The 121,896-nt window shown below is 37.6% G+C and overlaps 1 protein-coding gene across 3 annotated transcripts; it reads left to right on the forward strand.

The window, feature by feature from the left end:
• The first annotated feature begins 18,791 nt into the window (after positions 1–18,791).
• On the forward strand, positions 18,792–121,584 carry AMMECR1 (AMMECR nuclear protein 1). Of its 3 annotated transcripts, XR_012067424.1 has the most exons (7): positions 18,792–19,432; positions 66,882–66,992; positions 99,781–99,895; positions 113,417–113,507; positions 114,811–114,907; positions 117,218–117,497; positions 119,368–121,584. XR_012067424.1 is itself a non-coding variant. In XM_006215189.4 (6 exons), the coding sequence occupies exons 1-6, from the start codon at positions 18,960–18,962 to the stop codon at positions 117,330–117,332; spliced, it is 1,002 nt and encodes a 333-aa protein (XP_006215251.1). In that variant the 5' UTR covers positions 18,792–18,959; the 3' UTR covers positions 117,333–121,584. The 3 variants fall into 3 exon arrangements, 2 of the variants coding, with proteins under 2 accessions (XP_006215251.1, XP_072811831.1); XM_006215189.4 differs by having other exon boundaries at positions 117,218–121,584; XM_072955730.1 differs by lacking the exon at positions 66,882–66,992 and having other exon boundaries at positions 18,853–19,432; positions 117,218–121,584.
• Positions 121,585–121,896: the final 312 nt, after the last annotated feature.

The following is a 121,896-nucleotide window of genomic DNA, read 5'->3' on the forward strand; positions in this document are numbered from 1 at the left end:
GTCAAGCACTATTCTATGCTAGGACATAGCAACAAGCAGGACACTCCCTCACACCATACACAAAAATAAACTCAAAATGGATCAAAGACTTAAACATAAGACAAGATACAATAAACCTAGAAGAAAATATAGGCAAAACATTATCTGACATACATCTTAGTTCTCCTAGGACAGTCTACCCAGGCAATAGAAATAAAATCAAAAATAAACAAATGGGACCTAATTAAATCTATAAGTTTTCACACAGCGAAGGAAGCTATAAATAAAACAAAAAGACAACCAACAGAATGGGAAAAAATACTTGCAAATGATGCGACAGACAAGAGCTTCATTTCCAGAACATATAAACAGCTCGTATAACTCAATAACAAAAACAAACAACCCAATCCAAAAATGGGCAGAAGACCTAAACAAGCAATTCTCCAATGAAGACATACAAATGGCCAATAGGCACATGAAAAAATGCTCAATATCGTTAATTATCAGAGAAATGCAAATTAAAACTACAAGTAGGTATCACCTCACACCAGTCAGAATGGCCATTATTAAAAAAATCCACAAATGATAAATGCTGAGAGGATGTGGAGAAAAGGGAACCCTCTAACACTGTCGGTGGGAATGTAGTTTGGTGCAGCCATTATGGAAAATAGTATGGAGGTTCCTTAAATAACTAAAAATAGGGTTATTATATGATCCAGCAATCCCACTCCTGGGCATAAATCTGGAGGAATCTCTGATTTGAAAAGACACATATACCCCAATGTTCATTGCAGCACTATTTACAATAGCCAAGACATGGAAGAAACCTAAAATGTCCATCAAAAGGTGAGTGGATAAAGAAGCTATGGTATATTTATACAATGGAATACTACTCATCCATAAAGAATAATAAAATCATGCCATTTGCAGCAACATAGATGCACCTGGAAACTGTCAAACTAAGTGAAGTAAGCCAGAAAAAGAAATAGAAATATCACATGATATCACTTATATACAGAATCTAAGGGAAAAAAGACAGAAATTAATTTATTTACAGAACAGAAACTGGCTCACAGACTTAGAAAGCAAACTCATGGTTACCAGCGGGGAAAGGGGGGGTGGAGGGATAAATTGGGAGTTGGGGATTAGCAGATTCTAACTACTATATATAAAACAGATAAACTGCAAGGTCGTACTGTATAGCACAGGGAACTATACTGAATATCTTGTAATAGCCTATAATGAAACAGAATATGAAAAGAAATATGTACATGTATAACTGAATCAATATGCTGTACATGAGGAATTAACACAACTTTGTAAACCAACTATGCTTCAAAAAAATAAAGTCAAAGGAAAAAAAAAGCAGGACAAAGTTCCAGCCATCAAGTGAGGGTCAAATCAGGATCAGGCACACATCTTTATATAGTTCTTTTTCCTAGATGGTATGTCCTATTGATCCTTTACTTTTCTAGCAAAACCAGATGTTTGCTTTCAAGGTGGTTCATTGGCCCTGACCATCTTATAAGAGCTATCATCTAATTACTGTGGATTTCAAAATTGTAGAATAGATAAACAAGATTATACTGTATAATTACTGTGTATGCATTATGCGTCAGGCACCGTGCTGAGGCTTTTACATATATTATATGATAGAATCTTTCCAGTAACCCCATGAAGAAGGTACTGTTATTACTCCCATTTTACAGAGGGAGAAACCAAGGTTCACTGAGATTAAATGACTTGCCCAAAGTCATGTAGTTGTTATGTGGTGGAGTGGATTCAGAGCTAGGTAGGGTGCCCCCAGAGTCACTGTCCTTAACCATGAGTATGTAATGGAGCCTCTTATATTACATATGGCCTCCCTTCACTTGGGACATCTAACTTTAAAGATTCTGGCAATCCAGACACTTTGGATATGGGGTTTGCCTGGGAAGTTGGCAATAAGGCAGGTAGAAATGTTTCAAGATCTGCCTGTGTGGTCCAGAACATGAGACATCTATATACTGTGGATATATCTCATGGAGCAGCTGCTATGGTTCCTTACACCCTAGGAATAGCACTGACTCTCTGTCAAGATCAAATTATTGAAGATATAGTTCAAGAGGAAAAGAGGATATATCTGGACTTCTTTCATTTGAAAATGATTAGACACAAAGCAGTTAAAGAAAAGCTGAGGAAAACAGCCAGTGCATTTGCAGAGAAAATATTAAAACCATATCTCAATATAGGCAACTCAGATTAAGATAATAAATATAGTTATGCTATCAGTTTTATCATAATATATGCTTTAGGTTCAATATCAAACTAAAAGCTATAAAATGTTTGTTTTTACACTGATTCTGCATTTCACTGAAATATATACAGTTGTTTAGTGTCTTTTCAAAGCAATGTTTCTTACCTTATTTCATTTTGGCTTCATAAAAACCTGGTAAGGTATAGGAGGGGAGGTACTATCTTTCTTTTATAAAAGTATCAATTTAAGGTACAAAGTGAACAAGTAACTTACCAAGAGAACTGAATTAGAAATGAAGAAGTGAAATTTAGTCCACACCACCAGGATTCAAAAATGGCACATTTCTTTATATCCTGACAACAAATGAAATCTGCTCTGAGCCTTCCACTTTTTCAGCAGGCTAAACACTCAATCTCACTCATGGTTTTTAGACACCCTCCGTCTGCTAAGGTTGTTGAAAGCCCTAGCAAATCATACACAGACCAGAGCTTTCAGGCCAGGCCCTCTGCCTTTTGTCCATACTTATATGTTTATCATGCAAATGAACAAGACCCCTTGTAGGTAGATGTGTCAGCTGCTTCTGCGCCACCCTTGGACACTGGTGGCGGGTTTTTTTTTTTTTTTTGAGGTTGGCAGACTCATGGCCTAGTATCCAACCTCCCTTGATTGTGCAATGCAGTCATTCTCCTTTGAGATCTTGCCCCTTCTTTGGGGCACTAGACAGGAGCAAGGGTAATCCTTGCTGTTCAAGGAAACTGACATTACTTCCATATTCTCTCTAGTCTTGGACTTCTAGAACTTCTAGGTCAAGCAGCTTCTGCCACCTGTACTCAAAAGTTCTCACCTCTTAACCTTCTGGGACAAGCCAGCATAATTTCCTTCAATAAATTTAGGCCTCTGAAATAAAAAACTCTGGATTCAGTTGACCTCCTAGGTGCCTGGCAACTTCTGTCCTTGACCTTGTAAAATGAAAACTTTGAAGACAAGACAACAGAAAGACTTAGCTATGTTTTGATTTGGGGGAAAGAAAAATACCTGCAGGGGCAAAAACAAATTCTAAAAAATTAGTATCTCAATAAATAATCCTACCACAAACTCTACTACAATCCTTATTGGTTGCTTTTTATTTTAGGAGTGTTACTTGTAAGTCAGTAGTAACCATGGATCTACATTTTTGCAGTTGATTTCAAGTCTGTGCATATCTATTGAATGAACACGATGTTCCTACTACTGTACTATGTATTATATGGCACATGTAGGATGAAAAATGTATAGTCTTTTTCTTTGTCTTTGAGATGTAGGGAAATGAATCCACATGTGCTCTTTGATAATCTGTTGCTGGTAAATTTCAGATTCTACTATGCCAGGGGCTAGGATTTTCTTTCTTAAAAAATTATGCCCTTTATGGAGAGTATTTTGTTTTCTTTGTTTTCTCCTTCTTGCAATTCACTCAGGAAACATTATATGCTAGTCATGGGGCCAGGAATATAGAAAGATGGCATTGTCTTTGCCCTCAAGAAGTAGAAACAAGGTGGAGGAAGAGAACAGAGCTACAATATCAGAGTGGCCAGAGGAGGCAATGTTTAATTTAGGATACAAAGGATGAGATGGAGTTTACTGGAGAAGTAGGGAGGAAAATTCCAGAAAGAACTAATAGCATGGGCAAAAGAGGGAATAGAATTCCTTAAAATAAAAATAGGGAAGTGAAATAACAGAGTGCCCAAGGAACTATAATCTGGCTGATGTAAAAAGTCTGTGGGGAATGATGGCGAAAGACAAGGCCAGGGAGCTAGTCTGGGGTGTGACTGAAAATGTTCCGATATGCGATGTTAAGGAGTTTGGGATTCTTCTTAAAGGCAATGAGACGCTAACCAAAGGTTCAAGTAGGGATGTGACAAAAGCATAACAGCATTCTTTGAATGCTCCTTCTGACAGAGGTGCCAAGGATACACTGGAGGAGGGTAAGACTGGATACAGACAGAGTAATCAGGTGGCTCTTGGTAAGAGTTGATAACATAAGGTTACAGCAATAGAAATGGATTTGAGATAATACTGATGAACTAAGGGTAAAAGATGAAAGAGAAGTGGGAGTTAAAGATGACTCCCAGGCCTGGGTAATCAGGTAGATAAAAATGACATTAAGCAAAATAGGGAATACCCAAGAGGGTAAAAGTTGTGTATAATGAGTTCTGTTTTAGGTATGTTGAATTTCAGGCATCTTTGGGACACCAAGGGAAACTATCTGATAAGCCAATTGTAATATCAGTCTGCAGCTTGGTTAGATAAATCAGGGTTGTAGTTAGAGATTTGTGAGTCATCAGAATACAGATGTTGAATAGACTGATGACAATAAATGTAGAGCAAAAGACAGATCTGGGGATAGGAATCTGAGGGATGGGTATGTAGCTGGAGTAAGAGAAGATCCCAAAAGAAAGTGAGAGAAACAGTATTCAAATGAGGACTAGAATAGAAAGGTGTCATGGAAGATACAAGAGAAGAGAGGTCCTGGAAGGAAGGGATGATCATCAGTCACCAATGCAGAGTAGAGGTCAGATAAGACAAGAACTGGAAGGGCCACTATGAACCGGACAACTTGGACGTCACTAGTGGCTTTTGTTGGACCCATAGTGGGAGGATAAGCCAGATTTCTGTGGTTTGAGAGCTTAAGAGGAGACAAGGAAGAAGGAAACAGTATATGAGGCTTATTCTGTCAAGAAGGCTGGCAGTAAACAGAAAGTGAAAAATGAGATGGCAGCACAGTAGGCAAAGTTGAAAGAAAGATTGTTTAATGTGGAAGAATGCCAGTGAGAATGATAGTGGGGCTCGGAGAGAGGAGAGGGCTAATTCATGGAGTTGAGTCTCAGACAAGTCAGGGGAGGAAGGGTTTTAGCCCAGTAGTTTTCAAACTGTGGTGAAGGATCAGCTTTTTAAATTTCCAATCTGTTGCAGACTAGCACTTTGGTAAAATATAATAAAAATGAATTACTAGAAAAAAGTGTAATAAGAAACAAAGACATTCAAAATATAAGCCCCAATTGTTCATGATTAGATCCAATAAACATACAATTACTTTATCAGAGAGCTAAAAAAGTTTCTAAATTCTTGCTCTCGATTTCAGTGCTTATGTTGTTGTGGATCAATATCAAACAGTTTCAGGATTGTAAGAGGTCCACCACCTTCTTTGGGTCCACTACCTACTGTGAATAGCACTATTCTAGACCATAACACCTGTAAAGAGGGGAGGAAAGAACACCCCTTCTTCCAAGAGAGAGGAAGGAAGGAGGAAAGGATGGGAGAATAGAGAGAACACTTAGGAGTGGAATGAAGGAGAGTTGAGAGAATTTCCACCTGAAAATCTTTTTATTTTTTTTTGTAGTGAAGTAGGTAGTCTTGACCTTATGGAATGAGTAAAAGATAAAGGGAATGGAGTGGGAGGATTGGAGGACTGTAGTAATAGGTTGAAACAGCTGCTGTGGGAAATGAGCAATGGAACTGAATACAGATGAATAAAAGAGTTGTAGAACAAGAGAGAGAAGGCTCAGCTGAGGCTGGAAATCATAAATTTGTTATGGAGCCAGTCAGGCCAATTTTGTGATTTTTCCTAGCAGTTCTGTGCCTCAGAGCAGGGGTAGAAGAACATATGGTGGGGTTCCAGTAATATGGTGGGCTACATATGCAAACTGACTCTCCCACAGAAAACAACAAAAAATGCTGGATAAAATGCAACAAACACCTTCCTAAAGGTGTCACAGAGCTGGAAAGGTAGTAAGGAATTATAAGCCCAGATCAAAATGAAGGCAGACTGATGAAGTTTCTTCTTTGAGAGCATTTGCTGAACTTAATTTAAGCTTCAGGGAACAAGCCATAAGTGATGTGAAAACACACAGCCAAAAGCCTACCCAAGGGGAGGAATCTAATAAGGTTTCTCTCCAGATAAAACTGGTATGACAAGGAGCTAAACCATCAGTGTACCAGTGAACCAGAAATAACTCTCTATGCACGCACATACACACACACGCATACATAAGGGGACTTTGAGGAAAGCAGTCTTGGCACTAAGTGGATAGGGAGGCACCTGCCCTGAGAGGCTGTAAACACAATCTCATCTAATAAAGATTTACAGCCTGAATTCACATTACCCAGGTGCTCTGAAATACCTCAAGCTTTGAATTTAGTTTCAAATAGACCCAGACTGGTAGTGCCACCAGGCACCTGGCAGAATGCAGATCCTCTCTGCAGGAACCCACCCTCATCCTAAGCCTCAAAATCTTCCCAGAAATAACTTTCCAAAGAAATGAGGAAATCTTAATTAAAAATCACTAAGCACACAACAAAACGGGGTACCATACCTAGGACAAATAGTAAGTCCAAATGAGATAGATTTGAATCCAAATGTATAAGTAATTTTATTTAAATACAAACAGACTAAACTCTTATGTTTAAAGATAGACTAAATTAAAAAAAACAACCATATGCCATTTACAATGGTTACATTAAAGCATAAAGACACAGAAAGATTGACAGTAAAAGGATGGAAAAAGACATTTCACACAAATACTAACTAAAAGAAAGCTGGTACTGCTATATCAGTATCAGACAAAAAGGATTTTAAGGCAAGAAAGCATTACGAAAGATATAGAGGGTCATTTCTTTTTTAATAAAAATACAATCTAATAGGAAAGGTATAAAAATATTAAATTAAAATAAATAAAGCAAAAATCAATAAAACTATAAAGAGAAATAAAGTCCATAATCATAACCAGAGCTTTTAACACACCTTTCTCACTAAACAGACTGAAAAAATAAGTACGTAGATGCTTTGAATAGCACAATTAACAAAACTGATCTAATAGTGCATAGAACACTGAACCCAACAATTGCAGAGTACATTTTCTTTTCAAGCCCACATAGAAGGCTCACCAAAATTGATCATATACTGAGTCATAAAGCAGAGGATTAAAATAATACAAATGGCATTGTATGATCACAATGCAATTAAGCCAGATATCAACAGCAAAATGATAACTACAAAAACCATATATGTTTGGAAATTTTAAAACATGCCTTTAAATACACCATGGGTCAAAGAAGAAGTCATATTGGGAAGTGTAAAATATTTTGAACTGAACTAAAATGAAAATACTACCTATCCAACCTTGTGGATATTTGAAGAGGGAAAAAAAAAAGGCTGAAAATGAATAAACTGGGCATCAATTTTAAGGAGCTAGAAAAAAACCAACAGAACAAACCCAAAGAAAATAGAAGGAAGGAAAACATATGATGAAGTTGATCCAGGATTAGCGGTTTGCAGAGCAGATGTGGTCAAAAGTAATAAGTATGAAGGAATGGAGGAAGCTAGTGAAAATGTGAGCAGAGAAGCAGGTGAAGTGGAGGTGGGTAAAGGAGGGAATGTTGCGAAGATTGGAGAATAGGGATGGGTCTAGCAATATGAGCTCACAAAGACATCACAAAGCAATTGAATGGTAGTGAGAGGTGAATACATAGGAGTTTTTGATTAGCATGGAATTTTAGAGTTAAAGGTTTTATATTTAAATAGTTCTAAATGAAGAAAATATTTGGCATGTGGCCATGTAAGTGGGTTGCTGAAATGAGGTGGAATACTCTTAAGTATCTGTTTATAAGTCTTTCTCTGACTCTCATTGGTTTGTAAGACTTTATAGGATTGGAAACACCTTATTAATCTCTACATCCCTGCTGTGGGGTCTGTCACATAACAGATGCTCAAAAAATGTTCGTCTCTCCTAACTAATATAGACACTATGCCAAGCACTTTATACAAATTCTCTTGTTTAATCGTTACAAAAATTCTACGAGGTACTTACTAATATGCAATTTAAGAGATAAGGAAAGTAAGGTTAAGTAACTTGCTTAAAGTTGTGCAATGAATGAAAGGGTGCTGTGCTAAAAGCCTAGGAGTAGATGTTTACTACAGTGCCAGACAAGCTATGCCCAAAGCAATCACTAGGCCCTGTTATGATTCTGCAGAGCAAAATTTTGCTGAAGCAGTAAAAACATCACAACATCAAAAATTTTCACTGGAACCCCCAAGCTGGTTTATAACAATGCACATCCTTCCTCTTTGCCTCTCAACTGTCTACTTCTCTCACCCCATCACTCCTCAACTACCACCCAACTCCAAGCATTGTATTGCCTGTCTTCTTCCTATGATCATCATTTCCATCTAGTTCAGTCCTCCCTCTTTTCTGGTTGATCCTTTCTTATCCATCTCCCTATTTATGAACTAGAAAAGAATAATAATTGATGTTTTGAGATTTCAGTATTTGTGCTGTTCAGGAAAGAAGTGTTTTGGGGTTAATTTATCTGTCCAAGAATTACTTCTAGGTATACTTCACTGAACACTTTGTAATAATGACCATCAAAGAAATAATGCTTATAATGATAATAATAACAACTACTACTTATAATAGCTCTAGAAACTATCCATAATTAAATCAAAGCCATTCTTTGACTCAACATTTCTCTCTAGCTATCCCCTCATTTCTCTGATCTTCTTCAGAGCCAAATGTTTCAACAGAGTTGTCTGTATACACACTACTGGCATTTCCTCACCTCCCTATTCACTTTTCAACCCACTCTAGTCTGGCTTCTGGCCCCTCTGCTCCAACAAAACAACTCCTGTTATCACAACAAGCAACCTCCATATTGCCAAATCCAATAGACACTTCTCTATCCTTATCTAACTTGAACCCCCTGTAGCATTTGACATAGTTAACCTTTCCCTCCAACTTAAAACATTTTCTTCTTTGGATATTGTGACATGACACTGCTCATTTCCCCCTTACCTCACTGGCTGCTCTTGTTTAGTCTTCTTTGCAGATTCCTCCTAACATTGTGGTACTTCAGGACTCACTCCTTGGTTTTCCTCTCTTTTTTCTTTATGCTGTCGACCCTTGGTATCCACGGGGCATTGGTTCCAAAAGGCCTTTCACATACCAAAATCTGCAAATGCTCAAGTCTCTTACGTAAAATGGTATGATACCACAAATACAGCCAGCCCTCCATATCCACTGGTTTTGCATCTGCAGATTCAAGAAGTTGAGGCTCTAAATCCATGGGTTGGTTGAATCTGCGGATGTGAAATCCATGGATACAGAGAGTGACTGCATACCTTCTCTAGGTCATCTCATCCAGATCATGGCTTCTAATACCATCTATATACTGATAACTCTCAAGTTTCTCTAGTCAAGATTCTAATCTGAGCTCATAACATGCATATTTGACTATCTACTTGACATCTCCACTTGGATATCTAGCACATACTTTAAACTTATTATGTCAAGAACTCTTGCTATTTCTCCCAACCAGCTCCTATCCCTATCTTCTCCATCTCAGTATGTCACCACCACTTATTTAGTTACTTAAAGGAGAAATCTAGGCATCATATTTAATTCCTTCTTTTTCTTCACCTCAGTAACATATCTATCAGTAAGTCTTGTTGACTCTATCTATCTCCAAAATTTATGAAGAATATTTCTCTTCATTTCATCATAACTGCTACCACCTAAGTCCAGGCCTACCCTGGATTACAGAAGTTTCCTGATTGGTCTCATTACCTCCTCTCTGTTTTCTTCTAGTACATTCTCCATAGAGCAGCAAAATTGATCTTATTGAATCTTTCAGTGGCTTCCCATTTGGCTCTTTGAATAAAAGCCAAAAATATTTATTATGGTTATGTATGAGCCTGTCTTGCCCCTCGATAAGTAAAGAGAAGACTTAGACAACACTATATACCAACTAAACCTAACATACATCTATAAAGCATTCCACCCAGTAACAATAGAATACATCATCTTCTCAAGTGTATGTGGAATAGTTTCCACTGTAGTTATATGCTAGGCCATAAAACAAGGTTCAAAACATTTTAAATGATTGAAGTCATAGAAAGTATATTCTGTACCAGGAAGGAATGAAATTAGAAATAAATAACAGAAAGAGATTTGGGAAACTCACAAATATATGTGGAAATTAAAACACTCAAATAACTAAAGTATCCAAAAAAATCACAAGAGAAATTAGGAAATATTTTAAGATGAACAAAAGCAAAACTACAACATACAAAACTTTATGGAATGAAGCTAAAGTAACGCTTAGAGGGAAATTTATAGCTGTAAGAACTTTTTTTAAAAAATCTGAAATATCTCAAACTAAAACCCTAAGTGTTCACCTTAAAAAACTAGAGCAAAGAGTAAAGTAAACCCAAAAGCAAACATAGGGAATAAAATAATAAAGATTAGTACAGAGATAAATGAAATGGAGAATAGAAATTCAGTAGAGAAAATTAATGAAACAAAAGTTAGTTTTAGAACAGCAAAATTAACAAGCATTTAGTTAGACTGATCAAGAGGGAAAAAAAAGAGAGAAGATTGAAACTACTCAAGTCAGAAATGAAAGAAAGGACATTACTATAGACCTTACAGAAATAAAAAGGATTAGAAGAGAATACTATAAACAATCATATGCTAACACATTAGATAACCTAGATGAAATGAACAAATTTCTAGAAACACACAAACTGCCAAAAGTGATTTAAAAAAAAGAAAATCTTAATAGACCTATAACAAACAGCAAGATTGAGTCAGTGATTTTTTTAAAAAAATTCTCCAACAAAGAAAAGCCAGGACCAGATGGCTTCTCTGGTGAATTTGACACTTTTAAAGAAGAATTAATACCAATTCTTTTCAAACTCATCCAAAATACATAAGAGAAAAAAACTTCCCAACTTGTCCAATGAGGTCAGTATTATCCTTATACCAAAACTAGACAAAGACACCATGAGAAAACTCAGACCAATATTTCTTATATAGATAGAATATAGATTAAAAATCCTCTACAAAATGCAAGCAAATTGATCCAGCAACATATAAAAAGAATCATACACTGTGACCAAATGGGATTCATCCCAGGATTGGAAGGATGGTTTAACATCCCCAAATCAATTAATGTAATACACCATATCAACAGCATAAAGGACAAAAAGCACATGATCCTTTCATTACACAGAAAAGGCATTTGACAAAATCCAACCTTTCATGGTTAAAAAAAAAAGTTCAGCATTGATTTCATTTTTAATTCACTAGGGAATACATTTTTCCTGGATTGTTCTGTTTGCTTATTTTTGCGTGTCTAGTAACTTTTTATTGTATATTGAACAACTGTGATAATAAAATGTAAGAGTGTAGAGAAAAAAAAAAGTTCAGCAAACTAGAAATAGGAGGGAACTTCCTCAACCTAATAAAGGGCATCAGTAAAAAACCCACAGCTAACATTGTACTTAATGGTAAAAGACTAAAAGCTTTCACTTTAAGATCAGGAACAAGACAAGGATGTCCTCTCTTGCCAGTTTTATTCAATATTGTACTGGTGGTTTTAGCTAAAGCAATTAGACAAGAAAAAGAAATAAAAGATATCTAGATTGGAAAGGAAGAAGTAAAAACATCTATTTGCAGATGACATGATCTTGTATATGGAAGATATATATCTTGTATACTAAGAAATTCAATAAAAATTATTAGAACTAATAAACAGTTCAGGTGGGTTGTAGGATCAATATATAAATATCAGTTATGTTTCTATACAGTGTACAATCCAAAACTGAAATTAATAAGAACAATTCCATCTACAATAACTTCAAAAAGAATAAAATACTTAGAAATAAGTTTAACAAAATAAATGCAAAATTATACTCTGAAAACTATAAAACATTTTTGAAGGAAATTTAAATAGACCTTAATAACTGAAGAGAAATCCCATGTTCACAGATTGAAAGACTTAACATTGTTAAGATGTCAGTACTCCTCAAATTGATCTACATTCAATGCAACACCTATCAAAATCCCAATTGGCTGCTTTACATAAATTGACAAGATGATCATGAAATTAATATGGAAATGCACTGGATCCCAGAAAAGCCAAAACAATCTTGAAAAAGAAGAACAAATTTAGAGTACTCACACTTCCTAGTTTCAAAACTTACTACAAAGCTACAGTAATCAAGACAGTGTAGTGCTGGCCCAAGCACAAACATATAGATCAATGGAATAGAATTGAGGGCCCAGAAATAAACCCTTATATTATATTTGATTGGTTTTTGACAAGAGTGCCAAGACATTTCAATGGGGAATGAAATCTATTCAACAGATGTTGGCTGGGACAACTGGATATTCATATGCAGAAGAATGAATTTGGATCCTTTCCTCACACTATGTACAACAATTAACTAATAATGGATCAAAGACTGAACTGTAAGAGCTAAAACTATGGAACTCTTAAAATTAAACCTCGATGTAAATCTTCATGACCTTGTATTTGGCAGTGGTTTCTTAGACATAGTATCAAAAATACAAGCAAAAAATAAATTGGACATCATTAAGAAAGTGAAAAGACAACCCATAGAATGGAAGAAAATATCTGAAAATGCTATATCCTGGTATCACATATATATAAAGATTCTTACAACCAAAAAACACTAAGACAACTCAATTTTAAAATAGGCAAATGATTTGAATAAACATTTCTCCAAAAATGATATACAAATGGCTGATAAGCACATGTTAGTCATTAGAGAAATGCAAATCAAAACTACAATGAGATACTACTTCACACCACTAGGATGGCTACAATAATAAATTTTCTAAAGTATAAAAAAAAGTTTTAGCAAGAATGTGGAAAAACTGGGACCCTCATACACTACAGGTGGTGTTTTAAAATGGTGTAGCTGATTTGGGAAACAATCTGCCAGTTCCTCAAAAGGTTAAATATGGAGTTACCATATAACCCATTATATATATATAAGATTCCACCACTAGGTATATATTTAAGAGAAATGAAAACATAGATCTACATAAAAACTTGTACATGAATGTTCATTGTAGCATTATTCATTATAACCAAAAAATGGAAACAACCCAAATGTCAATCAATTGATGAATGGTTAAACAAACTAGTATAGCCATATAATGGAATGTTATACTGCCACAAAAAAGAATGAAGTACTGATAGATACTACAACATGGAGGAACCTTGAAAACATGATGCTAAGTGAAATAAGGCAGACACAAAAGGACAAATATTATATGATTTCTTTTACATGAAATGTCCGGTAGGCAAATCTATAGAAACAGAAAGTAGATTTTTGGTTGCCAGGGGCTGTGAGGTGGGGGTCATTGGGAGGGAATGGAGAGTGACTGTTAACAGGTATGGAGCTTCTTTTTGGGGTGATGAAAGTGTTCCAAAATTATGTTGGTGATTGTGCAACTCCATGAATATATTAAAAACCATTGAATTTAAATGGGTGGATTGCCTGCTTTGTGAATTATATCTCAATGAAAAGATGAAAGAAACAATCAGAGATGTTTGGGGGAATCACAGAGCAGGATGTAGCATAGGAAATTTCAAGCCCCTTTGAAAAGCCATATGCCACTATGACACATCTGCAGTAGAAATGGCAGTATGAAGGGTTAGTGAGAGACAGGCCTGTCAAGTGGAACGGAAGTAATCCAGAATTCCTTGTGGGGACCTGTAGAGGATGCAGAAGGCAGCTGAGAATTAAAAGGCAGTGTATTGCCTCTGCCAGGCAGTTGCTGTGGCATGAGTGAACAGCCCCAAAGTCAGGGGCTGGATGGAGGATACGGCTGAAGTTTAGAGGGCTAGAAGACCAGTCGGAGCTGAGGTAGGAATCCTGGACAGCAGTAAGTAAGGAGAGATGGCTGAGCTTCCTGACACAATCATTGTGCATTGCCCATACAGAGAGAAAAAGCCATAAATTATGGACATTTAAGCAGTGAATGGGGTGAGGCAAAATGAGCTAGACTTCAACTAGGATCCAGCAGAGATTATGGGATTCACTGCCATGAGTGAGTTTGAACTTTAAATCTAATGTGTGCACAAAAGAGACTTTTAATTCAGAAGACATTTTTACATTTTAATTGACAACCTTAATCTGTCCAACCTGTGCCCAACGTGTGCCTACAGGCAACTGGAATAGGTGCTCCAGAACATGATGAGATGAGTTATAGGAGAACAACTGTATGTTTATAATTAAATTTGGAAGGGGTGGATATAGCTCAGTGGCAGAGCATATGCTCTGCATGCACAAGGTCCTGGGTTCAATTCCCAGTACCTTCATTTAAAAAAAAAGCCAAAATAAATTTGGAGGTGGAGCACACTTGTAGTATATATATTTTCTCACCCCATTAAATGCACAGAGGATAGTAGATGAAGTCTTTAGGGAAGAGAGAAAAGATGGAAATAGTCAAGTAAAGATTCTCCGAACTATAGTAGACACCTTCATGTTTTAGTTGCTCATAACTCCTCTAACTGCCTTCAAATAATACTCGTTTTGATCATCTTCTCCCTAAAAAGCTCTTCTTTCCAATCCACAACTAGCTAGCTTCTTGAATTCTTCCACATTCAGTATAGATATTAGCATATCTAAATCTCATTAAGGAGTTTATATAACTTTGTCCCAGTGAAATAGGTAGCAAAACAACATTCAGTTAGTTTGCACTGCAGTTAACAATAGAAGATATAAATGAAACAACTAGAAAACAGTCAAAAGTAGATCATGGTACTTTGGCTCATTATTGTGTTCATTAGATAAAGAAAGGATTCAGGAGGGAAGGATCTGATTTGTAATCAAGAAAACAAAAACTGATTTATCCATTTGAATTGAAAAGTAGGTAAAGAATTTCAGTATTTATTCACGTATTCATTCAAATATAAAAGGGAACTGATCACCACCTCTGCCGCTACAACCATGTGTCATATGTGTACAAGGTTAGATCAAAGTGGTAGCTAATAATATTACATTCTGCAGTTGTTCAAGGATGACAGTTGAGAAAGTTTGATGACAGAGGATAAAAATAACACTTGTTTGGGCATAAATGGAAGTTTTTTTTTTTCATTGAACTATGTGAACATTCCTCATCTCACCCACACTGCCAGAAACCTAAGAAAATAATTTTGCAACATTAAAGTGTTCACTACTCATCAAATTACAATTATTCTTTTCCCTCCTGAAATGAAAAATAACTGTATTGTAAACATGAGAAAAAACTGAGGTAATGATAAAATAATCAGTAACTATTGGGCTTAATTCAATTTTCAGCTTTACTGCATAGTAAAAAATGTGCCTAACCATTGTTCAAGTAGTTTTTCACAGTTGTATAACATTTGATAAGAGTTAGTTAATAGCAGTTTAGAGGCAGAGGCAGAAGCAGAAATGCTTACAGTTTAAATGTGCTTTGTTGACAAAGAGACTATGGCCTAATTACATTTTTTATTTAAAAGAAACATGGAATGGGGGGTAAGGGTATAGCTTAGTGGTAGAGTGTGTGCTTAGCATGCACAAGGTCCTGGGTTCAATCTCCAGTACCTCCATTAAACTAAATAAATAAACAAACAAACAAACGTTAAAAAATTGAAGGAAAAAAAAAACGTGGAATCTTTAGCTCCCAGCTTGACAGTCAGTTACAAAAAGCAGAAAGCACCTTAACATTTCCTCTGGAGGATATTATCACGGCACACCAGTATCAGCAGCGGGTAGAAACACATGTGCTCTATCATACTTTGACCTTTACGCTTCAAATCAAGAGAATCTTGAGCAAGGTTGGTTTCCCCATCCAGTATGCACTTTGTGTAGATGTAAAAAAAGTTTTTGTTGTTGTTTTTTTTCACAGAATATGATCTGTGGATTGTTTGAATGAAACATGTTTATTTCTATGGTGGTGACTTTGCAAGAAAACAAGACCAGGAGAGGTATTTCCTCAAAGGCTAAAAGGAGGCATTACCACCACCACCACTACTTGCCAGGGGATTTGCAAAGCATCTTGAGGCTCGAGGTTAGTACGGGAGATGAGCCAGGCTTGGGAGAAGTTAGTGTAGAGCAAAAGATTAGAGTGGTTTTCCCCCTTTTAGGCAGCCAACACAACAAAGTACTTCAGATAGTAATGCCTAGTGGTCAGATAATGACGTATTTTCTGCAATGATCATGTTTGGGTTTGTCTATTTCCTTTAGGCTTGTGAGGTTTGGAATTGGCATTTAAAATCCCTGGGGGAAAGCTATTTTTGTAATTCAGTTGGGATGTCCTTGTCTTAGGGTTTCCCATTGCATCAGTCCCCTAGCCGGGTATGATAGCCATGATAGTGCTTTGTCTTTTAGATGAAATACAGAACTAAAGACATGACTACTGGTGCTTATTAAAGATTCCTTGCTATTTTCACAAGAGTAGGGGCGTTAGACTCTTGTCTACTGGCCAAATTCTAAATTGGGAGATTACATTCTGCTTTCCTAAGTTCCCCTATCAGAAGCAGCCATCCATGGTATCCCACTTTGCTTCCTGTGCTAAACTGTTGTGTGATGTCATTAAATGGCACAGGTTTTCTACTCTAGAAGTGGTCACTTCTTAGTGGAGTGGTGACTAAATCGGTACCTATTATCTGATATTGTATTTGACCTAGTTTCAAACAAATTAAAAGGTAGGCTCTGATAGTTAAGGATAAAGTACAAAACAAAACAAGACACCCTAATAATGTACCAGTTGTTGTGGAACATTTTAAAAAACCCAATCTGCTGTCTCTTCTGCAACACAGACAAACAAATTAATGCATGTTTTTAAACACCACTAGTGGTTGACAATGAATTGTTACTTTGTCTCAAACAGGAGGATACTATATCTAACAGGGATGATGAGGTTTGAGAGGATGCAATCTCATATTTCAAACCAGTTAATGCACCTCTTTTGTCTTTAGGTTGCATCTAACCATCCTAGACAGTTGATCTATTTCATAAAATCTCTCCTTAAGGAGAGTCTTCATCTTTCCTTAGTAACATATTTCAATGTTTCTCAATCTTTCCATAAAAACAAAGTTCTTATTTTTGTTTAAACTCCATTCAACCCACTGTAGCTTAATGTCACCATCTTTTATCCGTTGCCAATCTTCTATCATACTTTGGTATTGAGAGGCACAATGGCATGGTTTTTGGTGTTGGACATGTCTGCGTTCAAATCCTGACTCTCACTTTCTAGCTGTGTGATGTTGGGCAAGTCACTAATGATGTTCAATTTCCTCATACGTAAATGAGCAATCTTAGAGGGTTACTGTGAAGACCAAATGAAGCAATATATTATTTGAAGAATTATGGAGTAAGACATGGTATGGTACTCGGCACCCAAAATGTGCTCAATAAATAGTGGCTATTCATCTGATTAGGTACACAGATCTGACCTAATTCATATACTCTTTGAGAGTGGGAAGCATACTTCCTGGATTTCAATGTAAGTACAGTGTTGTGCACATAGTATGGTGCAGAGGGTCAATATTTATTGAATGAATAAGCTTCCCCCCACAGTAGGCGTGGAATGAACAACCCTCAGCTATTGCAAGATTCCACACATTTAGCTCAAAGGTGACAAAATCGATCAATCCTCTGATGCCTCCAAATATGCAAATAGATACCTCCCGTTGTCTAGGTGTTTTGGCATGGGGCAGACTCCATGTGAAAATAAAAACTTATAACTTCTGTTTCTATGAGGTTCATTTCTATGAATTTTTACATTCAATTATTGTCTTGGGTGCCCAGAATGGGACTGACTCAATCATCCGCCTCCTCAGCCATTCAAGCATTCTTCAATTGAGAAATTTTTAAATGAATACTAACAACTATCTAATTATATACCTGAACAAAATCTTTCAATTTGTATCTAAATATACTACCTGGCCTAGTGACCTGTAAGATCTGTGCTGACTACAGATATATTTCTAATTGTTTTGTTTCCAAGCCAACCCCCACCCGCCCCAATAACCCACCGCCCCAAGTTCCAGAATACAATTAACATCTTTGAACCAGTGAGGTGAGTGTTAGAACTTTATGTTTTGCTTTTAAACGTTTTCACGAGGCTAGGAGGGAAAGTTGAGGGGCAAGTATAGGACCTGTAGATTGAATCGGGTTTGAAAATTTGTCAGTAAGGAAAGGAAAGAGTATTGCTCTTTTACCACAATCTTGGAAGAAGCCTTGTGCGTGTGCTTAGATTGAACCAGTGCAGTATGGCCATTTCCCCGACTGCTTTGTATAGACTTTATAGAGGCGATCTCAGGTGTGGAGCTCCAAGCACCTGCTTGCTTACTCTCCGGCAGTTCAGGACCCAGCGTATTTGAAGCTGGTGGCTCAGGTTCCACGGAACTAGGCTCAAGTGTCACTAACACTATGTGCAGAGCCAGTCATCGAGCTGTGCTTTGGGACTTGCATACTTACTTCGGACTTTCTTCTCTCTCCCCCCTCCCTTCCCACTAGTTTCCCTTTCCCTCCTTCCTCCCCGGGCATGCCCACCTCCTCCCTTTGCTCCCACTCTCCGCTTTTTCTCCTTCTTTCCTTCCTCTTCCTTCCTACTGGGCTTCGAGTCTTTCATCCTCCGCGGGCCGCGGGCCCAGAGGCTGCCGCTCGGCGGGGAGGAGGAGGAGGCGCGAGTCCGGCGGGACAGGCGCGAGGTGCCGAGCCGCGAAAGCGCGGGCCGCGCGCCGGGCTGGGGACGCGCGCGGGCTGGCCGCGTGGCCGGGCGGCCCGGCCTGGGAGCGGCGCGCGTGCGCGCGTGGCCCACGAGCCCCTGGCGCGCCCCCGGCGGCCGGGGCCGCAGCGTGCTCGCCCCCGCCGCCAGCTCGCCTCACTTATGGGTCGGAAGCGCTGCGTGGGGGAGACTGTTCCAAGATGGCGGCGGGTTGCTGCGGGGTGAAGAAGCAGAAACTGTCCAGTTCGCCCCCCTCCGGCTCGGGTGGCGGTGGTGGCGCCTCCTCCTCCTCCCACTGCAGCGGAGAGAGCCAGTGCCGAGCCGGGGAACTGGGACTAGGAGGCGCCGGTACGCGGCTCAACGGGCTGGGAGGTCTAGCCGGAGGAGGTAGCGGCAGCGGCTGTACCCTCTCTCCCCCCCAGGGCTGCGGCGGCGGCGGCGGGGGCATCTCCCTGTCGCCACCTCCGAGCTGCGGAGTGGGGACCCTACTTTCTACCCCGGCCGCCGCCACCTCTCCCTCGCCCTCCTTGTCGTCCGCCGCCTCGTCCTCATCGCCCGGCTCCCGGAAGATGGTGGTGTCAGCGGAGATGTGCTGCTTTTGCTTCGATGTGCTCTACTGTCACCTGTACGGATACCAGCAGCCCCGGACCCCCCGGTTCACCAATGAGCCCTAGTGAGTACCGTGCCCTCCGCCGCCCTCTCCCTTGCGCTCGGGATGGGGCTCAGAGTTGAAGCAAAGTACGATTCCGCCTCCCCGCCGGCCGCTGCCCCTGCCCCTGTCGCTGCCCCGGGTTCCTGGAACCACCCGCCCTGAGTAAGGGCACCCCGCGCTTTCTGCCCTCCGAAGCCAGCGCCCCGCACTTGGAGCAGGGTGCTACTGCTGCAAGAGATGGCTCTCGCTGGCTCCCAGAGGTGTTCGCTTTCTCTTTGAGATAACTTCGAGGAGTTTTGACCCTTCTCCTTCTCGCCTCCGCCACCCCGCGTCCCCATCGCCCGGGTTTAGGAGATCTGGATCCCTCCAGGTGTTGATCTGTCCTCACTTGGGTTTCTGTTCCCCTCTGTAAAAGCCCCGCCGGTATTCCCGCCCCCTGTACCTTGCACATGGAGTTACTATCCCATTGCAGCGTGAAAAATAGCAACTATCCAACTTCTGTTCTGCTAGTGATGGAACTTAGCTCAGGAGCCTATGAGGTTACCCATCTTTTTCCTTCGGGCTTCCTTGTGTCCTGGGGAGGGAGGAGTTTTTTTTTTTTTCAAAACACATTTTCCCTTAGTACCTATTTTTATCTGAACATACCCATTAAAATGTGTTTCTAGTGAAGCGCACCGCCGGCTCCCTCACATTTAAAGAGTGAGACTTTTTTTTTTTCATCCCACCGTCTGGGTAATAGCTCATTCAAAGAGAGCTGTCCCCATAGAGTCACTGTCAGTTTGTACATTAAGCGTGCATTGGCTTTTGTGTCGATTTCACTTTTTAAGAAATCCTTGTCAGGCTCGACGATTCTAGAAGTAGTTAAACAGTGTGTAGGAATTTTTATCGTTTCCTTCGGTTTTGTACTTTTAGTTATTTTACCCTTCAAGTGTGTAGTTGAAATTGTTTAAAATCACACTGTTACCGCTAACAGCCAGGTTAATTCTAATCCCTGTCCATTTGGATGTGTGGGAGATGGGGCATATGGTTTGTTGTTGCTGTTTTTTTTTTTAATATGTAAACTGAGTGTAAACTGACTTTTTGAGTTAAATGCTAGACAGAATGTAAAGCCCAAGGAAGGGCAGAATGACAGAGGGCAATTGTTTTTATTATGAGTACTTAGCATCAAGAAAAATAATAGAGAAAAATGTCAGTGAAACTTACAGTGAAAAGCATCAAACCTTTTTCTAGCTAAGACAAGTGCCCCTTATCCCCATATCATAAATACCTGAACTGATGTTCTTTTTAAACTGCTTCTTTTCATTTTGTGAGATTAGAGGATTAGACTGGATACATATAAACACTTCTACCTAGACTAAAAATATTCAATTAATATGTAAAATGGAAATTCCAATAAAGTGTCCTGGAAATTGTAACTTTGTTTTGTTTGTTTTCTTTGGCTTTGATACTTGAAATGTATTTAATTTTGTGTTTTTGCCACTCTTCTGTGGTCTATGCATTTTCTTTCAGACTTGGTTCCTCTTTGAGCATTGGTTCATAAGAAATGCATGAAAGAGCATACAGACTGAGACTTTGTCAAATAAATTAAATATCTTGATAAGTTTCCTAGTTTTGATTCTAGAAGCTTAAATCCTAAACCCACACCTGTACTTAGCCAATTTAGTTTTTTTTTTTTGGTTAAGAAGTAGAATTCATTTCGAAAAAGACTGCCATGTTAAAAAAAATCTATGAAATATTAATTAGGTTGAGTCACTTATTTGTGACTTTTCTGCCTTCTCTTGAAAGTCTATGATGTATTAAAGCCAGTACGGGAATGATACATAGGTTGGCTCAGCAAAGTCATGGGACTGCAAAAATTCACTCCTGTTTAGTTAGATGAGTTTGGCAAAGGCTGTTTTACTATTCACGCTCCATTGCTCCAAAGCATATGCGAACACACTTTCAGGAGGTGCTATTTTCACACATCTTAAAGTGAGTTTGGGTTAACTGAATGACTGTAACAAGAATTTTAAAAGGAAAGTGAGCTTGACCAGTTCATACAGAAAATGCTTTTGAAAATGTCATTCAACAGTGGCTACTTTGCACATGTATTTGGGTATTGTTTCTTTTCTAACAACCCTAGCCACTGGATTTCTTTTTCATGGAATTAAATAGATAAAATAAGACACCCTTTGACCATTGTGGATATGTTGAAGTGATGGTGGGAGAATAGTAACTATTATCATTTCACAGGCCTCGACTTGTGTCATGTATTCTACCAAATAGCGAATTTAGAAGAGACACTGAACATGACCAAGGGGAGAATGAAAGTTCACTTAAGTGGAAAGAGGAGTGCATCTTATTTTCATTTATTTTAAAGTTATTTTTTGAGGTGGACTGTGGAAAAATTCAGGAAAATTTCTTAAAAGCAGTGTTAGACTATGAGAGTGAAATAACTATCATCACTTGACAGTGCCTTAGTAACCAGCACCCATTTTCTTTCTGTTTTACATATTTAATAGCAGTGTGTACTTATTAGTGTGGCTCGGTGCTGGGGGCCATAACATATAAATAGACACATTGCTTTTTTTTTCTTTCTCAGAGTTGTTAGTATCATGTCTTGAGCAGCGCTGTTTCAGGTCCTGTCTCTTGTCCACTAGAAGACATGCCTTCGACAGTTTCACATTCTCTTGTGGAAAAGCATACCGTTTTCTCCCTTCCCAGGACCTTTCTGTCAAAATGTCTGTCACTGGTGAAATCCGCCTTTCATAGGTTTAGAAGTCCTCGATTCATTAGTGACCCATCCATTCTGGAAGATTATTAGAAATTTCCAGTGATCTGTCTGTTTCAGGTTGTGGGGTGGGGGGAGGATGTTGCTATATGAGCAGGCTGTGTGGATACAAATTCTTCACTGTTGCTGCTGTTTCTTGGAGTACCTACCTTATGGCAATAGCAGTAGCCGGCACTTGGGAGGACAGTGGAAACTTGTTTAATGGATGACAGGTGACATTTGTGTTAAAAGTGAGGAATGCATTACTGAATCCTTGGTCTCAGTGGTAGTTACATTTGCCCACAGAACTAAGGTTCAAGACATGATAACAAACAAACAAACAAACAAACAAACAAACATAACTGTAGGTGCATTTTACTGTTCGAAGTCAGAGCTCTTGGATTTACACACAGATAGCCATGTTATATAGGAAACCATTTGCTACCATAAAGGGATCCACTGAGCCAGATGTCGAGCCAGTTAGACTGCAGAAACGTCATTCTCCACCATGGCTGCACATTCGAATCACTGGGGGATTATTAAAAATATGGATGTCGGGGTCCCAACCCTAGAGATTCTGATTTGATTGGTCTTGGATGGGGCCTGGGCATCAGGATTATTAAAAACTCTCCGGGTCATTTTAATGTGCAGCTGAGGGGGAGAACCACTGATTGTATTCGATGAGGCCTTTCTCCTGCAATTCCTATTAATTTGGTCTGGGGTGGTGCCTGGGTACTCAGATTTTATGAGAAACCTGGGTGATTTCTGGTAAACTGCCGGTTTGGGAAACACTTGCAGTGTGGTCTGCAGAAGACATCACCTGGGAACCTGTTTGAAATGTAGGCTCTCAGGCCCCACCTCAGACCTGTTGTATTTGAATCTGCAGTTTAACAAGCTCCCCAGGTGATTCTTATGCACATTAAAGTTTGGGGAGGAGTGGTTCTCGAACTTTAGAGTACATCATAAGCTCCTGTAGTGCTTGTTAAAACACAAATTGCTGGGCCCCATTCCCAGAGTTTCTGATTCAGTCGAACTGGGGTGGGGCCATGAATTTGCATTTCTAACAAGCTCCCTGGTGATGCTGCTGCTACAGTTCCCAGGGCCACACGTTGAGACCCACTGGGTTAGAGTGGTAAGGACCTATGTTAAAGTACTTGAGCAACTATAAGGGAACCTCAGTTTTCACTGCCAGTTTCCAATATAAAACTTCCTGTGTCCATGTCACCATCCTTTATCATGTTCTTTCTAACTTAGCACCAGGGAGATTGAATGCTGCCAAGACCATAATGAGAGTCTGAGGTTCTTGGGATGGTTTCTGTCCGATGTGGGCTGGGGGAAGGAGGGGCGGAAAACCCCCACCTAGAAACCTGCGGTAGGATTTATAGGTCTTTTTTCAGAAATTGTTAACTGTGAGGGGCACATTTTAGGAAGTAAAAGCAGCACAAATACGATATTTTAAAGTGAGTTGTATTGATTTTAATAAGTAAAGCCCCCTTCTGTTCCCATAGAAAATGCTTTGATGATTAGCTCACTAAATAACATGTTGTGATAAGATTTTAAAAGCTTTTACTTACACTTACGCTTGCTGGATTGCATTTTAAGAATTTTCCTCATTAACAAAGAAATATAAAAGGGTCCTGCTAAGGCACTGGGATTGTTCGGTCTTATATCTTTAATGCTGTGTTGCATGTCACATCCCATGAACTTTTTATTTTAATCTTCTTACCACCTTTGAAGTTAATGCAGTACTACATTTTGTATAGACCATAGCACAGAAAAGATACTTTACTGTTAAACATCAATAAGTGTGGTTTTCCATTGCAGTGAACAGAATGTAGTTTTTAAAAAATCCACTTCTGGACGTGCAGATTTTGAGAGACTAATCAGGTGTTTGAACTGTTAACTCTTTCTTGTCTTGTCACAGTAGACAAATTACTGTTCTTTGGGCATGCTTGGGAGAGATTGGGTTGCTTTAGGGAGGTGAGAAGCACTTCGTTTCACCAGAACAGTAACAGTTCTATCCCATATTAGTGGGAAAAAAAAGATGATTTGATAATGCAGCTCAGGTGAAAGTGATGTTAAATCAGCATTTTAAACACAAACTATTATATTTCTGTTATGTCTTTTTTCTGATGAAGACTGACCTGAATAGCTGGAAGGTGTATCTGTTTCTCGCAGGTGATGCTACTGAGTCATTACAGATTTCCTTATCCATGCTAGCAGAATGGTTGTAATATATAGTTCTTTTAAAAATTTGTCTGAAAAATTGCTGAGCATTTTTGAAGGTATTATATGGGCTGTTTTTCAACAATGTTGATTTCCTTTGGAAGGCAATCTGGTGTCCTGTCTTACTGATCGAAAAGAAAGCAGGCATGCTCCCAGTTGTCATTTATGCTGTAAACACCATCAAGGCTGAAATGGTAGGATGTAGAAATATAAATTACAAAATTATTTTTATATCCGTGCATAAAGGTGTATGTAGGGCAAGGTATATTTAGTTAGAAAGGAAAACTTGATGCTTATTTTACCTTCTCCCCCATATGGCCAAAGGGAGAGATAATCTAGCTCATAATTTTTCTTGCTTTTGAGTTGTGTTTGTGCTGTGTTGAGGTCCCAGTTAGTGGGGTAGCAACCAAGAAGGAATCTCTGCTGGGATCTCTCAGTCCAATAGGAAGAAAGACCACTACTGAGAAAGAGAGAAATGCTGTTAGCCCATACATAAGTTAATTTTTTCTAAGTATGTGTTTCTCATTCACATTGTTTTCTTTAAAAGACTGTACACTTTTTGAAATTGTATTTAAACATTAAAACTCTGTAACCTATTACTGCGATTTATTATGATTTGGAAGTCAGTTGTGCTTCCCACTAACAGACCATCTTTTTGCGAGTGTATGTGTGTGAAACACTAAAACTTGTGCAATGAGATTAGTCAGAGTTCCCTATTTCAATAGGCATTATTCTGTTCTCTCGATGTCACACATGCTTGCCTGTTTTAAAGCAACACAATGACCAGGGCTTTTACATTTAAATTTTCTTAAATAGTCTCCCCCCCCCAACTTGTGTAATAATGTCTCTTTTTGATACTGTTCTGAATCAATTAAGCTAAGTGAGTGAGGACCAGCAGTAAAAGCCAGGGGCTGCCAAGAATGGACGTTCAATGTGTAAGCTGTCTTTCCACAATCAGTAATTGGGCAGTTGCTCACTGGACACTGGAGACTGTGTGGGAAGCCAGTGGTTGTGTAGGTGGGAAGAGTAGATTCCCAGCAGTAAGCTTATTTAGAGTTGAGCTTCTGTAGTTACAGTGTTCCTAAGAGCAAAAACGAGCCACAAGCTGATGTAGTAGAAAGAAAAGTGCCCAAAGGAAGAAGTATGGTGTAATAATATAATTGGTTGGGTGGGGCATATTTTAGGTTTGGTCCAACTAGAAGTGGCATCTTTTCTATCAAGTGTGGGTGTATTTTCTACTGCTCTTAACGTATCATACTTTCAAACTTGCTCAACCTTAAAAATGTTAGTGTTGAATGGCTGAGTGGAAATTATATGTCACTGGGGGAAAATTTTTTTTTCTTTTCTTTTCTCTCTCTCTCTCTCTCTCTCTCTATCTCTCTCTTTTCTTTTTTTTTAGCATATGCATTATGCTGAGTTCCGTGGTTGGAAACCAGAGAAATAGAAGAGATAGTTCTATTCTTACAGAGCTCACAGTCTTGTTCAAGATATGATACAGATATCAAAGTCACTTAAAATGCTTACAAAGTAATATATACATGATTATAGGTGAATGAGATACATGAAAAATATTGTGCATAAGCATAGTAATGACATGGAATAAAGGAGTGGTCAGGAGCAAGGCTTTGGGAGAGGACAATCTATGAGCCAAGTTTTTAAATGGCAGAAGGACAGAGATTACTGGTAAGAGTCTGTATGACCAGTAGATCTTGAAGTCTTACTTGGTTGTTCTCAAACCGGTTGCTGTCACTGCCACACCCCTTGCCACAGCACTTGGGGATTCCCAGCAGCTGTCTTCAGTCACCAACTTGCACACTCAGCAGTCTCCACACCACTCCCCTTGCTCTGGTCCCTAAGACCATAAAACCTCAAGGAAGTGAAAAATAGCCTTTTGTCTTGGGAACTCTCTGGGGATGCTGGAGAAGAACGTTGGATCTGATTATAGTTTCTTGTATTGGAAAGGGTACAGAATTGGCAGCAGAGTCCTCTAGAATGTAGGATGAACTGGAAGGAGAAGAGTCTGAAGGCAAGGGAGACCAGCTAGGCTTAAGGTTGACCACACACACACACACACACACACACACACACGAGGGGCAGAGCTTGTGAATATAGGAATGTTGAAAAATCAAGAAGTGGAAGACGTTATCAGCCTATGTAGGGACTTGCACTTTAGGACCAGCTTTTGTGTGGGAGTGGAAATATTGCAGCTCACCTGTTTTTTGGCTTCCATCACTGCTTCTTCTTTTCTTGGCTCTGTGCCTAGCTATTCTTGTGCTTGGGAAAAGTTTGTTCAACAGCTCTGTTGGAATGGCTATGAAATTTGATCACAAGCGTGAGAACCTCCCCCTCCCCCTCTTCACCTATTACCAACTGTATCTAATTTGAAAGAAAAGAGGAGAAGACATGTTGGCTTATCGAATTTGGATCAAGTATGAAGATAGCTGAGGTAGCTTTTGGATGAGGACCTGAAATTAGGCAATTGCATATGAATAAAGAGGCAATGCAGAAAAAGACAATTTACCAAATTCCCACTGCTAGGGTAAATGAAAGTAAGAGAGGCTTTCAACATAATTCAGAGTTTATAAGTCTGAAGAACCAGGAGGATGGTGATGCCACTATAAAATGTGGTTCAGGAGGGTGGGAAGAAAGAAATATTTGGTCAGGTGAAATCAGATTTCTTAATATGTATATTTCAAGTGTTGAAGTTATCAACTGTCACTTCTTTTTTAATTAACAGAACCACAGAGCAGCAGCAGAGCTATTGTGATGATTTGGTCAGTCTTTTGGGATCTCTCCAGCCTCCCTCTGTCCCCACCTGTGACTTTGAACTACTGAAGATAGTAGAGATCAGTGACAGTTCTCAGCTTTGCACTGCTAGTCAAAATACCTGACAGAATGTTGGGTTTCCCTAATGTAGGTTTTCTCAGTCTTCAAGCTTATCAACTTGTAAAGCAGTCAATGATTCTTCTATTTCTCTATGTGTGTTATCATAGCACAGCTTTCAACAAAATAGAGCCTCATGGAGGACCACCTCAGGAACTTGTAGTTTCAGACTTTGGATTAAAGGAAATTTCTGAAGGACTAAAAGTACTATCTGGTACTAGATTCTGAGTCCTATGTCCTCAAGCTTGGAAAGTAAAGAATCAAGCTGGATTTGTTTTGCCTCTTTACTTGGCAATGAAAGAAAGATGTTACCAGTGGACAGGATCAGTCATATTGCTGTATGATCTTTGGGATCTTCAGTGGATGGGCAAATGTGCAAAGTTCTGCTTGAGTCCAGGCCTACTAATAACTAGTTTTTAAAATAAGGTCTGTGATAGTCTTGATGATTCTAGCCTCTCCCCTATCTGTTTCATTTTACAGATAATCCACACTGCGACCCAAAGCCACATGCAGTGCTGGGAGAGCACAGTTGACTGTATTATGCAATATCCTGCCAGAAGATGCTGACCAGCTCTCTAGTAATGGAAAGTAGTGAGACTGACTTAACTGCCTATATAGCTCGCCTTGCCATTCTGTATACTTTCTGTAAGCATATGACACACAATTCTAGGAACATATCTTATATTGAGATCTCGGATTGCTGCAAGGTGGTGACAGCAGATTCTCTGCTTTGCTTCAGGCACTGGTGGATCTTTGAGTCATTCTCATAGAATGGGATCTATGAAAAATGGGCTTTGATGCTGTCAGCCTAAGGGCCACAGCACTGTGTCTACCTGAAGGAAATGCTCAGGTGCTCGTCACATTGATGTGCTTCTCTGTGTCATGATTATCGTTTATGTAGCCACATGGTTAAGTATAGGTGGTTTGGGGTGCAGATATGTTATATAGTTGGTAAACCTTGGACCCCAGTACATACCTCATTGTAGTAAGACAAATACCCTTTGTATGCTGATTTTGAACAACAGTGAGGTAAGTGTTTAGATGTTGGGTGCTTTTTAAACTTTTTTTGTTATATGGTAAATAGAAGATGGTGTTGGTGATTCACTCACTAGAGAAGAATCTCATGAAGTCTTCTGGCCTTTTTTCCGTGTTAGAGTATTGCTTTCAATGCATTTCAAGTAGTTCTCCATCATTAAAACAAACAGAAACTCCCACACTTGTTTTGCCTTACAAACAGAAAAAAAACTTGCCTTAGCTTGGCCAGGTACTTGATTTTGTGGAATAGCTCTTTGCCGGTAGGAGTAGGGGCCAGGCAGTCAGTGGTTAAAAAGTTTTGTTCAGTTCATGGATCCATCTACCCTACAGTCTTGTCAATTCAAAAAAAAAACACCCTCACAAGAACAAATGGGAATGATACTGCTTCTATTTCTCTGACACTAATGAGGTGATATGTGGTTTGTGGTATATTTTACTCCACAAACTCCTCTAACCATTGCCCTGTTTGGCAAGCTGTTTTGCAGAAACCTACCCTTCCCCTCTGGAAGCATGGCTCTGTGGAGCAAGGGAGTCACATAGGGCCACAGGCAGAAATAGGGGGGACGGGGGAATCAGGGGAGAAGAAAAATGAGATTGTAGTCAGGTGAGGTGAAGCCTGGGTTCAGGGCAGATTAAAGAGACTGCATGGTCTGGAGTAGGGATGCTGCAAGACGTGTTTTACAGGATGCAAACCTTGGTGTCCCTCCTTTCGAACCAATGGCCATGGCACTCTTGTTACAAAGAAATTATTCCTTTTGGAAAGAGATGCACAGCCTGAAGTTTAATAACATAAAAGAACTTGTATATGCGTCCCCTGAATGCTTCCTAGAGACCACGTTGAAAGCCATTCATATCGTGTCCTCAGAAGGAGGCCTCTAGAGTAAGTTTGGGAGCTATGGGACAAGTAGCTTAAGTATACCCCAAATGGATAGATGTAGCCACTCCCTGGTCATTATCCTTTTCTTTTCTTTGACTTGTCTTTGAACATGGTTATAAATCCTTAAGTATTCAGATGTATCTTATTTTTAGGCCTGTGCACTTAGGTATTAGCCTCTACTTAGCTGTACGAAGTTTCTTTTATATAGCTTGCTCACAGTTATTCTCCATAACAAAGATTATGGAACAGATGCTATTAAAGGATAGACCCAGCTATAATTTCTGATTGCACAACACAGTCCTAGGAAGGTATCCTACTGAGCGTACTTGTCTCTTCCATACCTTGTCTTCAGCATCTCCTAATAGGACCCACTATGGTCCATTTAATTTGCAAATTACATTCTCAGAGATAACTGGACCATCTGCTATTTTTGGTTAATGAGTTTCTCTTCAGTCGTATAGATGCATACTGATTTTAGCAAGTTTATTTATTTTTATTGCGGTAAAAAACACATAACATGAGATAGACCCTGTTAACACATTTTTAAGAGTACATTATTGTTAACTATAAGCTCATGTTTAGCTTATTTTTAAAGGGTACGTAATAGTGGCTCTACCTAAAGCAGCTACGTTTTCATAGGAATGTTGGCAATCTTTTAAAAATTAATCTTACCAGCCCACATTAGTGATGCACAAAGCCCATTTACAGGAGAGTCTAAATTAGGGTTTGAGATATTATTTATTTTTCCAAACTTATCGAAAATTATGAATAAACCAGATTAACAGCATGAGAGGCAGAAATAACCATTTTTAAAAAAATGTTTTTGAACTAGTAGCATTTCAGTTACTATTTGACCTGGCATTTATCATTTGCTTTATTAGTATCCTTAATACTGACTACCTGTATTTGAACAGAACTTGATTTTCTAGCTTTCCTTTTAGATTTTGATTCTCATCCTATGTTCTTCAGGGCTTTCTAATGAATTTGCTAATAATATTGCTAATAATGCTAATAATAATAATGAATTTGCTAATAAGGAAACGTCTTTGACAGGTAGGAACTTTGCCTTTGTTCACTCGCTTTTAAAGATGGAAGGAGGGACCAAGGCATTAAAGGAGAACATTAGTTTTGACACTTAAACCTGATACTTCTGAGAAAGTGTGCTTTCTAGGGAGATGGAAAATTGGAGGACACCTTGCCTTATGGGATATTATAAGTAAGGCCTTTCAGTACATATGTGTATATATAAACTAGTTAACCACTTCCTGGAATTGCTTCTTATCGTGTACATGCTTGTTTCTAATGGAAACTGACATCTAAATGTGGTAGTGGCATCTGTGAAGTAATAGACAGGGTCAAGTCATGGGTCTTGAAAGTGGTTTATTTGCCCTCAACCAGTATGAGGTTCTTTATCATTAACAGAGGTGCAGACATTTTAAAAATATTATCACTGAATTGTGATGTATTCATTTGGACTTTGAAGCAGTTTCTAACTTCTTCCATTTAGAGATGCCACAGTTCTAAAGGAGAAAATAGAATTTCCACCACAATTATCCCTTTGCTTATAGACATTATAAAATGAATATCCGTTCAAGCTTCAAGATATATTTGTCAGCATTATCTTAAGACAATGTGTTTTACATCAAAACCTAGCTCTTATTCTAAGCTAGTACTGCTCTTCATATTATGGTTAATTTTAATATTTCAGTTCAACAAGTAATATAACTTTTGTGGGTGGAACACTGTGGTATGCTCTTTTTTGGGTGTAGGTGAGAGGCCTACAATATGCACATAAGCCATACTTCCTACCTTTAAAAAGCTTGCAGTCATATTGAGGAGACAAGATTCAGGAAACAAATAATGAGGTCACATATGATTTAATGGCTGAGCGAGTGATGGAGCAATGAGGTCTGTAGGAGTTTAAACAAAGACTAATGTGGGCTGGAGTTATATGGGAGGGCTTCATGGACAATGTAGGATTCAGACTGGGTAGTCCTTTTTCATAGATAGATCAAGCATTCTAAATGGGGGAACAACTTGAAGATACAGAGGTCAGAATGTGCATTATACAGTAGTCAATGGATACCACAAAGGTAGATTGAAGTGGGGGAGATCATAGGAAGAAAGGGGACCCATCAGGAGACTATTGCTGTAATTCAGACATTAGGAAATGAAGGCCTGCCAGTTGACAGTTTTAAACTATTAATGGCTTGTGAATTGCCTCTTTCTTGGTAAAGTTTCCCTTTTGTCCAGTTAACTATGCCCCAGCAGCTTCTTTAATGTCATAAATGTCATGAAGCCTGGAGAAGAGCCTGGGAAATAACACAAGTAGGAGTCTACTGTGTAGACAAAGTGCTTTCATTCATCCGTAGACATTCAGTATAAGTCAGATTAACACTGGTTATGTCACCCTTTGCCTGAGTGCCTTCCATGGTTTGGTGTTCTTTTTTTCTTCTAAACTTCTGTATCTCAAACATTAAGTTGGGAAAATTGAATAGCTAGAAAGCTTATGTAATTGAAAAAATAAACTACACTAATTATTATAGAATTAAGTGGCTTTAAACCACTTTTTTCTCCCTAAATTAATGAAGAAATTTTAAATGGATATTGCAAATGTAACCCACATAAAGTAGGTACTTGGAATTATAATAATTATAGGAGAATTGTGTACTAATTATTGAATGATGTTATTTATTAAGTTAGCTTTAGATTAGTCTAATAAGTGTATTCCTTATGGTTCTTAACATGCCCTATTCTAGAGTGCTACAACTCTTAAGATGCAAACTATGTAAACAAAATCTTTAAAGGTTTTATAGTATTATTTAGAAACAAAATTCTAAAATAGCTTCCTGAGTCACAGTAGAATGGCATATTTTAATTTTATATTGAACAATTGTCCCTTGAAGAAAAAAAAGAGTAAAATTCTCAGTCTCAGTCTTTTGTTGATGATTTGTCTTTAATTATGTTAAGACATAAGTTTAGAACCCCAAAATTCTTCTTCAGTGACCACTGTGAAATTTTATTTTATTGTATTAACTCACTTATTTTATTCTCTGAAATATGTTGGTTTCAGAATATAAGGAAATTATTTCGCAACTATGAGACTGATCTCTGACAGGTTTTAGCCACATAAGCACGACAGTCATGCCAGCATACTCAGGAAGTAAAAAACAACGCTAGCACAGTGCTCATTAACAGTGTTCTCTATGTAGTCTGTTTATGTTTATAAGTAAATGAGCTCTTCCTGGTGGCATAGCCTTGAATTATGAATCATCTGTAATTTGAATTATATATTCCTACAGTAAGGTGAATAAATACTGAATGTTAAAAGAAAATAGGGATAGTGAAATATTTTCGAATCAACATTTTTGAAGAAGAGATGGATTTTGACCTATGTAGGTGATCATAGACCCTGCCGCATGATAGGGTAGGAGGCCAGATGGAATCCAGTAGTTCTTAGGACAGAACACACAAGGTCCCTGATCACTCTCAATATGCTTAAAATCTTTATTAACAAAGGTGAATGCCCTCGTCAGGCAAAGGAGAGAGAATTTTGTTTATACAGGGTTGAACCACTTAGATGCCAATTTCATTTTTCACAAATTTCAAACAATAGGCATGTTAAATAGGCAGTGGCCTCCATAGCGTAGAGCACAATCAAGGAAAAAAGTCACTGGTTTTCCGTTTTGGCTGTGGCAAGAGTACAAGCAAATCCCATTTTAAAGTGAAACGATGGGTGTGGGTCCAAAGGGTCCTGGTTCCTGCCTCCAATGGGCTGCTCTTAGAAAGAACCTCTGCTGTGTTTATTTCACTTCGATCTAGAGAAATTCAGGTCAGTTTTTGCAGAAGAGAAATGTTTTAGTCTTGAAGCTTTCTTTCACTTTCATGAAGAGTTATAATTAATTGTCATCCCATAATAACCATTCATTAACCCTTTGTTAACTTAAATAACTTGCACCAGCCCAGCAGGGTCACTGGTGCTTTCCTGTTCTCTGAATTGTTGTTATATGTATTTGAATACTTTTGACTCCCAATCTGTCCCACCCCAAAATTGAAGCACAAATCCAGGAAGGTCCTTCTTTTCCTCTTCCTCAGCATAATTTTTCTGTGGACCTTCATCATTTTTGAAAGCAGTAGACTCAACTGTCTGAAGGCTTGGTAGCAACTGCATCATAGACTTTTTACCACTTCACTTCTAGCAGTGTTTAACCACTTTGCATTATCTAGAAAGCTATTTACTGGTCCTGCTAGTTTTCTAACTTGGGGAGGTGGTGGAGCAATGGGGACAGAGAAGTTATGAATTTATGACTTAGAAGATTTTTCAAACAGTGGACTTTTAAATATCTAAAGGAGTATATACACACTTTTTAACTGACTGATGTTGAATTCAGAGCAGTGCTATATCTCAAAGATTTCTGGAAGGTTTTCTAGGAGTTTTAAAGCAGAGACTGCATGAGGTGATCATTCCATTGTGCTCCTTCCTGTGCCTTACCTGGAAGTGGGTATCTTTTTCTCTGTGTGTATAACTGACACCATCAGGCCTTTGTGGATTTCGCTGATGTTGTGTGTTATTTGGAGACTGACCTGGCTACATGTAGCGGTAGGCAGGAGGGTAAGAACGTGTGTTGATGGTTCTCAAGGAGGTGTGGCATGGGCTTTACTCACCCGTGTATCTTTTACTCTGTGATTCCGTTCTCAGAAGATTGGAGTGCTTGGAAGGTTATTTGGTACTATTTTTTTTCTACTATTTTGTTTTAAACTATAGGTTCCCAGACGTTTAGACAAATGCTTCTTTCTTTCCTAATATTTCTACAGTCAGGAGTTTTTAATCTATTGCCGAAGAATGGAATTTGGGGGGGTGGTCGGCAACCACACTGAGTATTCTACATTTGATGAACAAAACGGATACTTTATTTGTTTTTATGAAAACTCTCGATGTGTCTGTTCTCACATTAATATAATTTAGATGAAGAGAAGCAGATTTGAAGAAGCCTGACCTAAGGGATTATAAGTTATCCTGAAAGCACAAATAATATTTTAGCATGTACTTTCCCTCATAAAATGTCTTATGGCAGACTTGTTTATGTCATAGATCTGAGTCAAAGCTGAATTCAACACATTAGTCTTTAATTTATCCAAAATTAATATCTTCTGGCTAAGAACCAACACTGCTTTACGACTCAGAAACCATTTCCTTATATTAATCATCAGCAGTAGAAATTTGCTTTATTTGGGGGCTGTTTTTTTCAAAAACAATTTTTTATCACTGCCTTAGTTTTTATGTAGTTTACAATGCAAAGAAAACATCCAATGCATAGTTGGATGCTAGGATAGACTTACTAACTTGGCAACTCATTCACACATATTAGCCTTAAAGTAGACAAGATTCAAATTCTTCAAACTAATGTCTCAGTAAAATGAAAGATTATTTACTTAAAGACTAATTGTTGCTCATAAATTCCCAAAGTTGCAGATTTTAAGTCTGTGAATTCCAAAGGTACATAGTAGTGAAAACTTACTATGTTATATACCTTTATTGTATGTTCATGCTGGTTTTTTAAAACATGTATAGACTGGAACATTGAAACTCTGAATGAATGAGATAGCATAAATATCACTGAGACTACTATCATTGTTGATTTTTATGAGTGATTTCCTCTGTTAAGGATTTGGTCAATTTCAATAGTTTTTCTCAGAAAAGATCTTAATGACTTTGTAATCACTCTTATTGTGTTTTGAACATTAAGTCAGTGATACTCAGCGTTTTTCTTCAAGCGGCATGACTCTCTGCCCTGCAGCCTAACCCCCACACCCAGAGTCTCATGTATAATTCTAGATGCTACTTGAAGAGAGGCAGGGCAGTTAATATGGAAAGCATTATGTATTTGTTCTCATTCTCCGCCACCCCCCATCCCAATGTATGCACACAAGGGTATAAGCAGGTTTTTATATCATACCTGCAACTAAACTCATTCAGGACCCCCAGAACTGGCCAAATGAGGATCCACTTATGTTTGGCATCTCCTAATTTAGCATTAGGATAATGTTACCATTGTTGTCAAACTCTTTCATAACTTGTGGTTTGGCTTGGCAACATTATAATGAATAATCAGTTGTGTGAGATAAAATAGTACATATTCTATTAAAATGAGTTTTTAAAGTGTTCATGATTCTTTAGTCAAGACTTGAAGCTTATAATCACTATCTTCCTCATTTCATCTAAGAAATATATTGAGACCTTTTCTTAGTAACCTTTCATCTGTTCTGACTCTAGGCATTGAACTAGATGCTATGGCGTCAGTTCCAGCATGACTTGGATAAGTCATAGTCTCTCATACTCTTTTCTGTAAAATTAAAATAAGTGAATCTTTAAAAAAGGAGCAATATTTTAAAAATACTTGAAATGCAGCCAAACGTTGATAACAATAAATGTTTTTTTCATGTCTGTTATCAAAAAAACATTTATTTTCTTGTAGATGTCAAAGGTAAAATGGAATGTAAATCTAGGCTGATCATATTTTCTCTCTTCTAATTTTATAGATGTTTATGAATACTTTAACCTAGAAATTTATGTGTAAGTATCACCAGGGATCCCACATTTTTGCTGGGCAGTTTTAAGAGCTAAAGGTTACAGTCTTTTTGGAAGACACCAATTCCAGAATGATTTTCAAACTCAAAGGGATTTCTGGAATATTGGATTAAGGACCTCAGAAAATCTACTCCTCTATAAAAGCAACATGAACACTGGCAAAACTTTTCAAAACCAACTTTTTATAAATTCTGGAAATTAACCAAAGGTTTCCAACAACCTGAGGAGCATTTATTTATTCATTAAAAACAGCTGATTTTCAGTAAGAATAATGACCTTTGTTGTGTTTTACCTTTCCCTTATCGTATCTCCCTTTTCAAGGAAACCAGCAACCACTAGAGGGGTCAAGCTCCTCAAATACCTCTATCCCCATAGAATGGTCACTATTTGACCTATCTGGCAGTTCCCTGGAAGGGCCCCAGTTCACAAGGCTTGTCTTTATTTGACCCAACTCATTGTTGCTCAATGAAAAAGTCTTCTCCTTAGGGCATTTGTTGAAAACAATTGGGGCAATTGTTTAACATTGTATTTGCCTGAAGTAGTGATAGCAGGAGGAGCAAAGAGCAAGCTGGTCAAAAAACTCAAAAGAAGGATCTGGGGATGAGATAGGGAGCGTTAAAAAACTTCCTTAATATATATTTCTGAGTATCTAGTAGGCCATACACATATGCAAGGCTAGGTGCATACCTGAGGAGGCCCTATTGGCTCACCTCTGGCTGACCTTGAGAATCCACAGAAGCAGAAAATGAAGGCTAAGGCAGAATTTTAAACTGTTCGAGCATTGACAGCATGTCCCAACACACACTTAGGGTCCCTTGGCAAAGAGTAAAAGATCTATTGGTTCAAGACATTTTAGAAAAATCTCTGTCTAATCGTTAGCTGACTCTTAAGGTAACTGAACAGAGACTTCAAGTGGCTACATATGACAGAGGATCCAGACTTCACAGAATTAGTCCAGGAACATCACCAAACAAACAAATAGCAACAACAGACCTTGGAGAGGGATCTGATTTCCAAATGTGCTATGTTGTATTATTTAAAATGTCCAATTTTCAACAAAGAATTAAAAGAAACAGTAAAGTATGGCACATACATAGGGAAATAAGCACTTGCTAGAAACTGTCTCTGAGAATGTGCTTATAGACAAAACTTTAAATGAACTATTACAAATACATTCAAAGGATGTCATGTCTATACAATTAAAGGAAAGTTGTAAACGCCTTGCCAAATACTGAGTATCAATAAAGAGCTAGAAATGATTTTTAGAAGAACCAAATGGAAATTCTAGAGTTGAAAATTTTAATCACTGAAATAAAAAATTTACTGCAGTAGTTCAAGAGCAGATATGAGCCAGCAGAATTAAGAATCAGCAATTTGAAGATAGATTAATTGAGATTATACTATCTGAGGAACAAAAAGAAAAAAGAGTGAAGAAAATGAGCAGATCGTAAAAGACCTGTGGGACATCATCAAATATACCAACGTACACTTAATAGGAGTCCCAGAATGAGAAATGGAGGCATAGGAAGAGTATTTGAAGGAATAATGGCTGAAGACTTCCCAAATTTGATGAAAGTGTTACAACATTCAAGAAGCTTGACAAACTCAAAGATGAACTTAAAGTAGGATAAACTCAGAAAGATCCACACCTATAATATTTGTTGAAAGACAAAAACAAAGAGAATCTTAGAAGCAGCAATAGATAAGACACTCATCACAGACAAGGGAGCCCCAATAAGATGAATAGCTGATTTATCATCAGAAACCATGGTGGCCACAAGGGCAGTGGGATGAAATATTCAAAATGCTGAAAGAAATGGATTGTCAACCAAGAATCCTATATCTAGCAAAACTGATCCTCATAAATGAAGGAGAAATTAGGACCTTACCAGATAAACAAAAACAGAGAATTTATTGCTACAGATCTGCTCTACAAGAAATACTAACGGGAGTCCTTCAGGCTGAAATGAATGGACACTAGATAGTAACTTGTATGCACATGAAGAAATTAAGAGCACTGGTAAAGGTAACTACATTGATAAATGTGAAAGACAGTGTAAAGGTATCTTTGTAACTCTTTTCTTTTCCTATTTGATTTAAAAGAGAACTACATAAAACAATAATTATAAAAGTGTTGATGGGCTTATCACATATAAAGAGGTATTTTGAATGACAATAATAGCTTAAAGGAGGGGAGAGGGAACAGAGATTGTGTATACTATTAACATTGGTTGGTATTAACCTGAACTAGATTTTTTTTAAGTTAAGATGTTAATTATAATTCCCAGGGCAGCATTAAGAAACTGACTCAAACTAGAGAAAAGAATTGGCAGTTAGTTTTAGAAATCTCTGTGCTTTGGCATGCTGGTTAGATTCTAGGAGTGAGATTATAGATTATTTTCAAAGTTAAGTTTTATTTGACAATTTCTTTTATATGCTATAAACAAGTACAAATATATTGCCTGCACAGAGTATTTTGGGTTCTTTCTAGATAAACCTTAATAAAATATTAAACAGAAAACTTAATAATAATCAATTCTCAGAACATTCTTGTGAATGAGGAGTTTGTTCTTATTGCAGTGTCTAAGATGAGAAAACTATACCAAAGAGAGTTGCAAGCCTTGTCTGTTTCTTCTCAGTATGATTTCTAACATTGTGAGAGTTGCAATATTCAACCATTGGTTTTATAACATATCCCTCCTCTCTCCTAAAAGTGCTTAATGGCATATATTTATTTTTTGATACTAAAATTAATATGTTTAAGAATTTTATGACACCCCTCAAGGAACTGAAGACAATTAAAAATCTCTCTCTGAGCTTGCTTGCCTTTCTTCCAGAACTAATTCCAAGCGACCTTCAGTCTGACACGCAGTATCCATCACAAAATGTGTTTATCTGTTGCCCAGAAAGTTGTTTTTAGCTCAGGTGAAGTCTCTTAATAGACTGCAGAAAAATGATTTCTTTTCTGAAATGAGTATGGTACAATGAATTTTTTAAATTGAGTTATTTTAATAGAAATTTCTGAATTTTAGAAGTGAATTCTCTGTCAATGTGCAAATTAAATGCCTCCTTGAAAAAGTTAATTCAAAGAAATATTTCTTAAGAATGTACTATGTCCAAGGCACTGTGGAGATTCAAAGACAGGTTAAATGTGGTTCCTGCCCTCAAGGCCCTATTAAGGACAGGTATGAAGGGTTGTAGTATGATGGAAAAAAAATTGCCTTTTATTTTAATGCTTGCTTTAAAAGTAAAGGTAATAAGAATTATAATAAAGTTTTAGTATCACTTAACCTTTTGGAACTTACATAACCTAACTCACCTAAGTGAACTGTAGAATAGAGTAACAAAGTTCCAGATACTAAATTCTGTTATAATATTGGTGATTTGTTCCTACGGGGAGAAAATCAGCTCTAATTTTGACTTGCTTTCAGTTCTGTTTATTTGAGGAAGAAGTAATGTGGCAGACAAAATGATTAAAGGCTCTGAGCAGGTTTGAATGGATCTTGAACTGGCTGCAAGTAGCACGAAACAAGGACTGCACTGCTTCTGGGGGCTGGCTGTCAGGATCAGGGATGTCCAGCAGAGAAAGCAGGATTCCTTGTAAGTAGGAAGCTATTGAATGGGTGCTCTCCTAAGGGACTGCCATCTTCTGTTCTCTCCCTCTAGGGATCTTAGTCTCCTTATTTAGCAATTGTTTACCAAGTTTCAAGAGAGAGTAGCTTAGCAATTTTGTAGTAATGTTTCACCTTAGAGGCAAGCTCTACATGGTTTCAGGAAGAGGGAAAGGATACAATTTCAGTATGTGGATGAAGGTGCTGGTTTCACCTCCATAAAGTCAGAGCAAGCAACATCCTCAAGGGGTGAGGCTTGTTTAGTTATGATAGCATAATTTCTTTCTCTGGTATACTTGTGAAAGTCTTTTTATTTGCAAACCCACTGCACTATTTGAAGCAAATTAGTTCAGTTGTACATTAAATGGTATTTTAAAAGTTATTTAATTTTTAAATTATGAAATGTTAATTAAATGAACTGTCTTCAAAGATGATTGACCTAGGTATTAGTTACTGTGTGTACCATCTAATGAGATATATGAGGCTTCCCTGCCCTTAAGAAGTTTATACTCTAGTAAGAGAGCTAAGTTACGCACAAGATAACTGTCATACAAATAAGTATTGCCTTATAGACGGACAGATAAAACCTATAGAAGTTAGGGGGTGATGAGCTGGGATGAGAGATTTTAGCTGAGATGACTGAAGAGTTGTCTGGTTCATAGACATACAGATATTAAAATAAAAATGAAATTTATAAATCATCCATATTTCCATGAAAAATCTTGCCTTTGGTAAAATAAGCCTGCATCTTTTTGAGCACTGGTGCCTAGGGACAGGCACTTGTTGGCCTGGGAATGACTTATGCTAATGAGAAGTTAATTTTTCAGACATCATTCCTGGGGCAGAATGAGTGGTAAAGAATCCTTCTAGGTCTAGGGTTTTAAGAGTTGGTCAAAAGGAAAGGCCAGGATAAAAGGTCAGATTAATTCAAGAAAGCTGTCCCAAAATATGCCAGACTTTGTGCCAGGTACAGCTAGTGCTGTGGTCCCTTGCCCTTAAGGAGCTAGCTCACAGTCTAGCAGGAGGACCCAGAATACTGGGTCGATGGAAGCACATATCCCTAAATCCCATCCCATAATCTCTGGGCCTTCTAAACTAGGTGAAGGGGAATGCAGCAGATGGAAGGGATACTTTAAAACCTTCTGGCAGGAAGACTGTACCCCTATAATGTACTTTTGTTTTTGAAGAGTTAGTATGTGTACATGGTACGAAATTCAAACATCATAAGAGGACAGTGAGATGTAGGTCTCCCTTCCACCCCTGTCTCCCAGCTACCCAGTTCCCCTCCCCAGAGGCAACCTCCGCTGCCACCAGTTTCTTGTGTATTTTTACAGAGTTTGTCTATGCATATACTAGCATTATGTGCATATTCATACCCTTTTGTTTTGCACAAAGAGTAGCATACTATACATACTTTTCTACACCTTTTTTTGCAGTTAATCTTGGAGATACTTCTATATCAGCACACCTAGAAATGCCTAGTTCTTCTATTTTTTATTTTGAAATAATTATAGACTCACAAGATGTTAGAAAAATAGTAGAGAGTGATTCCAGGTACCCATCACCCTGCTTCCCCCATACATGATATCTTCCATAACTATAGTGTATTATCAGTACCAAGAAATCGATCGCCACAATAAAATTAACTAGACTCCAGTGCCTGTTTTTTTTTTAATGCCAGCAGGATATCCTGTTGTATGGATGTACCATAGTTTATTTAACTTGTCTTTTATCAATGAACATTTAGATTATAGGATTGCTGGCAGAGGGAAAGACAGGAGACAGTAAACATCCATGTATTCAGGGCTGCTGCTAGCACATACGTGGCCTTTGTGTGAATTAGAAAAAAGTGCCCTCTCTGGGTGGATGCAGCACCATAGACGCATGGTTTGGAAAGCAGAACACAACCTGGGTAACGGTATTTAGCCCCGTATATCTCTTGGCATGTAAGTGGGCATCCGTATGTAGGGTAATGGAGTGTAACTTAAACTCTACAGCATGGCGTCAGTGTTAGTATTTGAAACTTTGAAGCTGTCTCAGACATGGTATGTCCTCCCACCCTTGACCCCCACCTGTAACTTTCATCACCCCTTAATTCTCAGTCATTGAATATTTTCTATTATTTGTGTACATTTCACATTGGACAGTAAGCTCCTTTGATAGCAGAGACCTCATGTCTTCATTGTATCTTCCTTCCCTTCCCTTCCTTACTCTGCTATTACCTACCTACATAGAATATTGTTTTATATAAAAATGTTGAGTAAATTTTTGTTTAAATTTTTTCTTAAGGCAAAGAAGTTGAGCCTTGAATTTTTTAATCTGCCTCTCTTCAAAAGGTGTCACAAACTTTTAAAAATACCCACACATACCACATTTGTAGGAAAGAAAAAGAATGTGTCATAAACTCAGTCAACTAATAATGGAGTACTGCAGTTTCAAAAACATTAAGCATTATAGTATTGAAAGGAAGAAAACAGAGTAGCTGAACTCCTTGTGAAATTGTAAGCAGGTTATTGAGTTTTGGTTCCACCAAATACTGAAAAATGAGAATAAGAATAATCCTTCATAAGGGCATTTTAAGACCTCATAATGTCTACAAAAGAAATATATACTGTTACAGATAAAAGAAAGCATTTTAAAGCTCTATTCACAAAGAACCTAAAGTAGTTTATATGTATTATATGCTTATGTTCATAAGTACAATTCTGAGAAGTTACATAAATCTTGTGCCCTAAAAATACCCTTTTTCATCAGGTCTTAACTTTATAGGCCATCGATTTATGATGAAAATTGTCCATTTTTACCACTGGCTTTTTTATTACTGTTAAGCACTAGAAATATTTTATGAAATTTTAATTACATTAAATACTTCATTAAAACTTAAATCATTGGAACCAGTACTGCCATAAACACACAAGGAAGAACAGAAATGTATTGTTTTTTAATACATCTTCTATTGTGTAGACTTTATATTCACAGTGTAACTAAATGCTATTTAGCAGACTAACCATACAACCTAACTGGTATAAATCTAACAAGTTAAAATAGATAATAGCAGTTGCAAAACAGCTTGATTATGAAGATTAAACCCATGGCATAGGCAATGAATGGACTTGACATCCATACTAGATAGTTATGTTTGCTTGTGTATAATATTAAGGAGGTAAGGGTTGAGGAAGTTGCACTGAATAAAACTCGGGGAAAATGTTCACAGTGATTTACCAGCTTTGCCAGAAGCACATAAATATTTTTTCACTATAAGGCGTGACTGTTACTGGAAGAGAACTGAAGAAAACATTTGTTTTCCTTGATTATTTGCTGTAAATAATTTTTTTGTAACCAAATAGACAAACTACTGTGTGTTCATTTTGAGACAGAACATTGTTGTATCAAGGCTGTGCTATCCTGATGTTAACTATAATGGGTTTTTACCTGTATTCCAGGAAATAAAGCAAGCTGGATTGATTCCAGTTGGTTTTATTTTTCAGCTTTTGTGCTAAAATCAGATTGTGTGCAACTCTGAATCATAGTTCTATAAATTCTTGGCTATACTAAGTAAATTACAGTATATCTTCCAGTACAATTATAAGAATGCTGTAACATGCAGGATCCTTTTCTACAGTGTTTTTATGATTAAAGATTCATTTCCTCCTGAACTTGGCTGAATAGGTTTTCATTCATCTAGTATTGAAGATCACTGTCAGCTACTACTTGAATGCCCTCTGTGTATTTGACAGTTTACTGCAGACTAATAGGAGTTTAAAGAATGGTTTGGTTTGGCAGACTTTCTCACAGGGATGAATAGGATGGGCACATTTACCTTGTGAGTAATCTGTGTTTACGCATACACACATTTCATATTAATCTTGGTCTGTAAAATTCCAGTATATAATACATAGAATAATTTACCAGCTTGTTCTTCCACTGGGACATATGTAAGTAAACCATCTTTTTTACTTAACTAAGTAGCTGGCTGTTTCTATGGCTATGAGGTATGTTTCAATGTTTAGTATAACTTGATGTAATTCAATTTGACATATATGTGTATACATATGTATATGTAATCACCTCTCATTATCCCTGCTTCTATAAGGAACCCTAATGCAAATGGTGCAAAGTAGTAATTTCCTTGCCTCCTTTTATTGACTTTCCCCTCATTCTGTGAACTGTCTATATATGCCTTCCCTACCTTGCTCCAGCACCTTCACTGGAGTGTCCATACCCCAGGCCAGTAACTGAAAGAGGGGAAATAGCCACACGTGGATAATGCGGAGTTGGGTATTCATAATTATACATGAGAAGGGGGAGGCATATTAATCATGCTGAAGTTAATGGACTTATTTGTTGGGGGAGGATTCATGGAAGATTGTGAATTATGTTTCAAATCATAAGAATGCAGAATTTGATTTGGGAGGAGGGCATTAGACATTCCAAACAGTGAGGATCACAAACAGAGTTGATGGAGTAGTTTTGTTTAGGGGACTATCAGGAAATAAGGATATTTGAGAAATCTTGAATCAGGAGAGGGAAGAGTAGAAAGGCTTGAAATTAAAGCATCTGTTCATTCATTTTGACTTGATTTTCTGACCTCTTGGGAAATATTGGTGTAGGAGTTATACGGTTGAATCAGAGTGAGAGATTGGTCACATTTAAAACAGAGTCATTGCTGAAGACAACATTGAAGTAGCTTAGCCTGGAGAGGACACTGGTCTGGTGTGAAGATTAGCTGTGAAGTTAGCTGTGAAGATTAGGTTTAGCTGTGAAGTTAGGTTTGAGAGGAAAGACTAGGTACAAATAATAGTACAGAAAAGAAATGGTATAGTTTGGCATTTTACTAAATAATATGGGTGGTGATCTCGAGGTTCATGTTGGGCTCCCACTATTCATCCAAAGAGAAGGGCTGGGAGAAGGGTATAGCTTAGTTGTAGAGCAAGGGCTTAGCATGCACGAGGTCCTGGGTTCAATCCCCCGCACCTCTATTTAAATAAATAGGTTAGGTAATTACCTCCCCTGCCCCCCCCCCGAAATTTTAAATTAAAAAAAAATTTTTTTAAATAAAAAAGAGAAGGGCTGTGGATTTTGAAGAGCTCTATCATACACCAATGAAGCCCTCAGAGTGAGGTCTATATTTCTGCCTCCAAGTAGAGTTCGAAGGTCTCTGGTTTTCTCTCACCTCCTGAGTGCAAAATCTGACTCCTGAAATTCTGGTGGAGCTTGTGGGAAGAAGTCAAGAGCAGTAATGTTTGCTGAGAACTTATGTGCCACGCACTCTGTTGGGTGTTTTACACACTTGCTTTTTTCCCCTGTTTCTCCATAAAATCATGTCTTCTGTTGGGGTAAATATGCAGGTGGGTGAGACGGCATCGTGCCAAAAGACAACTCGCCCCCCTGTCAAAGCCTTTGTCACCTAGAAAAGCCCAAAGGCGATGGTGCTCTTTCACTAGGAAGTTTCTAGCCTTCTGCCTTCCTCTTACTCTATCTTCAATTTATGCTTTCTAGTAACTCCAAGCCACAGACCTTGAACTAAAGTACTTTCCCCAGTCATGATTCTCTTCTTGCTTCCCTGAACTCTCATGCTAAGTGGACTCTTTTATACTCCTTCACTTCTCATTCATAGCTTTTTTCTTATCATTTGCTGCTTTATATTAAATTGTTTATATGGCTTCTCTTCTTCACTTAATAGATAAGTTCCTGATGAGAAAGGAGTCCTTTTCATTTCTGATCCCTGGTGCATAGCACATAGTAGTGAAGGGGCTTCATAATGGCTTGTTGCTCTAAACTGGCCCTGTTATCTACAGTTTGGTTTCTCGGCTTCTTGTTTATCCTTGTGGGATGGTGACTCTCTAACCCATTCTCTCTGTTGAGAAAGAATGGGGCAAGGAACACCTCTTAGGTTTTTTGTAGTCTGTCTTAATCCAGACAACTGTATGCCCCGAATACCTCCAGAAAATAGACTGAGTACCCCCAGGGCACAGTATTCCTCACTCTCACCCGTACTGCTTGGTGCCAAGTACACTAGTAACTTGGAAGACTGAGGTGTAAGAAATGGTTGAGGTGAGGAATTCTGAGGAATAGTTAAACACCCTAATTTCTTCCCCAGATTGATGATACCCAGGAAACCAGGGAGCCCTCAGTTACCTAAGGAGGTGTGAACAGATAAAGTCATGCTAATTACTGTCACTCTGACTGATGAACTACAACAATGAGGTGGCCTCTCTTTTCTAGAGCTGAAGGGGAAACCAGAATAATTTGAAAGTTGTTGCTCAGCTTGGTCTGGAGGCATAGCCATTTCCCTGAAGTGGAAGAGCCTCTGATTCAGCAGTGCCTGCTCAGTCTCAGTCACACTGGATGACTGCTCCACTTAGGATGTCTCTGCATTTTGATTTCTATTTGGGACAAGCATCCCGGGAAGGGAAATTAACCCAACAGTAAGAGGTGGTTTATTCTTCATCCCACTCTTTTGATACTCTCCTCTTGAATTCTAGTAGATGGATTCCTTTTATCTCTCTCAAACCTGCTACCTTCACACGAAGGTAAAATTGTTCCAGCTTGCCTATCTGCGACTGAGTTGATAGCAGCAGGTCTCATAATTGACAAAAATCCCTGGCCATTAATTCTCTAACCAGTTCAGTTTTTATAACCAGTGGTTATAAAATTCTGCGTAACTGTCTATTGGATTTCAAGAAACTATGAACTCATAAACATGAGTTAATATTGAAGGACCTTTTGTCCTTCCTTACCATCAAGGGCAATGAAATAGTCCAAAAGAACCCTGGAGCTGGTATTAAAATACAGTAGTAGCTAATCTAGGCTACTTGGGATAAGCCTGATGATCTTTTAAATAAGGTCTCCAGGTTTTGGCCAATGAATTTATAAAACCGGAAGGGTCTAGTGAAATGGGAAGAAAGATAAGATGACCCTAAGTAACTTTTCATAAATGCTCTCTGTTTTTAGGGGTCATGTGCCCATACAGCCTTCGTTATTCAGGGTGAGTCATAACCAGAGCCTGTATGAAGGTATTGTGAAACTCTGTGCAGTTCTTTAGCCATGCTGGTGTTGGGTTCTTTTAAAAATAGACCATTTCCAGACAGTAACCGTATATTCTGAAATTCCCAGGACAGCCCTGATTTCTGTTTGTCCCATAGTGTCCATAAGATATTTGTCAGACTCTGTACCAATTTTTAGTTTGGAAAATATTGACACCAGACATATGAGGACTTCCTTCTTGTTGACTGAGAAGAGTCCACCACAACATAGCCTTGCTCTTTCAATCCTGCCATTTTCACTGCCAGTGATTCTCACCTGCTACCAGAAATCACTAATTCTGTTTCCATCTTGTTTCTTGTCTCTTTACTTTAACCCTTCATGAGTTAACGTCTCTATTTACTTTGGCATCTCTTTGCTCAGGAGTCTAGCAAATGGTGTATCTTTACAGGCTCACAAAGCTACTTGTATCCTAGTATTTAGGTGGCATCCTTTTGAAAAATAGCATACTTTCTTCCCAGGGCATTCTTGGAGGGTGAAAACTCTGCCTGTGAGATCCTCATCTTCACAGGCCTCCAAAACAGATTCAATACGAAGCCACCACTGTCATTTATTGAGTGTTTACTACGTTCTAGAACTTGGGTAAATTAAAAAAAAACTTCATTTAATCCTCACAAACTGTTAGGTTGTTATTATTCCCTTCTCACAGATAAGTAAATATGCATAGAGAGGTTAAGTAAGTTGTTTAAGATTCCTGCTTAGTAGCCTCCTCTTGGAAATCCTTGCTATATTCCAGGTAAAATATGAGTTGTGTGCATAACAGACTCAGAATTGTGGATGACCTGACCAAGCATTCCAACCTCATATTAGAAAAGAACCTTTACTTTTACACTACCTGCCACCAGGAAATGTATATTTCTGTACTCTTGTTATATACAGGTGGTCCTCAAACTTGAGCTCACATGAAAATCCCCTGTAGAGCTTGTGAAAATGCAGATTGCTGGTCCCACTCCCTGAGTGTCTGATTCAGCAGGTCTGGGGTGGGGCCTGAGAATTTAATTTGTAATAAGTTCCCAGGTGACCCCAATGCTGCTGGTCCAGGAGCCACACTTTGAGAATCATTGTTATAACAAATTATTATTCAGCACTGATTGTGTTCTGGGCACAATGCTAAGCACTGGAGATATGAGAGTGGAAAGGGCAGACAGGGTCTTTGTTCCCCTATAGCTTATAGTCTAGTGGGGGAAATAGATGACTAATTTTATTTGGGCTAAGTAAACAGGATTGACATGTAGAATAACAGAGCTGCTATCCTCTAGATAGGCTGAGAGAAAGTCTCTTTGAGAAGGTGCTATTTAGTCTAAGACTTAAAAGGATGTGAAGAGCTCATTAAGGCTTTCAGTGTTGTCTTTTCTCAGCTCCAACCTTTGTTGCCGCCACTGGTGATGACTGCCTTGGGAGAACTCCATGAATTTCAGAGTGACCTCTGGGCAGTTCATTCCTTGGCACTTTCTGTGGCCTTGGCCAAGCTTGATTGCATACTTCCTCTATGACTATTTCCTCTCCACCTCAACCTCCCCCCACCCAATGTAGATACAAGGGTCAGAGGAATTTGTAGAGTAGGCTAATTTTGTCTTCTGGCTCCATCTGGGTCACATTCCTTGGTATCTGATGGCTTGGGAAGAATATATACCAAGGATTGGGCCTGTGAACTTACCATTCATGGCCATTGCCTTCACCTTGTAGCTATTTATTATGACGTTTTAAGATTCTGTTTTATTTGCCACTTGGCAAATTTTGCCCGGAAAGGGGTATAATAGAGGAATCCACATGACTCCCTAGCTACCTTGATGTTGGGTTCCTTTAAAGAAGATTCCCAAATTCTTTTGGTCTAAGAGGATGCTTTCTGCTTTCCAAAAGTCTGTCAGAGCAACACAAAACCAAACCTTGCTTCTGGTTGTGTTGACCAAATCTGGAAAAAATTCTCGGCATTTGAAGATGACTTTGCTCCTGTCTGTCCTTATCTCTAGCCCTCTGATTTTTAGCTCTATTGTAGCTTAGATTTTTAGTTTGATAACTTATTCTTTTTTTTTTTTTTTTTTTGCTCTGGATCTGCCCTGCCATGATTTAACTGGCTTTCGCTTGCTCCAGATCCTCCCATCTTTGGAACCATTTCCTTGATGTTCACATTTATTCTGTTTTGATTAAACATTTCTTTTCCTATTGAGGTAAGGGACTCTTACCAAATAGTTCTCTGGGTATCTTCAGGCAGAGAATTTCTTTTGGCCTAGATACGCTTTTTGGGGATGACAGACTTCCTTAGTCACCTCTCTATAAATCCCTGAACCTGAAGATGTTTGTCAGAATACTGGAATACTGGAAACTGACTCTTCTGGTTGCCAAGGATATCCTAAGTTTACTTAAGAAACCTTTTAAACAGTCATGCAGCACATGCTTAGAGCTAAGATATCTCTCCTACTGACCTAACAGTCCTATTTAACTACTTTACCCAGATTGAGAATCACCTTTTCCCTGTAGATTTAGAATTTTCTTACTGTTAATCTGGTTCCAGGTGGTATAGAATGGACCAGCATTTTTGGTTAGCCCATATATCAACCACAGGAATAACTGAAATGACAAAAAAGGAAATGGTGTGCAAGCTCACTCATATCTGGAGATGATAAGCTTTCTGTGTGGCCTTGGAGTCAGATAGCACTGGTTGATAATGTCAGGTCTGCCCATACTAGTGGCATCTTAGGCTTAAGTAAACCAACTTCTCAGCCTCAGTTTTCTCATCTGTAAATGGGGAGAATAATGCCTTTTTAAAAATAGAGTTGCTGTAGAGAGTGAAATGCATATGAAAACTCCTAATCGCATTTGACTCATAGTGTGCTTTCACTGAACGTTAACTCACACTTTCCTCCTTAATATTCTTAAAGTCCTGAACCACTTGATTGAACGAGGCACAGTCTCTCATGGTGCATAGAATCTTATATTTCCCCAGACATGGAATCCGTTCAAGACCTATCTGTGAAATTATAATATTTATTATAACAAGTTATAATACTCAAGTACCCCTACATCTCCCAGGTATCCCAGGAAGGAAATTAACATTTATTGATGGGCTACTTATTAGAAGTTTCATTGGCCAAGAATAATGATAACATTAATAATTATACATTTGTTGATATGACATTATAACACTTGGCAGTTTCCAGAACTTTGTAAATGGCTAGTGTCCTTGGATCCCTGTAGTAGCCTGTTAAGCAGACAATGCACTTGCTGCCATCTTGCATACCCATGTCTGAGGATGAAGGAACTGAATGACTCCTTCATGGTCTTCTGACTTGGATGGTGGACCTGAGCCTTGGGCCTATGTCTTCACACACCCCAACCCTATTCCTATTCCCTGCCCACCCTGCTCCAGCACTTTTATCCTACTGTACCACATTGATGTGAATTCTGAGCTTCTGATACATAATTTACCCAGTCACTAGAATTCTAAGAACAAAACATCTCTTAGGTTTCCCCCTGATTTTATCCCTGAGACATTTATCTCTCTAAGAGCTATCTCTAAGGTGTGTGAGTTTTAAACTCTACCTAGAGGCCTGAGAAAACTGTTGATGCTTTTGATATAAATTCTGTGTGCCACAGTTAAGACATCCACTACAGATTCAAAAACAGTATTTCTTGGGCCTAGACCCACAACAAAACTCTTTCAGTGTGATTCTCATTAGATCTTTTAGATTAAATTATTTTATTTGTTTAACAAACATATATTTAGCCCTTCCAGTGTGCCAGGGGCTAGGAGTACAGCCATGTAGAAGGTCTGTAAGCTTTCTGAGCTTACAGTCTGGTGGTAGTGATTCACAGCACATATCAATAGGTAGTGATATGTACTGCAAAGAAAAATAAAGCACTTCAAAATTTTTGCTCAAACCATGAGATTACTAAATTGCAATAGCTACCACTAACCACTGGTAGACTCTGTAAAAGAGTTAGTTACTGGGAAGATGGCCTCAGGAAGGGAACATTGTCTCTGACAGCCCTTAACAATTCCTACCTTCCTTTCCATCCTTTGGACGAAAATCTTGCTTTCTTGTATGGTTCTGAGGAATACTGATAGAGTTGGATTGTAAGGACACAAACACTTAAAGACAGACCGAAGAGGGAGAACCATCTCGCAACAAGTACGTTTAGAATTGTGTTTATCTTTTATTCTTTAAGTGTAATGTCTTGCTTTATAGTTTGTTACATGAAGAACACTGAAAATAGATGGATTTTAAAGTATTGATTCAACTATACTATGTTTAACAAAGCACAGTATAAAAAAGCAGCCTCCTCAGATGCTTCTAGTTTTATGGCATAACACTGGAGAAGAAGTTCTTTTTGATATAAGTGTTTCTAAAGTTTTGAAGAACAGGGAGTCTGCAAGTTGGAAAGAAGCCATTCTTACCATGAGGCAAATATACTTGAGTTTAATTTTTAAACTATAACTGCCGTTTGACCTTAAATTAAGACAGTCTGTTTCCATTGTGGTGTTTTACTGGTTTAACAATGAGAACATTTAAAGCAGCTGCCACCAATTAAAATGATTCAGAAATGCTGGTTGTAAATAAATATTCTTGAAGTTTTAACTCAATGAAGTCAGTCTTTTTTTTTTTTAAGTGGTACTGTCTTTCTGGAAAGCAATTAGGTAAAATGAATCAAGAGCTCTGAAAAATGTTCATACACTTTGATCTGGTAATTATATTTCTAAAAAAAAAAAATCTATCCTTAGAAAATAAATCTGAGATCTGGATTAACTTCAGTGCACAGAGATGTTCCCCACAGTTTTAACGAGAAGGAAATGATTACCTAAATTATGGTACACCCATATGATGGAATATCATAGAGCCATTAAAATATTTTTGAAGACTCTTAACCGTGTAGGAAAATGTTTATGAAATACAGTGGAAAAACAAACTATACAAAACCGTGCAGTATGATCTTAACTATGTGAAAATATTCATAGAGAAAGGGGTGTCAGGAAACATTGTAAATTTTAATTTTCTTTGGGTTGTGAGATTATGTGTGATTTTTTATTTTCTTCTTTTTACTTTTCTGTATTTTCTTAAAATTTTTTTACAGTGAATATGCTTTACATTTGTAGTGAATAAAAATGTGTAAGTGTTTTGATCCTTTCTTTCAGTGGGATGTTTTTTATGAATACCCAGTCCATTTATATTATTATGACATAAAGATTTTCATCTTTAGAGCATTTCTTCTTTCTAGTGAAGTTTTATGTTTTTAATCTTCTGCTTATTTTAATTTTCATAATATACATAGTCAGTGTGAACAATTTATTTTGTGCTTGCTCTAATTTTCAGGTGTTCTTCTTTAAAGGCAGTAATTCAGTTCCACATTGGAATACTATTTTTTAGGTGGTTTATATCAAACAATGTATACATTCATAGTATGTGATAAAGAGAGTTGATCCTGTAGCCACAGTTCCTGGGTCCAAGTCCTGGTCCTACCACTTCATAGCAATGTGACAATTGACAAGTTAATTGTCCTCTCTGATCCTTAGTTTCCCTATCAGTAAAATGGGGGGGTAATAGTAGTATCTACCTCATAGAGTTATGGTAGGGATTTAAAGAATTATGACATGTAAACACTTGAAAAAAGCCTGGCACATAGGAAATATTCAGTAAAATTTAGCTATTTTAGTGTATATATATATATACACTACTAAAATATAACTATATATATATATATATATACACACACACACATATATATGCACACAAACATATGCATATTGTCATGATCATTTGCAAAATGTCCTTTTTATCTGTCTTATTCTTTTATACAGTTGTAATTTAAAAATGAAAATTTTTGTCTTATTTTCAGGTAATTAGTTTTCCTTTCATGCTTTGAAATTATTTTTTTAAGTTCCCGTATTTTCAGCAATAGAAAACTTGTTGATTTGTTTTCCAATCATATTTTCTTTTTCCATATTTGGAACTGATGATCATTCAGGCGGGCTGGATGGGATGGCAATTGGCTTTGCTCTTGTTATAAAAGAACTTCTGTTTTTATGTGAAGAGTTGATGTATTCATTACCAGTTATTATCATCTATTAAATTATTTACCTTATTTACTAAAGTACCATTTTAGTAGCGAAGGAAGAGGGATGGGCAGGTAAGTGTGAGTGTACCGCAGAGTAATAAAACTACATTTGTTTCATTTTAAACTCTGTAATCCAGACTTCTCTAATTCAAACTGCTCTTCCCAGACAGATTTGGGGTAAAAAGAGAGCTATCTTTTAGTGAATAATACACTGGGCTTACATATATATTACACACATATATATGTTACATTTTATATATGTATATATATATATATGTTACACTTACATATATTATGTAATTTTGTAATCTGTATAACTTTTATTGTAAGTAAAATAATCATTAGGCAGTTTTTCTGTCTTACATTACAAAATGAGAAATGTGTTCCTATGGAAAACTATTTGGATTTAAGTGATTAACTGTTCTTTATAGTTATTTACAATAATTTTGCCTTTGCTCAGTTTCATTTCTTTGAAGAAGAGCTGCTTTTGTGGTATGTTTACATTGTCAGAATGAGGAAAGACGCTAAGAAAGTTTGAAAACATGAAGCTGATCCCTGAAAGACTCTTTCTGATAAAAAGATTTTTCATCAGTCTAGCAGTATTCAGCTGAGACCAGTAGAGTCCAGAGATCTGTGTCTTTAATGGGAAGTTTAGTTAGTGTTTAATGCCAAGAAAAGGTGGGAGAGGTAGAGCTGATGGAAAATTATACATCCCCTGGTCTTTGGTTCTGCGGCTGTATCAGAACGCAAGATAAAGTATGATGTTCCCTATGTGCATTTCAGATCTGAAAATAGAGAGCTCTAGTTTAAAATAAAATATATTTTTCATCTGTGGGATTTATCTAAAAAGCAAAGGTTTGGGGATTGTTCTTACCGGTTTTAAAGAAGACCAGGTGGACTCTAGAGAAAAAATTAGCTTTCAGGGATGAGCATGTTCAATAGCTCAGGTGGTAAATCTTGCTTTCTTGTTGTATTAATGTGATGAAGCCAAGTAGGTCACTGTCATTTCCAGACCCTAAACACCACCTTTGGCTCATTTGTAGTCTGCCATGTACCTTGCAGTTCAGCTGGAGGCTTTTTAAACCAGAGCCTTTAAATATACAGAGGAAGTTGTTGTACTGATGCTTGATGGTAGGGCTGCTGTGTTCTTTCTTATCTTCCCAGGGAGTTTGGAGCCTTTGTTTAGCTTCTGTTTCATTTGTTTACAAAGTTATAGGCTTTGAAGTAGGCAGTTATATAGGACTGCCTAAAGAGAAGTGTAAAGCAAGAAGGTAAGCAATTTTTCTCACTTCACTATTACCTCAGTTTCTTCGCCAGTGTCATTCATGGATTTTGCTTTTTTTCCTCATAGGCTGTGCAGTGGCTTACTGCTATCCTAATCTTCTGTGGAAACTTGTGTTCTGTGCCTCCCAGACTAAAAGCTGTTTCAACTTACTTTCCGACCGTTGAACTTTCGTGGCATTGCCTGATATATTAGTAGGAAATTTTTAAAAATAACTTTTGATATGAGAATTTAATGGCACATATCACTGTATTTCTTCTGTTTGTTCCATGTTAAAAGATCTTTGTATGTCTGGTTTCCTTAATGTGGAATTCCTGTCCTTAGGTGACTGCCCTTCTGCAGATGTGGCACTATGATTACAAGACTTGTACTATTAAGACTGTGATAAACTCAGTGTTATCTAGTACAGTAGTGAGGCAAATAGCTGAGCCCTAAGGTTGTTTAAATCGTCATAGCTGAAAAAACAGCCCTTTAAAAATAGTAATAACAAAACATACCTATATCAGACATCATTCAAGATTATTAATAACTTCCTCAAGATTTTTTTAAGTGTTGTAAATAAGGTTGTTCAGTTTGCATTTACTTTTTTTTTAAACTTGTATGGAGGGAGAATAAGAGGAGTGAGCTATTTTTGGCATGGACTTAAAGAAGGAAATATCATTGTGACTGGTAACTGACACTTTTGTCAAGTTCAGTTCATACCTGACTGCTTTAATTTTTTTATTTCATTACTTTGGATTTTAGAGTTCCTGATTTGATATTTTTTAAGAGTGACATCTCTAACCTTTTGGTTCTGAACAGTACATTGCCCCTGAAATTGGTTGAGTCACTTCATATTCTTCTAAAAGTGCACCAGCTGTCAAAGCTGAAGAGATCTGTCCCTTTTGCTTTCGGCTTCCTGAACCATTTTCTTGCTTGCTGTAGTCATCTACTATTTGTGGTAGGCTTTTTCCACATTTAATATGTGAAACCTACCACAGAGTTTGACCCTTAAAGTGACTCAGTGTTAAAAGGCTTTGAGACTTCCACTTTGATCCATGAATGAGTAACTGTAATAAGACTTGTTCCCTTCTGCCTTGTATACTCCATAAACAACTTGGAGCTGGACAAAATATCTGAAACAACCGTTCTCAGACATTGGCAACAGGTAGCACAGGAGTGTGTGATCCCTGATTAAAAGGGAGCAAATGAAACGAGCCCTACAGTCACCTGGGCTTTTTGTCTGCGGGCAGTTTCTGGACTATAGCATTGTGAGAGGGAACCCAAGCAGAGCATGCAGTCTTATTGAATTGATGAAACAGAGGTAGGAACTCAGGGAGGCCTACCTAAGTGGCAGGAATTTGTAGAGCAGAGTACTCCAGAAATCAGCATAAATGTCCCCTTTATCTTTGGCTGAATTATGAATTTGTGCATGTGTTGAGAGAAATGCAATGGGGCCAGGCAAAATACTATTGCTCAGAAGCTATAAGCTGAAAATTCATCAGAGCTCATAGACGACTGGTAGACATTTGAGTTCCTACAGCAAGAGTTGAGAGACCTTGTTGAACGCCCAGAGCATTTAATAGAGACCCTAGAAGGATCATTCCTAAGTAGTAGAGCTAATGTAGCCCTAGAGTAAAGGGTACTTTGAACCCGGACTAACAAAACTTAAAACCAAGTCTTAAAAAAGAATTATCCACAAAAAATTTAGATGCACGACAAAACAAGCTTCAGTACTCTTTGATGGAAGACAGTAAAAGCAAAACACTCAAGAATATAATGATTATAATAGCTGATATCCAAAAAATTACTGGACATTCCAAGAAGCACTAAAATGTGACCCATAACCAAGAGGAAGTCAGTCAATAGAAACAGAACCAGAACTAACAGTTATAGAATTAGCAGATGAGGACATTAAAACAGCCACGACACTATGTTTAACAATTGAAAGAAAAACATGAATATAATGAAGAAAGAAATTGAAGACATATAAAGAATCAAATAGAACTTCTGGAGCTGAAGAGTATACTATATGGAGTGACAAATTCACTGGATGAGATTAATAGCAGATTAGACTGCACATGAAAGCATCAATGAATTTGAAGATACAACAATAAAATTATCCTCTCTGGAGGAGAGAATGGGAAAAACTGAAGAAAAGAAAGAGAAAGCCTTAGTCAACTGTGGGACAATACGAGCAAACTAATATACATGTAATTGAAGTCCCAGAAGGAAAGGAGAGAGAGGAATAGGCAGAAAAAAATAGTCGAAGAAATAATGGCTAACATTTTATGATTGGAAATGATAAATGCATACATAGATCCAAGAAGCTCAGACAACCCTATGTGCAATAACCACAAAGAAAACCACTCTAAGACTATTATGATCAGATTGCTGAAAACCAGTGATAGAGTGAGCATTGAAAAGAAGCTAGAGGAGAAAAGAAACATTACATATGGAAGAACAAAGATAAGAAATCATACACATCTCATCAGAATCAATGCAAGTGAGAAGACAATGGAATGACATGTTTAAAGTGCTGAAAGAAAAAGTACTGTCAACCTCAAATCCTATCTCCAGTGAAAATCTTAAAAATTGAAGCAAAAATAAATGAAGGTGAAATATATTTTTTTCAGACAAAAACTGAATTGTCACCAGCAGACCTGAACTACAAGTAATATTGAAGTTCTTCTGGCTGAAGGAAAATACCAGATGGAAACTTGGATCTCTAAAAGTAATGAAGCGTTCCAGATAAGTGTGGTAAGTGTGGGATAAATAGGAAAGACTTTTTTTCTCATTTTAAAATTTTTTAAAAAGTTAGCTTTAAAGCAAAATTAGTAAGTCATCATGGAATTTATAAGGTATGTAGATGTCAAAGGTATGACAATAGCCCCAAGGCATGGAAGGAGTGAAATGAAAGTATGCTTTCATTGAAAGTATTCTAAAGTCCTTATGTTGTATGTGTAGTGATGTAATATTACTTGAAAGTAGTTTGCAGTAAATTAAAGATGCATCATTTGTAACCTGGAATAACCACCAAAAAAGGTATAATTAGTAGGTTAATAATGGCTATAAAAATGAATGATAAACTATACTTATCTAATCCAAAAGAAGACAGAAAAAGACGATCAGAGAACAGATGGGAAACAGAAAACAAAAATCAAATATAAAGAACACAGCAATATCAAAGTTACATTCAATATAAGTGTCTAAACACTCCAATTAAAAGGCTGCATTAAAATGCAAGACCCAACTATGTACTACTGTCTATAAGAAACCCACTTTAAGAATAAAGGCACAGAGGTTCAAAATAAAAAGATGGAAAAAGATATATCATGCAAGCACTAGTAATAAGAAAGCTGGAGTGACTATGTTAATATGAGATAAATTAGACTTCAAGATGGAGGGAACATTTCATAATGATAAAGTGGTCAATTCATCAAGAAAGCAATAATCCTAAATATGTATGCTCCTAACAGAGCCTCAAAATACATGAAGAAATAAAAACAGATACAAATGAATGGATAAATAGACAAAACCACAGTTACAGTTGAATATTTCAGTACTCTCAGTAACTGATAGAATAAGTAGACAGAAAAGTCAGTGAGGAGATAGAAAATCTGACCAATACTTTCTACCAACTATACCTAACTGACATTTATTATAAAACCCTGGGCCTAACACTACCAGAATACATTTTCTTTTCAAATTTACATGGTACATTCATTAAGAATTCTAGGCCATAAAACAGACCTCAGCATATTCAAAAGAATTGAAATAATACAGTTTGTTCTCTGACCAAAATGGAATTAAATTAGAAATCCACAAAAAGCCATCTGGAAAATTCTCAAATATCAGGAAATTACAGAGTTTACCTTTAAATAAATCATGGTCAAAGAAGAAACTATAAGGGAAATGAGAAAATATTTTGAACTAAATGATAATGAAAACACAACATATTAAAACTTGTGGAATGCAACTAACAGTGCTTAGAGGGAAATTTACAGCTTTAAAATAAGGAAGATCTAAAGTCAATAATCTAAGATTCCACCCTAAGAGGCAAGAAAATGAAGAGCAAATTAAACCCCAAGTAAGTAAGAGGAATAAAATATTAGAAGAGTAGAAATCAATAAAAATAGAAAACTAACAATAGGAAAAAAAATCAACTAAATCAATAGCCAGCTCTTTGAAACAATCAATAAAATTGATAAACCTATAGCTAGACTGGTAAAGACAAAAAAGAGAGAAAAGACACAAATTACCAATATCAGGAAGGAAAGAATAGATATCACTACAGGTTCGACGGACATGAAAAAGATAATAAGGGAATATTATGAATAACTTCATGCCAGTAAATTCTAAACTTAGATGAAATGGAAGAATTCTTTGAAAGACACAGATTACCAAAATTGACTCAGAAAGAATGAAAAAATCTGAATAGCCTTATATCTATTAAAGAAATTAAATTTGTAATTAAAAATTATCCCACAATTAAAATCTAAGCTTCAGTGATTTCAAACATGAATTTTATTAAATATTTAAGAAACAAGTTAACCAAACTTGTAAAAAATAGAGAATTCTTCCCATCTCATTCTGTGAGGCTGGCATCACCATGATACCAAAAACTGACAAAGATATTACAAGAAAGCCACAGAGCAGTGTTCCTTATGTACATACACAAAAATCCATCACCAAATATTAAAAAATAAAAAAATGAACCTCAATCTTTACCTTACAGTTACACAAAAAGTAACTCATAATGGATTATAAACCTAAATGTAGAAGCAGAAATTATAAAACTTCTGAAATAGAATGGGAGAAAAACTTCATGACTTTTGGATAAAGATTTCTTTTATTGGACACAAAACCATGAACCAGAAGAGAAAAACTGATAAAAAATAAACTTCATCAACATAAAAAAACGTATGCTTTTCAGAAGATACCATTAGGAAAACAAAAAAGCAAACCACAGACTAGAAAATTATATTTGTAGTACAATTATGTGATAAAGATTGGTTTCCAGAATATATTTTCTAAAAACCTACAACTCAATAAAAAGAAGAAAAACAATCCAATTTAAAAATGAGTAAATGAGTTGAACAAACACTTCCCAAGAGAAGATACGTGAATGAATATTAAGTACTTGAAGAGTTGCTCAATATTCTTAGTTATCAGAGAGCTGCAAATTAAAACCACAACGACATATCCCTACACATTAACTTGAATTTTTTAAAAAAAGACAATATCAAGTATTGATGTGGTTGTGGAACCACTCATACAGTACAGGTAGGAATGTAATTGGTACAGCTACTGGAAATTGGTACAACCAATTGGAAAATAGTCTGGTAGTTTCTTACAACGTTAAGCAACACCTACTCATGGCTCAGCAGTTTTCTTTGTGGGTGGTTACCTAAGAAGAATGAAAACTTACGTTCACACAAAAATTTGAATGCAAATGTTATCGTAGCAGCTTTATTTATAATAGTCCCAAACTGGAAGCAACCCAAATATCCATCAGCAACTGAGTAAATAAACAAAAATTGTGGTATATCTACTCAGTGGACTATTACTTAAAAATAAAAAGGACCAAACAACATGAATGGCTATCAAAAGCATTATTCTAAGTGAAAGAAGCTACACACAAGACTACATATTTGGATTATTCCACTTACATGAAATTCCAGAAAAGGCAAAGCTATAGTGACCAAAAGCAGGTCAGTGTTTGCCAAGCCAAGGTCCGGGAGGGGAGGGAATTGATTGTAAAGAGACACACAAGGCAACTCTTTGGGGTGATAGAAATGTTCTGTACCTTGATTGTGGTTTAGGTTACCTGTATGTACACGTTTGTCAAAATTCATTGGATTTTACACTTAAAATGGGTGTTTTATTGTATATAAATTATGCTTTAATAAAGTTGATTTTTTAAAAAGAAAGCACTCTGGAGGTGAGGATGTCAATTCTGTGTTAAGAAAAAAAAACACTTAATCTCTTGGATATTTCATGATAGATGTTCTTGAAAAGTGTCTTCTGAAAGGTGAAAAAGGAAGGGAAGAAAAAAAACCGAAGGCGACAAAAGCTGTCCTGATAAAAATACGGCCTCAGTTGAGTACTTTGTCCCTAGATCCGCCTTTCTTCTCCCTAAAATGAGAAAGCCTTGCCGAATTCCTGCTGCAAAGCTGAGTCTATCCAGCTCCTTTCCCCTAAAGGAACAAGTACAAGGACCTTAAAATTGAAACAGTTACCTTTCTAAACCCGGAAAACATGTGAAAAACAAATACATCACAGTTTATTGCAGATCTTACTTACTAAGCTGGCACATTACATGAGCTCTCCTTGGAATGGGAAACAAGATAATCTAGAATGAAGAAGCTGAATAACTCTCCAGCTGTTTTTATATTAGTGTTTAAATCAATCAGCATATTATTTCCTGTGACACGCTGGTAAAAGATAGGTCATTAGCTGGGGAGGTAAGATTAAAGGACAAACCCAAACCAAACCAAAACAACCTCCTTGGTTGTTTTCATTGTTTTGTTTTAAATGTTATGAATTCCCTCACCATCTGGCATACAAATAGTCAAATGGAAGCACCAAATAGTTCCATAAAAGTTTTTAATGGCATAAAAAAAGTAAAAGTTGACCATATCAATCAATATTCATTCTAAAACCCCTGGATCTAGTTCTCCTAGTTCTCTTAGTTTTGCTTATATTGAATCTAGACATCTTAGAACTTCAGTAGAAGGTCATCCTTTTTGGCCTGGTCTCTTTTATATTAAAATAATTAAGTCTTTTCATGGTAAAGGCTGAGTCTCAAACTTTAGAGTTCTTTGAACAAATGGTTTCAGAATAGGAATTTCAAATAGAAATTATTTCATTTTGGAAATCTGTAGTAATTTGTCAGTTAAAATTTATTTAATGAGTTAGATTTTCAATTTGTGATTTGTTCCTGTTATCAGAAAAAAAAACCCCAGCTATTTCATCCTTCAAATGCTGCCATATATTAAATTTAATACCCATTGCAGTGTAAACTAATAAAAGAAAATATGAGCAAATACAGTGTTTTTTTCCAATGCAGGTAGCTGTTCTCATCTAATTCAGGGCTTTAAAAATGAAAATAATAATGAGACTGTCTCAGTGTATCAAGCCTGAGACTGATTTTTTTTAATTTACTGAAAATTGTTGATTTGGTTTTGCTAAAAGGAAGAAATGGTCCTTTCAGTTCAAAAATTGGCAGAATCAAGCTAATCCCTTGGAGCAAGCTTGTGATTTGGCTAGTTGTATGTTGGTGGTGATTACCCTTGATTTACAACACACACACACACACACACACACACACAGATTTGGCTAGTTGTATGTTGGTGGTGATTACCCTTGATTTACAACACACACACACACACACACACACACACACACACCACTCTCTGTCTCTGTCTCTGAACCTTCCCAATCGTCTGTAAGACTTTAGACTGCTTCTGTTCCTGTGGCATTTGCCAGTTAAATTAGCATTATATTTTTAAAAAAGAATATAATGCTGCTATGATAGAATTTCTGGGACCACCAGGCAGAGAAAAGTACTGAAAGACTGGTAATTCCTGATTCCCACTTGCAGGTATTTGTGCTCTTCTGTGCTGACCCATGCTGTCTGTTTAAGTAGTATCTCCTTATTTCCCTAAGCCCCATGGATACAGGCTAGTTACAAAGGTTGGAGGGAGGAGTATTTTATAAGGCTGTAACAGTGATTTAGTGTGTTTTCCTTATCTGCCATAAAGGACTGGTGTGGATGAGAAAGTGTAAAATGCATTGGAACCTTTCCTTACCACCCACCTCTGCCCCCAGTATACCTCCTCCTGTCCCTTTCAAGGCTTCCTATCAATTTGAATTTCAAATTATCTGAAAGACTTAGGCTTCATTCATTCACTAATTATTCATTCATTCATTTAAACACCTCATTAAGTGATATGAATTACTTAAACAATCACCAATAATAGTATAGAAGCTTGTATATTTGGTCTAGGGTTTCTAGGTTGATCCAGCATTTCCAGGTTATCGTGATATCTTCTCAGCTAATTTCTCTTTCCCCTCATGAGAGGAGGAGGAGGAGACCTGTACTTATGCTCATCTGTGTGGTACTATGTAGTACTATTCATGGGATTTTCCTATTCCTTAGAAGACATCAAGGTTTGCTACTCACAATTTCTTTCCCTGTACTGAGGAATAAATTCAATCAGTAGTAAGAAAATTTGGAGAACTAGCCAGGTTCTAACACTAACCAGTTAACCCTGCAGTTAGTCTCTCTGGATAGCTTTCTGTTTTTCATCTGTAAAATGAAGAGGAAATAGATAATCTCGTAAAAGCTTGTTCAGCTAATAACCTTAGATACCTTATTATGTAAACTTCAAACTGCTAAAATTTTTGTTAGGGATTTACTATGGACTGAGTTGTGTCCCCACAAAATCCATCTATTGGAACCCTAATCCCCAGTGTGACTGTATGTGGAGACAGGGCCTATAACGAGGTAATTAAGGTTAAATGAAGTCATAAAGATGGGGCCGTGACACAATAGGGTTAGCGTCCTTATGAGTGATACTAGAGAGCTCATGTGCATGCTCACTCTCTTTCTGAAGCTCAGAGGAAAGGCCATGCAAAGACAAAGCAGCCAACTACAAGCCAGGAAGAGAGCTCTCAGAAACAGAACCCTTCTGGAACCTTTATCTTGGACTTTCTATCCTCCAGAACTGTGAGAAAATAAATTTCTGTTTTTTAAGCCATCTAGTCTGTGGTATTTCGTTATGGCAGCTCGAGCAGACTAATATGGGGTTTAACCATACTGACTGTATTTTTACAGATTGAATCTGTTGTTTATATACTTTGCATATGAGATATTCTTTGTGTTGAGATAAGACATGAAAGGTTTTAACCTGGTTGTGGAAGGAAGATGCCTCCATTTCTGTTTTTCTCTGAGCTTTTAGATCCTAGGGAATTATGGCTTTAAGTTGGCTGCCATGAGTAATACAGTTGAATTTTTTAGCTAAGTTGGTGAGGAACTTGAGTACAGTTGAAAAGCAATCATTTTTTGGTGGCAGAAGAAAAGAACCAAGCTAGGGGGCTTCTCACTTTTCCCGTATCTACCTACAATATAATTAACCTTATTGAATACCCCTGTTGTAGTAATTAGTATATTGGTAGAGATGGATATTATACTGTTAATGTTACCACCTCCAAATTTCATTCTAAGGAATCTAATTGTAAGGAAGAGCAGGTTGCCAGAGTAGGAACTTGTGAACATCTAAGGCTATTTTTAAACCTCTGTTTTTGCCTTGGTATGGTGGAAGGGATAGGATTTATGGTAAAATATTAAGGAAATATGCCTTTTTCATAGTTGTACCCCTCTCCCACAAACATATTTCTGATCTCTCCTGGTCTGCATCAATAGAAGAGTCTCAGAAGAGTCTCAGAAGGGTGTGGGAAGTGGCATACAACTTGGATTAGGGAGTATCTTGCTCAGCTTTACATTGCATTTCTGGACTTCTGCTGATTCCATGCAGATTTCCCTGAGAGTGACTGCTGACCTGATAGTATTGGCCGCCAGTTAGCAGGGAAGATTCACCTAGATTAGGTGGTTACTTCCTGTTCCTGTCTACAGACTTGGAAAAGTGGAGAGAATTTACTTTCCTCTAAACATTTCTCAGAACATCGTGGCACAAAATGTTCAGAAGGAGGAAAATTCTTTAAAAAGCTATATCTGGTTACCTTCAGATAAACGTTTCCATTAATATTTCATTTCATTTTGAGCCCCTTTCTGGTTTGTAGTATTTTTTTCAGTGTACGTAGGTGGCCTCAAACCATATGGTATAAGTATTTTCTGAAAACATTCACTCTTTGTCTTACTAGGAACTGTTTTCCTTATTTCCTTGTCATTAAGTAAGCAGCTCCTCTCAACAGGCTTTAATCCCTTTTTCTGCTTTGATCTGTCTCTGACAATGCTGATGTCTTATGTCCTTTTGAGAACTCATACATGTTTTAATAACGCATTTAAGAATGAAATTGCCTATTTCTTCCCCCCGTGTGTTGGGAAAAGAAAAATTTTTGTTGCTATTTTTAGATAATATGTATTGAATGTTCCCATAGTCGTTGCCCTGTATGAAGTAGTTATCACACACCAGATATAATCTCTTGCGCTCAGTGATGGTTATTCTGTTTCAGTCTGCCTTAAAATGCTTTACTTCCCAAGTTCTTTTCCTCATTAAATGTTGCTTGTAGATATTTTGGGTTTTTTTAAATTTCCAAATACATGTTCTTTATAAAAAGACATTGGATGAGCATTTGTAAGTGAGGAATTAGAATCCCAGATTTTGAAGGAATAGTTTTATTCTGTCTACTAAAAATCTGATTTCTTCCATCTTCAGGCATCTGTCCTAAACACAGTGGGTTTGGCAAGTAGCAATCCCTCCCATCTTTGACACAGATACTTCCCTGCAATACCAACCCCCAAAGTGGATGTTGCCTGGGGCAGGTAAGGAACAGGGAGAGTACAGACGATTCTGCATCTCCTCTTCCTCTTATGAGGGCTCTTGAGAACATATACTCAACAGTGCCTAAAACCCATAGAATGTTAAATCTGGAAGAGACCGTAGCAAGTTATCAAGACTGTCAGACTACTTCCTGGTCTCTGAAAGTGTGCACTTTTACATCTCCATGTCCTTGTTTACTATGAAATGCCTTGCTCGCAGGCTAGGAGTGCTTGGCAAAATGCAGCTTATCCTCTAGCACTCTACCCTCTGAATGAGTCATCCCTTTAGTAGTCATAGCATAGCATAATAAGAAACTGTGTTTAATTTCTCCTGCTATGTGTTTGAATGCCCTCCAAAGTATTTTATAATGTAGTGTTTAATGGTGTTCTTTTTTTATTTACGCTACAAATTTTGCATGTTTTCTTGAATAGATAGGATGATAGTAACAACGATGTCCGTATCTATTTTAGCAGGATAAATAAGAGGATTGAAGGTAAAGTACTTTTAAATGACTTTCATGTTTTCGATGGGAAATGAATTCACTCATGCTTTTAGGTTTCTTACTCAAGTCACTGAGGAAGAGAATATACAAGTTAGTTCTGTGTATTGAGAAGCCATTATGGTATTTTAAAGACATGTTATTATACATGTTACAGTGTGATTAACTTTGTTCTGAATCTGCCTGTCTTACATAGAGATCTTTTGTATAGGCATTGTTATGGAAGAGGATTGATATCTTACTGTCCATTTAATGATTGCTGATGTTGACTCTACCAAGTTAGAAAGTGAAAAACGAAGAGGTGGAATTCATCTTTAAAGATAATGTATGTGAATTTTAGGATACTAGTATTTGTATGAGTAATAGAAGAATTGGTGAGAAGGCGATCCCATTTAATTCTTGTCTTGCTGATCAACTCTTAGTCAAGAGCAATTAGAGAAAATTTTCAATTGCAGCCTTAGCGTCTTGTCTCAAGTTATAAGATAGTACATATGATAGGGAAAGCAAAAAACCTGTATTTCACCTTTTGCTTTTTTTTTTTTAATACCTGTAGTGTAGGGCATCCAGCACTTGAATATTAACATTGACAAAACTTGGCCTTATACTTAGTCATCTTTTCAGTGCCTCTGGGCATTTGACTCTTGGAAGGAGGTGATTCTTAGTACTGCTCCCTGGTTTGTGTACATTATTTGGGAACCTGTCTGCCATTGTGGTTACCTGTCAGAACACAGAATCATTTAAATGTTTGAGGTGGGTGATTAAAGTGCTTGAACAGGATATCTTTTCCCCCAACTGCCAATGACTGACTAGAGAGTACTTTAAAGAGAGAACGTCTTCTCAAACTCAACAGCATATTATAAGAAATACATGACATATGGTATATCCTTCTAAAATTTAAATTTTTAGAAAGCAGAAATGTATTCTATTATACCAATAATACTGTGAATACTCTTATTAACAGGAACCATCCCCAACTGTAGGGTATTAATCCTTTTACAAAATGTCCAAAAATGTATAAATTATTTCATTAAAACTGACAAAGTTGCTTCTATTCAGAAAATAATTTTTTTTAATTGAAGTACCGTCAGTTACAATGTGTCAGTTTCTGGTGTACAGCACAATGTCCCAGTCATGCATGTACATACATATATTCGTAGAAAATAATTGTTTTTAAACTTAACCGTTAACTGAGGCTGTCAGTGCTTTGCTGCAGAATCCAATCTACCGTATTAAACTTCATTTAAAACTATATTACCTTCTTAAAACAATAACCAAAAAAAACTAAATTACCTTCTGGTTGCTGTGTTATTATAATTGACACTTGAGCTCTTGTATTTATTGGCAATAATTTTATCTAAAAATTAAAATACATTTTATGGCTTCAATTACTTGGTTAATATTTGCTATTGTCCTTCACTCTCTGAGCCCTACTCATTCTTCTGGGCCAAGCTGAAGATGATCAAACTCGACATTTTCTTATATTTCAGTAGCTTAATTTATGGCATTTTGGACATGGCTTATAGCACTTACTTCCTTTTGCCTCATGTTAGTTAGCTGTGAACATGCCTCCTGCCTCCTGCACTGGCTCCTAGGAAGCAAACACTGTATCTTAGGCAACTTTGTATCTCCAGTAGTAGCTTTCACAGTGCTTTGCACCCCTCCCCTAATACACTCAGTAAGTATTTATTGGAACTGTTGATTTTTTTCCCCCTTGATTTTCTCGACTAGACTTAGGAATCAATCAGGGACTTGAGGTTTAAATGAGAAATCAGGCAGTAATGACTCCGTAGTCAAGATTGCCCAGGTTTGAGTTCCTACTTCATCATGTATTAACTGTGAGGCTGCCTCATTTGTAAAATAGGAATGTTAGTATCAGCATCCTAGAGTTGTTGATGAGGATTAAGATAGATAACCTACTGAAAACATTTATTGGGCTTCCTAATATGTAGGATACACTCAATACAGTATAGCTATAATTATTGCTAAATGCAGTCCTTTGGGCTAGAATTTAAGCCCCTGAGGGCCTGTCATCCGGTCTTTATATCTCAGGCACCTAACCTTGCATATAGTAAATGCTCAATAAATACTTCCTTGAATTGAATTGATTGATTTACCCTATTTTTATCTTCCATTACAGCCCACTGTTTGTAACATGGAAGATTGGTCGAGACAAAAGATTGCGTGGATGCATAGGTACTTTTTCTGCCATGAATTTGCATTCAGGACTCAGGGAGTACACACTTACCAGGTGAAGACCAATTTTTGTTACCTCTGCTTCTACGTTAAAAAAAAAAAACTTATGAAACTTGAACCTGATACCTTAACTCCTTTTCCTTTACTAAATTGTCAACATTCTTGACTCCTTTCATGTCAGATTTTTTCTTCTCTTCAACCATTTGTCTTATTTCTGGTAAATGTTATTGATATTTATTACCATAATATAAAATACTATGATTACATGTATTCTGCCATAGATGTTTTAAAGTGGTTTTTTTTTCCTTTCAATGGCCGGTTTATTTTTTATAAACTGAAAATCAATGACCAAATATCTGTGGATTACTTAAATGTATTATTTTCGTAACAGTCATTGTATCTTCTTTGTTAGGCTTTAAAAGAATCGTTGATGTCTATTTCATGTCACACATTTTGTTACACTTTAAATACTTTTGAAATTGAAGGGAGAACCTAAGAAGGAAGTGATGCCACAGCCTGACAGCATGATCATTCACATTCACACTTTACCCAGAATTAATTGTAGCTTACTTCCTTTGTTTTCTCTAAATAAGGACAAAGTAATGAATGCCTCATTACAGTTTGTTAAGACTTTGTTCTTAATTTCTGAACTCACAAAAAGCTATCTAGCATGCCATCAGATTTTTTTGGTTCAAGTTTAGATTTCTAGCAAATTGTGTTCCAAAATTATTTCAAAAGAAGAAAATTCCTTGAATAATAAGCTATTAGTAAAGGAATTTCCTGTTTTTCATATTTCAGGGTGATTATCTGATACAGTTTCTATAGTTGTAATGTGCACAGTGTCTGTCCAATAAGAAATTGGCTCCTGCTGACTATTGGTACCTGGGGCAAGTTGTTCAATCTTCAATAGATAAAGTAGCAGTTACAGTATTTTGTTCTATATATTTAATAGGGATATTAGGGAGATGCAAGGGAATGAAGTAATAATCAATCATTACTTTGCTTTAGGATCATTGTTTTACTACAGAATTGTGTAAATGCAGCTCATAACACCAGTTAATAAAATGCTGGTAACTGAGTTTAGTATTCTTATATTTGAAGATGTAGCTCATAGTTACAGGGTTTTCTTAGCTTACACTGAAGCCCAGAAAGAAAAGCAAAAGCTTGGAGAGTCACATTTATTCTTAGATTTTCACAGGTAATAGAAATTGGGTGTTTGGACTTGATTAAATAATATACAGGCAGTAAAGGAGCTGGAACACATATTCTGGAAATAACTGCAACTTGCTAAAGATAGTACAAACGCAAGTCTAGGCATGTTAGATTTTTTTTTACCCTGACATGAAATACCATGGGGACTTTAGTAAATTCTGCCAGTGACTATCTTTTTGGGATGGGTGCATATGAAATTACTCTTCTAGCTAATCAAAGACAATTTATTATACATTTCCTAAAATAACCTGTTATGAGGAATACTGGTTCCTTTGTATTGCTTTAAGAAAAAAAAGAAATCTATGGGCAAATAAATTTTGGGAACACTAGTTAAACAAATTTAAACACCTCTGCTCACTGTAGGATTTCTCAGAACCTTTTATGTTAATAGTGTGGTGAATCTCTGAGAGATACAAAATGCAGTATTTCACAGACTTTTTTGCCTCCCTTTTATCTTCTCACCGTCGTGTTTTATGCCATTGGTATTCTAAGAAACACATTTTCAGAAATAGAAGTCTATTGTAAAATTTCTATTTCTCTTTACAGTTGAGGGGTCCAAATTGATAGTATAGAAGCTTTTTGTACTTTCTAAGGAAATTGGGGCAGAAATCCCAGTATCAAATATTACATACTTTAGAAATCCTTAGTAGTAGTAACTGTAGTAGCAGTTTGGTTTTGTTTAAAGAAAATATGAAATTCTTTTGCCCACATTGATAAAAAGGGGTAAAAATATCCAACTTTTCTGGACTTGTGGCTCTGCCTCCTAGGGTAATTACCAGAAGAATTATAGCATATCTTTCTGACAATAATGTGATTCTGAATAAGTCATTCAAATAGTTGAACTTGGAAATTTGCCTGTATTTGTGTATGTGGTTACCCTCATTGTAGTCTATGGCTCTTCCTGTTTACTTTTCAGCTTTTTCCCTCGTGTTTCTATACAACTTCCTGAAATCATACCCAGCACGTGAGAGAGACGTGTGTTTGAGTGTGTATATAGGCATATACATACCTGGCCTTCTCATTCTTGTTTGGCTTAATTTCTTTTGCTCAGTATGATATTAAGAATGAAGTTATTTGGAAGAGATGAACAAAGAAAACAAGTCTCAAAATATACTGTTGCTTATTTTCTCTGGATTCATTTTAGAGTCAAAACGGCGGAGTCATTTTAAAAAGCTGCAGTCTAATGTCTCTCAGTCCCATAGGTTAGTCATCATTTCTCCATGCTGTTGTTACTAGTGGTATTCATAGCTACCGTTTATGAGGCACTTGCTCCATGTCAGACACTGCAGAGGAGCTTTCTATGCATGGTCCTCACAATAACTCTTAGTATTAATATTCACATTTTAAAAAATGAGGGAACTTGAGATTTAGAGAATTTAAATAATTTATCCACCCACACATCTAGTAAGTGGTAGAACCAGGATTCAAACCCAGGTCATCTGACTGCAAAGTCCAAGCTCTTAACCGCTGAATTTAAGATAAGACAAAATAAAAATTTCTGATAATGTATGTTTTGCAGGTTCATCATGCAAGTAATGAATCTGGAAGCAGGTTCTTATAAATTGTATAAACCATGGATCAATAATTCTTCAAAAATTCTAGCTTGGAGTTAAGATTGAAATCTTAGAACATTATTTTAAATTCCAGAAAATCCGTAGATGGGATTATAGAAAGTATATAACTCAGGGTCAGAAGAAACTGGACTTGCATTAATGTTATAAAAACGATAGTGCTTATTAAAAAAATATAATACTGTATGATATGAAATTGTGTTCTTTGGCTGCATGAAAATAATGGACTAGACTTCAAGAAGAATATGATTTTTCTGATCATAACAACTGGTGATTCTTGGAGTCTGGTCTTCCAGTCTGAAAACCCATAAATCACAAAACTTACAAATGGAAGCAAATGAACTTAGAGGGGGTTTGGGATAAAAGGAAAGGAGAGAGAAAAACAAAGAATAAACAGTGAAATTGAAGACTCAGCAGGTATAGGTGTCTTTCTTAAAAAATCACACTATCTGGTTATTCACTCTCTTCATCTGTTCTCAGAATGTTGCTCAGCTATATTCTTTATTTTTTATTGCAAAATATACATAACATGAAATCTACCATTTTAACCAGTTTTAAGTGTATGGTTCTGTGGCTTTAAGTACATTCACATTGATATGCAACCATCCACCATTCATCTCCAGAACTTTTTCATCTTCTCCAGCTGAAATTCTGTATCCACTAAGCACTAACTCCCCATTTCCCCATCCCCCAGCCCCTGACAACCATCATTCTACTTTCTGTCTCTGTGAATTTGACTCCTCTATGTGCCTCATGTAAGTGAAATCATTCAGTACTTGCCCTTTTGTGTCTGGCTTATTTCATTTAGCGTAATGTCTTCAGGGTTCATCCATGTTGTAACATGTGTTCGAATTTCTTTCCTTTTTAAGGCTGAATTATATTCCCTCATATGTATCTGCCATGTTTTGTTTGTCCATTAATCCATGCATGGACACTTGAGTGACTTCCACTTTTTGACATTACAAATAATGCTACTGTGAACATGAGCATGCAACAGTCTATATGAGCACTCTTTCTTCTTTTAAAAAGCCAACCATTTTGTAGAAGACAATGATCTAGTTTGTTTGTGGTCTCTTAATCTCTAAAACCTAAATGTAAAAAAATTACCAGGTACTTTTTACATTAAATGCCTATCCTGGATTAAGCTTTTATTTATAAATATATATACTGTTCTAAAATGAAAATACTTGTCATTGTCAAGTTGTATGTTCTCCTAATTGAAATTTTAATTTATTGTAGACTGAAATAAGACCTTATAAATAGGCTAAGAATTTCTCCCAACTGTAAAAATACATACCTTCTCTGTAGGTAGCAGGAAAACTTTGGGAGCATTACAACATGTAACTATTAAATAGACTATTATTTCCTTGACCTTGGAGACTCTGGATAAAAGCCTAAAAGATGATAGCAAATAAGAAGCAGAATGGAGAGCTCAGAATTAGTGATAGAAATTTCTCCATGGTGACAAATCAAAGCTCACAAATTAGTGTATTTATTAGTGGCCAAAACTTCAAAATAAAAATATTCCATGTCCCAGTTGAAGAAAAACAATTTCTAATATTTACCAAGCTACTTGCATTTATGCCTTTTACATGTTAGAAAGCAGAGATAAATTTATTTACTCTTTTTTAGCACTTAGATTATATGCTTTTATAGAAAAGAGCATCACAATTAATACAAATGAACACAAACATCTTGGTCAAATAAAATTCCTTAGAATTTTGGTTAATAAATTGTCCAGTGCCCTATAGGTTTATTTCTTTATGTAAATTCAAGTTGGTGGTAATTTTTCTAGAATATGTAAATTACTAATGTGTTCTTATTTCATAAAACAGGAATATGGCCTATTGTCACACTTAAAAGACTGTCTTTCTTTTCTTCTCCTTTACTTGGTTGTACTTAGAGGTCTTGGCAATGAAATAATTATGCAGTTGCAGGCAGTGTCTGGAGCTTGATTCTGAACTATGCTACTTTGTTGCACTGCTTAATCCTGAGAAATTAGCAAGGGAGGTTTGTTCCATTCTAGGGAACAGGGTGACCAGAGGAAAGGTGATTTGTTTTGTGTGTGTGGGTGTGTGAGAGAGAGAGAGAGAGAGAGGTGGGGATGGGTGTGGAGGAGACAGAGAGAGGGAGAGAGAGGGAGAGGATGAGAGAGAAGATGATTGTTTGCATTGTACAAATGTTTACTTACTATTAGGCTTTTTAAGATACTGGGAAATAGCTAACAGACCTACTTTATTACCTTCAAAGGTCCTGGCTAGATTTGGTACTCTGGGGTAACTAGACTGATTGTAAACCAAATTTGCTTTTATATTTTAGTGTTGTAATCTGGCATTTTTCTAAATCAGTATGAGTTTAAAACTGTTGTAAGCAGCATAATTATTTTCCCCCCTCAGGGTGGACTATTTTGTGATTATTCTTATTCTTGATCATTTTAGGTAACTAGACTTGGCTTATTGTGACTAATTCGTTTAAGCAAGCTACCCCCCCCCAACTCTTCAGTCACACAGATTGATTTTTCTTATGAAGAGAAAAGCTGTACATGAGTCATTTCTGACTGTACACTATTGTCAGGGAAGCTCATTCTGGAGATGTTATGTCCAGACTATTTTTGGCAAGAGTGTGTGGCAAGACTCCTGGCTAAAATATGCTTTTTGGAGAAAAAAAATAGATATATCAAAAACACGATGTGAAATTAATTATCTTAATTTACAGTCTACATTTTGTTGCCTTTTTCAAAAGGCAGCATGGCCTGAGTCCTAAAACTTATACGTCAGTTGTTACTTCCAGTGTATAAATTACTGAATGAGAAATTGTTTGTCAGATTTTATAAGCATTTAATTTAAGGAATAGTTTGGAACTTAGATTGTTATATGCCCTTTACTCAAAACTATCATAGAAAAGCAAAGCTAAATATAATCTGTAGAAATCTGGAATCTTCATTTTAGCCGCTAGTTTAACGCACTCCTTCATTATCCCGTGGTTGTGCTAATGTGCAGAGATGTGGCCACAGAATGGCCAGCAGAATGTGGCAAGAGAAACTAAAGAGTAGAAACCATTCCCAGTATGGGTGAGGGTTCCTGAGTTATAGAGAATTATCTGAATTCATATAGCACCTACTGCCACAGAAATGAAGAGTAGTGAGTATATCAGATTCTACTTCTTTATCACATCTTTCAGAGTCTCCAGTTGGAATCCTCATGTTGCTTTGATTAAGAGCCAGAGGCACAATGCCTTTGCGTAGAAAATCAGAAAAAGCCATCTGTAAAAAGGTGAAGGTGTGAGAGACGCTGAAAAGGGACTTTTGCTGTGTCAGAGCTCTTCATTCTTGTGCTTTATAAGGAGGGTAAACTATAAGAAATTGACCCGATTTTTACATCTATCTATAAACCTTACCCTTTTGCTCCTAGGAGGCTGCTCTTTTCCCCTTTAATTGTGTTCATCCTGCAAATCTGGTCTAAATTTTGCCTTAGAAGTTTATAATATAGTAGGAGAGATAAGTTATATAAATCATTACAGTCCTAGGTAGAAAGTAACTTTTGTCAAAGAGGCAGAGGATGTGATACCAGATGAACAGATACTCAACATTTGTAATAAAAGCGTAAAAGTATTTAAAGCAATTTATGAAATTATTTAGTCCATCCCTAGTTCCCTTTAGATAAAAGCAAAAGACTTTATAACCTTTATACCACTTTTTGGTTTGTTTTTATCCTTTGTGGACAAAAAAAATCCAAATTATAGGGATGTGTATAAATTGTTAGTATCAAAGTGACCACATACAAGATATTCAGTATTTTGAGAGATTTTACTAACACATATTTTGAAGGGGGGAAATGAACTTGCTGTGGAAAAAAATAAAATCTCAGAAATAGAGTACACTTAAAAGAGTGTGCTCTCCCCCTCCCCAACTTGACCAAAGAGTACGTAGAACCCGTTGGATTGTAGCCTTGATGCTTGGCAAATGAAAAAATTACAAGTTAACAGTTTAGATTCCACTTTCCTCTTACCCTGTTAAAATAAATTCATATTTCGTTTCAGTCCAGTAAAATGTTATCTACCTCGTTTCCTGAGAATCACTGCTTGAGACAGTCTTCATTTTTTTCAGATGAAAGACTGAAGAGGTAAAGATAGATTAGGATACAAATTTCATGTAAAATCTGTATCATATTAGATGTGGTCTAAAATTATACTGTAGGCATTTAACAATATACTTTTGTCTAAACATTTAAAAAAATAAACATTGGGTCTACTTATAAATGTCTAAAATATTAGAGTCACTAGGACCTGAATGAACAAAAGAACAGATTTGTATCTTAGTGTTCTTGAAGAATAAGATGCTCACACCAACATATGCTCCTGTCTAGAATATCATACAAATAATATACTCTTACTCCTTCTAGGGGACAGTGTTGCTAGTAATTGGAGTACTGTAAAATAATTGGATGTTGAGGGTTTTGTGCAGGAATTTAATATTAAATTTTTAGTTACTATTTTATGAGCATGAGCAAATACTTTTTAAAAGATTTCCTTAAAAGGCAAAAGAAGCAAAGCCCTCCTCTGTGATCTTTGCCCTTCCCTCAAACTTTACCTCAGATGTGGATATCCAAAGGAGTCTTTGGAAAAAAAATTCCTTTTCATTATTGATAACAATTGGGTGTTCTTTAAAGGCAAAACAATTATTGTTCACCCTTTATCTTGCATTATGAATATATTTATCTTAGAAACAATTCCCAGACTTTTTTTTTAACATTCTCACTTTTTAAATAAAGAGCAAACACTCATTATATAAGTCTTGTACTAAAGAGCTACATTCTCTGAGCTGCTGCTTGTTAAAGAAATAAATGTAAAAACCCATCCTGTATAACAAAATAGATATGGACAAATGGTAACTTTTTAAAAAATTCTATTGGAATAAGAATTTCATAGGTGCTAAGAATTTTTAAAGGAGGAAAGTGGTATTTAACATATTCTATTGAGAATGAAGCTATAGTTACTCTTAATAGCAGATGTACATTTTCAGTGTGTTTAAAATCTAAAAGTGAAGAAAATACATTAGATTCATAAAGTATAGGTTTAAAATGGGTCTCTTGTTCAGAAAACTTTATTAATTTTACAATTATACTTCCATTCACAAAGTTATTCTGTAAATAAACATATCGTAGCTATAGGCTTCATCATTCAAATTAGGTTAGCATGTTATTGTCCCATTTTTAACCCTCATTTTTTAAATTTATATCTTGAAATGCCAACTTTTGTGTCCTTCATAGTGGTGAAAGAGGAGATAGGAAAAAGCCATAAAAATAAATTCTTCAGAAGCTTTAATTAAAGGGATTGCCCAGAACTCGACTTCCTGTTGCTATACCCAACTACTTTCAGGACTGCTTTGTATGTTCTGCAAAACTGATTTAAAAGGTTCCAACTACTGCCACTTCACTAAGGATGGGAGGAAGGAGAATCTCTTTTAAATTCTTCAGGCTGCTTTAAACTGAAACCATTCTTCTAAGACAGCCTTTTGTTGCTCCCTAGCTAAGGGGGATTGCTTTGCTTACCTAGAGGCGGAGAAGGCTGCTAACCCTTTGAAATGAGTGGAGGTGTGTTGCGTGTGAAATGCAGTAAATAACCATACGCTGTGGTTAGACTTACACTGCTAGTGAGGTCATGGGTTCAGTCCCCATTCGGACCAGTTCACTTTGTCTTGCTCCATATCACAGTCTGCACCCTAGACCCTGGGCAGTGGGTTACAAGGGGCTTCAGACAAGAGCCTGTGGATGATTTAGTACCACACCGAAAACCTCAGTATTGTCTCAGCACATGAAACATGCTACATTTGGAACACCCAAAACTTAGCTATCGCATGAATAGTTAATAATGATTCTGATAATAATTGCTTTGAATCTAAAAGAAAAAATGAGACTGTTAAAAATGTTCATTTCTTTTCAAAAGCCCTCTGAAGAGGGCCAATGCAATGTTGGAAAAATAGCTCTTTGGAGTAGCAGTGGGACTTGAGAACACAGGTTGGATTTCAACAGGCCTGAAAATGCTCGGACAAAAAGGGAGATCCCTGGTTGGATCGCTGGCCTCAGAGCAGCCTGGAGAAATTGAAATTGTTTATTAGTTCCCCTTTCCCAAGTTTCCTCCTGTAAGAAAGAGTAGTGGCAAGGGATGGGAGTCATCGTAGGTAATAGTAGATTTCAACTGAAGCAACTCTTTAAGTTGTTCAGTTGATGAAAGGATGAGTATGTGAAATTCACAAGGTTGTAAATACATGTTATAAAATGTAATTGCTCTGTTTAAAAGGACATTGTTTTTAAAAGCGGCATTTAAAATTTGTCATCTATGGTGTATTGAGGTGCTCCTGTGCTTTGTGTATCAGCTCACTAAGATGTTATCTATTATCTTAGTGTATGTGCTCTCCCATGCAGTTGCATATTCCTCTTCGTAGCTTTTATTATTGCTCAGAGCAGCACACTTACCCTGTTAGTCAAAATGGGTACAGAGGTACCCACTGGCATGACTAAACTCTCCTCAGTTATTGTTAATCCTTACACCTGAGACAAGAACCCCCCATGTCTCCCTATATTGCCTAGAGTAAAACTAAAGTCATTCCAAAGCCTGTATTTCACTTAGAATAAAGTTAACGTGGTACAGTGCCACCATCCTCTGTCTGCCCCTGCCTATCCCCCCATCTCCTATTCCTTTCTTAAAAAGCATGGCATCCGACGCCCTAACCTCACACTCCAGCCACGCACAATTATCCACCACTTCCCAAATAGAGTCTTTCATGTCTCTCTGGCTTTGAATATGTTTTTCTTTGCCAACCACACCTCTCTCTATTTCTACCCAGTCATCTCCTACTCATCCTTCAAGACTCAGCTTGCTCATTACTTCCTTTGTGAGATTTCCTTGACTCCCCAGCAAAGTTGGTCAGTCTTTGTGTTCTCTTAGCACGTTGTTCAGATCTCTGTTATAGCACTTAACACACGGATTGTGGTGATTAAATTTACATGTTTGTCTCTCCCTTTTGAATTTGCTCTCAGCAGTAGTTTACCAAGCCACATCAAAGCAGATAAACAGAAACGAGTCTTGTGACTTTGTAACAACTTTACTTGATCCTGAGAACCATTTTTACCCTCTTCCCTTTCTGTCTGCTTCTGTTAGCTTAGGTTTGTCCCCTTCTCTTGCTGCCAGCGTACTTGAGCCAGTAGGAGTTGCCAATGCTGATTGGTCGTGAGAGAGGTGGTTTAAGGCCAGTTGGAGTTAGACTGAGCCAGGGAACAGGGATCCTTATCCAGTACACTTTAGAAAGCAGGTTAGTGTAAGGTCGATCTCTTGTTGTAAGTGCTACAACTGATTGAAGAAGCACAGTGTGAATTGATGCTCACCATGGAACATGGAACCATAGAGCTTGAAGGCATCCTTAGAAGTCATCTAGTCCAATTTCTATCAGACACTTTAATCTTGCTTCAAGTCTCCCAAGAAATGGGCATCTAGCGTCTATCTGAATATCTCCATTGACTTCAAACTCACTACCAGCTAAGTAGCCATTTCATTTTCAAACACCTCTAAACCCACTGCCACAGCTCCCGTTACTACATAGCTTTATTTAAAGTGCCAGAAGTCAAAGATTGCCTGTATTTAGCACTTTATCCTTTATAGAAAGCCACATTAACCAGCAGTGGTTAAACTTGCCCTCTGAGTAATGGCTGAGTCTTTAGAAGTTTAGAAGTGGTACGATACACAGCTTTACAACTGACTCCCATCCACCCACCCATAACAATTTTAGCTGACCTCTTATTGAAATGTTTGAAGCTGCTGCCGCCACATCTTCTCTCACTGCCTACGTTAGACTTCTGGAATTGGCCAGGCCAGAAAGCTCATAGATTCTGAGATACAACTGGTACTGGAACTTTTAGTGTCGCCAATGATTTACCACACAAAATCAAAACTAGAGTTAGAACACGTCTTCTGACATCACCTGGGACTGTCACTACAGTTTCCACAATACAGGGGATCCATAAGTATATACGTTTATTTATTTTAGTTGTACGTTAAGAAGCATACAGTTTCAAGGCACCCTGTAATAAAATAATCATTTTGTAATGTCACATCTCACTCTCAAGTTACCTGCCTTGGGTCAAGTTGCGGGCATATTTCCACAAAATGAAGAATATCCTTAGAGCTATTCAACCAAAACTACAGAAGTAAAAGAATATTAGTATCAGAGAAGCCCAAAGCAAAACTCAAAAGTTTATTCTCATCTTAAATTTCCCCTTTTTTCCCAAAATGCCTCCAACAAACTACTAGTTATATTTCTTAATCACAGTAATAACTTCTGTTTTTGTGTGTGTGCTGGACCTATCCTAAGTGTTTTATATAGGTTTTATATAGCACAGGGAACTATATTTAACACCTTATATAGCCTATAATGGAAAGAATATGAAAAGGAATGTATGTATGTACACAACTGAATCACTATGCTGTACACCAGAAATTAACACAACATTGTATATCGACTATGTTTCAATTTTAAAAAGTGCTTAGGGCATTCACAAGAAATTCTGGGATAAACTCTAAGGCATATTTTAATTCTTAAATTCATTAAAAATTTTAATCTATTACCCCCCAAAATAAGTTGCCTTATTTAATCTTCTCAACAACTGTGTGAAGTTGAAGGTATTTCACTTATATCATAATTAGGGAAAACCAGAGCATGGAGAGGTTAAGTAACTTGTGGAATGACAGCTAATACATGACAGTACCTGAATTTGAACCTGATATTGTCTGACTCCAAAGTCTGTGTTCCCAACCACTTTGATATATGGCTCCCTCTTCTCTCATGAAAGCTTCTTACAGCTATTTGTTCTGCTAACTCAACTGGTATCTCCCGGTCTCAGCTCACAGGAAAAACAAACAAGCACTGAATAACTTTCATCTGGGGACTAAGTTTCTTAACTCAGTATTCCAAAATCTCCCATACACCCTCAGTCTGTTAATTCCAGTCTTACTCAACTTCTCCTGGGTTCTCTTTCCTTTTAGACTCCTGAAGTGCAATGTCTCCCTCATGTGCCCTTTCTTCTTCATGACTATCCTCAGTCCAGTTTGGTGTTCTGAACTCCCACAGTCCCATCAGACTTGATCATTCTCTCAAGGACACAAACTTCCCAAGCTTTGCTATCTTTCCGTGCAATATTTGCAATTAACATCAGCACATTTACATGGAATACTACTTCAGCCTTCAGGATTCTAGCCAGGCATAACCCATTGAAATCTGTGACTTTTGAGGGGCTTAGGGAAGACTTCACCATAAGGAACTGTAGATAAAAGCCCTGGCTCTGCTCTTCTCTACAGCCAGTCAAAAGGGGGACATCATTTCTGGGATAAGAAATCAGTCTGTTCCTTAGAAATTATAATTAAGGAAAACAAATTCCAAATTTCTAGGTAATTCAGGCCAAATTTATTGCCTGAGTTTTCATTTTTACAATTTGAAATTCTTTTGGGCAACTTATAAAACAAGAAACAGCTATGTTAATGAAGGACAAATATATCCATGACTAATATTTTTCTTATTGTAATAAAAAAGGAATTTCAGGAAAGAATTGTATGTATTTGGTCATGTATTTTGTCCATTTTACCAAACTTAGATTTCTTACAATCATAGGGTTTCAAAAAATAAAATGATCCAGAGTGTGTCTCTTTCTTGCTGTAGCTGGGATTTGGGGATCTGAATATTTGGAAGACAGGGAAGATATTTTAAATATTTTTTTATTGTGTACAAGTCTTTTATGGGTGCCTTATCTTTTTAAATTTTGAGGTAAGTGGTAATAAAAACTTTAGAATCATAGGCTTTGTGAATATCTTCTGCCTTTGCCCCTGATCCATATAAAAACTTTCCTTTGTCTGAAATAAATAATGCATCATTGGAAGCCTATTTTCAGGAGAGGTATTTTAAAATCTGACAGGAAAATACCTTTCAGAATTTATATTCATATACTGCCTGTTAATTATTATAAACTTACTAGCCGTTTTGGTTGATACATTGTCCATGTCACATGTTTCTTAATAGGATTTCAAGAATTTTGCCAGCATAAGAAGTTGTCATTTCACGTATTTAAGTCCCACATACCAGAGCTGCATCATGGCAACATGGCAAATTCATGATATAGTGGAAGAGAAACCAGCAAGTGGCTTGGAGATGCTAGCCCAGAAATTAGTAACATATTTAGTCTTTCGGATGTCAGTGAGGCTAAACAATGTATTTAAGTGTCATTTGTAGGCTTACATCATAGGCCAAAGAGGTGGGAGGCAAAGGTGAGGCTGAATAGTTTCATGTCAGAGTTAATTGCTGCTGTCTGTCTCTTGCCTTAGGTGTATCCCATTTTAAGTTCAAAACAAAGAAAACCTGCCAGAAAGAAAATTTGAAAATTTCAGAATTTCAAAGCAAATCAATTAGTAAATGCTTGTGGCTCTACAGTTTTACATTGCAGATTCCATCTTCTGCTTCCCAAAGAATTCACCCAGGGCTTTCCCCAAACACTTAGTCACTGCTTCTTCCTTTGTGTGCTCATTACACACTGCTGCTGCCTCTGTTACAGCTTGCTTTACCTTGCCTTGCAGCGTCCTTAGTTTCTTACTTGACTGTCTTCCTTACCTAGATGGGGACCTGGGCTAAAATTTTCACATCTTTGCATCCCGGAAGTAGCTGTAGGGGATTAGGATAGATCAAACTAAATGTTTGAATAAGAGAGTCCATTCCCTTACTTTACTGAAGTATTTGTTTACTTAGGTGGGCAAAGTAATTAAAGAAAAATGTTAGGAGCCTGTGTACAGGAATCAAGAAATGAAGATTAAAACATCTCCGAAAATGTAAACCGTAGGACAATAAAATTATTTTGCAAAAACAATTGACTTTCATTTTTAGGAACCTAGATACAACCTAAGGTGAGACATATCTGTATTTTGTTTTCTATTTATGTTTAGATCAAGGGGTTTTCTACTCATTATTTGCTTTATTTTTTAAAATATTTTATTTATTTTTGTATTATTTAATTATTTTATTTTGGTTGGGGGGAGGTAATTAGGTTTTAATTTTTGGAGGAGGTGCTGGGGATTGAACCCAAAACCTCAAGCATGCTAAGCATGCAGCTCTACCACTTGAGCTATACCGTCCCTGCTTCATTATTTGCTTTATAGTTGCATCAGTTGTCATTTAATAAAGGACGTGAACACAATTCTTATAGGAGGCTTTTTAGGTAGACAAGATATTTCGATATCCTAGTTGTAGCTGCTAAGTTTGCTATTATAAAATGAAACAATTGAAATCAAAGTTTAAAATGTGCTCCCATGGAAAAACCTATATATACTAATTCTATAAATGAGATAAATGAGAAACAGAAATAGGCCTGAAGAAAGGAAATGGAGGTGATAGTTAACATCTTATATATTACCTGTAGTGTACAGTTGCAAATTAGAAGCATTTGGTACCATGAAGCTGCTTAGAATTTTTTCATGGGGGACATTTTATTCACAGTGACACTACTGTCCATATATATATATATATATATATATATATATATATATATATTCTTCATCCTCATAAGAAATGGCCTCAGAGATGGCCATTTCTGTGAAGTTTTACTTGTAGTTCCTAGTCTTAAAAAGGTCAGAATTGATCTTTCTGTGATGACTGGATACCTTCGGGGGAATTAAAGTTTAAGCTGAGGTCATGTCTTCACATTGTGCCATTTATTAATATCTAAGTTAATGGTGCTCGATTCTGTTAATGAATGAAACCACATAGAAAGGCTGTGTTGACACAGAAATAAAACTTGAATTCAACAAACAAAACAGGACCTCACTTCTTTTCCCAGTGAATAAGATTTGGGCTAGGGATTGTGACAACATTTTGATCATTGCATTTAGCAAGTTCAGAAAAGTCCTCTTGACAGATGTGGCCTCTAAGGGCTCCTGTCTGTAATCATCAACTGTGGGAATATTCGCTCAAGAATGGATCCCACTCTATTCTGACTTTCCTTGTCATTCCCTCTGCAGTAAATACTACATAATACTTGTCTGTGTAAAGAATAAACAGTTTGAGGATTAGATAGAATGCAGTGGGGGAAAAAAGAAGTCCTTTTGATACACATTTGATAGGAATGTGTTAATTTCAACAAAACATCTGGTATTAAAAAGTTGTGAATGCAGGACATTTGAGGGGGTTATAGAAGGAGAAGGGATTTACTGTGCTTAACAATTGCCAGTAGTCAGGCCACTTCCAAGTTGTGATTTTGTCAGACTTGGAAATTAAGTGGGATCAAATCTACTCAGCCCTTCAGTGGGAGAAGATCCAAATCCAGCTGCAGCCAGGAGCAGTTACTGATTAAGAATCAAGGCTCTACCCAGTGTCTCCTAGCTAGTTTTCATTAATATGCTTAATATTGCCCTTTTTTATATTCTAGGATTTAAAAAAAAGACTGCCATTGTGGTTTACTGGTTGAACTTGTACAGCTGAATCTACAGTAAAAGGTCTTTCTTCATTGGCATTACTTTACTACAGATTTCAGTGTTCTTGCTGTTCTACTTATTTTCTTAATACAGTAATTCAAACTTAGAATAGTTACTATAGTTTCAAAGCTTGATTGAAAGATGCATTCAGTATTTTCTCTAAATAAGCAGCGATTATAACAGCACAGCTGTAGTTAAAGATAGAATTTATTATGAATCCTGACAGTCTTGCTTCTCAATTACATCAGGCTGAAGGAAGGTTTATTCAGTTCACTTCCACATTTATTGAGCGCTTAAGTCAGCACGGTCCTGTACTAGGTACTGTGGGGCTATGAAGATGAACAGTACATGATATCCATCCTCCATGAGTGTATAGTCTTGTAAGAGAGAGTGACATGCACAGAGAAGAAGTATGAGGAATAAGTGCTGTTTAGATGTATAAACAACACTAGTGGAAGTAAGAGGAATTAACTCTGGTTGGATGGACTGGAGAAGGTTTTACAGAAGAAATGACATTTAAGCGGAACCTCTGTGGACATTTAAGACTCAATTTCAACATTCAAAAGTGAGAATGTGGAGAAGGTATGCATTATGTGTCCAGAAAGCTTCCTGAGCCAAATGCAAAGAGGCAGAACAGTGTATGTTCTTTGCAGGAGAATTGTAAGTAACCCTGTGTGGCTCAAGCTTTAGTGAGGACAGTGGGAGAGAAAATGATAGACTGCGGCTGTTTTGTTGTTGTTGTTGTTGTTGTTGTTGTTGTTGTTGTTGTTTTTTCCTGAAGGCATTGAATTGCCGTTGAAAGACTCTGAGCAGAGTAAGAAGGTCATTAGGGAGGACTCCAGCTGCTTGTATATAGGATGAAATGGAAAGGATAGAGATGAGAGACGGAACAGTGCAGAGGCTAATTTTTAAATATTTCAAATGAGAGATGCTACAGGCCTGAATTAGATTAGCAGCAGGAAAGATGTAAAGAGACATATAACAGAGATGTGGCAGTAACAGAACAAGATGAGACCGTATGTAGGGAGTGTGGTAAAGGGAAGAGTTGATGGTGGCTCCAAAGTTTCCTTCTTATGTGGTGGGAAGATGGCCCAATTACAAGTGATAGGCAACTCAGGAAGAGGTACACGTTTGACACATTGCTTGTAGAAGAGTCATTTTTAATGTCAGAGTAATTTTGGCTTCAATCAGATTATCTGTTTTTTTGAACTTGAGCGTTGAAGATTTTTTAAATTAAAAATTGATTGAAATGTGTTTCTTTTCAGGGTATGGTAGTATGAGTGAAGCATACTATTTAAATAGTATTATATTATTGCTTTATTTCACTTCTTTTCCTTCCAGTTTTATTGAGATATAATTGATATATAATTGACAAACTATGTAAGTTTAAGATATAGAGCATCATGATTTGACTTACATCATGAAATGATCACCACCATAAGGTTAGTGACCATCCATCATCTCATATAGATTCAAAAGAAAAAAATTTTTTTTTCCTTGTGATGAGAACACTTCGGATTTACTCTCTTCACAACTTCCATATATAACATACAGCAGTATTAATTATCTTTATCATGTTGTACATTACATCCCTAGTACTTATTTATCTTATAACTGGAAGTTTGTGCCTTTTGACAGCCTTCATTCAATTCCCCACCACTCCTCTCTGGTGACCGCGAATCCCATGTCCTTTTCTCTGAGTTTGTTTTTGAAGTACAGTTATCCTACAACAGTATGTTAGTTCCTGTTGCACAACATAGTGATTTGTTATTTCCCTACATTTCAAAATTATCACCATGATAAGTCTAGTTACTGTCTGTCACCAGATAAAAATATTACATAATTATTGACTATATGGCCCACACTGTACATTTCATTCTTGTGACTCATTTATTTTGCAGCTGGAAGTTTTTACTTCTTAATCTCTCTCACTTTAAAAAAAAACATTATTCTATTAGATAGTATTATTATTTAATACATTATTTTATGTAAAGACATAGTAAAGAAAATAGAGGAACAAGACCCTTGATATCATTATTTTCTTTTAGCTCATACCATAAAGCAAAGCTTAGAAAAGAAAAGATAATTTTTATAGGCTACACTTGCTTGAAGAAACATTGATGTTGTAACATTTGCTGAAGTACAGCTGAACCCTCAAAATTCTTTTTCTAACCAAATATACATTTTGTGGATGAGAAATATATAAAGAAAGAAATGTTTGTAAACACTGGGTGGTTGTTATGGAATTGAAATATCTGTACTTATTACCTAAGAATGTCTGGGTTTCAAGGCTGAATTAAAATAGATTCCAGGCTTCCTTAAAGGTAAACAGCACATCTGTTGATTTGTCTAGGACAATGGAAACTGACTGAATTTTGTATTATGATAAAAGTCAGCATCTTCTCTTCCATCTATTTAGCAATACTTTTGGGTAATCTTTTCTCCTTTGGGGAACTTTCCAGATGTTTTGTGAATATGATTCCAATTTAGAAGAATTGTTTTTCTGGTGTAGCTTACTGATGTCCTAATTCTGAAACTCTTAGACTGGTGTAACTCCATCCAAGGGGTCCTCTGCTGTGTGTGTAGGAGTGCCCTGTGACACTTCGGCTTCCTTGACTGGCCTAGACTCTCAAAGCTGCCTGTGGGAGCAGTTTCCTGGAGTCAACGAATCCAGCCCCTATTGCAGTAATTTCCATTAACAAAGACAGCAACATTTCCAGGTATCAGCCAAGGTTACTGAGTTTTGAGCAGTGTTCGTATAGTGCAGTGCAAATGAATAACCAGTCCCACAAGGTGATTTAGATGGTTCCTTAGGTACAAATATCAACTTGTATTTTCCAAAAGGGAGAGAAGCCCTGAAATTTGGTGAAAATGACAGGGTGGTTGCTGTTGGTACGCACTGTTAAAAGAACTGTTTTCAAATGAAAGATTACAAACATTTATTTTGATGTTAACGTGTTGTAATAGTCTAGCATTAAGTAGTGAAACAACTTTAGACAAGTGTCCAATCTGTATTAGGGACTACATTTGTTTCTTAATATTTATTTAGAAAATTAATCATCAGCGCTTAGTTTTAGCTGGGTATGGATTAGGCCTTTCATGATCTTCCGTGGAGAAACCCTCCCACACTGGAACGACTCTGAGCGACCTCGCTCTGCCCAGCAGTTGACTTGTGTCTTGCGTTTGCTGACCACCTTCAATATTTGCCTAGGCCAGGCATAATGTAAAAAGTAAAATTCTCATTTAAAAAGAGTCGCAAGCTATGGTGCCCAGTTGTAGATGATTTTGAGACTGTGCACCGTCTTGTTCCTCTCAAGTGAACACTGATGATACAGAGATGACACAGATGATCAACACAGTAGAAGAAGAGACCTATGTTTTAAAAGAGAGTCTGGACTTTCCTGCCCAAAACCATTTTAAAGAATTGTTTTCCCTATAAAATGTACTGGCTAGCACTTCACTTTTGTCGGAACATTGACCTATGATTATTTCATTCAGTATTCTCGTGGGACACCTATCAATTTTAGTGTCTCACATTTTCTTAAGTAAACCCATTTCTTAAGAAAACCCAGGTTTTGGTATTTTCTTTTCTTTTCTTTTATAGAAAGATTTTTTATTTTTGTAAGAACTTTTATTTTTCCGGGGGGAGGGAGGCAATTAGGTTTATTTGTTTATTTACTTTTTTTTTTTTTAGAGGAGGTCCTGGGGATTGAACCCAGGACCTCACGCATGCTAAGCATGCGCTCTACCACTTTGAGCTATACCCTTCCCCCCAGGTTCTGGTATTTTCAAGGTTTCAATAGAAACTAGAAATTTGGGAGCCATTTAAAAGAAAATCTTGGGGGGAGGGTATAGCTCAGTGGTAGAGTGCATGCTTAGCATACACAAGGTCTTGGGTTCAATCCCCAGTACCTCCATTAAAAAAAAAAAGAAAGAAAAGAAAATCTTACTGCTCTGGTTTATTATTCTGTATATGAAAAGAGGGAGTCTTATCACCTCAAACCAAGCAAAATTAGTAGAGTACCATCCATGAGGTGCTAGTTCTGCATGTCTTACGCTTAAGGGAAGCCGGCATGAATCCAGGAGCTGACAATATAATCAGAGTGGTCAGACCTAAACTTGTGACAAGGCAACTAGGCCTCCCAGGCAGTGAGACATGCTCACAAGGGGGCTGGAAGAGCTCCCGGTGCTAGTGAAGTGACGCAGCATGAAGGTGTGAGGAGTAACAGCCTCAGGAATGCTGCCTTTGCACACTGATGCTACTTTGTTGGGCTTTCATTTGATATTTGTTTCATAATGACTCACTGTTTCGGTTTCCCAAGGACTTTGTTGCTTTGCCTTTGATTTTTTTGCTGTTGTTGTTGTTTGGTGTGTAGGTCTCTAATCTAAGGGATATAAGCCTTCTCTTGTTTTGTTCTTTCTCCCTCTATTTTACAGCTAGATGTAACCCCAAGGATGAAAAGCTTGTGACTTCTTTAGGTCAGACAGTAAGTGATTGAAGTCAGGAAGCTTGGACTATATTTCTGACTCAGTTATTAATGATCTCCCACAAGACTTGTACTCAGAGGTCTGAGTGTGACCAGGACTGTAGGCGAGTAGCCTAGCAACCCCAAAGTGGAAGTCCACACTCCCAAATTCAAAATAATTGCAGGAAGTCCAGTATGATCAATCAAGAATGAATGCAATATTTCTTTTAAAAATAGTTTTGCTTGTTTCAGTGATATATATAGATAACTCAGAATGGGCTGAGGGGTATCAAGGAGAAGTCTTCCAGAGTGCTGCTTTTTCATACACACACACACACACAATTGTTAATTATGATGTTACAGTGCACATAGATGGTTAATTCTAAAGTTCTGGAAATAGTTTCTCTTTCCGCAAGTCCTGTACTTCTCTTCCAACCTTAATTACAAAGTTGATTTGCTTAGCGGAGCAGACCCTTCTTTTCCAGTCAGCCTAGGTCTGTTTGAATTAGCACAGATTTTGAATTAGTGGAGCTCAAATTAATGACGTTTTATTCTGTTACGAAGAGTTTGTTTTCCATCACTGATAATTATTTCCAGGAAAGTTAAGTCCGCAGAAAATATTCTCCCCATTTCCTTAATGTTGTTGACCAAAGTCTAAGAAGTGGCTTTTAGTTACATGGGGGACGGAGAGGCCATGGCAAGTAGCAAAGGAAAATGAGGTGCTACAACCTGGTCTCTCAGATTTGTGGGGTAGACTCTGAGCAGCATTCTAAACCAGTATTATTTTTTGTAAAAGGCAAGCCAGACCTGGAAATGTGAAGTCTAATGTGACTGAGGGAATGTGTGCTGGTGCATACTAATACTTTAACCCTCATCAGCCTGGTGAGTTGTCAGGACATCTTGGTTGATGACCATTCTGACAGCCCCACCAGAGGGGCACCAGAGGTCCACCCATCTTCTCCTCCTTCAGCTCTTCTCCTCCCTGCCAGATCATTCTCATTGCCTCCGAGGGCTGATTTCCAACCAGTCCCCTTTCTCCCTTGGACGCTTACCTGAAATCTCCCAGAGAACTGGGAGAATAGGCAGAGGACTTTTTTTTTCAGGATTTTTTGATTTGTGAACTGACATCTGATTTCTTTTAGACCCATGTTCATTTAGAGAGACTGTTATTTTTTGCTTCTTTTTTCTATGCCTGCCCTTGCTGACTTGTGATTCATCCAGTTTGTAAGATGTCCCTTTATGAGAAGGTGTGAAAAGCATAAAAATAGACAAGTAATATGGGTCCCTATATGTTCTGAACTACAGCGAAATAGTAGGAATAATCACCCCACATGCATAAGAGGCCATTGAGCTCCTCCAGGTTGCAAATCATCTGTGTTTTCCTGGAGGAAAAGACCTGTGAGATCAAAGCAACTCTGTAACTCTATCAGGAAAGTAGATTATTATGTATTTATAGCAGTTTATGCATTTTAGGTAGAAAAATGTTGCCAAACTGCTGCACTGTGAATGCACAGTAATCTAACTAAAGACTCAAAACACCAGTTACCACCTTCTAAATGAACAGTATTTAATAGACACTAAACAGAGGAAAACATACTTTAGTGGACAGTTTTTAAGTTGATGAATAAAAGGATATTTAGAGTATGGGGAAACATTGACTGTTTAATAAAGCATAACCAATAGGGCCATTTAATGTTTATTATATTGCCAATAAATGTTTATTAAATAGGTGACTGTATGAGACCACCTTCCTAAATTTCTTTAAGTTGTTCAATATTTAACTTGCTAGCTACTGAATGCTAGGCACTGGCTATACTGTGGTGAGCAAACGTTGGCAGGGTCACCGTGCTTATGGAGCTGATGGTCTAATGAGGTTATACATATAACACATCCATAGGTATAAATAGTCAAAAACCTAGTTTTTTAGTTTGAGTTTCTGTGGGGTTTTGCTTAGCCTGATGGATTTTCTACACATAGGCTAGGATCTGTAAAGTTCAAAGTAGGAAACCCTGTGGGTTTAAGTGCCTTTCTCTTTGTCTCTCTTTTTTCACATCTCTAAAATGGGACTTTATGAGATTTGTACTTATCATTAGGTGCTGTGAGTTGCTCAAGTAAATGCCAGTCGGACCATAGTGAAACTTCCATGAAGCGAGGTATGCCACGGGACTGCAATTGAACAGACTATGCCCCGAGATGTAGACGTGTACCTGGCACATGGCAGGCGCTCAATAAATATTTGCTGAATTAATCAGTTCATGGTCATAGATGTTCTCTTCCATCAGGAATCATTAGGACCACCCCTTATTCATGGCAAATTTTGCTGCTATGGGGGACAGAGCTGTTGTCACATGACTGTAGTTTAAGTTGCAGGGCTTTTATCCATTGCATTTTTTCCATCCCCAAATGATGCTGTTTCCTTTTAGTATCTATTGTGGTTTTCCTAATATGTACTGTAGTACAGAATCAGCAATTGTTATTTCAGCAGCATATTGTGAAGCTTTTCCAGCGTATCCTGTTACCCCATGTGCTTGTCTCATGGAAACAAAATCAAAGTAGGACTTTTTCAATGGGAGAATTAAGTAATTTTTAATGGTAATAGAATGGGGAACTATACAAGTGAAATTTTTCTTTGCCTTTGAAAATTAGGTTTATCAAGATATAAACCAAACAAGAGATGAAGAGTTAAAATACTCTTTTCTGCTTGATCAGGCTGACTTTAAACATATTTGTTGAAAGGAAGAAAGTAAAATGTGTTCCAGGTTAAGAGATTGGAAGGTAGGTTGGACTGAAGTCCACATCAAGAACTGCATATTTCTCCCGTGCTGAATCGGCGCACACTGTTGTGCTGTTTACTTGGAAATGGGCGTTGAGGTTATCTTGCCCTGACCAGCTTATAGTCTGACATATTTATATATACACAAGCAGAACATAGCGTGGCATTTACAACAGGGACAGATTCTCTAGTTGCAAGAGCTCGATAAAAGGGAATTAAATGTCTTATTTTAGAAATGTATAACTTTTCTGTTGAATGGTCCTTCCATGTAGCTCAGCAGCTAGGGAGAAATGATGGGCCAGAATGGACGGCCTGGACTGCAAGGAGAAAAGAGCAAGGGCAAAGCACGAGAAGGAGAGAGCAACACCTACCATGAGTGTGTAAGAATAAAGAGAGATGAGAAGGGAGTGGATGGGACATGCGGGGAGGGCAACAGTGCAGGCTGTGGCTGCCACCCTCACCGGGTTAGTACCCTGCTGCTCCCCCACACTTATCTGCTCTGTTTCTAGATCCTGCGTGACGTCAGCATGCTGACCAGTACCTGGACCCCAACAGTGTTCCTTTCTGCCGAGAAGCCCAAAGCTTTATTTCCCCAGCTATTCTCCCATGCCTCTGGGATCATTTTCTTCTTCTTACTCCATACGTCCGTTCTGGAGTATTACTGGATTAGGACAGAGTTGGTCCACAAATGTGGGAAAGAATGATGGAAAGATGAGTGGCTGGGGGACAGGAGAAGTCAGGAGACGCAGCATAGGCGTCCCGACTCCACCGCTCAGTCGCTGTGTCTCTGGGCTCATCACTTTCTGCTCTAGTTCCCCCAAATGTCAGGTGAAGGGTGTGGACTACATGGTCTCTAAGTGCTTGGAGTTCTGACATTTCGTGACTCTGTGACTACAGGGGGCCTTGTTCTTGGAGGGACACCTATTTTGGTTTCTAATCTAAGGTAGCATTAGCTTTGTCAACTTCATAGGGCTGTTGGGAGCATCAGTTAAGATAAGAGGTGTGAAGACCCTTTGGAAATTCTGTAAGAATCATACAAAACAAAGATGATATGAATGATTTAAAGGAAACTTTCCCCCAAAGATATCACATAATGATACAACTTAAGACAGGTCTGTTTAAATGAATGTGAGGAAAGTTACGGAGGCCTTAATAGCCTGTGTGTAGTTACGCTTCATTGTAGAGAAATCTGCCATCGGACAGTACACTGACTCTATAACCAGTGTGGGACAAGCAGCTAGGCTGCTGGGTGAGGCACTCAACTTTTCTTCCCAGCTTCCCCCACCCACTGCTTTTCAAGATTACCCTAAAAGCCTAGAAAGAAACAGGCAGTGGATCAGGTACCTTTCTCTGTCACGATCACCGGTCTACTCCCCCAAGGCTGAAGCTGAACATTAAAACCAGTACGGAAGGGGATGGGTCATCTTGACCCAAAGGCAGCTGCCTTGCACTCTGGCGTGTTACACTTTTCTGTTGGAGGTAGCTTTTGTGTGCCTTTGACTTTTTTTAAAAATTTTTTTTGCAGGAGGTAATTAGGTTTATTTATTTATTTTAATGGAGGGATTGGGGATTGAACCCAGGACCTCATGCATGTTAAGCACGCGTTCTACCACTGAGCTATACTCTCCCTTCTGCCTTTGTCTTAATGTTCTCCTCTTGTCCCCACCCACATTCTTTTCTTTCACCTCTTCCTCGCAACATTTTTACAGTTCTTTCTTCCTGACCTTACTAGACTAGAATAAGGAAAGAAAAGAGGAAAACATCCAGAAGGTGGGGGAGGTGAAGAAGAGGAGGAAAAGAAAGATGAACAACATCTCTGTTGAGGCCACAGAGAGGGCTGGACTCCTTTACTCTCTCTTCCTCAGCATGACCAAGTTGATAAATTGATTTTGTACCTCATCTTCAAGACTGATTTCTTTCCCTTTATTACCTTTGTCCCCTGTCAGCGACATCTGAGACAATCCTAGACAGGCCACACAGTGAGAACCAGCATGCTAGCTCCCAGCAGACCTGCACCATCTAGGACTAACAAGAGTTTAAGAAGGGACAGTAAACCCATGGGTAAGGCCGCACCACCTTAACGTGGCACGTAAGTTAGCGTGACACCATATGTTTTGCAGTTTACAGAGTTCAATTTATAGATTTCATTACCATGCAAAGAGGGAAGGAAAAAAATCGCATGGCTCTTGTGGTGAGTATGAGAGAGCTTATTCATTCAGGTTGGAAAAGCAAAGTTAAAAATCAGAAGCAGGCCCGCCAGCCTAGATATGTCCAAAACTAGTACTTTGGTAACGCTGTTATGACTTCCAGTAGATTAAATTTCAAATTGTGGAAAGGCTTCAGAATAAGGGAAGGCTTAGTGTCCCACTAATAGGGCTTATTAAATTTAGATAAAACAGATGTTTTTCAATGACAGCAGCTCTGAATCACCAAGATCAAAATGGAGGAAGAAGAGAACAAAAACAAGCCAATACTTTCACTAAAAGAGTTCTGTGTATCTTAGTTGCAGAGCCTGCTCAATACTTACAACCTAAAGCATCTAGTTAAACCCTGAGAGAAGAAGCATTATTGGGGGGAAATCCCTTGGAACTGACTGCATGTGTATACACTGAAGTTGATTTGCTCACATTCTAGAAAAGAGAATGGCCTGTAGAGGCAGGCAGCCCAAAGTTCAGATGTCAACTCTCTTACCTGTTTTTATGACCTTCAGCAAGTTGCTTAATCCCGCTGAACTCACCCAACTTGAGGTGAAGCTCAATTTCCTCATCTACAAAATGGGGTTGTTTTGAGGACTCAACAAGCTAATGCATATGTAACACCTGGCTCATGGCAGGTGCTCAACAGATACTGGCTCTTTTGTATTTAAAGCTCTTTTTGCTCAAAGGGTCATGTCTAAGTATGTTAAGACCAGTTTCTTAGAACGTGACTTAGGGCTTTAGATTAGCAGTCTCCTGAGAGAGGTGCACCCTGATGATCCATTGTTGGGCAGGAAGAAAAGATTAGAAGTTTTATTTATGATCTTTTATCTAAAATATAAGAAATGACTGAAATTCCATCATACTTCATATATGTATTGACCCTGGTGCTCTCATTTGGTCTGTGTTGGTGGGTCACTGTCATATACTCTAAATGAGGGATCCTGAGGACAGCGTGGGAGCCATGATTTGATGGGAGTCCATAGTGGCACACACTGCTCCTTTCAGTCACTGTCAGCATACTGCAACATATTTGAGTTGATGTGCCTGGTTAAGTAGGTTCATGGTTCTGAGTATTATCTTCAACCTGTGGTTTCTTTGCAGGAATCTTCTTAAGCCATTTGTCCATTGTGCGCAGGTTAGCTAAAGCTGGATAAAGCCACTCGGGATGGAGAAGTGGCTTAAGAAGATCCTTGCAAAAGAACAGTGGAGTGATGATAATAGTCATAAAACAAGCACCAGGCAAGGACAAGAAAAAGGCAGCGCTGGCTGCCACTTCTCCTACAGGTCACCTCATAACTTGGTTGGCCAAGTCATCAAGGAAAAATGAAGATGATCTAATCAGACCCAACAAGATTATCAGCCCCCAAATAAGAAGGAAATAATCAGGAACATTATTCGAAATATGCATCTATACCCACTGTTTCTAACAACAAAGATTCCTCTAAGTAGATACTGTGCTTTGGCTATATGAGCTATATGTGACAGTAGTACGTGTACACAGTTTACAGATAAACAGCCACGTTGAGGATGCATGCTCAGACTTCTTTTACCGATAAGAGTGCTCAATCAAAACAGTTTGGAGACAAGAGGTTTAGATGAGGAAAGCATGGAGCCTCTCATCTCTCATTTTGTGTCTGCTGCTTAGAGAGCTGTTTTGTTTTCTTTTTTTCCTAAGGACTTTGCTGGAGCATAACCAGTGGGATACAGAATAATAGCTCTAAATCCATTGAAGACAAATGGAGCACAATTTAGGGAACTACATTCTCTTGATAAACATTTCTTGTATGGAGGTTAAAGGCCAATCCCTGCCCTGGAGACTTTTGAAAATCTAGTTCAGGAAAACGAAGAGTTACAAAGCAGCATATGAATGCAGGCCTGCAGGATAATGGAAATTCTTGATGAAGAAGCACCTCACTTGAGGTAGTAGATTTATTACTAGGGAAAAAAATGTGTATACATTTTATTTCTGTAAATGTACCTGCAATTCTGGGTCACTTAGTAACCAGTAAACCAGCAGCAGAGAGTGTAAAACAGATCCTTCCAGAAAAGATGCCAACCTCATCTGACCATTCCTCTCAGCATTCCTATCAAAGTCTTTTACGCATATTCACATGTTGTTTTGTAATCTACTATTCTTACATCCTCCGTGGCTCTTCACATACTAAAAGGCAAATAGCAGGTGCTCAGTAAATATTTTGAAAATGAAAGAAACTGAAATGAAAGCTCCTCAAAAACACCAGAACCTGGAAAGGTGGCCATTTAATTCAATTTGAGAGGTAGTTCAGTTTTATAGTGTCCTAACTTAGAGAACACAGGGATGAGATCCCTGGGCACTCTGCAAGTCTATGGGAGGTTATTTTTGTGTTACATTTTCTTAAAGGTAGAGACAGCCTCACATTTTCACATTTCCCAAGATGAAGCTTATTGGTGGTCATGTTGTAATCCATTTTCCATACCCACTGATTTTTTTTTGCCAAGGCTATTGAGAGCACTGTTCTAATACTGTATAGCAATGAAGGACCCCAAGTCATGTTGAGTCTTAAAGATGAACTTGTGTCATAAACAGAAAGTCAAATTATGTTATTTATACTCTGGTAGAATATACCTTAAAAGATATTCATCAGAAAAATAACTGAAACCCAAACCAGTTTCTAGTAGTTCATTTCCAAAAACAGTAGAGAGGAAATCCAGCAACTCTGCAGGGAGAGCACTGTGTGGACCTTGCATGGAGAGAGAGGAGGAGTACATGGCGTATCCGCTAAACATCGAGCCACCTGTTTCTTCATGGATCTGGTATTTTCCAGTTGTAGCTCTGCTCCGCTCAGTCAAATTCACAACCTCGTCTCCTAATTCAGAGGTGAGGAATTTGTGGCTGGGATGCAGATTCTTGACAGTATTGCTCTGGTCATCACAGCATGCAGCCCAGAGAGTATTTTTCCCTCCTGGTGGGCATCTGTGGCTATCTTAGAGAACAGAGGCTTTTAGGAATTCGAGAACGGGGCAAGTCAAGAACTTTAAGCTAATCGGAAGGCAGTAGGTGATAAACACTAAAGCCTAAGTGAATCCTATAGGATAGGAGCCATATATGTATGAAAACCTACAGCGCCCATCACCTTTCATCTCCCTCCTCCCCTACCCTTCCACCCTTCCTTCGTTGCTTCCTCTCTTTGCCCCTCTGTCTGTCTCTATTTTTTTTTTACTTTCTTTGCTTCCCAGTTCCTTTTCCTGCTTTTCATTTTCTCTTCCTCTCCGTCTTTATTTCTTTGTATATATTCCCTTTTTCTTTTTCTTTTCCTCCTTCCTACTTTCTCTTTTGCATTATGTTTTGTGTCTATTATTTTTTTTTAATAATGGGAACCTAAAATGGCTACTTAATGTGAAAGAGAGGATGGGGATAATTTTTCAGATTTGGGGTTGGATTCTAGTATTCCAAGTTCCTGGAGTTCAGACATGCCACATGTGCATCCTGTTCTAGAAGCTCTGATGAGGAATGGCAGAATTTCCAGATGATTGAAACCCCTTGTGAAAAAAAACTTTTAAAAAAATTTTTTAGACTAATATATGCTTGATTTGCTTTTCTTCACCTATCCACCTAGGGATTTTTAATTTTGGTTTTAATTACTTCCTTGTCCTGAAAAATGATTGCCTGTAATATGAAGCCCTTCTCAATTTGGTAACTTTCCACTGGTTAACTAAGGTCATCAGTGTTTTAGAAAGTGAAGAAATGAATGAATGAGTGAGTCAGTGGCTGGCTAGCTAGATTCACTTAAGTCATTTCTTTTGAATGCTATATTGTTTATGATGAGCCTTGTAATTTCTAAGGTTTTGTCTCTTTTCAGCTGTCTTTTTCCCCTCATAATTTCCAGGTCCTGTTACCTTTGATTCTCTGATAGCTAAACTCCTAATTCTTTTTTTTTAATGTTCATTTTCATTAAGGTAGTATTTAACATTAGATATTAACTTTAACAGATGTTAATGATGCTTCTCAATTAGGTGAAATATATTCTTGGGAAGATGCCAGTTTGAAATGAATATATTTGAATTTGTTATGTGAATTAAACTATTGTTTAAACCTTGGCCATCCATCATATGGGCGATGGAGCAGCCGGCAGATTTTTGTACATAAATGTTTTTTTTTTTCCCTAGCAGTATTTAAACATTAGAAAATGGCTTCCTATTGTAGCAAAGGGAACTTCATCCGAATTTACTACAAGATCTCTTTGTTTGTCAGTTCCTTAGACTGCCCAAATTTAAGTTGGCATACACTACTTTGGTATAAAATGCTCTCCGTGGACAATACTAATATTTTAAAATCCTTTTTGCTCCTGCAGATTTCCAGTAGGCAGGAAGTCTAGCTATATTTACCCCTTGGCTACTAATGAACGCTGTTACATTATTATTTACCTACTTTAGGCAGAGGCACTGCAGGTATGAGGTCAGAGTTGCCTAGTAAGGCAAGCATTTAATTTTAAAATTAAAAAAATCATAATCCAGACAAAGTTGGCAACAAAGGCTTGGATCCTAGAAAGAATTGTGGACTTGAGTCAGAGAATCTGGGTCGTATCCCCACCTGTGTCACTAAGTAGCTGGGTCACCTTGAGTAAGTCACTGCCTGACTCTGGACAGCATTCTCTCTAGAGGCTGAGCTCCCACATCACATATTCTATATACTAAAGAGAGTGGGGCTGAGGGCTGAATCGTCTTGTTTATCAGCCATCCACACCAGCCTAGCAGCTCTGAGGTCAGTCTCCAGCCGCATTTTTCATCTTTTAAAATAATCCCTTAAATCCTTGCTGGGCTTTCATTGCTAGTCCTTTTCCCTAGGAATTTGTATTTAAAGATAGTGAGTGCTTCCTGCCTTTTGGAGTCTGTCTATGCTCATGAAAAGTTACTTACAGTTGATGAAAAATGCAAGAATTAAGTCTTGTTTAAATGACTGTTTCTGTAAAATCAGACTGTTTCCATCATGATTAACGTATCTATCTCAGAGTTTTGAAGTTAATACATTTGAGCCTTGGTATGATGAGACATGTTTGTCACTTTATCTTATTAGCTATGCTAGCATTCTCCCACGTACTAAACATTCTTTTTTTTTTTTAAGCCCCAAATGATTGAGCAACAGGCAAACAGGAAAGCTTGCTAGCCTGTTCCTCAGTTTCATTCTGGGTACTTGAAATTTTCATTGATTTGAAATAGTTGGAATTGCACTGAGCTAAAATGTACCTTTCATTGGTTTGCTAGTAGGAAAAAGTAAACAAAATAATAACTTGCCTCAAAATGTTGAGAAATTAACTGTAGCATGTGTATTGTTTTAATGTAACAGCTAGAGCTAGACACCAAAAACTCTTCATTAAAGGAGGTCTAGCACTATAATTAAAAAGGCAGTCAATAACAAGTGTTGGTAAGGATGTGGGGAAATTGGAACCCTCATACATTGCTGGTGGGAATGTAGAATGGGTACAGCCATTATGGGAAACTGTTTGTTGGTTCCTCAGAAAGTTAAACATAGAATTATCACATGACCCAGTAGTTCCACTCCTATATATCTACCCAAGAGAAATGGAAACATTATGCCCCCACAGAAAGCATTATTCGTAGTAGCCAGAAAGTAGAAATAACCCAAATGTCCATCAGCAGATAAATGGATAACAAAATGTGATATATCCATACAATCGAGTATTATTGGGCAATTAAAAGAGTGACATACTTTTACAAAATGTAACATGTCAAATTTATCAAATAGAAGGAAATCAGTTTTAAAAAGGGTGATGTACTGATGCGTGCTACAACGTGGATGAAAACCTTAAAACATTATGCTAAGTGAAAGAAGCCAGAAGCAAATGGCCAAATGTTGTATGATTCTACTTATATAAAATGTCCAGAACAGGCAAATCCATAGAGACAGAAAGTAGATTAGCACTTGCCAAGAGCTGGGGGGAGGGGAGAGTAGGGACAGACTCCTAACAGGTGTGGGGTTTCTTTTTGGTGTGATGAACAGTTTTAAAACTGGATGGTGGTAATGATTGTACAACTCTGAATATACTAAAACACTGAACTGTATACATTAAGACGGTGAATTTTATGGTATGTGAATTATATGTCAATAAAGCTATTACATATCAAAAACATTAGCGAGTATATTACTATAATTATTTGAAATTATAAAAGTGTTAAATTACATTTGTGCCAGGGGCTGGGAGGAGAGAGGAATGGGGCGTTGGTGTTTAATGGGTACCGTGCTTCAGTGGGGCAAGATGAAAAAAGTTCTGGAGATGGATGGTGGTGATGCTTGCACAACAATGTGAATGTATGTAATCCCACAGAGATGTACATTTAAAAATGGTTAAAATGGTGAATTTTGTTATATATATTTTACCACAATAAAAAAATCTATAATCCTAAAAAAATATATTTTATGTCATTCTAATGTATAAGGCTTTTTTTACCCTCTTTTTTTTTTCTTTTTACAAGGGAAACTGAGTGTGATTGGCCTTTGAATTTTTATGCATGAGATTCTTCTGGTCTGTGTTTTAGATCTTCTCTCCTGTGTGTATGTGTTGGGGGCTGGTGGGGGCGTTATACACATACCATAAATGTCTTTATCTTGGCTTTGAATGAGAACTTGAAAATATTTTTTAAAACTTTATTTGCCAGTTGGAAAATAAAAGAAGCCAAACTGTAGGAAATTTGTGTTGTTGAATTATAAATTAGTGAAATGCTGTTCTCAGAGTATGAATTATCACAGATTTCCTGATTTTCTCGTTAGTCTTAGCTCCCTGAATGGGGAAAAACATGTATACTTTATATATAACATCTCTATCTTTCTGTAAGCCTTTTCCTCTGTAGAGCAGGATAAAACGAACACCAAAATGCATTGAAAACACTTACAAACATAGAAGTATGTTTGTATAATACAGTGAGTGAGTTTCTGAATGCAAAGGAAGAGATGGAAACATGAAAATGAAAATCCAGCAATGAGGAAGTCACTGAAAAAGGAATTAAATTATTTCCAAAGGTCATAGAACTTTGTTCTGACCCAAGAAGTTTGTAGGCTCTAAATTTGTAACCTCTAAGGATTGATCTGTGAAAACATTTTCTAAGCCTGGCTCTGCTGCACAGGACATTTGAAGATCGACAGCATAAATGCCAACAGTGCCATTAATACAGTGTGCAATCAGAGATGTATTTGTTTCCTTGACCAGGAAGTGGTTTCTTTTAAAAGTACAAGGAACACACAGTGCCTCTGTGTGTGTGTGTGTGTTGTGTGTGTGTGTGTGTGTCTGTCTGTCTGTCTTTGCACTTTTTGTCCATTCTACTATTGCAGGAAGAATTATGATCTTCCAACATTTTTTGTCCTTTACAGTGGGGTTTTTCTAGAGTTTGGCACTGTGGTACACTACCTTGATTACAGGATCCAATCAGAGTTGATGTACTCAGAAATCCATTGATGTGATTACTGGTCTCCTAATCATAATTTTATTTCCTAGATTAGCCCTATTTCCTGTAATTTCACAATTTTTGAGTTATATCTTGAATTATCCTATATAGGGGGCCTGAAATCCTTGTAAGTATTTTTAGTTTGTAATTTACATGATTATTTTCATTTTCTTTGATTTCTTTTGCTTGAAGAAAATAAATTTTTTTATCTTTTTTTGAACTCTTTACGTGCAGTTCTATGGTAACCAGCCAACCTAGTTTGAACTTTTTTTTACAACATGAAATATATATATGTATATTTTTTTTCACCAGTGCTAGATCCAGAAGTCATCCCACAAGTTTCCACTACTCTGGTTTTTATTCTCCTCAAAAGTAAAATAACGCATTCTTAGACTCTGCAAATAACAGGGAAGTACACCAGGAAATGACTGTACAGGAAATGTAATTGATCATTCACTCTTTACAACTGAATTGGTCACAGGATTGGCGAGTAAACACCATCTATTGAATGAACAAAAATAATGACTTCTAAAATCTTTGAGGCCTTTGAGTACACTTGAAGATGTTGGTACTTTACTGATTTGTTTTTTAATCTCTTACCTTTTTTCTCAAATGATTGCCGGCATTTGAAACTAGGAACTCCCATATCTAGTGATTGCTTTAATATTTGCTTTGTTTTCAACAGTGCCCTTAAAGATAGCCGTTTTCCCCCAATGACAAGGGATGAGCTGCCGCGGCTGTTCTGCTCAGTGTCTCTGCTCACTAACTTCGAAGATGTCTGTGATTATTTGGACTGGGAGGTAAGATTATAGAGAATTTTTAAAGAAAAATGAAGGTAACTCCTGAGTAATTATTAAAAATTAGGCCCAGAAAATAACTCTTTCAGCCCATTCTCTATTGTAGGAGATAGAGAGTAACAAAGATAAACTTCACAGCAGATCGATGAGTTATGAGCAAAGAAGTTTTTTTTTTTAAGGCAAAGTGCCCTGTGTTGTTTTATCCCCAAACTGAATTTGCTCTTCATTTTTATCCTATTATTTTGCCACAGCACCTCATAAAAGCTGTTAATAAGTAGTAGGCAGGACTGATTGGAATTTATTTCTCCTCTTATTTCCATTCCAGTGCACTCTGGTGTGACTGCCACCAAAGCAGTTTGGTGGTCAGAGGATACATCACAGAAACAAGGAGCAAAAGAGTTAGGATGATACACCTGTTGAGGAAATCCGCTCATGGATAATAACAGGGTGTTGGTTCACTAGAGTTAAATCATGCTGCTTCCTTCTGGGCTACCTTAATCTATGCATTTACACACACTAACAAGGGGATATCTAGGGTACTCTGTGCATTGTCATTATCCAAATAGCCTATATTGATCATATTTTTATTCTTCTTTAGTATGTGGGGTTGGGTTGTTAAGGAAGTTCAGAGGTTCTCACCATGATTTGTTTTGGTGGTTGGGTGGAGTTAGTTGAATGTATGTCAATGGCATGTTACACGCAAACATACCCATCTTAATGCTTAGTGTATTTGAAGCATTGCTACATGTACAAAAGTGCTAAGATTTGTTCCCTGCCATAAACCTCTTGTAGTCTAATAGCAGAGAAAAGAAGTATACACAGGCACAAAGAGATGAGTGCTGTAAGAATGAAACAATGGGAATTCAGTGACATACAGAGCATTCTTGTTCATACCCACACTCATTTATGACATGACTGTATCAAGATACAACATGTTTAAGGGGAGTGTATAGCTCAGTGGTAGAGCACATGCTTAGCATACACAAGGTCCTGGGTTCAATCCCCAGTATCTCCTCTAAAAACAAATAAGTAAGTAAACCTAATGACCTCCCCGCAAAAATATTTTTTCTTAAAGATACAATATGTTTAATTCTACTGCCTTTTTAGAATGACTACCCCCACAGTAACTGAGATATTTTGATTTGTGGACAGACCACTTTCTTGGCAGTTAATTTTATTTTTGCCCCCCTCCCCGATTCCTTGTGAGACTTTGGACAACTTACTCCACTGCAATTCAGTTTTTCCACATACAGAATAAGACATTTATAATGTTCTTAATCTTCATTGAAAAAAATCTCTGTGATATAAATATTGTTGTTATGCCAGAGAGAGTAGGATGAAAGAGTTCCTTTCTGGGTTTTGTGGTTGGGTTTTTTGGAGCATTATCAGAATATGAAAGCATCTTAAGTTTCTTTTTCTAAAGGAGAAAATAAAATTAGTTGGTAGTGTTGATCCTGGCAGAGTTGGAATGTGTGAAACCTTTTATAGAATTAAAAATTTCCTAATTGATTGTTTTCTGTAAGTTTTATTGCTCCTATTTGAATTTTTCTTAAAGAGAAGTCTACCGATACTATAGAAATATTCCCAGTACTTACTTTGTAAACGATCCCAAATCATATCCCTTACTCATTAGCAAGTATTACAGTTCAGGTGGTTCTTTGGCTATTTTAAGGCCACTGCTTCCTATTCTCTAGCTAGAGTTTTATTTCTGCTTTCTGAATTGGAGGGTGCTGTGTGTGTGTGTGTGTGTGTGTGTGTGTGTGTGTGGTGGTGGGGATGGAAGTGATAATAGTGGGAAAAGCCTGAGATCTAGGGGATGACTGAGCTATAAAAACACTTCTGCCCTTACTTGCAGCCACAGTTGGAGTACAGTTCTTGGGGGGGCAGGGGGTGGGTGGCACAGAGTACACCATCATCTTCTTTAGCCCATACCAGGCACTGTCTACAGCTAAAATGAACCTTAATATTACTGGGCTTTTATGTTCATGAAATATATCATCTTTCTGTTGGGAGGGTGGGAGGTGAAGCATTTAAGAATTGGTACTGTGTACTCTTTCAGGGAGCATTTATCATCTCTGGTCACCCACCATCTGCCAGTTATAATTTCTAGAAGATTCTATATTGCTTCTACTTGGTATTGTATATTTAATACATTCCTTAAGGCTTAAACATTGGTATCTATTTAGTGATTCTTTTACATTAAGCAACAACAACAAAAAACATACACACATATATTTTTGTGCTTTTAATATATAAGCATTTGAAAGTGATTTAGGTACTGCTAGAATGAATGGCTGTGCTAAAAGGGAGAGACTGTCCTTTTCAGTTAATTTCTCTTATGCTAAATACTTTGTGCATAAGAGAAATTTGTTCCCAAAGAGTAAGTGTGAAAGTTACATTTTTAAGTAGAAGAATATGATTTGGCCCTTTTTAAGAAAATGTAAGTGATTGAAAATGGAATATTATTGTGGGAATGATATATAAGGATTTTTCTTAATAATTCTGAAAAAGCATTGCTACTTTAAACACAGAATGCCAAAGTAGAATTAAAGGCATTTTAAAAAAAGTATATGGCAATAAAATTCCACTCCTGAGTTATATACCCCAAAGAAATGAAAATAGATGTTGAAACAAAAACTTGTACATGAACATTCATACAGCCACTATTTTCACAATAGCCAAAAGGTGGAAACAACCCAAATGTCCATCAACAGATGAGTGGATGACAAAATGCATTACAGCCATACAATGGAATATTATTCAGCCATAAAAAGAAATTAAGTACTGATACATGCTACAACAGGAATGAGCCTTGAAAACATTATGCTAAATGAAAAGAGCCAGACTCAAAGGCCACATACTGGATGATTCTATTCATATGAAATATCCAGAATGGGCAAATCCATAAAGATAGACAGCAGATTAGTGGTTGCCAGGGGTTGCAGGGGAAGGGGTGAATGGGGCTGCTTAATGGCTACAGGATTTCCATTGGGGGTGATGAAAATGTTCTGGAACTGGATAGTAGTGACGTTTGTATAACATTGTGAATGTACTTAATGTCACTGAACTGTACACTTTAACGTGGTTAAAATGGTAAATTTTATGTTATATGTATTTTACCACAATAAAAGGCATATATACATGTGCATGTTATATATTCAAACCTACTGTCCGTAATAGTATAGTGATCCTAAATTATCGAAGAATAAAACTTTAAAAATTCAAAACATAAAGAAAGAAAGAAATGCAAGCCATTTGTAATTATACCATTCTGAGATGACCACTGTTAACATTTTGGAATACTTAATTCTTTTTCTGTGTCTTTGTCTCAATAAAACCACATATTTGTTTATGTAACTGAGATCATATTGAATATACAGTGACTATTAAAAAGCATTATGGGGAAGTCTGTTTATGGTTTATCTTTGTATATAAGTTAATTATTTATATTGTGGATTTCCTTTATAAGAATTCAGTCTATATTATGAAGATGTATGTTTCACTTTGAGAAATTTCAGTCAAATAGGTACAGCTTTTCTTCCAAGAATGAAATATCTTATACACCATAAAGTATCTCATCTTAACCTGAAATGCGTAGTGTTATATATGTTTATGCCAGAGGGGGAACAGATGATTACAGAATTTCAACAGAGAATTTTTAAGTCGGGGATCGGTAATGAGTATGTTTTATATAAGCAGAAGGCTCTATCATAGAGCTTTTCTGGCCGAAGTACAGTTTGAGAGTTGACCCCCACTGGTGAAGTGTGTTACTGCAGTAGAATTCCTAATTAAAGGGACGAAAATGCCCAGATCAAAGCAGGGAGAGGGAGAAGTCTAGAAGTCCCCGAGGGAAGAGTTAGGTAACTTCAGTAACAAGAAAGATATCCCTGTGGTCATGAGGATGAGGGATGTGACCAGTGGTAACAGACACCTAATTTTTAAATAATCAGGAAAAAAGTGAACTGCCGCAAGGCTGGCAGTTACTTTCTTCTTCATCCAAAGCTTTTAACTCAGCCTGTTTGGGAGCTCTCTTTTGGTAACATGTCTCTAATTTTATAATGGAAGTTAGGAGGAAAGTAGGATTTACAACAGACCTTGTTTTAGAGGCTAGAATGCTTCTGTTTGATAATGCAAAGACTGATAAATGGTTTCACAAGTGGGTGTAATTCATTTCAAGTCAATGCTGAATTGACAGAATGATCAGTAATGCTTCCTTCTGTTATAGTTCCTCAAAATAGTGTTTATACATTTAAAATAAGTGTCTATAGGTAGCTTCTCAAGGGCTCTGAGTAGTGATTAGAAACAACAAAACCATCCACAAAAGGCTGTAAAGACAGACTGGAACAGTGGTCCCACCCTTCTGAGAACTGCTGATCATTTCCCACATCGTGATCTACGTGTTGCCCTGGTAGCTGTGAAAAGAATGAAAAGTGAATGATTTGGGGGGAAAGTTCATTAACTGATAAGTTGAAACATCTACCTGCAAGGCTAAAATGGTTGTTAAATGAGGGAAATTGCTCCTCTCAGGAGAAATCCAAAGTGATCTGCCTTGTGTTTGAAGACAGAAACATGTCACTGTTGTTCTGTGTTCTTCAACTGACAGCATTCTCTTAATTCTGAATGGCAGGATGACTGACCAACACTGCACTTTAGAAAGAGAGAAAAGCTCGCACGGCATGTTGGAGTCCTCTAAAATGATCTGTAGCCTAGCACTTGTATGGTTCCACTATTTGGGAGCCACATTTCCTTTTAAAGATCTGAAAGGATAGAAAACCAATGACATTACAATACCTGGCGTTTGACTCAAGGGGTGATTCTAGTGTGTCATCTACTGGCTGCTCATTTTCAGGACAATATAAATAAGCTTTTTGTTTCTGGAAGAACTTGTATAGCAAGTATGTTACCCGTGATCTTGTTGGGGAACGAATGTAGCAATTTGCTGACAGATGTCAAAATATTTTATAAATTGTGGTCAGGCATCTTTATTTCTGTGCTTTAGAGATAAGATCATTTTGAAGGCACAAGGAGAAATGTTTTCTGTATTCTAAAGTAGACCTTTAGATCATATTTCAATAGATTAGTGACATTTTTACAAACTGTAAGGCACTTTTTGCTCTATCTAGCTCCCTGAATCACTGAGACCTCATCTGTATATACAGCTGACACTTGTGGTCCTAATAAGACAGACTGTTCCTTTTTAGCACCCAACACTTACATGGAATCAACCCATGGTGAGGCTGGTCAGCGTGATTCTTATGTGATGCCAAAAATCTGTCCCCAGACTATAGAGCTAGACCTCAAGCCCCTAGTCTCCCTCTGTCCCTGAAGTACTGAAGCATCTGTCATTATTTGTGAGCTTGCTGGACTCCTGGTACTCAGAGAGCTGCACTTCACTTGGAAAGCAACCTCCAAAGCACACCTCTGAGTGATCACAGCTCCATTTTTAACGTGTTCAGTTGCAGTTAATAATAGGATGCTTTTGTAACAGCATTCATCAGAGTAAACAGATGAGATGAATAAATTGGCTGCCATCATTATCTCTCATGTATTTTAGAAGTTCACGTTCTCCGTTTCGCCCTCTCTCCCCATCTAAAGGTTTACATTTTTTCTAGCTCCTCTTAATGTTCCACTGAAAACAGTTGTTCCCTTTCACACACAGATGATTCGCATGACTCACAGAGTCACCAAGTGAAATGACTTCTGGTGGTATATGTTCTGTCAGCCCCCAACCCTGGGTTATTTTTTTCACAGCTATGATAAACACTCTGTTTTGCTTCTCTTCTAACTTAAGATTTCTGCCTTTAAAAAATATACATGTAGGCGTCATATATCTAGGAAAATGCTTTTCACAGTGTTTTCTCAGGGACCTTGGGATTTTTGTGTAAGATGTCACTGTCGTTATGATAATTTAGTCTTTGTCCTCAAGCTCTACTTTGAATGTTTTTTCAAGTGCCGCAGAACACTGGGAAAGGAATGCTTCATGCTTCCTGGCCATCTAAAAAGAATTTGCCGTGAATCAACAAGTCAGTGTATCAGAAGCCTAGTGAGGAAGCAAGCTGAGCAAAGTAAAGTAACTTCTAGAAGGTGATTTAATGTGTAAAAATGTCCATTAGCTCTTGGGACTCTTAGTAACATGAGCTGTTGTAGTCCATTCTCAGGCTTCCCCCAGTTGCTTCCTGCTTTCCTCCCAGTGTGTTGTTTGGCGGGGGGGGGGGGGCATCTTCCTGTTTCTTCCCCCAAATCCACACACTTTTCCAGCCCTTTCCCTAGAAGTTCCATTCTAGTCTCCTCTTTCCTGTACAGTTTGCCGGTGTGTATATATCTCCAGCATGCATATAAAAGGGTACAGAATTTCAGGCATGAGGGGACTTGGGTTCTCTTCCTAACTGCCACTACCCAGCTCGGTGACCTTTCTGGATCACCATTTCCTCACCAGGAATCTGGAAAAGTTGGACTAGATAATTCCTCAGATCTCTCTGGATGCTCACAGAGTGTGATGCTGTGACTCCCATCTTATGAATGGCTCGCTTCGTTTTTCTTCCAGAGAATGAATCACTACTAGCCATTTAGAAGTCACAAGTGGTCCCTATAACTTTTCAAATGGCCATTGCCAATTGAAATGTAGGCAATGAAGTGAAAGTTTTTTTTAGTCCATTTAAACATTTTTTTACATTCTAGATTTCTTTTTCACAAAGGAATTCTCTTTAGGAAGGAAAATATTCTAAACCATAAATGCTTCTATTTTATTACTGCATCATCCCTTGTTTTAAGTCAACATTATACTTACAAATCCTAATTCAGCAAATATAGTAGGGAGCGATTATTCACTTTACAAATAGATATTTTCCTTTGCAGAAAGACTCACTATAGGATTTCGCTATTGTCTTCCTCATGACTTTAAAATTAATTCATTTACATAAATTCAACCCATATGTAATTTTTTAGGAACAAATCTCTTTTGTAGACTTGAGGAAAACCATACTGAGTCAGATACTCAATGTACAGTTCTAAGCTGTATAATGTTTTTCTTAGTTTCCTATCAGGCAAACAACATTATTTTATATTGGGAACATTTGCAAGAGGTGTTTTTTCCCCTAGCCTTTGAAGAGCAAACTAAATCACATCTCTAGATTTTAAGCAAATTTTATAACTTTAGGTTCCTTTCTGTAAATTCACTCCCTTCTTCATTCTCTTTAAAGAAATGGTAGGAATGCATTTTTCTAACTTTTGATGAAAAGCAGGCTTTTTATTTAAAGGTCACCTGTGTTGCCTGAACTTTCCTTGGAAAGCTGCAGGATGTTCAGTTTTTAAGGAATGCTCATTATAATTAATCATTACAGAGAACTGGGGTGTTTTTTTTTCCCCTTAATTGCACTCTAAGCTGTCACTTGTTCTCTGCACAACCTTAGAGTAAGAAGAATTTCTTTCATTGCAAATGATATATAAACATGTTTGGCTTCATAGCTTTTCAAAGCACCTCTTCAGTAGCCATGCTTTACTTAAAATCTTAACTAATTCTTTAAAGGTTCATGGGGGTGATTAGTAGCTAGTCCAGGTATTTTAGAGCTGTGCGTCTGCTGTTAGTTAAAATAAATGTTATCAGATTGTTGTTCAGTGGCCTTTGAGAAATAATTTGGCAGGCTCATGTTCCTGATAGACAAGATGTCTAAATCTCCTACAGGAATCAAAATTGGCACTAATTGGTCCTTTGGTAAGCCCTGCAAAAGACAAGAATTGAGACTGAAAAAAAAAGAATTGAGACTGAACTGATTTCTAAGCTAAAGGTGACTGGTTTGCAGGGATTTTAGAGAAGAACAACACATGTATATTTTGGTCAAAAAGACCTTTGCAGTTGTTTTCACAAAATAGCAACAGGAAAAAAAACCAAAAAAAAACAACCTCAGCTGAGGTAGATGGTGAAGCAGTTTTTAAAGTAGAATATGTAAAAAGGTTACCCAGGCCCAAGTAAAGCTTTGCAATCAATTACCCTTTTTGATTCATTTTTGTAGCACTTCTTCTGCTTTTAAAAGCTTCTCACTTAAAAGAAATTGGAAAGCAAGGACAGCTACAGAAGCTGGTCAGATAATAGATAAAAACAGCCTAACAATATAGTCCTTGGCAGCATCTCAGTTGGTTCAGAAGATTATTTTTTAAGTTACTAAGGCAAGAGTTGTCTCTTGGTGGCACTAGGATCACATACCATCTTTATTTTCTCTTTTATGCTTTTCTAAAGGGATTTTTTGGTAATATGCATGTATATTTTTATAAACAAAAAATCCATTTTTTAAGGTTTACAAAAGTAAAAATTATCAAGGGAAAAACCCTGAATTGCAGCAACACTGTTTTTAAAATTTATTTGGCCAGTTGTGAAGTGTTGTTAACCATTGTTAAGAGTTAATTGTTAATCAGATAGGCCCCTTCAAAACTTCAGATTTACTTCTGAAATTGATGGGTGCATTAAAGTGATGGGGAATCACAACTCTGAGGATTTGATGGGCAGATCTGGACAATATGTAGTCGACATTATTTTTGGTAGTATCAGGATTGGAGGAAGTGATTCATTAGGATCTGTACAAATTGTCATCAGCCTTTATGATGAAAATGTTAATTTTCTTGCCCAAATAAGCATTATTCAAGAGATAAACTTGGAGAAAGCCCAAGTTTGGAGTATTTTCCTTATGTGGAATTTGCTTCCACTGGGAAGAGGAAGAGTCAGCCTGCAGAAGGCTGAGCTGGGGGTGGGACAGAAGGTACCATGAGGCTATGAGTGAACAAGTTAAATCTTCTTCATTGTGGTTTTCGTGCTTTTAGGCGAAATATCACTTAGGGCTTTGTCTTCCTAAGAATATTAGAAACACCAGACTCTGGGTTAGACCCATGGGTTGTCCAGTGCAGTGTTTATTTCTGTCCGTGATACCACAGACTGTTTTGTGAGAGAGCATGTGTGGGGATGCCAGCCTCTAAGGTTGGGGGGTGTGCCAGACATCCTGAGCTCCTCATTAGGAACAGAGTCCTTTCATTCAATTCAGTGGAACTGGCATATTGAGCCTGGCAGGTCACTCTTATGTGAATGACCAGTGACTGGCTGCTTTGTTAATTGCAAAACATATTTTGCCAAATGATATCAGCAACAAAGCCATGTCAGACAACCTTCGATTCTTTGGCCTCCTGATGGGTTTTCTTTTATTCAAGGCAAACCCACTGAAAATCAGTGGAGTGAGATGGCCATTCTGTTACAGGGAAACCCAACATTTGCTTCTGAAAATGGGGCAAAGTGGGACTAGCTGTGACATTTGCTAAGACAGGATGAACCTGAGACAGTAAATTGGTTTTACTGAATGGATATGATCTCGGGGCAGATTTAGCTTTGAGGGTTAGGACTGTGTAGGTAATTGTGGACCCAAATGGTCCAAGGCTTGCATGGAGCCTACTCCACTTAGCCAGAGCACATTTTATACTCACTGATGCTTTTAGCAAGATGATTTTTTTCATGTTTCAGCATATCCGGATTGTTGGCTTGCTGATTAGGCTCACAAGTAAAAGCGAGACCCTTCTGTAGTGTTGTGGGTGGATTATAGGACTAACACTTGCCTTATAGACAGACTAGGGTATTTTAAACTTTGACCATGCAATTGTGCAGAGCATAATATGGACCATATATTGTAATGGGGTGGGAGACGGCACTTTTTTTTAAGCTCCCGTGTGGAGAGTCACTGCATTAGGGGATAATAGTTTTAAATGAAGCCACATTTCTAACAAGGGACCAGATAATGAGGATAAATGAAATCTGCAGACAGTCTAGCAGCTTCATTTTAGCCATTATTTATAATCTCTTCTCCTACCAAACCTTTTTACTATGTAGCAAAATTGATTAATTTGGATGTATCTCTTCTCCCTGTGTCCACATGCTCTCTGATAGAGGAGTGAACAGATAGAGAAATGGACAAGAGAGGAAAGAGGATGAGGCTGAGGCCAGGTGGAGTTGGGGATGCATAATCTCCAATCCGAATAATCAACTCCAGAATAATCAAGATATATTTTAGGGTCCTAACATTAATCTTGATATTTAATCATTCTGGGCGATGTTAAAAACAAAAGATTGTATAATAGCATTAATATAAATCACTTGCTATGGAAAGGTTCCGAATAAACGTAGCTTTCTTTTTTAGCATGAAACAGGAGTCTATTGAACCGCTCTTAATGTCCTCTCAGCACACACAGATACAGCTCTGTTTAATTCCATATCCTCTTATCTATAAGTCCTACATTTAATTTACTACCATTCGAGTTGATTTATAGCTTTGCTTAGCAAAAGTACAGTCTTGATTAAAAGGATATTACCATAGCTGATGGACCTTGAAAGCATTTTTTTTCCTCAGACCTTCTAATAATTTTGAAAATGATCTGCAGACTCTGATAAGGCTACCTTTGCAAGTCTCCAGTTTTTGCTCACCTGGCTGTACTTTGCTCAGTGGTAGTGTAGTGAGGGGTATTTGGTGGCACAGTTTTCCCATATGCTAACTCCTTATCCAGCCTTAGAAGTGGCAAGTTACTAGGATAGAGTTTTAGAGCAAGTTTGCTTCAAAGAACCCCAAGCCCCTTGTTAGCTGATCTCTTATCTAGCTGATAATTGCAACTAGAGCCTTTATCTCTTGGGACGCTGCTGGGCCAAAGGATTCTCCAGTCTGTCCAAGGGAGGATTCCATTATTATCCATGAGGGTTACGTTTTGGAGTTGCAGCTGTGACAATACAGAATGAGTTTTGGTGCTCATTTCAGGGGTGATGACTTAATTTGCAAAGCCAGTGATCTCCACGGGTTGGCCAGATTCGGTCATTCTCCTCAGGAGGCCATTTTCCACTCTCCTGTTTTGATTGCGCAGTATGACTGTTTGGTGGCATCTGTGGTTCTGGGAGCAAGGAAAATGTTGTTGCTCAACAGGTGACAAAGGCTATTTATGCTTTGATTCTGTTCAGAACATTATTACCATTCTCCTGATTCCACTAGTTGAAAAAAATGAGTCACTCTGGCTTGGCTTTCTGTCTCTGTGGAGTATATTTTTGACCTATGAAATAAGTTATTTCTCACAAAGGAATCACTTTAAAATCACCATACCTACAGTTCAATATACAAGGGCTTTCAAATGCTCAGAACCATAGGAACACAGAGAAGAATTCAAAATTGTCAATGTGGTACTAATTTAAAATGGGAGAGTTTTGATAATTTTTTTCCTATCAAACTTGATGGTGGGGCCTTCTCAAAATACAAAAGTAAATCAATTTTATTTGTGAACAATTTTTATTTTGGTCAGTACGTCCTTCCAATTTGGTCTTAACTTCCTCATATTTATCTTTATTAAGATATTATTCACATACCATACACTTGGTCTTATCTCTTTTCATTATTAAGTTACTAGGCTTCAAAAGCTCTGTAATTTTTGTTGAAGAGCACAGAATGTACTTATGTCTAAATCACCTCCAATTTGCCTAAATCACTTTTTTGCAACACATAGTCTGTCAGAGCTAGACTGATTATTAGAGGTTACCTGGAATAAAAATCACCCGGGGAGTTGTTCTTTTCCCAAACTATACTTGCTGAAGTATAAAACCTCCTAAAATTCTTATAAAATTTTGCAGCCTCCATCCCCACCCCATGCTAATTAAACAGTACTGATTCAGCCTAACATTCCCACCTCCCAGGGAAACATTCTTCCTCTCACAATTTTGATTAGACACTTTAATAAACACCAAAATTCTTTTCAATTTTAACTTGACAGATTTTTGATAAATTGAGTTGAAGATGGCAGAATTCACCTCAGTGAATGATGGGAGCATAAATTATTTATGCCATATATTTTTAAAAATAAATTATGAAGGCTCTGATATTATTGAAGGAAAAAAATTTCAAAGTCACTGATCAGAAAGTCAGTATCCAGAAACTGTTGCAAATTTGTCATTGTCTCCGTACCGTGTCAGGCACTGGGGAGATGAGTAGATGTCCTTTATCCTGGAAATGTCTGATAGCTAAGCACTCATATTTCTTCTCAGCTGTCCACAGTCATTTCCCACAGGGTAGGGGAGGCCTTATTGTGTTAGTTTTTAAACAGCTGCCCTGATCGCATTCTCAGCAGAAGGAGATTCATAAGAATACTGATATTAGATAGAAGAAATGACCACAGAGATAGGCTTTAATAAAAAAACATAAACTGCTCAGAAGATCTGTCAGACTCTAATGGATGGTTGTGTGAAGACTTAGGTAAAAACTGAAATGGATTTTCCAGAGGACTTTTTTTCCCTGAAAAATTGAAAACTTTCAGGCTAAGTGCAGAAGAAGTGGAAGAAGTTTCTGTGGACCCCTTTTCCTCTTCTAGACCTTCACATCCATTTATGTGTATGGCTGTAACCACCTGCTCTGAAAAGAAGCCTCTTTCTTGTGTAAAAAATGTGTACCTGGTCCTAACATCTTCCCTCCAGGACCTTGGACAACCTTAAGCTCCACCTGGGAATCGTTGATCTAAAGCAGCCATGGATTTAGGAGGAAAGAACGGAGTTGTTATACTTTTGAAATGTCATTTTTGTTATCCATGTTTATAAAGAAGTAAAGAACCTTTTAATGAACTTTAGCTCTATATACTATTCTATGTGAGATATGAGGGGAAAGGACAGATTCCTTTTCACTGGATGCTAATCAAGGAAAAAGTACCTTACTTTCTTAAAACATTAGCAAGAAATTGCCCACAGTTACTTGGGAGACTCCCTTTTTTAGGGTACCACCAAAAGTTAGCCGGTTTCACATAATAAAGTGATAGTGGTCTCTGAGTTAGTGTATAAGAAACTATGCAAAAATGCCCTGCCCTGAAGTAACTGGAAATCTTTATTGCTCTTAGATTTGGCAGCAGTGTATGAGGGCAATGATGGAGATGGACAGTGAGGGTTTGCCACCCCCACTTTAAGCCACAGTACATTTTTCAGAAGTACTATCTGTAATGGGTGACGATGTAGGATCTGGGAGTTGTTGGTTTTTTAAGTCTTATCTGTGTTTATCTACATATAATTCAAGGTTTTAAAGAGACTAGGCAGTTTGGGAAGAGTCAGCAGCCCTTGAAGTTTAAGAACGCAATCTGAAATGGTGATTCTGCCTGAAAGCAGGATGGTTGTTTGCTGTCTCTCTGAAGTCAGTTCCCTGGGTCTCATTTCTTATTGTCATGAGCTACAATTTGGGGATGGGGGCCGGACTTTTGCCATTGACCATCTTATTCTACGTACAGCCCCAAAATGGTTGTTCCAGTTCCAAACAGAATAGCATAGCCCGGCACATGTTGGGCACATGCCAGTCAATGTTTTCAGTCTCCATGGCCATCATAATGGCCTTCGAATCCAAAGTCAGTGCTTTGGAAAGAGAGAACGGATATGCACTTCAAAAAACAAGGGGAAAGGAAGAACTGCTTCTCTTGAAAATTAAATGTAACTTTTTCTTTGGTTTCTTTGAAGAAGACTGTACTAATAAAACTGCCAATTTCTTTCAGGTGGGTGTACATGGCATTAGAATAGAATTCATCAATGAAAAAGGATCAAAACGCACCGCCACCTACCTACCGGAGGTTGCAAAGGAGCAAGGTCATTGTTGTACTTTATTTCATAAGATCTGGTGAAGAATTTAAACAAATATACAAATTGCAATGCACTATCTGACCTTGCAGTTATGTCTGATAATTGATCACTGACAAATTATAAGAAATGACTCTTCCATCACTGCCACTGCAACGTCTGTATGAAATCGGTAAATTATACAGAAGCTGAACCTCTGCACCAAAGTCTGGCAGCAAAGACATACAAAAGTATACTTTCCAAAAGCAAAGATTTGTGAAAGTTGGGTTTTATTTTAAGGCAATGGTTTGCTACAAATTTAAAGTGCCATTTCCCCATATTCTACTGTGCTGCACCCTCGCGGCAAAAACAAGTCTCAGCCACATAGTTCATTGTCAGTATCAAATGTTTCCTTCTTCTGGGACTGCCATTACTCATTCTGCTACTATCAAGACTGTAGGTTTCCCAAGATTAGGAGCATTGAGAATATTAGTTTTATATGTTCCTAATCAACAAATGTTTTTTGATTTTGCAGATAAAGCACAAACCTTTATGAACCACCACTGTAACACAAAATAAAGTTTCACCCCGTAGTATCTTGTCCTTCCTAGCCACTACTCAATTCTTGTTTCATGTTAGTTGAAATGAATCTCTCTTCTTTATCTCATGGAGCATTTCTTCTCAGAAAGCATCTGCTATTTGCTTTTCCCATGTCTGTTTCATATAAATTTGAGATAGATAACTGCAAAAATTTACTACCATTAAGCCCCCTAAACAAGAGAATTAGTCTTTAAGGCAGCTATCTGAAGATTATTGGGGCTGCTTTTGAAGTTGTCTTAATTCTGTAGTTCCGTTGACGTCGTAAGGCTTACATAAGAGGTGGAAGGCTTCAACCATGAGTGTGCATCCTGTGTCAGAACTGATAAAAATGCCTTTGAATCCTGCACACAGATGCACTTGATTGATGCCAGAAGATACCATTAGAAATGGCAATTACCATGGGTTAGTGTGGGAGTCCTAATAACTACTATTGAGTTGGCACAATGATGCTTTTCCCTCCCATTTAAAAATGTCACTGGTGGAGGAGAGTACAGTGTTTGTGGCTTGTTGCTGAGACGTGGCTGAGCGGTCACTGCCAGTCTCTTAGGCTCCTTACCTTCCAGTGTGGTTGAAATAAAGAAGCCAATGTTGCTAGCCATTGTGCATAGCTAGAACTTTAGGTCTGCAGTGGTGTAGCTGCTTTTGTGCAGGATGAAATGTGTGATTGTTTTTAGGGCCAAAGGTGCTTGTTACATGTGCTTGACTGGTATTTTATCTGGTCTGCTCTCCACAGGATGGGACCATATTCAGACCATAGACTCCTTACTGAGGAAAGGAGGATACAAAGCTCCGATTACTAATGAATTCAGGAAAACCATAAAACTGACCAGGTACAAAAGGCATCTCCTAGTGCAAGGCTAACCAGTACATCTTGATGCATATACCTATAATCCTTTGATCTCTCTCCTCTCTTAACTGCACTTGTGTCTCTTCTGAAACAGAGTGGAAGTGAATGGCAGTACTGTGTACTGGGGGTGGAGACAGTGGAACCCTGCTGGGCAGTAAAACCCGTATCATGTATGAGCCCATCCTTCCCATCTTAGCTCTGTGTGATTACTCTGGCTTTGCCTAAGCAAGCCCTCTGAGCCTTTAGACTGCATTATTGAAGAAAGTTACCCGAATTAGCTATTGGCTAGCTTTCGACATTGCTTAGCAGAACCCCAGGATTCTGATCAGCAGTCCCCAAATGTGAATTTCATCTTAGAATTTTGGCAGTGATAGAAAGCTTGCTGAAAAACATAATTGAGCTAAGACTCACATATGCTAAATAAATTTCCGCATGGGCTCATAGGGGTACTTATTTAAAAAGGAAACTATCAAATGGGTTACTGTTTCCATTTATTTTAATTCCACAAAACCACATTGGATGCCTATAGTCTAAAAATGGACTCTTCTCAGCTCTGAGGAGTTAACAAATTTGAAAATGCCTCCATCTCTGCTTTCTCTGAGCTCACATTCTAGGAAAATAGAAGAGCATGTACAATAATAATTATCACTATCAGGCAGAATGTGATGGATGCTGTCAAGTCATAGAGTAGGGAAAGAGGAATCCCAGAAAATTTCAAAGAGGAGGTCGATTTGAGGCTGAGCTCACTGAGTAGAATATTTGATAGGTGGAGAGTGAGGGAGGAAGGGATTAACTTAAAGAGAACTTAGTGAGTCAATGCATGTAGGTGGTGAAATACAGAGCAAATTCTAAGGAATGTTCCAAAGTCTGATTTGGTTGGTCTTTCGGTGTATATATAGAAGGTGGTCATTGAAATATGGCCCAGGTTAGATCATGGAGACTAAGGAGTTTAGACCTGATTCTATACGCAGTTGGTGGCCACTGAAGGGTTTTAAACAGATGAACTTGGGGAGGTGTAAGTTTGGCACAGGAAAATTTGTTAGGAGACAGGGCTTTTATCTAAGAATCTATGGCAGCAATCCAAAGAAGGTGAACTGGGAGCCTTAACAAGAGCTGTGGCAGGGGGATGGGAAGAAAGAAGGGAAAAGAAGATGTTGTGGAAGGAATAAAAGGACTTAATCATCATTCAGAAGTAGGGAAGAGGAGCAAGTCAAGACTTTCGTCTAGATAAAAGGGACCAAGGCAGTCCATTTAAACTAAGAGAAGGGACCACGTTGAAGAGAGTCACACTTATGCATTGATTCTGGATTTGAAGTGCTTTCTGGGATATGTGTATAGAAATATCCCATAGGTCATGAAAGTATACGTGTGTAAAGAGCTTATGGCTGGAGATGGTGATTTGGGATTGTCTGTAATAGAGGACATGGTTGAAGCTATGAGGCTAGGGTTCACTGGGTGGGGACAGAGGATAGGGTCAAAGGCACTGAAGGTAGAAACGTAGGAAAATGCTACAAGGCAGGGGTCAGATGAGTAGTCAGAGAGATAAGGAGCAGTCCGAGAGGCGGGGGGAGAACCAGGGGAGTGTGGAGTTGCAGAACGCAAGGCACCAGAGAGCTCCAAACAGGGAGTGGTGAGCGGCATGATAATGGAGCGGCCGAGCAGGGTGGGGGGTGACCTGAAAGAGCAGCCTCTGTGGAGGAGCGGCAGCACGAGCCAAGATGCACTGGGCCAAGGAGCAGCGTGAGATGAGGGATGGAAGGTGGAAAATACACGTTACTATTTTGAGAAGCGTGGCAAGGAAAAGAAACCTGGAGCTGGGGAAACACAGGGTTGGGACACCGAGAGTAAGACAAGTGTTTTGTTGTTACTGTTTTCACTTAACGGCAAGACCGGAGATGTGCGGACAGAAGGAAGGAATGGTAGGAGAGGAAGCAAGGGGAGATCCCGGAAGAAAAAGTAGTCAAGTGCATGAAATGCACACATGATAGTAACGGGCTGGCTTTCCTCTGTTCTTTCCTGTTAGCAAACCGGAGCTGAGGGGGCAATACAATCTCTAGAACAATTTGAATGAGGAGTAGTAGAGTGGAAAGAGCACCGGACTCAGACTCTGGATTCCTGGGTTCTGATCTCAGCTCTGCTGCTTACTAGCTGTGTGACACTGGGCAAGTCATTTCTCTCTCGGCCTCTGTTCCCTGTTCTACAAAATGACCTAAGAGGGTCCCTCCTAGCTCTGACATTGGCATGTCACCTGCCTCTTGATGTTAACTTTGTCTCTTCCCTGACTTTCTTTCAGGTACCGTAGTGAAAAGATGACCTTGAGCTATGCTGAATACCTTGCTCATCGCCAGCATCATCATTTCCAAAATGGCATTGGGCATCCCCTTCCGCCATACAACCATTATTCCTGACACTGAGCCGCGCAGCCAGTCACTGGGCCTCTCTGCAGACCTCTTCCCAGGAGACCCTACCCCTTCTTGGTCTAGCTATCTCTTTTACTGTACCATTTTATGATGATAGTTTCCGTTGCCATGGTGAAGCTTCGACATCGTCAATTAAGATCATCATGGTAACGGGTAGGAAAATGGCATTTATTAAGATCATGTTTTATTATTTTAGATCATTGATTTTTTTTTTGCAGCACATATGAATTTCGGGATTTTTCTCTCCTTACAATATTATATAGAATTTTGCTTTGCTATCTCAGTCAGGTTTCTGTCTTTCTGTCTTTCCTGCCTTCCTGTCTTCTTTCCTTCCTTCTTTCCTTCTTCTCTTCCTTCTTTCGACTGTGGATGGAAGAAATTGTGCAGTTAAGTATTTTATTTAGGTTTTTCTCTTGCTTTCCTCGGTAAGATAGATCATTTTTGATAGCCGTGTTTCAGAATAATTCATATCAAATTCAGGTATTTGTATATTAATGTTGAATTTGTCTAAAATTCATTTTGCTATGAGAGCTTAGTATGTGGGTCTTCACTCCGTAAGTATATGCTTTTCCCCTGGTTAAAATATATGAACTTTAGTTCTAGTATAGAACACTCGAAGGTCCATGATAGGCCTTGTCACAGAGAGTGAGAAATCATTTATGCCTATTGTGCTGGTTATTATAGGAAAATCCATCTCATCACTTTATAGAACCAACTTACGAACTGAAACACTGTTTTAAGAAAGTACAAGCTACCTTTGAAATATGCTACAGAAATCATTTTGACAAAAATATCAGGAAGAGAGCAGATACAGAATTTAGTGCCTTTGAGAAGAATATAATTAAGTGGAATTAAGAGGGGTTAGAAAAAAGGCAATTTAGAGAGATATTCTTATAAAATGTTATTGTTTCTATATGTGAAACAACAGATTAGACAAATTCCTTACTCTGAAGTATTTTTTTAAGCTGAAAAAAATTTATTTTGAGCAAGTAACCAAAAAGAGACATTTGTCTATTATATATTAATTTAAATTTGTTAGCTTTAGGTTTCAATAAGTCATGATTGGCCAGAGACAATTATAGCTACCATTTAAAGAAATGGTAAAGATAATCTAGTGAAACAAAAGTTCATACATGCCATGATTTTGGATGTTTGTCATGGGGACAATACTGGAGTTTTAGAAATCCTGTAAAATCGCTTGAATCTCTTTCTGCACTACATACGTTTGAGAGAAACACATTTACTATATTGATAAGATTGTTATGTTACACCTGGAAAAATGGAGTTGGCATTTAGATGTGATAGAGTTGTTAGAGCCCAGTTCATTTGCAGGGCTAGGCTTCCCATGATGCATACAAAGAGAACTTCCTCATGTCAATAGGAGGTCCATATGTATACCCCAGAAAAAGTGACAGATGATTCTGGAGAAAAATTACCTTCATTTTATGGTAGTAAATATGTGTGTGTGTGTGTGTGTGTGTGTGTGTGTGTGTGTAAAAATTTTTTTCAAACAGGAAACAAATATATCAAGTGATGAATATAAGTATGGTGCAGAATATATGGTCTAAAACTAAGATGTCACTGAGTGTCAAAATGGCATAGCTTATACGTGTAGTTGCTGTGACAAGTGACAGACTGCTAGTTCAGAATTTGAAAACCTTTTCTAGTTTGTGAGATAATTGGCTGAATTCCTTCTGCTTGCCCTTGTGGCAAAGCAAACTGCTTTCATTTCTGATGAGAGTTCTCAGAGGTTTGTTGGTATTCCTTCATCCACAGCATCCGTTGTTAAAATAAACATTTTCAGTTGTGATGCCTTAAATAAGAAGCCAATTGTTAGCCTGAAACGGGATCTCGGTAGCCAGTTCCCTTGAACCTAGAGATGAGTCAGAGAAAGCTACCTGTTGGGCTTTAGAAAGGGATTTTTGAGTACTTTCATTTCTACTTGGGAGCATTTTGGAGCAGATTCATCTTTCAGTATAAAAACAAGTGGCTACCTGATAGAAACTTTTTCTTGCCCTTATAGGGATACTGAGCACAAGCTGAATGATATTGTTTGCTGCAAAAAAAAAAAGTAAATCAAACAAGCAAACTGAAGAGAGACAAAATAGACCAATATTGATCCATCTTGTCCATCATCTCATCAGTTCAACAGGCTCCTCATCCTGGGTGAGCTCATGGTTAGAAGTTTTTTTTTTTAAAGAAAAGATCTATTACATACACATATGTGTGTGTTTATGTATTTAACGGTGCTAATCAATCTTGAGCAGGTCACGTGACTGGTCATGCGGACTCTAAAATCATATCAGATTTTTTAAAATTCTTGATATATGCAGATGTTATACAGATTTTCTTACCAGTGTAATAATGTTATACTGAAGAAATAACCATCCTGCAGGCTTCAGAGGACGAGGTCAGCAATATTTCCCACCATGGCTTGGGGGAAAAGGATAGTTTTGTCTCCTTTTGTACTCAGATTAATGCACAGTGCATCTTTTGTGTCTAAGTAGCTGTTGATTAAAAGACTTTGTAGTGTAAAGGGTGTTATACAAACTTGTAATGGTGTGCTTCAAACAAATGCTAGACCCTTTCACCTTTGTCGTATATTGCAAAGCTGTTAAATATGTGGTTTGAATTAACTTTGAACATGTTGAAATATGTAGCATGTGTTTTTAACTCAGACGAAGATTCTAATTGCACAGATTGTGTTCTAGCCAGTTGTGGTTTATTTGTTCAGAAACACAAATGTGAATTGCACTCTTATCACCAGAATATTGTGTAAGTTCAGTGATCTGTAAACAGCTCAGAAGTAATACTTGAACTTCATTTGAGTAGCACAAAGTTTACATAGCCCCCCTTTTAAATGTTGATTAGTTCCATTTATGTTTTCCGTTTTCAAATGCAACTGAGTATTTTTCCTCTTGGAAAATAGTACGTATTTTACTTTGGTATGTAGCAAAAGGCTTCCAATTCTGGAAGGGTTTTCTTGTTCTTAAACAAGGTCAGCCAGGTACCAGATTCTAAAAGAACAACTGCCCCTCCCCCTCCCCCATTAAGTGGCCTTCTGACTGCACGAGACCGTGCTACCGCCCACTCCAGGCTCCCCGGTCATGAGAGGCCGGTATAACTGATGGAGGAAGTGTAAGGCTTGCTCTCTCTGCTCCCGTCTACCCCACCCCGCCCCGCTTAAAGCAATTAGATTTTCAGTCCAGTGCGTATAGCCCCCATGCCCAGCACACCGGAAGTTTGTATACTGGCCTCTTTTCATGTCTTCAAATGTGCAGGAAATTCGAAACTGTCATCTGGAATAGGTTCCATCTCTTCTGTGTGTTAGATCAAACCAAAGAAGCCCCCCAGCCATGCCCAAATGCTGCTCCAAAAGCCTGCCTTCCAGTCCTTACAAAAACCTTGCAGGATTAAATGTGTTAACTTTTTTATTTTTGTACAGTTTCTAAGTGATTTTTGCTAGTGATGTTAAATTGAATTAAGTTTATTTGAAGGGGTGTGAGCACCTCCTCCATTTGAATAAACTGGTGACTTTCCTTTTCTTTTTTAAAAGTGGAAACCCGTTGTGTGCCTCTCGATTTAAGGGTTTCTGATTACATTATTCTTAAGACCAGCATCGATCCTTTATATACAAAGATATGTTTTCCTTGTTTTTTATTACTGTTTCAGAAGAAAATAAACCTTTTATTTTGCTCTGGACCCAGTAACTGCGCTGGTACATAGACGCACTGAGAAAACAAACTTTTGTAACCACCTCTGACTGTTTTTGTATATGAAAGTTGATTACTTTTGAAATATTTGGATCTAGTTTCTAAGTTATTTTAGTGTTTTATATGTTCCCCGCAATTACTTTGAATCGGTCACCAGCATAATGAGTTCTTGGTGATGCAGTGGTGAGACTTGTAATGAGCAAAGCTACCTGGAGTAGCTCGTCTCCTCCTCCTTTCTTAGTACCCTGGTTTTTGATTACAGTAAGACATCAGATTCCCCAAAACCCCTTCCAGTATAACTAGCTCCTCCTTCCTTCCACATTTAATTGCTTAATAGTTTGAAGAAACTATTGGAAATGGGCATTTTATATGACATGTATGGCTTTAAAATATTACAGATGAAGAAAAAGAAAAATGAGAAGGTTTATGTGGGCCTGTAAGGTATGGCTGTGGAAAGATATTGTAGTAGTTTTGACACTATTGTTATTACCTTTAAAATCATTTACCCAATAAAATGTTAAAACTGAGTTATCATTTGTTGTTTCTTCCTTTCACCTGCCTCATCAGAGGATCTGGGGCTTGTGGGTACTTCTTACTAAAAAAAAAAAAAAACACCAACAGTTGATGCCTTTGGAATAACTTACTTAGGAACTGATCTTGATTTCTTTCCAAACTGGGCACTTGGGAAGCTTCACCTGCTTACAGCTGCTCCCCTCCACATGATTTGCCTATGTCATTCTTTCCTCCAGCCCTGAGCCCTGCCTTGGTGATAGACCCTAGCCTTTATTGGACAGTCTGTCCTGGCCATGATCTGAGGCAACCATCACACTTGAGTTCCA

Source organism: Vicugna pacos, chromosome X (assembly GCF_048564905.1).
Source record: "Vicugna pacos chromosome X, VicPac4, whole genome shotgun sequence".
Taxonomy (NCBI): domain Eukaryota; kingdom Metazoa; phylum Chordata; class Mammalia; order Artiodactyla; family Camelidae; genus Vicugna; species Vicugna pacos.

What these genes read in the sequence shown, in the direction of transcription:
- AMMECR1 (XM_006215189.4), top strand. Translation starts at nt 18,960, where the DNA reads ATGGCGGCGGGTTGCTGCGGGGTGAAGAAGCAGAAACTGTCCAGTTCG. An exon ending in CGGTTCACCAATGAGCCCTA is followed by an intron (nt 19,433 to 66,881) that starts GTGAGTACCGTG and finishes CTTCCATTACAG; the next exon opens with CCCACTGTTTGTAACATGGA. An exon ending in GGAGGTTGCAAAGGAGCAAG is followed by an intron (nt 113,508 to 114,810) that starts GTCATTGTTGTA and finishes TGCTCTCCACAG; the next exon opens with GATGGGACCATATTCAGACC.